The sequence below is a fragment of the Scatophagus argus genome, chromosome 13 (assembly GCF_020382885.2).
Source record: "Scatophagus argus isolate fScaArg1 chromosome 13, fScaArg1.pri, whole genome shotgun sequence".
NCBI lineage: Eukaryota > Metazoa > Chordata > Actinopteri > Scatophagidae > Scatophagus > Scatophagus argus.
In genome coordinates this window covers 16128100-16252346 of record NC_058505.1, presented here as the reverse complement: position 1 = coordinate 16252346, position 124247 = coordinate 16128100, and the positions used below count along the sequence as shown (strand labels likewise).

The 124247-nt window shown below is 39.4% G+C and overlaps 8 protein-coding genes across 12 annotated transcripts; 6 read left to right on the top strand and 2 right to left on the bottom strand.

Annotated features, from left to right (window-relative positions):
* Positions 1 to 4708: 4708 nt before the first annotated feature.
* On the bottom strand, positions 4709 to 21151 carry LOC124069843 (BMP/retinoic acid-inducible neural-specific protein 3-like). Of its 3 annotated transcripts, XM_046409322.1 has the most exons (8): positions 20250 to 21151; positions 19756 to 20056; positions 15844 to 16046; positions 13356 to 13576; positions 10696 to 10801; positions 9448 to 9684; positions 7165 to 7387; positions 4709 to 6038 (listed from the first exon to the last, which is right to left on the bottom strand). In XM_046409322.1, the coding sequence occupies exons 2-8, from the start codon at positions 20022 to 20024 to the stop codon at positions 4907 to 4909; spliced, it is 2391 nt and encodes a 796-aa protein (XP_046265278.1). In that variant the 5' UTR covers positions 20025 to 20056; positions 20250 to 21151; the 3' UTR covers positions 4709 to 4906. The 3 variants fall into 3 exon arrangements, with proteins under 3 accessions (XP_046265278.1, XP_046265279.1, XP_046265280.1); XM_046409323.1 differs by lacking the exons at positions 19756 to 20056; positions 20250 to 21151 and adding an exon at positions 19286 to 19524; XM_046409324.1 differs by lacking the exons at positions 19756 to 20056; positions 20250 to 21151 and adding an exon at positions 19261 to 19523.
* Positions 21152 to 73042: 51891 nt separating this feature from the next.
* On the top strand, positions 73043 to 77642 carry rgs18 (regulator of G protein signaling 18). Its single transcript, XM_046409365.1, has 5 exons — positions 73043 to 73305; positions 73819 to 73923; positions 74139 to 74200; positions 74779 to 74945; positions 76094 to 77642. Exons 1-5 carry the CDS (start codon positions 73184 to 73186, stop codon positions 76331 to 76333), a joined length of 696 nt encoding a protein of 231 aa, XP_046265321.1. The 5' UTR covers positions 73043 to 73183; the 3' UTR covers positions 76334 to 77642.
* A 3891-nt stretch (positions 77643 to 81533) lies between these two features.
* Positions 81534 to 83195, top strand: rgs1 (regulator of G protein signaling 1). 2 transcript variants are annotated; one of them, XM_046409026.1, is made up of 4 exons: positions 81534 to 81690; positions 82009 to 82088; positions 82183 to 82349; positions 82585 to 83195. In XM_046409026.1, exons 1-4 carry the CDS (start codon positions 81680 to 81682, stop codon positions 82759 to 82761), a joined length of 435 nt encoding a protein of 144 aa, XP_046264982.1. In that variant the 5' UTR covers positions 81534 to 81679; the 3' UTR covers positions 82762 to 83195. The 2 variants fall into 2 exon arrangements, with proteins under 2 accessions (XP_046264982.1, XP_046264981.1); XM_046409025.1 differs by having other exon boundaries at positions 81539 to 81789; positions 82004 to 82088.
* A 3914-nt stretch (positions 83196 to 87109) lies between these two features.
* Positions 87110 to 88958, top strand: LOC124069951 (regulator of G-protein signaling 13-like). Its single transcript, XM_046409494.1, has 5 exons — positions 87110 to 87300; positions 87432 to 87485; positions 87580 to 87641; positions 87730 to 87896; positions 88000 to 88958. Exons 1-5 carry the CDS (start codon positions 87218 to 87220, stop codon positions 88183 to 88185), a joined length of 552 nt encoding a protein of 183 aa, XP_046265450.1. The 5' UTR covers positions 87110 to 87217; the 3' UTR covers positions 88186 to 88958.
* A 5028-nt stretch (positions 88959 to 93986) lies between these two features.
* On the top strand, positions 93987 to 95439 carry LOC124069754 (regulator of G-protein signaling 21-like). The gene is made up of 4 exons (XM_046409168.1): positions 93987 to 94463; positions 94570 to 94631; positions 94724 to 94890; positions 95142 to 95439. Exons 1-4 carry the CDS (start codon positions 94240 to 94242, stop codon positions 95370 to 95372), a joined length of 684 nt encoding a protein of 227 aa, XP_046265124.1. The 5' UTR covers positions 93987 to 94239; the 3' UTR covers positions 95373 to 95439.
* A 2502-nt stretch (positions 95440 to 97941) lies between these two features.
* On the top strand, positions 97942 to 104138 carry ro60 (Ro60, Y RNA binding protein). The gene is made up of 9 exons (XM_046408059.1): positions 97942 to 98097; positions 98904 to 99507; positions 99764 to 99984; positions 100124 to 100270; positions 100370 to 100507; positions 100603 to 100719; positions 101091 to 101207; positions 101355 to 101501; positions 102012 to 104138. The coding sequence occupies exons 2-9, from the start codon at positions 98922 to 98924 to the stop codon at positions 102162 to 102164; spliced, it is 1626 nt and encodes a 541-aa protein (XP_046264015.1). The 5' UTR covers positions 97942 to 98097; positions 98904 to 98921; the 3' UTR covers positions 102165 to 104138.
* A 325-nt stretch (positions 104139 to 104463) lies between these two features.
* On the top strand, positions 104464 to 123157 carry cdc73 (cell division cycle 73, Paf1/RNA polymerase II complex component, homolog (S. cerevisiae)). Its single transcript, XM_046408060.1, has 17 exons — positions 104464 to 104640; positions 105423 to 105528; positions 105618 to 105687; positions 105923 to 105985; positions 106212 to 106264; positions 106784 to 106872; positions 107120 to 107333; positions 108891 to 108989; positions 109119 to 109197; positions 109547 to 109611; positions 117236 to 117293; positions 118168 to 118203; positions 118375 to 118462; positions 120460 to 120621; positions 121351 to 121451; positions 122057 to 122198; positions 122323 to 123157. Exons 1-17 carry the CDS (start codon positions 104510 to 104512, stop codon positions 122357 to 122359), a joined length of 1593 nt encoding a protein of 530 aa, XP_046264016.1. The 5' UTR covers positions 104464 to 104509; the 3' UTR covers positions 122360 to 123157.
* Positions 109939 to 114915, bottom strand: LOC124069191 (beta-1,3-galactosyltransferase 2-like). 2 transcript variants are annotated; one of them, XM_046408062.1, is made up of 3 exons: positions 114043 to 114915; positions 113164 to 113207; positions 109939 to 112786 (listed from the first exon to the last, which is right to left on the bottom strand). In XM_046408062.1, exon 3 carries the CDS (start codon positions 112559 to 112561, stop codon positions 111299 to 111301), a length of 1263 nt encoding a protein of 420 aa, XP_046264018.1. In that variant the 5' UTR covers positions 112562 to 112786; positions 113164 to 113207; positions 114043 to 114915; the 3' UTR covers positions 109939 to 111298. The 2 variants fall into 2 exon arrangements, with proteins under 2 accessions (XP_046264018.1, XP_046264017.1); XM_046408061.1 differs by lacking the exon at positions 113164 to 113207.
* Positions 123158 to 124247: the final 1090 nt, after the last annotated feature.

Sequence of the window (124247 nt, the reverse complement as noted above, 5' to 3'; positions counted from 1 at the left end):
TTAGAGTTTCCTTTCTGGCCTCATTCCAAATTCTCTTAAACCTGAAATGGATTTGCAGTTTAGTTTTGATTTTTGTAATTTTTTTCCCTTCTTTCTTTATAATTTAAATATTCATTATAATGTTTCTTCTTACATTATATGCAGGGGTTGATACAATTTCATCATTCTGCTAGTCTTTCAGTTATTTCATGCTATTTTTAGAATCAAAACATGGCCTGTACATCATGCTGATTGAGGGGATTTTCCACACTGTCAAAAATAAAATCCCTGCAAAAATACTTTTGACATGAAAATACCCACATTTTTGGATGCATTACTGCACACGGACTTTGGTCTAAGAATGTCAGAATTGTATTGAACAAACTCAGTCAAACTCTTCACCAAAGCTCATCTTGGGCAATCATAAGGTTCAGTTTGGAGTGGCTGTGTTGAACATCTTCAAAAGCCATGACACCGTATTCAAATAGTGGTGTGTCAGATCGCATTTAATTTGCAAGTGTCGTATTACATTGTTGGATTGGCGTCACATTATTTAATGTCTTATCATTATTCCAATCTACATTAGACCCCTTATTACTGCTGGCAGAACATGGCCTCACTCTTTATTTTCTCAATTAACATTCCCTCATGCTAATTGAATGGGGTTTTAATAGCTCTCAGTAGACAGCATTTAGAGTGAAAGAGAAAAAAAACCTCCATGAATTCCCTCACAGCCCACACACATCTCCTGTAGACAAAAGGTTTCTTATTAAGTACTGATAGCAACTGTGGATGTCCAATAAGGACACAAAGCAAACAGTCACTAAACAGCCAGAATATTTGCAAATGAATGGCAAAAAAGTGATGTTTTAAAGTACAAATGTGAAGATGTGAACATGATCCTAAATTGAAGTACGTCATCAATAAACTTTCTGTTCCTTTGTGTGCTCTGTTTATTATAAAAGAAAAGAAGCAATGCTCCACAGTTAGTTTCCAAGGAATGTCTCCCTCATGGCTGTTAAGGCAAGTTGTCTGGGCGGCTCTGACGTATCGTCAGCTATTATTCCTGATGCTTCCCATGGGGTCGTCCTCTCCATAAACTCTTCCCCTTCACTGAGCCCCTGCCTCCCATCACCAGCATGCTTGTTAAGCGGAAGCACACATTAGTCTAACTCATGTTTCCACCGAGGTCCACAAGCATGCCAACACAAAGCTCCAGCTTATCACTCAGCTTCTGTCCCGTGTGTGTGTATGTATGTGTGCATGTGCATGCAGAGCTGCTTGCACACATTTATACTCCTGCTCTGCCCTAAGATAGGACCTTTTCTTTATCCCTGCAGCCTCTTATTTCTGTAGTGAGTATTTGTTTGGTTTGAGCTGTTGAAGGTTTGACCCAGAATCCATTAGCAGAGGAGCACATATGCAGATTTTCTGCTTGAATAAAAATAGAAGTATCCTGATGAAGAAGCAATCTTATAAAAAATATTGGTATGGGGTTTAAAATATCATCGCAACATTCAGACTTATCAGTGCCGAGAGGAATTCTGTCTTTGATCCTTTAATCTCTGCAGGTCAAGAAGAGTTTGAAGTCAACAGTATCAGTGCCTATCAGCATACATACAAGTTCCTCAAAAGTGTTGAGGTCAAGCACATCAAAACTATTCTAAAGTATCAAATAGAGAAACTTACCCCGTGGCAAGCTCAGCAACTCTAAGCAAAGCCAAATCAGTGTGATGAACTAAATCGGCAGAACTACCAGACAGGATGTGTTAACAGGATCCAGGCCTGTGCTAGTCAGTGCAGCAGAGCTTCCTGTTTCCTAGGACTGTAAAAAACATCAATGAGCACAACGGCATACTCCTGGGTAAAAAGAATAAGGAGGTCATTACACAGCTACGAGTGAGACAAGAAACAGAGCAAACCCCTTATTGTTCCAAACAAATTTTCAATTTTTTCATTTGCTATTTCTTGTGGCTGTTATTTAGAAATCACTTGCAGTTGTTTCTTGGCTGGGCACTGCTCATTTTGGTGAACAGTCCTCTGGGTGTGCTTTCTTATTAATGTTTGGTTTGGTGTTGTTTAACAAAGAGGTTTTTCAAAATTCAGCAGAAAGTACATTTGTCACATACAAAACTATGGAAATGAAACGCAATAGTGTTGTTTATGAATTCATTATTAATATGGGTGGGGGGTTGTTGTAAATTTGGGCCGATTTTAAGCAATCAATCTGGGAACACTAGACCTAGATAAGGGAGGGCTGGCAAGACAAAGACCATAATATAAAAATCATTAAATTGTGCTATTTACATTTTAGTGAAATTATTACATATTAAATGAATCAATTTCACACTAGAAATGTGATTTATGACATAAAAGACCAATCCCAGCTTTAAAAGAATAGCAGAGCATTAGATAAAATGAGTAAAACCATTCAGTATCTGTCTGTTTTATAAAAAGCTACTGTGAACTGGAGGTTAGCTCAGTTTAGCATAAAGTAAGAAATTAGCTGAAGAATAACCTAGCCTGGTTCTGTATAAATTTAACAAAATCTGCCTGTCAATTTCATCCTAAAGCTCACTAATTAACACATTAAATCACAGTAGCTTAATTTCTACAAAAAATAAAAAATAAAATTAATTGACATGTTAGCTTAGTGTTTGTGCTACACAGTAGCCAAAGCTGTAGTTTCACATTTAGCGTACAGACATGAGAGTGGTCGATTGCTAAAAATTCCTTGCAAGAAAGCAAATATTTCCAAAATTCTAGAACTTGAATCTTCGACACTGGTAAAGTTCAGTCTATATCCTGAGTAGTGACTTCCTCTTTAAATAGCAATCCTTGGGGCTTACTGAAGTTCTCAAAAGTTTTACTCAGATGCTTTTGGATTGAGTTTCCATTGAGCATGTGGAGTTGCTGGTTAATGTAACCCCTGTGTGACATTAAAACTTTTGTTTACTTACATATAGCCATTGCTTGCTATTGAGATACACAAATGTGGCATCTGTTGTTATCCAAATCACTCAAAATAAAAACCTCTCTGAAAGAAAAAACAAACTTCTGCGACAAATTCAGTGTGGGATCACGTCTTCTTTATCAATTGAACCAAAAATTTCTAAAATTCATCTTAGGATGTGTGTCCTCACACCAAAACCTGCCTTCGCTGGTAGCACTGCTCTTAACAGACTCTTTCTTTCTGTCTTTTCCCTAAGAGGTACCCTGGACTGCTTCCAATAACACAGCATCACATTTTCACACCCAGATGCAGAATATTTGCTTGTTAAAAAGATTTTTTTTAAAAAAACACACCAGATGCTTGCTCTTTCACCACAGGCATTAACCCTTTACTGGGATGTGGTCCAGATTCAGAATCTTTCTTACACACAACCTTTTGCTGTAGTTAAATTAACACATTGTGCAGGTTGGAAGATTTTTGCAAGCATTTGAAAGTTAAGTATTGTTGCTCCAGGTACTTCCATAGACTTCTAAAAAGGTAATAACTTTTGAAATGAAAGCATAAGTAAAAATGAAATGGCAAGGTTGTATAAAGGTAATTCTAAAGGATGATTTGAACATGACTAAGCAAGCCAATACAGTCCTATGACCTCTTATAGATCAGTGAGACAAAGCAACTGTGTCTTAAAACTGATCAATGACATTGTAAAATCAATATTTAAAGCAAAAGAACCTATGGAAGATGCTAAAACCTGTAATTAAATCACTGCATTCTGCACAATTTTGCCAATTTATTTTGTGCCACATAAACTGATTAAACAGATTTTTACTCTCTTCACATTCATTCTGAACGATAGCATCAGAGCAGATTGTGTCTGGCTTTAATCTCGGGAGAAACGTGTCTGGTGAATCTTGATGAAGCTATGTCTTTGCTACCAGCTTTTCAGATGCTAGTCTAATAAAAGCCGCACCATGCCGCTAGCCCGCGGCTACACTGTTGACCGCCCATGGCGGATTAAAGCTGATTTCCCTTTTGGTCAGAGTCACTCTTGTAAGGGTAAGAGTGCTATCCTTGTCACTGATACCTAGCACACTGTTGTTTGATGCTGGGCATGTCTCTGTGGCACCCTAGCTCATCTATCATAGTAACTGTGAATGGCAGACGGGTACGGTGGAGGGACAGAGGAGGGCTCCGGCCCTCCCTTCTCTCACTATACTTAGTAATCTGTGTCGAGGCCGTTCCCTCAATGGAGAATGGAGACCTTGTGTTCTGAGGCTACAGATGGGCAAAAGAAACACAGCACGCACCACTTCAACTCTCCAGTGAGATAAATAGCAAGGCTATGAGGATATTTGATGCTGGCTAGCATTTTGTGTAAAAATGATTAAAAGGTTATTTACTCAGTCAGCTTGTAATGAGTGATGTGACACGAGCACAATATTTCTGCCGAGTTTGGACCGAGTTTTTGTCTATTTGCATTTTTGTCACTCTTTCTCACTGACTTGACACTGGTGAGGGTGTGAAAAAAAGTGATGTCACATATTTCCATGCACCAAATAGCTGATCAACAATTGAATCAAAACATGACAGTTGTTTGGTTGTTTATCACAAGGCCACACCAAATCTGATCAAACCACACCCGCACAGTCCTGATGAATCTGATCATGGAATGTTGAACTATTAACAAATGATACCTATGGGTGTTTTGTTCCCCAAACTTTGATTATTGCTTATTTAGTCACAAATGTCTCATATTACAGTCAAATACTTCGACTATTGAAAAACAAGTATTTAGAGGCTTTAATCCATAAAACTTCATTGGAATGCTAAAAACATCAAATTTAATTGCACATAGTGTATGTACAACAAAGCCTTGAACAATATACCACACACTTGACACAAATGGATCCAGCTGACAAAGGATACAGGCCTGTCTGAGGCAAGGAAACAGTACAAAACATCACATAGTGGCCATTAACTACATAGTTTATTTGCCTCATACTCCACATAGTTTGGTTGTCTGGCACTGAAAGCTTGCAGGGCAGTGAGTATCCTGGTCACGTCTGCACTGGAGAGTTTGAGTCTGTGGCGGAGCAGACAGGCGAACAGATCCACGTGTGGGGCCCCTGGAGGCGAGAGACGGTTAACCCTGTAGCGCAGCTCCACTAGCTGCAGCAGGGCAGAGTCCTGTGATCCCTGAGTGTACGGGTAGTCTATCTGCAGAATCAGGTCCTGGATCGCCTCGGGGTCGAAGTGCACGCTGTATCCGAAGAGCTGCATGCTGTTCACTTTCATGTAACCAATATTGTTCGACGGCTCTGTTGCCTCTAGAGGTTCATAGTACATCGTCATGTTCTTGCTACCTCCTGTCACTCCAGAGTCCCTGATACGACTCCTCAGGTAGAAATGAACCGTCTCAAAAAAGCTCTTCCATCTGTTTCCCAGAGTCAGCGTCCAGTTATAGCAGTCCAAGGGGATATCCAGCTTGGTCCGCTCCCAATCAGGATATCCATGCTGACCTATAGGCATGGTCCAGCTCTCTGAATGGCTACCCCCGAAAGGGTTCACAAACAGGGACAATGCAGGCTCCAGAGTGCTGTTCCTAGTGAGGCAAAACTGAAGGGCGAGTCCAAGGAGCATATGAACACGGTTGGACTTCACCCGGTTACTCTTGAGAGTGAGCAGCATTCTTTTCCTCCATGATGGGTCAAACCAAGTGTTTACACGCACATCATTGCTCACAAACACAGCATGCAGAGTGATACGTGGGTCACGCCGCTGGAGCAGGTAGCGCAGCTCTAGATCCTGCAGGTCTCGGTCACTCTCCAAGCCCAGGTAAGGGTCTGTAGGGTCGGGCACCGCTGGCCGACAGACTCCCTGGGTCAGGGTGAACCCGGGGTTACAGCTGGAACACCGGGTTCGGTTCTCTGTGGAACAGGACGCACAGCGAGGACCGTCGCCCACGAAGCAGGGAATAAGGCCTTGGCAAGGCGGATGGATGTAGGGGCAGGAGCAGCTGCGGCTCTTGTCAATGTAAACGCCAACCTGACTGTTCTCACTGCAGTATAAAAGGGAGAGGGCGTAGCTCAACCAGAAGCTCAGAGGCCTGAGGAGGAGATGACAGTTCTAATTCAGTATCCAATTCATAGTTGTTGTGATAAGTCGTTTTCATGTATTTGTGATTATGCAATGAAGAATATGTTTTGCCTAAGAAGATTAAATTCACAAAAAATGTGTTGTTCAGCGGAAACAATTTTAGCTAAACTCAGACTCAGCGGCATTTACAGAATCAAAATCAGATAAAAATGAATAATTTAATCTATTGGATACCCGTTCAGTGGTGCAGATGGGTGGCACTGACACACAGAGGCTTACACACATACAAACAGGTGTGCAAACATCTGAATGTCTCATAACTCTATTAAGCTTATACTGCTACAGTGGCACCAGCACAGCAACAGTAACAATGCTGTTAAAATGCAATTACAATGAGAAAAAGCAAATAAAAAACACAAATATTCTGTTTCATTGGGACATGAAAAAACTGACTTTCCCAGTGACCCTAAACCACAACCGAATTCTCTTTTACAAGCAGAAGGATGTGATAAAGAAGCGTAATTGGATTGTGAACTGAGAAGGCAGTGCCTGCATTTGACTACTGAGCTGATTGATTGTGTCATTTAGTTAATTTCCCTGCCAGAAATAGCTATCAACATAGAGTGTTCATGAGAGAGGCATAAATCTGAGTGAAGTTATGGCCACATCTCTGATGGGCTGCTGAAACAGAGTATCCAGGTGGGAGTGCCGCTGTAAAAAATACAGGGATAGATATACGCAAAGTCTTCATATATTACTGGCCATGGCAGCTTATATTCCTGGATGTTGCTGTGTTGCAATAAATGGATTATTATTGAGGAAGTTTTAGATGCTAGATTGATTGTAATGCAGTTTAAACCTGCCAACAATGAAACGTGTCTGTTTGGCCAAACATGATCCAGTTTGTCTTTCCTCCACTTTCACAGAGGAACAGTATCGCTCTTGTCAGCACTTTGCACCTCACTCCACCACTACTTTTCCTCAAGTGCCTTCTAATAAGTACTGTCTCGCTCCGCTGCTTTCCCCCAGCGCCTGGCGCATAAATCATTTTCATAATTATAAGTTTTGGGGAGCACCTTGACTTAACAGGGTGCAGTATAAATATTCCTCCCTCTTATTCCCATCTTGCCTCTTACCTCGGCCTCTGCAAGACTATTTTGGGCTGTTTTCGGCACCTCTTGCTGAGGCTGAAGAGCTTGTTAGTGGTGCGTTGAGCTTTGGTGAAAAGCTGGTTGCTGCTGGTCTCCAGCTGCCTGTAGCGCTGGGGCAGGCTGGCATCGGTCCTCCACAAGTGTTCCACGACAGACGTGTTTACAGCGTAATGGGTTGGCAGTTGCCCAACAAAGCTTTGGAACTCCTCTGGTAGGAAAAAGAACATGAATAAGTAAACTCTGCCTGTGGCTATGAGCTGTGGGGTAACAATATCCAGAAAAACTGCCTACTCCCAATTGTTTGTCCCAGAAAAGCAAACAGCTCAAGAGCAGACATGGTAGCTGCAACATGCCGAGGAAACATGTTTTGTTATTTTGATTTCGTGTACAAGGATGATTCCTGATCTCATGAACATGTCAGTGAAAAATCTTTCATATTTTTTTCTCTGTGAAATGATATGTGTTAATGACCAACTGTTGCCAGTACACAATACTGTACACCTTCAAAGCAACTAGCCTCTAATTAGACATGAGTGGCATTGAAAGCAAAATTGCTGTTCGTGCTTTGAACAATGAAAAAATGTCTGGTTGGCTCGGTAACTGTGATCAGTCGTGTCAAACGTGACAAGAAAGTGACATGTTTCTAAAAAGGTCCTTGACATTTTTTGATGCAGGAGCTGAAAACTTTTAACTCTGACACATTTATATTTCACATCTCAGAAGTACAATACATTCGCACATAGGTGCACACATGGCAGCAGTGCACTCTCTGCCACAAATTCTTTAAACTTTACAAGAAGACTTCATTTAAAATCCAAAAATAGACACAAACCTAAACTACTCATCACGCTCACCACAGGGGTCTGTGTCAAAGGTGCGCCATTGTGTGCTTTTCTTCAGCATCAGTGTATCCTACCATGGCACTATAACAATGTAGTAGTATAACCTTGGATTTGTTTTCCTTTGCAGCAACGTCTTCCTCCTGAGTTGTACCACAAGACAATCTATCGAATTTGCTGCAAATATCTGCGTAGTCTGGGCTGCTAATCTTCTCTTCTGTGGTATGGTGTTTTATGGTAATTATAGCAATGCCTCAAAATTAATGTTATAATACATTATTCGGTACATGGACGTGGGCCAGGCTTTGTGCGATTGCTGGGTAATTTTTTTTTTTGTACAGATGCCTTTTTCAAGTGTATAGAGCTGAGGGAAATTAGTATAGAAGCCTCGAATGAGAAAGTGTGCTCTTATACGCCATCATTCCTGTCAGTCAATGTCACACAAGCAATGAAAGAACTCCGCAACAATGAAGTTACATCGTCCAACCATGTTTATAAGCCTAATGGTGGTGTAACTCCAGTAGTTATAGATCAACATATTACTAAAGCAATAGTCCAGCGGTGTGGCTTTATGATTTCATGTCATGAATTCTTTTCCTTTAATAATCTTTTTTTAATTTTATTGTTGGTTTATCTTTTTGCTCAGTTAATGTGGATGTTGAGATTGCTTTTTCCATTGTGAGAGCTTTAAATTATTGAAATTGCTTAGTAGTTTGACATTTAACTGGCTTTCTTGCTGAGAGAAAGTACTGATAAGATAAGATAAGATAAGATAATCCTTTATTAGTCCCATAACTGGCAAATTAGTGTTACAGCAGCAAACAGGATATAGAGGGTGCAAAGCAATATACCACTCCAGTGTCTGCACAGTAAATATGACACTACATCTAACAGCCGGATAGCCCAGCTTAGCACAAAGACTGACGGACTCTGCCCAAAGGTGACAAAACCCACCTCAAAAGCTCTTTAATTAACATATTATATGTAATTTATTGTGTTAAAAAAAAAAGAAAAACAATATTATGAGTTGAAATGGGGTTAAATGCTTGGAGTTTTATTAGACTTTAGCTTTTATGCAGATTAAACAACATGTCGTGTTTGATATTACAACACAGTATATGAGTGGCATCAGTTCTCTCACGTAACTCTTGGCAAGAAGTTAGATAAGTATATTCCCTAAAATATCGAACAGTGCTTTTAATTTCACATTTGTGGTGTTTGAGGCCCAATAACAAAAACAAGTTGTTTTCATGTTAACTCTGAAATGCAACTTAATTATTTCTTTGAGGTAAAAATAATCTGTTTCCTGAATTCCAGAAAAAGATTTTAAAAGCCTGTGTTCCACCTGTAGGTTTCTGACAGCACCATTCACACTGACATTTTCAAATGCCATTTTGGAGGTCACACTGAATTGAAATGCTTGACTCACCGGATTCCTCAAACTCCTGGTTGGTCAGCCTCCAGGCGTCTCTGATGCGCAGCAGGTTGTTTTCCAGAGTGTGCAGGTCAGAGTGAGGACAGTTACACTGGGGGAAGTCCACAGTGCACTCACACCAGCAGTCACTGTTCTGACACACAAACTGACCTTCGGATTTACAGCCGATGTAGTCGAGAGCTGCTTGAATGAAGCGGCTCTGCAAGTAGCCTGGTAGGATGACTTGCAGCCCTGTGGAGGGTAAAAGATGGGCTGAGGTCACGTGAAAAATATCGGTATGGAGTTATAGTACATCTTCAGAGTATCAAAGAATAAGGTTGGTGACATTCTATCTTGTTCTTATTATCAGCAAAGGCCATGAAAAGAACAAAAAGGAACAATATATTGATCTCACTAAGTCTTGCTAGTGTAGCTGAACCTCTTCCCATTGCCACAGAACTCTGCTGAAGTCTAAAAACTACAGGGGACATGTTCTATCAGCACCACGAACACACACACACTGTAGTTTATTTTGACTCAGTCCCTCACATGCTGTCCTGCTGCTGTACATACTCATGCATACACTAAATGCACATTAATTCACTGCTGAAAACAGGTCCAACAAATACACTATTTGCTCCTGCTTGTTCCTGTTTGTTAAAACCAAACAAACACAGCGTCCAGCTGTTCCAGGAATTAGCTTTTTGTGAAAACGTTTTTAAAGATTTAAGTCTTTGGTAGTGAACAATGGGACTGAGACTGAGTGCATCAGGTTAATGAAGTCAGAGAAAATTAAAAAAGGACCAACACACTGTTGGCTTTTGGGTCTTTTATGGGATTTGTTGACAATAAGAATCCTTAAAACCTTGCTATTTTGGGAAGTGTGCTTATTCACATTGTTACCAAGAGTCAGATGAGAAGATCAACCACTTTCATATTTTAATTTAGCTTATCAAAAAGTCAGCAGACAGGGTTCCCCCGCCTGTCTGGCTCAAAGGTAACAAAATATAATTTTAATTAATGAACACATTATATGTCCTATTATAAGTTGCGGTTTTAGTTCTTTCCTCCTGTTTTCAGTCTTTATGCACATCTGCTGCTGGCTGTAAAATATGCAGTTTTCTTAAATATTAAACCAAGACCAAACTGATGAATCTGTAATTTTCTACAAATCTTTGCCAAAGTTTTTCAGAAGCATTTCGTGTTTATTAATGGGAGGCCACAAAAACATGTCACCATGATGATTTAGGGAGCATATTCTACCTCGTAGTTGGACCTTGTTTTCCGGACTGTGAACCAGTACGGAGCTGACTGTGTCCAGATTGTCATAGTTGCTGCATCCGAGGGGCCCAGTTCGGGTTTCCGTCACCTGTAAGGATGCCAGGAGAATGTGAATCTTTTGTATTGTGATAGAGGCTTTTTTGTTATTTCACTTCATGTTAACTGGAGAGACAGCTCAGTTCCAACCACCCCCTCTTAAACACAGAGAACAAGACAGCAGATAATCTTAGTTTAGTCAGACAGTCATCAGTCATGTCACTTTGACATGACCTGTATGTACCGCCTCATTTTCCTTGTTTATTTTCAAAAAAAGGTCAAGAGAACATAAAAAGCCTCATCAAAAGTATTTTATGCCTCAAATGATTTTTGAATGCAATGACTCATTGTGAGTTCTTCTCTCCTCAGACAGAATAATTTGTTCTGATCTGAAAGAAGAAATCAATTTCACTTTGACTGAAAACTTTAAACCAATTCACTTCTCTGTTGACATGATTTCTAACAGTAATTAATCTCGATGTTTAACGTACAAATTCAGACACGCTGAAACATAAAAACACATAACTTACTACATATTTGCATAAACTGAATGCTTCTTATTTCGCACTGAATCCTCAGCACCGTATGTGTTTTTAATGAATGGCCATGTATTGCAGGTGCTGCTTTACATCCCTCATAAAAATGTAGTATTCATCTCCCTGTCTCGCTCTCTTTCTCTCACTCAGATCTTCAATCTGCCTGAACTCCACACACGCTGCAAAGTGGCAAATGAATGGAAGTCAGCCTGGCTGGAAATTAATGGAATGATATATCTAATCCATCAAACTGATGCATAACCATAGAAACACGTTCTCAGACTGGGGAGGCACTTGTCTTCATCAGTGGCTACTCACTTTAGCATCTACGTTTGCCCCTTGGGCTGATTAATGCATACACTCTAATAGCCACTTCAGATGATAAAATGGATGATTGGTGTTTTATAGTACAGAACGCATGGCTGCTGCTTTGTTCTGCCTCTGTGGGGAGGCAATATCTTAGAAACCTTGTATCATGTGGTATTGTCATCAACTGCTTCAGCAGTCACTCAGTTAGTCTGTAATGGGTGTAAAGACACGCTTGACCATCTTATTATAAAAGTTTAAAAAAAATCAAATCAAATCATCCCACTTCCTCCTGCACGCCTAAGTTTTCTGTGGCAATAAACTTAACGGCGAGGAGAGAAAAACAGGAGAGACAGACCTGGCAGACTTGCTGTTCCCCTGCAGCTACAACAGGTGAACTTGCTCGTGTCAGACCAATTCTGTAAATAAGCATTTGTTCTTAATCCCACCTGATTAAACACATTACGGAAATAAATTCCCTGAGCAGGATTTAAAGGATGTGTTAGTGCATGTTATCTTCAAGTTGAACTACCAAAGTGTGATGAATTTAAACCTGCATGTTGTGACAGAATCTCAGTCAGTGCTGGAAGGAAGTTAAATACACTTACCTCAAGTACTGTACTTAAGTGCAATTTTCATCTACTTGTACTTCACTGGAGCATTTACATTTTATACTACTACTAATATTTTAACTTCCGTCTTCCTGAGAGAAATTGTATTTATTTTTACTTAATTTTAAAGCTACCGTTGCTAGCTACTCTAACTAAATTGAATGCAAAATCATTATTTTTTCATAGTATACACAGTTTAGCTGCTGTCGTAGCACTGAGTTGAATCATCTAAGTTTACTCTGGGCATGTTGCTTGTGGTAGCGATTACATCGGTCAGAGTTGCTGATTGTTTGTCGTCCTATGAGGGCTATGGCAAACTCTCTCCTCTCCAGTGGGTTCCTATTTCCATAGGCGTGATATGTACCAATTTCACCTTTTCAATCAATCAGTCAATCAGTACGAACATTTTACTAGCTAGTGTGTCACAGACATTACTGTTTTCACGCTGAGCAGGGTGCTCTCGATCGATCTAACTTAATGACAAACGTTTTAAAACCAATTCAACACTAGACTGCATTCATTGTTAACCTTCGTTTTACTGCCCACTCAAGCTGCAGTGTGAAGTCTATTGCACCCATAACCACACCTAGCAGTGTCGGCCTACTGACACACCCTGGATTACACTTCTTCAAGTTGAACCACTGAAAGACAGTAAAAAATATTTTAGTTGGTGATATTTTAAAAGTACATGCCATTGTGAAAACTTTTACTTGCAGCTTGTAAGTAAATGATGATACAAATACTTCTTCCTCCAGTGACTAAAAACTGCAGATACATTAATATATAAAAACACTGCATATCTTTGAAGTGCTGGAACACAAACAATGAGTTAAACAACCCATCGGTCCTGGATAAAGTTATTTTGTTGGTGTTATATTGACCCAGACTTGGTCAATTTTGACCTAGTGATGTGTGTATGTATTTACTTACTGAGATCATTTTCCACCACTGGCAGTCACTGAATACCGTAAGTTATTCATCCACAACCAAACCAGTCCATCTCAACGCTTTTTATCTTGCCGTTTCTATGTGCAAAAGCTGGAGGCTACCAACCACCAAGCCAGAGGAAGAACACCTTTAGGCAGTGACCACATGGTGTTTAATCCCCCAACACACTGCTGCAGTATTTACAGCTTTCTTAACTTTCACATACCCGTATGGCAGTGGATGCTATCTGGAGGTGGTGCAGCCTGCGCAGGGTGCTCTCCCTGTCGGTGAAGTAGGAAGCAGCCAGCTGGTGGAGGGTTTCCAGGGTCACTGTTCCCGTAGTGTTTGGGTTCCTGTTGCTGCTATGGCTGCTCTCAGCCCCCGAGGGTGAAGAAGACTCCTGGCTAAATTTCCTCTTATCCACGAAGATCGTCAATGACTCCTCCCCTGGTGACAGTCAGGCAGAGGGAACAAGAGCTTCATTAGCTTTGACAGAGCAGCACTAATCACCTTTCATTAGTATCTTTTCAGATTGGATAGAAAAGTGCAGCAGTGATTAAGTGCTGTGGGGGAACCGATGATTTGGTTGATTGGAGGAAAAGGCAGAGACAAGATCTCTGCATCTATTAAAATCCTTAGAGGCAGAAAGCTTATTCAAGATCATTGATCAAGTTCCCTCAATTATTTTAATTATCTTAATTATCTTTGCCAAAAAATACATTAAAAACAAAACACCTCTCAGATGCTGCTTCTCTTGGAAACATCTTTAACAATTATAATTATTACATGACTAATAAAAATCAAACTACCACAACAGACTTACGAAAGCTTTTTACAAATTTAACATTATGATTGCCGTGTACTGTTGAAGGAGAATCCTAACCTTGATAAAAGTGCTTTATTGTGATAAAGTGAAATAAATAACTAGTAAATAACTAACTAATAAATAGTTGATTTCCCTACATTTCTCATAATAACTTAACATAATTTGTCTGTCCTAAAGAAATTGTCTATATCTATCTATCTATCTATCTATATATACATATGTCTATATATAGATATATAGATATAGATATATATTGGTGGGTGCATCTTAAAGTGCAGAGTGCACGGTGCAAACCGTAACAACATTTAATCCTACTTTAACGTTAACAGCATGTCAAGACCGTTTTGTCAATACACATCTCACTGGCACTTGTCCCAAACTGGTCCTTCGCCACTGCTGGCACATATGGACCGTCACTCCATGTAAGGTGACATTTAGCTGTGACTGAGCCTGTGCTTTACACACTGTACCCAGGTAGACTTCTTGTTTTCCTGAAGATGTGATTTAGTTTAATCAGGAAATCTCAATCTCAATCAATCCAAAACTTCTCAATTTGACCATAAAAACAAATATATAAGGCTTTAAACCATCTTATTTCTATTTGCTAATCAACATTAACCAGATGTTGTGCCATTCTGGATGACACACAATTTCTCCAAATTGCCTTCCAAAATGACACGACTGCTTTCTGATCTATAGTATCTATTGGCAGGACTGTAGCTTTTAAAACCATTAAATGTGACAATTCCAAAAGAGATTCATATGACTATTTTTCTAACCTGCAAATGCTACCACATGACATTTGCTTTGGTTATGATCTAATGACCCTGTCAGTGGGATGAAAATATTTTGCTGTTCCCTCTGAAGCAAACGATGAGGACAAAAATTGATAAATTGATTGATAGATATGACTGTTAAAAGAAAACAACTCTGATTGTCTCCCCTGTCCAAGTTATACACTTTGTTGACAGATAATCCCCCTCAACCTGCATGCTGTGAAGTTTTATGGCTTTTCCCTTGCATGGCTTTTCTCATAGACAGAAGTCATAATTCTCATGGCTGCTCGAGATCCCCTTCAGGTATCGTTAACATGTCATATTAGGCAATTGAATATTTGCTTGAAACAGACATCTACTTCAGCTGGATTAAGTTTTACAACATCAGCAATGTCAAAATCTGAACATTGTGTAACAGATCAAAAGTTGTTCCAGGTGAAACACAGGAGTTTATTAAAAATGTCTGTGTTGCACTGCGTTCTGCTGAGTCCACTGACAGGGTGTGTGATTGTATCTTTGTCTTGATGGATTTCTGCCTGAGAGGTTTTTGAACACTGGTATAAAATGGTAGATCTATAAATGAGGTGCTTAGTCTTCAGTTCTGACATAATTACAGCCAATTCATACGTTCCCTGTCCATTTTTGGCCAGGTGCTGTATTTGTCTGTGTATTTGATACAAGCACACCAAACGTCAGATTAATCCTGGATTGAAAGGCAGGATGCCAAAAGCTGCTATTAACACAATTTGCATTTGGATAGCTCCTTCAAATAGGTGTTTTCAAACCCACGTGTGCATTAATGAAGTATACTTTGCACTAATGATTTATTTGTGATAGAAAACTGCATGCGTACGATAGTGTTAGAGAATTATGACATTCTGACAATGCGACAGAAATGCTATATCTTTCACAGCTTTCTCCCGTTCATTTTGTACACCAAGCCAGAGTGATTTATTTGTGAGCCAAAAAAAAAAGCCTGCTACAGAAAAACTGTTATATGCTTTGTTGTTTAGAAAGCAACAGACGGTAAAATTGGTACTCCATGTGCTGAAAAAAAATATAAAAGCTGTGTGAATCAGGCCTGCTTTGAAGCTTTGGGTACTCTACTGTACCTCCCAGAGTGGCAGAGAGGAGGAGGTGGGTGCCATATTTCTTGATTAGATTCTCTGTAATCGTCTGGAGGGTTGGCCGCCTCCCCAGCTGACGGATCGTGTGCATGAAGTCGGGGTCGAGGGGCAGAGCCAGGCCTCCGCTGCCACCAAGACTGTCCCGTTTCTCCACCGCCAGGCTGTTGACCTTCCATCGTCCAAACTCCCTGGAAACATGACATTGCGCACACGTACACAGAGACATTTGCTCACTTGGTTTGGATGGTGCATAAGGCTCCAGGCCGCTGTTTAACAAGCTGCATTGAAAGCAAAAGATGAGGTGAGTGTGTGCTACATATACTGACGCACGACACACTGCACAGTGCACTGTACTTTGTCAACACAAAATGACGCTGTGTTGTACAGCCAGAAGCGCTCTAACAATATGTCTCTGATGTGTAAGAGAAGCACTTTTAACTACGTGGTTACATTATTTATTAAAAGGAGTACGTGATTAGTGTGAGCTTGAAGTCAGTCAGGTTGTGGTTGGTTATTTATCGGTTCTTAAATTTTTTCTTGCACCTTTACCCTTCACATAGTATTTATTAGGGCAGCAGAGTGCCCATTTGAATTGACTAAAACTAGGCTTTATTAAAGACTATTTGTGATGCAGCATAAAAATAGATTTTGTTAGAATAAACTTTTTGTCCTGCAATAGTCTTGGTTTAGGCTGAATCTCATTTTTTTCAATAGGTTCAATTAACATTGCCTTTGTAATAAAAACCACAACCACCAATGGAAACTGGACATTTTAACCAGGTATTTCATATTTTTCCATTTCGAATCCTCTGCTCATCTACAAACTAGTTATGATGCACTCAGAGCCAGGGCTTTAGCCACTGTTGAGGACGCTGAGATCATGTCTCTGTGATTTTGTTTCTTTACTTTTTTCCCCCAAATACATTTGTTTGTCTGTTTGTTTTTCCCCCTCCTGGCAGTGTAGAGAAGCTTTGAAACTTTTAGACTTTATGTTGACAAATAAAAGTGTAACATTTTTTGCAGGTCTATAATTTCCTTGTAATTTATTGGGAAGTTTCCTGAATAGAAAAGAGGGAATATTTAAGCATTTCAGAAGCTTTTTTTTTTTTTAAAGGTGGGTTTTCCTTAAAAAATTGTTTGGGAAAATACATTTATTTTTTGAGTTTATTCATCTTCACTGACGTTAACCAAAGGTCAACTGCTGTCTGTAGCTTTAGCTTTAATATATGGACATGATCATCTAACTCTTGTAAGAAAGAAATTTATTTCAAATGTATTGTTTTCAATATCAAATATATTTTGTTGCAAATTTCTCCTCTTAAAGATCCAGTGTGAAGGATTTAGTGGCATCTAGCAATAAGGCTGAAGACTGCAACCAGCTCAACACCCCTCATCTCAGCCTGCATTACGGGGGCTGCTAAAACCGTGAAAAAGGCAAAAGGCCCTCTCAAGAGCCAGTGTTTATTCTTGGCTACTGTAGAAACATGGAAGTTCAAGAAAGCATGCAAGAGGTCCAGCTCCCTCTGCAGAAATAAAAGCCCAAAGTTGGTGGTGCGCCACCCGGGTAGTTAGCGTGGAGCTTTAAATTAGACTGGTGGTGTTCAGGTGTTAAAACTTTCCCGGGTTAGTTGGAAGTTTCAGCCAGCTTATTCTGCCCAAGGTTGGTAACTGGTAACTGGGGTATATATTGTAATGATCAGCATCACACCAAGATAATTTTCCTTTTTCAGATTACATATATATATATATCTCTATATATATGCATAACATTTTCATGTAGCCCCTGGTTGGGAATCTGTTCGAGCACTGTTGTGAACAAGCTTGTTGAAGCTTTAAATAACTGCTGCACGGGTAAAACAGAACTTATTGCAATGCAATGATGTAACTCCCACAGCAACAGAAAGACATCAAATCAAAATAAAACCTCACATCATCAGCTGCCATCATTTGTTATCTTGTGCCCCTTGGGTACAAGTCTTGTTGAGCTCTAGCCATTCACAAACCAGCTAGGAGATACCTCTGCTACTGTCTCACTGTTTCTCCCTCACTCCACGCCACCAGATAATGTCTGCCTCTCCCACAGTGCTGCCTGCTGCTGTGTGTACCTCCCTCTATTTCTTGGAGGCAATCAAATCACTGCCATGAGAAAAATGAGCGGCCGTGAAATAATTGGGGAACCGGGACATTGTGGAGTGTGTCATTACAGCCAATCATCATAACGAGGGGACAGGCTGAGTGTCCGTCCCTGGTGGACAGATGGCCGTTGTGGATCCAGCCCAGGGTTTAGCCTACAGCTATACTCCATCAGCATGCACATACTGCAAACAGAGGGCTCGTTGCTGCACCAGTGGGTTTGGATATGTAACATAAAGGCTTGCTGTATGTACTGTAAGCACTCGATAGCGAGGACAACAACTCCTTCGAGGACAGAAAATGTAAAAAAAAAAAAAGATGTGGAGAGCAACTCATCGCATGCTGCTGCATGACTGACAGCCACGTGTGGCTCATGGTGTTTCAGCTATTACAGAGGTCAGAGGAGTAAGTTTAAGCCTCCAGGCTTTTAAAAAGCACGCAGAAAAATACAAAGCATCACTGTGGGGACAGTGGAAAATATTGCTGTGACATATTATGACTAAGAATAAATGCTGTCACTGTCTCCAAAAATCCTTAATCCTTTAAAGCGTCTTTGGGTGAGAAATGCGAGTGGGCATCTTACAGGTTGCTGGACCGACTGCCTCAAGGTAAAAGACCCTCAAGTGGTAAGAGTCTGCCAGTACAGCAAACACATGGTGGCCGCCTCGAACTGTCCACTCCTTTGTCACTGTCAGTGATTTTCACTGATTATGGAGGAGGTTTAGAAAAGAAGAAGCTTTAAGTAAAGGGCTACTGGGACATTTATGCAGCAGGTCTATTGAAAAAAATGCAGGTGTCACTCAGAGATAAACACCAGAGCCTGAAAGATCCCAGAGAGGAGATAATGGACCTATTGATTCATACACCTACAGATGCAGACCATAAAATATCTTTTCACTGCAGTAAACACTTGGCAATGTCCACTGGAGAGAAGAGACCGTCTTGTGCCTGAAGTGTTGATAAGTCACCTACATGCTAACTATAATGAAAATTGATCCAAAGATTTAAAAACCTCAATAAATATACTCTAACTAGTGAAGGATATCAACGGATGCTGACTTCTGACAAAACTATAAACTCAAAAGTATGTAGTATATATAATAAATCTAACTTGTTGGTGACTTAAACACCGAAAGATGTAGCAATGGAATGCGTTGATCGACATAGTGGACACAAAAGAATTACAACAAAGCAGGAACGTAATCAAAGCCTTGAAAATTCTTGTGAGGAATATTTAGGCAAAGGCAAAAGCAAAGTCACAGCACTCACTGAAAGGAAGCAACTGTCCACGCACGCTGTCATGGGATTAACTCCTCTTGCAGGGGTCATTTTGAAACATCAGCAATAACAAAATGACGAAATGTCAGTCTCTGAAAACAAAAATGCTTCATACTATTTCGACGTCTGATGAGTTTTAAGCCAGAATGCTTAAAGAGAAGGAGCAAAGGACACACTTTGCATCACTGCAGCACTTCTGATTTGCTCATCAGCTTGCAACTAATTTGATGCAGGTGTGATACCTGTGAGGGCAATCTTGAGAGTGTGCAGGTTTTCATCCCAAACACTACAGCAGCTGCTTTTGCTGATTATTTCCTCTCTGGCTCAAAGTGCTCATCAGTGAAATTATCCAGAGGGGTTGTTCGGTGAAATGAAAACCTACAAACACTCACAGCTCAACCCTGAAACTCCTGGAGGAAACATAAATACGTGCTTTGAAAACCTGCACATAGTGTAAATACACACAGAGCTCTCCACCTGTCTCACCTGTAGATCTTGTATCTGGTGGTGAAGCCCTGCTGGTACCTCTCCGCAGCCTCCGTGAACTCCAGAGATTGGTGGAAGGGCCCTTTATCCGACAGCAGCCAGCCAAGGGAGCCGGAGGCGCCGTCGCTTTGTCCGGCGGCGGGTGAGGCTCCACCGGCGGCTTCGGCCCTGGAGGTCCAGCAGCAGAACCAGAACCAGAGCCAGAGGCTGAGAGCCGCCCCCTCCCATAGCAGAGACAGCCGCTTATGACTGATCCTCTGAGAGCTCATGCTTCACCCAGCGACACCTCATTCTCTCCGGACTGGGAGGAAGACACACCATGGCAATGTTAGTTTCACACATTTTATGGGTGAAAAAGTAGCTAGTGCGTCGTGCAGATCTGGCGACGCACTAGCTACTTTAGGATGCGTAAATTCGCTCTCAGAGCCAGTATTTGAGAGTTCAGTAGACTAAGTGCATGGTGAGATGTTTTATCAGACTGAAAAGACACTCACCCGATTGTACAGTAGGGACCAAACGATGCGCTCTCAGGAATAAGTCAACTCTTCAGGTCTTGGAGAAGCTGCGAATAAGAGCCTCTTCAGTTCGCTGGTCCAACCAAATGCATCGATGCGCGATGAGTCCTTTGTCTCAACTCCAACTTGACTTGTGCTCTCGCTCAACTTTTATTTCGGTATGCGATCCTACCGCGTCCGCTCGTCCATCCGCTCCTCTGTGCGAAGTTGCAGCAGCGGGGGGACACGAACACAGAGGAGTTCATAGTGAGGACGCGGTCACACGGATATTCCCAGAGGCTGAACGCAAAAGGAAGGCTTCTCCATCCCGAGTGGAATTACACAGCACGATCCTTAAAGTTGCTGCTGTTCACCTATTTCTTCTTCTTCTTCTTCTTCTTTTTTTAAATAAATGTTGCGTGTGAGTGGCTACCTCCCCCCCACCACCACCTCTGCAGTGAGAGCTGCTGGATGAATGAGCGCCCGCTTCAACACAGAGAGCTTTTCTTCCCCCAGTGTTTTTTTTTTCTCTTTTTACGAGTGAGATAGCAAGAGGGCGAGCAAGTGCATCATGATGAGGGCAATACAGTCTGAGCGTATTCAAGTTTTCAGTACATCAGGGTGGTGGTGATGATGATGATGTTCTTGGGGGCTGCTGCAATCATTCACCATTACCTTCACATAATTTTCCCTCATTATTTGCTATCTCAGCATGTTCCTCCCCCTGAAAGTGGCACATTAAGTGTGTTAAAAGAAATTTCATAAGAGACAAATTATTCCACTGTGTTCTTTCTCCTTTTATTGTCCTGAGCTTCAGCCTCAGCCTCGACTAAATGGTCCACATCTGCTCCTGTGATGACACGTTCATTGCTGGATTCACCAGTGAGAGGAATTAAAGGCCATTATCATGAAACATTTTACCTGTGTGATGTTATTCAAGTTCAGGAGTGCACTCTTTTTGTCACCTCTAAGCATAATTTGTACAAAAAACATGTTTCTCTAAGTAAAAAGGATGCTTAAATTCATATGCAAATGAAACGTTTGACCTGCAATTTATAAATGATAAACTTTAAATGCTAAAACATTTTAGTGCAAATTCACATTACTAATGGTATTTCTCAGACAGTGATGGCTGAGGAGACAGGTGCAGGAACAGATGCTGATGTGGACCCACCCCCCCCTCTGCTTTCCTTGCAGCAACATCAGAACTACTTGACACACAGTTGACAAATCTTCCAGACGTGAAAATCTGAATGACGTTACAGGAAAGTTAGCTGCCACAAGCCTTCAAATTATGATGGAGGGGAGCTCTGTGTGTGTGTGTGTGTGTGTGCGAGCGCGCGCGCGTGTGTGTGTGTGTGTGTTTAGGACTCGACAGGTACAGAAGATGAATGTCTAATTAGGCTCTTGTGTCTGCTCTTCGGGGATACAACAATGGAAGAAGCCAAATTCCTGAGCCAAAAGTTATTTGATGTTGGCGCAATTATACTTTATGTTTGCCAGGAGAGTCCTTTGTCTCACCCTTTCAAGTCATCTTGTCATTATGCTTGTCATTCCAGCGGTCATTCACACTGAAAACTTGATTGACAAAGGCCTCTCTGTGTTAAATGGGCTGCGAGAGTGTCTGTTATCCATGATGGGGTTGAATCAATAGCCTGCTTCCATTGATTCCCTTTTGCTATAATGTTATTTGGCTGGCGCCCCTCAGGATGTCAGGGGATTTTTTTTTCAGTTTAGACAGTCAATTCAATAATGAGAGGGGTCACATCTTGAAAGCCTAAATAACTGTAGTCACCATCAGTGCTGCAAACGTCATCTGGTCTGTCTCAATCAGCTGAAACACTTTAAAATTTAGAGCACGGTGGCAGTTTCTCTTGTGATCTTGCAACAGGAGGATTTGCCTCTGCAGGTAGCTGATCTTGGCATTCAGGACATCTGTAATGATAAGGAAGCCCGTGTTTGCCTGTGCAACAAAAGCAGCACATTAAATATTCCAACTTGTAATTTGTGTGGAGAAAGGACAGGAGAATGAAGGAGGCTAAATGAGCTTCTCCCTGCGGGCTGCAGACTGTTATAGTCTCTTGAAATCTGGGTCTTTGTTGTCTGTGTGTGCTGTAATTGAAAAGTTCCAGCCCCCCATTTCTCTCTTCCTTCCAGCCTCTTTTGCTTTCCTCTATCCTAGTTTCCCACTCTGACATCCCTAACTTCCCTTCCACCACCCCAACCAGCAGCATCTCCTTTTCTCTTTCCCTGTCTTTGCGTTTTCTCTCTGTTTGAGTTCTCTGTCATGTCTCGTTTGACTCATTCTCTCCCCCTCCCTCCCCCTCTCCTCAGCCGCCTGCTGAGCTTTAGGACGAATGTAGCCAATTTTGATCACTTGCGCCTAAACCATCCGCTGAATCAACCTCTTCCAGCAGAGGAGAAAAGGGGTGGAGAAACTCAGAATCATCCAGAAAGATGATGTGAAAACACATCACACGGCAGTGGTGTTAATATGCCTGAACACATACAGTATGCCTCTAGCTGGTAACATGCAATGTGCCAAAATAATCACAAGTCAAGAATGACATTGTGATTTCCTGCCACATTAGAAAGAAGGGAGAGAGGTTCAACTGCACCTTACATGACATGCAGGCTCTGGCACGAAGCGAGACTCTGTGTCTCTGATTGTGTACATGAATGTTTGCTCTGTTGAAATGACTCAAAAGCTCAAAAGCTCTTGTATCTCCCAAAGAGTTCTGCACACTTCTTTCTGTTTCAACTGATAACACACTGAAGCGTCCCCCCTGACTGCAAATGTGCTTTACTGAGTAATTACTTTTTCTGCACCTTTTATTGTGAAGGAATAAATCATAGTGAATGAGAACAGTGTAAAACAGATCATGGCCATACTGTGCTGTGTGCCCATTGTTCTTTGAAAGTCTCTCCAAAATGGAAAGGCGATGTAACTTGGCAGGTGGTGAATGTGAAAGTGCGAACAAAATGGAAGAGATGATGATGAGGTCTCGGCTTTGCTAATTCCATTTAACCCTGGAGTGAAGACAGCGATTGGACTGGAACCTCTGTAGTGTGAATAATTGGACAGGCATTGTAGCAAAGATGTTTGGAAACCAAACAGCAAATGCCCCCACACTTTCATGTGAGTGTGAGGAGCTGAGGCGCATTAGTATTCGTTTCAGCACATTAAACATGATCTCACTGCTGAGATTTACTGAAATAACTGGTTTGATTAGCTTTTCTGTTCAAGCCCTTGTGTTTTACTAAATCATTGAGTGAACAAAATAGTGTGTCATCTCTGGTAATGCTCCTACTATAGGTTGGTGGAGTAAATGAAAGGTGCACATGGATGCGAAAGAAAAATAGTGCTATTTTCCAACTGGGGGTCTGGGGTCTACCTGGTCGAGCGCTCAGCAGCTCTCTTGGTTATTCAGGTCAGGGAGCACACATGTCCGAGGCTTTGTCAAAGCTTTGGCTTCTGTGGCCCAGCTGCTATTTTTGCTTCTTCCCTGTACATGCCCTTTCATTCTTGAGTCACACTGGAGCACTGGAAAGCTGACCTAGAATACTGAAAGCCTGTCACACAACAGGACATGAACATCTGTGCATGTGAAAGGTAACTAAACAGTGACCCCACTCAGAAAATTAAATTAACCCATTAAATAGTCTCATGATAGCAGCACTACTTGATGCACTTGAAGGTGACTGGGGCCTTTTCGTTACATTGCATATATGTGCATATATGTGCAATACACTGCATGTCTTTGCTGAATAATTATTGAGGGGGAGTTCAATCTATTGCTTGGGAGGACTCTATTTTGGCATAAACCATTAATCTTATTTTTCATATTATTTTTACATTTCTCCAGTAATTTGGTTAAGAAAGAAACTACTATAAGCAGTGAATCAATTTACCTCACAGGCATTGCTGTTAGTGTTGAATAAATTATGATTTCAAATCCTTATTCTTTGTTTTAAAAGAATTCTTCAACCTTTTGGGAATGTGCCTACTGGCTTTCTTTGTTCAGACTTATATGAGAGCATTAATAATATAATGCTAGATGCAAGCTAGCTTAGCATGAACACTGGAAAGAGGCAGAAACAGGTGACCTGCCTCTGTCCAGATTTAATAAAACCCAACTCTGAAGCTCACTGATGAGCCTGTTATGTTACGCATGTGCCACAACAATAGTCCCGGTAAAGCACCAGCATGTTGTGCTAAGAACAGCAGTGTCAGTCTTCTCATTCAGCTCCCAGCAATAACCTTCCTCAAATGTCTATGATTGGACATCTTTTTAGTGTCTAATATGCTTTTTGTTTGGAGGAATATAAATAATTTATGCAGAGCCAGCCTCTTCTTTTCCTAACCTTTTCCTAACCTTTTCTAATGTCTGATGAAAAAACTTTTAAAATCACTGAAGGACAGATTACACTGAAAAGGAGAATTTAATTTTATAGCTGCATGAGTTTTGGCAGAAAAATAAATAAAAAGAAACTTAACTTTTTCCTTCGGCATCATGCACTTCCTCTTTTAATGTGATCATTATTGAGAAGCTGGTTGATAACTTTATTGTATTCAGAGAATGATGAAATGTTTTCAGAAAGCCTTTTAATTCTTCCTGTCCTCACTAAATAACTGAAATTTAGTTGGACAGAATGAATGCAAAGTAATTTGCAGGTGAGCTAGTTTTTTCTTCTTCCACACTTCCATGTCTGTTTGTTGCTTTGCAGAGGTTAGTAACAGTATATTTGATGCAGCCAGATCCCTGTTTGATGCCTATTGGCATATTTTATTAGACTCCTGTAATGCTATGAAATAGCACCAGATTGAAAGAATAAATTTAAACTTTTTTCCTAATAGAAGTAAACCAATCAACCATGAACTTAAAATCTTAATAAGGTTGATTGTTAAAAGGTTGAAAGAATTTCAGCGCTAGTGAATTTCAGTCTTGAGTTCATTCACCATTCATCTGTTCCTTCACAGGTAGAGGTCATTCCTTTCTGACACTGAGGCACTGAGGAGAAGCAGGAATTGATGATGTTTATCACTTAACACAAATTTTGCTCTTTTCACTCTTAGCTTTGTGGTCTGCTTCAGCTTCAGTCCAGATAAAAGAACAGGAAAACTGTGCATAGTAATAATTGAAAGAATAATAATAATAATAACTGTGCAAATGAAGTCTTTTTTCCCCTCTGTCCTTTGCCATATTTTGGTGCATAAATGTGCATTTTATATTTTTTAATGCCCCCCCCCCCCCCCCCGTGCTCCAGTCATCCATCTGTTGCCACTCATTTCCATAAAGCATGAAAATCAAATCGTACATCATCTTGCACTTCTGTGTGACCCTTCATTTTCACTTCATGAGGATCAGAGGTGGTTTACTTTTTTAATCTAAATATATTCACTTTATCAAGTGTTTGTCAGACTAACTAACTGATTTCTTTCTGTTTTTTAATGTTTTCTAATTGAAAAATGTTTTTGATTTTCCTAATTGTATATGAAAGAGAATATACACTATGTAGACCAAAGTATCAGGATGGTGCTGTTTTTCAGAGGTTGGGCTCAGCCCCTCACATCCAGTGAAGTGAAATCTTAATGTTCCAGCACACCAAGACATTGTGAACAATGCTATGCTTCCAACTTTGTGGCAACAGTTTGGTGAATTTCCTTTTCTATTCCAGCATGACTGTGTCCCAATGCACAAAGCAAAGTCCATAAAGACATGTTGGATGAGTTTGGTTTGGAAAAACTTGACAGTTATGAAGCAACATTAGCATCTATTTGAAAACTTGAGTCCATTATTCACTCTCCTTTTAACTGATATTCTCCGTCAACCCCGAGGGAATTTTTTATCTGCTAAATACTTTTCTATGTACACTAGTTGCTAACTTTGTCTTTCTACCATTTAGCGCTGAGCAGGTAGTGTACAATGCACTTTCAGAGATTTTTCCTGAATACATGCTCACTGCCCAAGCCAAAAACAACTCTTAGGAGAGGGCTGAGATGTAAACCAAAACAATGAGCTGAAAGGCACTATACAGCTCGGTAACAGCAGAGTTGGGTTGCAATTTTCGTTGTCACCACAATCAAAACCTTTTATAAACAAGTAATCATGTTATTCATTATTATTAATAATAAAAAATATAGATGCTTTAAAAAATTCTAATTTACACTGTTTCTCTTGGTTAATGTTTAACTCCTCATACTGAAGTTGAAACTAATCCAACAATATGCCATGTCATTACTATTGTTGTACAGAGTGAGATAATCTAGGAAAAAGGCTTATCAAATATGTTGTATAAATCAGTTTTATTAAACAGATTATCTACTTAACACAGATTATTCATTACAATACATCTGGTGGCCCCAAAACTGTAAATACCAATTTGTAATGCTGTCCAATTTGAGCTATGAAGAAGGTGAAAAATATTAAATTATGGAATAAGTTCCTCCTGTGATTTGAAGCATTCCTGCTTTCTTTTCAATTGAATATATTTGATTTCCTCCTAAATTTCAATGAGTGAACTTGCTTGATACACTTAAGCCATGACCCTGAACATCATGTGTGCTGTTTGTCTTTCGGGCATCTTGCGATAATGCAGCTGAAAGTGTAGCTTCGTTTAAAACCTCTGTGCTGCATTTACAACACCAACTCAACCTTGACATACACAAGAGCACATGCTCTATGATGTTCGCTGCCATGCATTATTGATCTCAAACAAGTTACACGTCTCTTCAAGTTGATTTTTAAACCAAAGGGAAAAAAGAAATCAAACTGCTGACTGGAAGACAGTAAAACAAGCAAACACATCCACTACAACTGTAAAAAATGTTTGCAGTGGTGTTAAGTTAAAAGGTGGAAAAACACTGGCATAGTTCTCCAATATGTTAATTGAGATTCCATCCAGCCGTTTTCTCTGCCACTTTGTTTATACAGGGCCATGGAGGAAGGGGTGGGTTACACCCTGGACTGGTCACCAGTCAATAGCAGGGCCGACACACAAAGACAGACAACCACACACTCACACCAAGGGCCAATGTAGAGTAACCAGTTAACCTAATGTGCATGTTTTTGGAACTGTGGGAGGAGGCCAGAGTACCTGGAGAAAACCCACGCAGGCACAGGGAGAACATGCAACTACTTCACTCATTACTTCATTCACTACTGCATGCGTTTTGACTTTAAATGACATCACCAGCAGCAGATGGCAGCATTCATATCCAGGATATTTTGACGTATTGCCCACATTTATATATGTCTATTATCAAAGTCAGTAAGACTGTGGTGATTACTTTTAGTTTTTTCTCTCTCTCTTTTTTTTTTTTTTTTACTTTGAATCATTTCAAATCATTACTTTTCTCAGCTGAAACTTAGAAACAATAATGAACTTGCACTCTCCATGCTGCGCTGCTCCATCGATCGACTCAGCTGGCCTCAGAATTAGGGTTGCGTTCACTGGGTGTTTCAGTCAGACAGCCGGCTGCTCAGAGACACAAAGAGAGCCACTGAGCATTGTTTGATGGACTATTCGAGTCACCTTGCTCATAACGGAAAATAAAGTCATGATTTGATTATCATATAAGATGAATGTTACAAGTGCTCTATCTGACAGCCTTGTGGTACTCCCAGTGCATAATTGCATATGTTTGTGAGCCTCAGCACAGAGAAAGCTTTGCTGATCTGTTGTGAATATGTAATGATTCCTCAGTCAGTGGTGCATTAACACGTGAAAAGAAAACATCATGAGCATTTTGCCAGGGCTGTGTCATTTAAATACATCACATCACATCTGAACTAAACAGTCGTTATAATGTCCTCACTGTAGGCAAAGCTGTGTTCACACTCTGAAACCTGTTGCACCATTTCCAAATAAGCCCATTTGCAGGCTCTACTGATCAGCTCCAACCTTTTTCAAACTGTACAGGTGGCTGTTTTCTGAAACAAAATGTGACCTTCAGATCTCATTAGATTAGGTTTTGTGGCTAATTTGCTCAAGATAGGAAATTCAGTTGCCAAAACTTCCTCTTCAGGAGAAACCCACGGGCTCATTAGACCAAACAATGTATTCTAGTGGCAAGGTCAGACATATCATATATCGTCTGGTCAGAAGAGACAGATAAACTTATTTTTTTCCTGAGATTGTTTCATAACTTCCTGAGTGTGAATTTAATGATGTGATGATGATGTTATTTGTTGGTCTTGTCAAAGTTACTAAATGTAAGGACTGTTGAATATAGGCCTACTTTCACAAATGATAGGTGGCTCTAGGGCTGGCAGCATTTGTCAGCACATCCCTTTGGTCCAGATTGGTCCAGATCTTAGCAATTAATGGATGGATTTGAATGACATTTTGTGCAGACATTCATGGTTGCCAGAGGATGAAGCCAAATGACTTTGGTGAGCCTGGATCCTTCCACTAAAGCCACCATGGGTTTGACATTTCTGGTTTATCATGAAATGTTTGCAAAACTTTGGCACAGAAAGTCATGATCAAAATAAATTGTAAAAACTAGCAGTTTGCGGATACCCATAAATGCTTTATGACGACCCACAAAACTAATTACTAATTACATCAGTAAAATAATACATCAATAGCTAACTTTAACATGATAACATGCTAATGTAACAGATGAAATAACATGATTTTAAAAGTTACTATTAGCTTTATGTTCACCACCACCGGCATATAGTACTGTGATAAAATGTGATGTTGGAATGCTGTTTTTTTATGCATTTCCATAGTTACACAAAGCAGTGTTTTTGATGTTGATTTACAGTATAGATATTTTTGGTAGAGTACGGTACATAGAGTGAAAGAGCTGTGGACACTGAGATATGTTTGTATTTGTCTTTATGGTTATTGTGATAGCTGATGGAAGTGTGAGTGGTGAATATTTAACTCTAAACTAACTCACTGAACCCTGTAATGCTGCACATCGTGTTAGCATTGTCACTGTGAACATATTAGCATGCATTTAGCTCAGAATACTGCTATTTCAAAGTGGAGCTTCACAGAGCTGCTATTTCATTCCAGTAAAGCACCTGTTATTGTTCCAAAACGTAGAGGAACAAAAATCTAGGGCGCATTTCACTAGGACATCATGTAGCATTTTATATTTGGCAAAGAGTTATGCCACAGTGAACCATGTTATTGTGCTCAAAGACAGATATGACATTCGCTATGACCCGCTTGCTGTCAGGATAATCTGCCCTGTCAGCTTTCAAAGAAGCAAAGGACACTAAAAGAGTCCTTTGACTAAAACTAAGCCTCTTACTTGAATTTTAAGTCTTTGCTCTTTTCATGTGCACTTCCTCTCCCATTTCCTGTCTTTGTGTATTTATATCTGTCTACTTATCTGATAATCTCTACCCCTGCCTTTCACATTCAGACCTGTCCGGAACTTGTTTGAGGAGGAAACATATTTGTTGTAAACACTCCTGCCACACAGGTTATTGAAAAATCTGAAAGCATCTGTGCACAGATGCAATGTTTTCTTCGGCTCAGTGCTCCTTTTGTCTGCAGCACACCACTCATTATATGGAAATCACTTCCTCTCTGTCACCTTTTACCTGTGTAGGAGCTGGTGATTCTCATTAACCTCTTCAGCTGCACTTGTACATTTGTCATGGCAACTCTTGCACCACACATAGCATACATGACAGTGGTGCTTTCATCTGCTGAGTCCTTCGTGTGTTAGAGGCAATGGGTGTAAGATTATGCTGTCCAGTGGATGAAGTGTGTCCAATCCCCTGCCTGGAAAAGAGATCAAGAAAGAGAAAGAGAGCATGTGTGTGTGTCTGTGTACGTGTGTGTGTTTTGTCTGGTTTGTGAGTGTCATTTTCAGCTTTGTACTTTTTTGGGAAGTGAGGTCAATTTGGCCAGTCCTTGCTTCACCCGGTTCAGTTGGTAGTTGAGGATTAGGATTTTGGATTATAGGGATTAATTTTGAAATTAGGTTTTTCTCAGAGTAAGAGTTCAAACTCAGAGAAGTCACCTGCTCACAGAGATAGTTTACATACATCAGTAGATATCACCAACTCCACTTGCTCTGGTTTTGCTTAATCATGCAATTTTGAGAATAAATCTCATATAAAATGGGCTAGTTTTGGAACATGCCTGCATTACTCCATTTTTAATATCTAGTTATACATTAAAGTAAGAAAAAAGTCTGTGTGTTCTGTGTGGTCCCTCAACCAAAATGAATACAATTCCCTTGAGAGGCCGCAAGCTGACAGCATAGTCTATCTTAGCAATTTTTATAATGAGATCATATCGTTCTAGAGTTTAAACTAAATTTGGGGTTCACAAATAGTTTGTCTGTGCAGCGCGAGCCTGTCTCCTGAAAATGATGTGTATGTTTTGTTGGAAATCTTACAGCACTTGGATTAAATGTCTTAATTATATGTTATGTTATACTAAACAACAAAGTGTTCTCAATATCTTTCTTATATTTGCTCCACAATAATCAGTATACAATATCTAGTAAAGCATCATAACCATATTTTCTTTTCATGTTTATTGAATTTAAACCACCAGGGCAACAGCTACTGCTGGGGACACAGAGGTCATGTCCTCAGTAATATTTCATTTATCCAGCAAACTATCTCTAAGCACCAGATTTTATGCAGACATTGATGATTCCCAGAGGAGAAATCCTACTGACTTTGGTGATAGCTGATATTAAATTGTATCTTGACATTCGTTCTCCCAGGATGAAATATAATAACTGATAATAACTAATACCTGCATCTTTAGTCCACCATTTAAATTTGTCCAGTAATTTGGTTTACTTTATACTTTATATTTATAAATACTTTATAATACTTTATAAACTTTTACAAAATTGATATTCATGTCAGCCTCATCTGTATGTTGTCTTCAGGGTTCACTACTTGCTAAAGATGTCAGGAAGGTGAATGTTGCGAACTTAATAGCTGCTTAAAATCATCATGGGGGCAGCCGTGGCCTAGAGGTTGGAGAAGCGGCTTGTGATCGGAGGGTCACTGGTTTGATTCCCCCACTGGACGGGCAGGAAAAATTTGGGTGTGGTGGAGTGATTAATGCAAAGAATGTCCCCCCCCCCAATAGCCGACTGATGTGCCCTTGAGCAAGGCACTTAACCCCCAATATGCTAAAAATAAATATACTGTCAATAAAGCTGATTCTTCTTCTTCTTCTTCTTCTTCTTCTTCTTCTTCTTATCATCATGTTAGCATTGTCACTGTGAGCATTTTAGCATGTTCGGATGCTGCTGTTAGCAATTAGCTCAGAGGGCCATTGTGCCTCAGTACAGGATTCCAAAATGAAAATAACTGAACAGTGAAATAATAAATCAAATGCTGGTTGGTGGCTTTTCAAAACATCTGTGTTGTATTTCTAAATTCAGTGTCAAAGATTTCACGTTGCCCAAATCTAAAAACACGGAATGTCCTGCACATAATCCATTCAGCAATTACATTTGTTCCAAATAAATGTGAGAAATTATCATTAGTGACACAAACATATTTTGTAGGTGACAGAGTTGTTATGTGTGAGAGCCTTATCTGGCCCACAGGCATCTGAGCAGCACACTCTGTTTGGGTTAATGAGTCATGATCTGGATGTGCATCAGCTGGACTGTGTCCGCTCTGCAGCCTCTGCATTTTAATAGAAAGGTTTACCGCAGGACAGCTTTTGGCAAACTTCAGCACACAAAACAAACACTAAAGCCACTCAAGAGCCTACATACCTGCCTGAATTATAATGCCCACTGATGTGTGTGGAGGAGCTGTATGTGAAAACATAAATCTTCCAATTAGTTAATTAAACTTTACGCTGCCAACTCTCTAGCACATAGTGTGCGTAATGTTCGGTTAAGTTCATGTGTGAATAGTGCAGGTCATTGTCTGGTGTGTTGATGATTTGCTGTAAACAGTTTCTGCATTTTTTTCCCTGCCTCCTGCATACTCAAAAGCACATTGGTTGAGGTTAGGAAAATATGTGCTCAGTGAAACAATACCAAAATGTAATTTATGGGATTTATTATTTAATTTTTTAGGTTTTGTGCACATGGACATGAATTTTCCATTTTTAACGCTATCACAAAAATCCTACAGTTAAATTTAGGCTTAATCTCACAAAATGCTGTGATACAGATTTGGTAATTACAGCTTATGTTTAGTAAACAGTGACCAGCATACAGATCAGAGTCCTCGTCTGTGGGCGATGGGCCTGCAGGTGTGAGTCTGCCACTGTAGCACTCGTGGAAATGAAATGGGAAACTATCATCACCTATCGTCAGGGATAAAGAGTCTCATTTGAAAACATGGAATTCTCCTTTTGAGTTCAATACTGGAATCTCAATTGATTTAAGTTGTTGGAGGTTGTTTTTTTTTGAGAGAGAGAGAGAGATTAGGCACAGATTTTTCACATGAAAGAAGACTTTAATCATTACAGGATTCAAATGTTTCTAATAAAGTTAATATCAGTTAACTTCAAATGTATTATTTAAGTGAGGATGTAAACATGATGTAGGGATTCAAGTGTTTTGGTTCTTTGTTATAAGTGTGAATGCTGTCACTATTTCCCTTGTGTGCTTATGTTCTTGCAGCTGTATTTTAATTGTGTTTTTCTAAATTGAACTTAACTTGTTAACCTTGATATAGCACTCTTCAGCAGCACTGATGTGACGGAACATCCCACACAGCAGAATCCTGACAAAGTTCAGCACCACTTTAAGATGAATCTCTACTTCACTTTTAACCTTTTGTTTAAGATGGCTCTTTTATAAGCATTAAGTGCATTTCAAGGAACTTTTGCGGCACTGAGTGCATAAAGGTGCAGACATTTTTCAGAGCAAGTATCTAATTTCACGGTGAGTTTGTGGTGTGTTTTTTGCCCCTTGGCTCTTGGTGTGCTGGAGTAGAGGTGGCAGAGACTCGGAGTGCAGGTCAGGGGATGCAGACCCCATCATCGATCCCTCTCAACAGGATCCCCGGGAGCTCTGGAGAATACATCTGAGAGGAGAATGCATGTGTGTGTGTGTGTGTGATTGTGTGTGTGTGTGTGTGTGCAGCTACAGTACAATATGCATAACTGTCTGTGTTTGAGTATCATGAGGAAGAGGTGGATGCCACCTCACTTGCAGTTCCTCAAAATAGAATGAAATTCCTGCTGGGGTGTTAGAACAAATATTAGTTCAGATGAATGTGACACTCGGTGGCTCAGCACTGATTTGTATGTGTAAGCACTGTGAAGCAGCAGTTAACGTCAGATCAACACTGCCCTGAAGGAAGCATGAGTCCACTTATCACAGGACTTTACAAGTTACCACACCTAATAACAAGATTGTTATCTGTGTATCGTAGCTAAGAAATTTCCAGTCTGGCCTCATTAAGGTCTGTGTCAACATATTTCTGTGACATGCCTCTAAGCACCATATCTGCTATAATAGAAGCCCATTTACTTATACCTCATTAAGACAAAGCCAAACAGCTAGTGCTAAAATACCAACAGTGAAGCTCATCTGCATTCCAAATGCAAAATACAAATGGGAGCATGAAATGAACACTGGTGCAAGACTTAGGTCCCTATGCTTCAGTAAGCCAAATTAAAGAAATGATTTATGTATACACCCGCACACACAGTACCATCCCACAGATACAAATGCATACACATATTTACACACACACAGAAACACACAACTACATTAAAGAAACCCATCAAAATATTCATTACAGATTTAGAAGACTCACAGTCAGTATTGAAAGTGGTAAAGTAGAATGCAACTCTTTAGCAAAAAGGTGTTTTTTTTTTCTTTCACTTTTTTGACAGCTTAAGAAATTGGTCTCTCACATCGCAGCATTGACATCACAGCTATAATCATCTGAGGTTTATATTTTACAAGCTCTAATCTCATTAACTGTTTAGTCCATTGGCCAAAAGATGCCTGGAAGCAACAACTCTAACAGCAGCCACTAGGTCAGGGCTGATGTTACACAAGCTCTCTTAATAAGTTGTGGTGAGGATCTAAGTACAATAAATGTACTACCTAAGTATAGCTTGAGGTAGCTGAATCTGCAAGGTTGTTAATCACAACTTTCACTATCTGAATTATTATTTCACTGTCTATAATTTGATATGATTTTCTGTGAGTAGTAGGATTTGTATGAAGTAGGTTAGCAGTGAGAAAACTCCCGTTTCATCTTAGTAGTTCATCAAAATCTGAATAAATATTAGGCCAGAGGTAGGCAACCGAGCTTCTAAATCTTCATTAGTATTACAACTACAAGGCCTACTTTAAGTTTGTTCTAACTTTTGAAAGGCACGGATACTACTGTACTGCTGGTGCTTTGGTTTAAAGTGTGACCATGTTAACTGGTGATGTTGATGGCATGTTTGTTGTGTACGGAAGACAGCTTGCATAGTGTTGAACTGACGACATAACGAAGCAGCAGGTTGTGATTCACCCTGCTTTTTGTATTAACATTACAATTTAGTTTAGGTAAGTTTAAGAGCTAATAAGCTTACATTTCATTTGTGGTTCAAGCTATGCATGTTCTGCTGTCGCATTAACTAGCGCAGCACTACTTCACAAAATTTGTTGCCCTGATCGGTTGACATTCACTCCAGAGTAGGTACTTACAAACACAGCAATCAGAGGGACCAGTATTCTTACGAGCAGATCATGTAAAGTCCAAGTCAAGTCTCAAGTCTCTTGTGGTAGTAATTAGTGTTTTACAATCTGCTGTATGCCATCTGGTTTGCTGGAAACAGTGCATTACTTTCTCAGGAATTCTGGATCAATACTTTTTCAATACCACATGTATTATACCACATTATACCACAAGCAATGAAACTACCCAAAACAAACCTGTAATCAGATGTTCAGTCCACCCCTGTGTGCAGCTTGTTCATTTAAAAAAAATGGATAAAGATCATAATTTTTTGTGTGCCAGTGACTCTCCTTTCTTTTTGCTGTGGTTTTACAGATATAGAGTATTTTTATAGCCATATTATATCAAAGTTTAAAATTCTGGTATCGTGTCGACCTAAATTGGCATACAGTATGAGCATTGACTAGTTTTTTTTTTTTATCACTTTAAAACAGGCTATGAAATGTAATTTGAAACTATGCCCAGCCCCTGCATCATGTGTAATGCGCCCCAGATGCACCGCAAAGTAGAATATTTAACAGTCTCCATGTAGCTATGAAGGCTGCTGGGAAGCAGGAGCACAGTAACAATTCATTGAGTAGCAGAGTAGAGGAGATGCAGTTCTCCATGTGCTGACAAGAGGAAGGCTGCACATTACCTGATATTAATCACTCTGACAAAACACTCAGTACAGAGTCTGTACGCAGTGAGTCATACAGACAATCAGGAGATAAAAGCAAATGAAAGAGCATGGAGAAGATCAAGGAGCAAACCACAACCAGCACTGTGTATATGTGAACAAGTGTGGCATCTTTTCAAAATATTCAGCAAATGGCTCTCTTATCAAGTTAACATCCTCACCTACAAAGCTAGTAACAAACTAACATTGGGTGCTAAACTACACATATTTGCTAACTATCCATAGACGCTAAGGTTAGCTCTCATATTAAGTGACTCTCCAATCTGACACTGTTTAAGGTGCTACATCCTGTATTTTGACACTACAGATTACATTTAGTGATACTTTTTTGGGGGGCTGAAGTTAATATAGCTGTTACAATAACCATAATATAATGGTTATAATAACTTACAAACCACAGCAAACAAGACAAAAATGCATGACCGAGGGAGGGGGCTTCAGTCAAACTCTAATTCAATTCAGAAGCAGAGGTTTGGTAGGCAGATGGGCCGTCAGCACAGGCAAGCATATCCAAAAGAATAAGCAGGGACAAAGTCCACAAGGCAAGACACAAGAGAGAACACTGGCAATGAATACCATTGAGGAACATAACGAACTGACAAGTAGACAAAAATGCAATCAAAGTTCGAGAGAAACTAACAAAGACAGGAAGTGCAACATTGGAAACAACATAACAGGCAACAAGGACCAAAATAAAACTTGAAGTTCATTTAGAATTTTTCATTTATTTTGTCATAATGCATCACTCTTATACCTGCAGCTCACTATTCAGCCCATAACATTAAACTGAATCTAAGGCACATCTATAATCTCCTCTGTACTGATTTGTGATATTTATAGGTAGCAGTTACATCACTGTGCACAGATCAGAAAATGCAAACTTTAAATATAAAACAGGGTCAAGTTACTGTTATATTTACTGCATAAATAATGAAAAAGTTTCTAACACTCTTTATGTTGGAAGACTGACACCCAAACAGAGCACTCAAATACTTACGCCCCTCACTATTCAATAGTTAATAGTTTGCTGTGTGTCTTTATTTCAGAGGTGCAGTTGTTTCCTAAATCATGGAATGCTATGACACATTTCTGAACTGCTACTGAACCATAAATGTATCACAAATTTCTGCGCACTAGTGCCCCACTGAATGCAGCTGGTGCCTTTTATATTATTTTGTCCCTGCCTCTCAGTCCACTAGTGCTGCTGCAGGTATAACTTCAGATAATCTTCATTCTCAATCCCTGTTAATTCATCTAGGTTCAAATTAGTTTGATGTCTCTTGCATACAAATTGTTAAGTCATGTTAAAAATTGATTTCTAATTGAATGATATATGATTCAGAAAAATAGCCCTCATCTGGGCAAAATAGAAACCTCTTTGTCCCTTTCAAAGAAATATAATTTGGCCTTGTCTACTGGTACTTTAACTAAATGCCAGAGACAAATGCCATTCACAAATTAATTGCAAATTTTGAATGCTGAATACAAAGGCATGCATGATGAAAAGCCATTGTGAAAACCTTGCATAATTTTTTTTCACTGTGAAAAACATCTTGTTTTTTTTCTGTGTCTTTTATGAATGTTTATTTGCGGAGTATATAGAAACCTCGAATGTCCTTTGCAATTCATAATGAAACAGTAGCTGGAGGCCTAAGAAATGAATAAGGACAAGTAATTCATTGAAACCAAAGGTAAATCCCATCTCAGTTCTGGCTCACTGCTAGTAACAACGACGAGATAACAACCTGATGGCAGCGATTATAAACCGTGTGCAGTAAAAGAGACAAAGGGGCACAAAAACCAACAGAGTGATGCAGAATCCTCTCCTCAGATCAATGTCAAACAATAACAACCCTTCATACAGTTTTTTTTTTTTTTTTTTTTTTTTTTCCTTTATTTGGGAGGGGGGATAATGCACTTTGCTGTCTCATTAAGTGTGGAGGTTACAAAGTGCATTATGTCCAGATCTGACCATTAGGATAAAGAATGCTGAGGCATATAATTATTTTTGAGTCTTGCAATTTGCATTTGTTATGTATAAACAGATCATAAATGCACCTACCGTACAATTATAATGACTGCAGGAGTCAGCTCTTCATGTGACTCGTGTTCTGTGGGAGGGAAAAGGCACACTTTTAATGTGACTGATGTCAAAGATTCACTATTAATTAGTGTATTGTCATTTTATGGCTTCAGTGGCTTGGCAACACTATAGTTCAAAGTGCCAAATGTTCAGCACTGAGGTCTAAATGATTATTTTGTACTTCAGAGTGAGCAATAACCTGGACTGATTATTATACAGCAAATAGTTGAAGTGAAATAGGAAATACAGTGAAGTGCATCTGTGTCACCGGTTTGGTCAGTGGGTCTGTCACAGTCAAAGCATCAACAGAAAAGGCATTTTTCTTCTCTGACAGACCGAACGATCCTCTGATCTTGGAATGATTACTTAGAGGTCACAAGGTATTTGACCCAAAGATTGAAAAGTTTGAGTCAACTATTGCTTTGAAGCTGTGAAGATGCAGCGTCACTGTTGGCTGTTAGTGTTTGCGTAGTTCAAAAATGCTGCTGTGAGCTGTACGTAAACTGAATACCACTGATGTTTCTAGAGTTGCTACTGTCTGCTGTGTATTAGCTCAGCAGTGGTGAAAGAAGTACCCAGACCTTGTACTGGAACAAAAGTTTGTCACTTTAATGTTGAAACTAGTAAAGGTGGCTTAATTATAGTTTGTCTTTTTGTGTTTCTTGTGACTTTTCCCTCAGGGTTCAAGTTTTATCTTCAATATTCTATCATGACTTATTTGTCGAGTATATTTTGTATTATTGAACTAAATCTGCAAATTATTACTAACTTTGCGTCAAATAAATGTAGTGGATAGTATGGATTGCGAGCACACATAGTGCAGCATTCTGACAGAGTCTGTGGTTAGACTTGTAAGTTTATAACAAAATCACTTTGGTTAAGGTTAGGCCAAGATCGTGATTTTGCTTGAAATAGATTAGATTAATAATAATTAGAAAATGTTACAAAATACAATAAGAAAATCTAAATTTCAAATCACTGCAGACTTTGCAGACTCTGTATTAGACCAGAGCATGATCTCCCCTTAACCTTTACCCAGTGCTGCTAGGGCCTAAGCATAACCATAGAATATGGCTGCCGTCACTACAAGTGGATAGTGTTAGTTAAGTCCTGAACACTACATTTTGCTGCAACAGCATAAAAACTAATAAAGCAACGAGAAGTCTCCACAGTGGTTATATGGTTAGATAATGCATAAACAGTTGAAATAGTTCACCAACTTATTAAATGAATTGAAAGTAACATTTGAAACAATTAGCTTAAAGTGGATAGTCCCTGTTGGTGTAATGGTCAGGTGTCCCAGTGCTCTTGTCCATATAATGGTCTTTGGTTCTGTCCAAAGAACCACCCACCACAACTAGTTTTAATATTTGCGATTGTAAGAATTAAATGAACAAAGTAATGTGTTACTGCTGGCAGGTGGATTTTGTTAGGAGCAGGTTAAGCTAGCTGTTTAGTCCCCAGACTATAAATAGCTCACAGAAATAAGAGAGCATGGATTTTTTCATTTGAACTCTTGACAAGAGAACGAATAAGCATATTTTTCAAAATGTCAAACTATTTCTTTAAAATTATTCATCTGTTTTTTTCCCTTATGTAGACATCTAACCCAGAAATGTCCCACAAATCTGCTTGTGTGTCATTTCAGTTCAGACAGGGAAAATATTGCTGTGGCAGCAGCGCAGAGAGATGAAAACAAAAGACCGTCACTTACTGGATTCATAACAATACATAATTACATCCAAATGAAATCAACAAAAATAAACAAATCAGTTCCCACACCTCAACAGTCTGCTTTTTGTAACATTCACACACATGGACGCAGTGACTGTGTCTAGCCGCAGAGTCTTCAATTTGCTTGAAGTTTGTTTAAAGTAAATCTCTGTTTGAAAATATGGCAGTGACTTGGGAAGATTTAAGGTAACCAGGTTGTTAAAGTGCACATAAATGCCTTTTTTGATTTCTGGTCTTGATCTGAATTCTCCCAATAACAATTTAAGGTGTGCATGTAAATGTTGCTGGTAACTGAGTTAGTTTACACGTCTTAGATGTCTTCTGATGTTGTGATATTTAAAGCAACTGCGGTATAACTTAAAATTAGCCACAAAAGGATTATTATAAAGTGAAATCATTTTTCAAGTCATATTTTTATTTGAAGATTGTAAGATTTTCTGTTCTTCATAACAATGCTGGATTCTCTCAGGCATGCACAAACACACATATACGCAAGAGAGTGAAACATTAACATGTAGGCGTGTAAATTTTATGACCATCTGCTACACCATTTCACGGGGATATAAAAATTGGTAGCAACCTTCATACATATAAACATGTCCTCATCAGGTATTCCTCCAATGCAGAATTATGTGTTAACTTTCCAGACCCTGAGGTAAATTCCACCTTTGCCGTCTCTGTTAGTGGGTTCACCCATATAATCTTAATTTTAGTTACTGCGCTGACATTAACTCCAGTGCTGCTGTGATTTGTCACAGGGTGGAGAGCCAAAACTAAACTTCTAATACTCTGATGCAACCCTCCCTAATGTCAAATCAGTCCACTCACCAAGTTCTCCTTCTTTTGACCCACTTTTCCCAATAGTTACTTGATGTCTTTTGCATAATGACATTGAAGTGATGGATGCAGCCATCAGTCACACACTAAATTTCAAGTAGGCCACTGCCCACATAAACCCTGCTTTCATCAATTGCCTCGTGTTGCCATTTTATTCCAAAAACAGACTAAAAACCTGAATCCAACTGACATCACAACTTGTGGACAGAGAGGGGAAATACATGTGTATCGAGATCGTAATTGCAACTATTTATCACTTAATGGAGGTTTAAAGCCACTTTGAGCAAGCCGTGAGTCATCTTCAAAGTTGATCAGTGCTGAAGGAGCTGTGATGGATGGGTGTGGACAAAAAAACAAGGTCTCATGCCATGTATTCTCGATGACACTCCGCAGTGTTACAGCATGCGGTCATGTTGACACGGTGGCAGGTAAAGCCACTCACAAATGACAAATGACACCGTGAAGTTGAAGGGCAAAACTGTCATCACTCATAGTGTTATTTGACAGTTTGACAGCGATATCCATCAGCTTCTCATGTAGTGAAATCTGTGACATGGATTTCAATATTACATTTTAATCGGTTTCATTTAGTAAAACAAGGTTAAACAAGGAAAATGTAAGCGTGTCAGGATTGGTAAAACATTCAGTATTTCACGCTGGTGGTGCCTGTAAATGAACAGCTATAATATCTTATGCATAATGAAAAAAGCAGCAAAACATTGTTTTATTTTAAAGGGTACATTTTTTTGGCTATTATTCAGCCTCAGCTGTGACTCTCTCCAAGAGAAGGACATGACACTTGAGCTCTTAAAAGTCTAACTGGCATACATTTCACTACAATTTCCACCAAAACTGTAGCTTTAACTTTAGCCTTGTAGCAACAAGGAGCATGACAGACACACAATTCAAAAACTGGGATAAACCTAAATCTCCACAGATTCAGGAAATATAAAATCTATCCTTAGTGAAATATTGTAGTAATGTGTGGATCTAAATTATTCTTCATTTTCAGCCACAGCGTTGAGATTTGGTTGGGTGATGGTTCTCATATAAATCAAATAAAGGCTAGTCAAAGAGTTTTCATTATCAACTAATTAATCTTTTAAATTACTTGTACAATCTACAAGCTTTCAAGTATAATGACAAATGCCTTTCCGCAGTTCCCAAAATCAAGTGGTACTTTAAAAATGTGCATTTGGTCCAGAACTGCCAAGTATTCAATTCACAAAAATATGAACAGAGACAAGCATCACATTGGAGGGCTGCTACTTGTAATAATGATGTGTTCACACAGCCATAATGAAGTTGTGAGAAGCATCTAACCCCATGTTTGAGAATATTAGACTGGCAGCTTCAGAGATGTCAAATGTGATGGACAGATGGGCAACAGACATTTTGCAGGTGACAGAATTCAGGATTAACAGGCATGTTTGATTTACACCCGCTGAAACAGTAAGTAATTATGCAAACATGGCGTGATGGATTGCAGCAGTAAAAATCTCTTGGTCTCTCTTTCTTTCTTCCTGCCTGAGTCATGTGTGTAAAACAGTTGTGTCACGTCTAATTATCTCTTATATCTATGATTTATACAGTTGTTCTGCCTGTATAGTGCAGACGAGTTGTGGGCTTGTTAAAAGTGTCATCTGTCGAAACAGGAATGTAGGCTGAACCCCGACGCCTTCGCAGGCTGAATCAGTCCTGCTCCCTGCTGCTCACATAATTTGACATAACCACCGTTGGCATCTTAATGTATGATTGGGTCGCATGTCTAAAACAACAAACAGCTGCAGTGTAACTGTGTCCATTCAGGACTGACCGGTCAGCTCCTTTTTATCCATCCATCCATTTTCTATACCGCTTATCCGTCAGGGTCGCGGGGGAGCTGGAGCCTATCCCAGCTGACTACGGGGTACACAAAGGACTGGTCGCCAGTCAATCGCAGGGCCAACACACAAAGACAGACAACCACACACTCTCACACTCACACCTAGGGGCAATTTAGAGTAGCCAATTAACCTAATGTGCGTGTTTTTGGTATTGTGGGAGGAAGCCGGAGTACCCGGAGAAAACCCACGCAGGCACAGGGAGAACATGCAAACTCCACATAGAAGGGCCCAGACCGGGATTCGAACCTGGAACCCTCTTGCTATGAGGCGACAGTGCTAACCACTGCACCACCGTGCCACCCCAGCTCCTTTTTAATTCTGTGTAAATAATGTTACGCTGTTGTTTTAAAATCTCTTATATTCACATATTTTTTACAAACACACCTTAAAAATTAAGTAAATATGCCTCTTTTTTTGCCTGTATAAAAATGCAAAAATATTTTTTCTAAATGTACTTGCACAAAAAATTCAGGGATTACACAGGTGAGATTCCTTTTAAAGGAAAGCTTTGACTTTCTGGGAAATTAATTTATCCACTCTGAACTCTGAACTCTTATTTCTCTCTTATTATGCACCTTTTGTGCATGAATGAAGTGCATAATTGCCCATAAAATAAAGCCTTCCCACTGGAGATTTTAAAGCTCTTCTATCTGATATTTTTCATGATTTTTGTAATTGTGCAGTGTTGTTCCTGCTTGCCAATTGTGTTCTTGTAAATGTTCTTTGTTCTCAGGTGCTAATCTCAATGAGACCGCCTGAAAAAAGTAAAATTAAATAAATCAATGAAAAAATATAACACTGGAGCCAGGAACTGGTTAATTTAGTACTACATAAAGACTGGGGAAAAGGGGGAAACAGACACAAGAGTCGCAGGAATCTTCTTATCTAAATCTCAGAGAGAGTATGGGTATTTCCCAAAATGTCAAACTTAAAACTCTGTGATTCAAAACATATTGTAAGTGTACAGTTGTCTCTAATTTGGTCAATGGAGAAGACCCCTTATTATCGAATATGAAAATCTTTAATCTTTTGATTATCATTTTCTTAAATATTAAGAAAAATACAGAAAAAAAATATTGTTTGTTAAACTTTCCAAATCATAAACTCCATAAAGGAAATGTGTTAGTTTTATGAGAACGTTGTAGTTGTTGTTTTCAGTCAACATGAGTTTGATCAGCTTCACTAAGGGGGCTCAGTTTATTCTCATCGTGTGTCAAGCTTCTGTTTGCCACACTGATGAAAACATGACACCAGGGAACAACTTGGGCAAATTGGAAATCTGATTATTGGAAAATACATTATAAAATACATTCTCTATTGTCGCTAAATTTAATTTTAGCAGATAAAAGATGTAATTTCTTCTGGTGTTCTGGTGGATAATTTGAAAAGATTTATTTTTCAAATGATTTATTTTTCTACTTTCCAGATAAGCCAGGACAAACACTGGAGTGTCACAGATATTTTACAGATTCTTGCGACAGATGACATGGTCACAGTTGGCTAAAGACAGAATGGTGTCATCCAGGCAAATATTTTTAATGAGAGACAAACCAACACATTTTTGAGAGATCACTGAATGTTGTCTGTCTACCGACGTGTAACGTAAAGGTTCTTGTAACATCTGTGTTCATCTGTGCGTCCATGCATGCTCGTGTGGAGGTGACAGTGGGGCCGGAGTCTGAATACACTACATAAAAACTTCCAATTTTAGGTCTCCTTTGCCTGCAGATGACCAAAATATCATCCAAAAACAAAATAAAATAAAATAAATATCAGCAGGTTATTTTGTCATTTGCACCCACTGGTTCTCTCTGTTCTGGGGAAAATGTGGCATCCATGGGCGACGGTTGCTGATGATTTGACAAGTGTGACATTTACAAATAAATCTCTGGGGGCTGTGTGAAAGCACAGACATATTTTCTTTCCTGACAAACTTTGATGAAAGCCAAGAAGACACAACTGATGTTCTCCTGCTGCGTGTCTTGGCGTTTGTGTCGGCATCTGTTTTCTGTGTCAGCTTCTGTCTTGTCACTTTGTATCTTGTGTAATGCTCACCTTCAGGCTGATGGATTGATCTGTGTCCATAAAAACCCTTCATGTCCAGTCTGCCAAAGCAGCTGAGAACAAGGTCTTGATTGTTTGTGCTCTTTCCAGACCATGTTTCACCAGATGGCTCCCACTCCATTATAACAGGAGCTCTCTCATCATTGCTCCATAGCTGCTTCAGTCCATTGTAATTGCATTGATTAGATACGGGACAATTTTTAATATACTCTTTTTTCATGCTGCAACCCTTTTATGTTATTACTATTCTGGTATTCATGTGGTCAAAATCATACCTTTTTGTACTTGTACTCTAATAGAACATATTACAGTGTACTTTTACTACTGACAGCAGTTATTTCCTGCAATAGGAAATTCACAATTTTCTTGCCAAATGAATGTAATAAATCACAGTGGGTTATGGGTAGCCCAGTGGGTTATCAGTAATAGAAAGATCAAGTGACATTCACAATGATGATCATTGAAAAACAAGTCTCATGAAAAAAATGAAAAGCTTTCAATGCCAAAGGAGAGCTGAAGCTCTTCAGGACTTGTTTCCTGAGGTTGTACAGACTCTCCTTTAAACACACTTGCTTGGCAGAGCGGCTGCTGTGCCTTCCAGCATGCTTTTATCCTGTAATTTCTTCAGAAAGCTTTTCTTTTCAGATGTGCAGTCATGTGGCTCCTTGGCTGAGTTCGCGATAGCAGTGGAGAAAGACTTGAAATAGCTGGGAAATTATCAGCACTGCATCAAATTCAACAATTCAAGAGCTAAAAAAAATGTGAAATTACATATCAGGGGATGCAAAGGAGCAATTTCATTCCAGACCCCCTGTAAGCATAATTTGCTCAGAACAGTAGCGGCCTCACTGACCTGCTGTGGTTATGTATCATATACGAAGTGAAAGACCACTGAAGCGTCTGTGTGCAGTCTAATCTGCAGAAGCACTAATGACATTAATCAGGAAACATCAGAACAAAAGCAGAATATTTTATTTATCCCAAAGTTGGCCTCAGATACATTACAGTTCTGTGCTTTATTTAGACAGACTTCCTTTCCAACAATCTGTCACCACAGACAGCAACTGTACTGCCACGTTCCTCGCAGCGGGGACTGCGGAGAAATATGTGGCCATGTGATCACGTCCCCTTGCCTACTGCCATCTGGAGACATTGTCAAATCAAAGACTAACTTCAGTGTTTAGAATTTTAGGATTTGTGACCAAACAGCCATATTCTAATTTTTTATTGTACCACATGGGTTGGCCATGATGTTTGTCCGGATGTTCAGAGTTCATGTAGATTAGCAACCTTGTCCCAATCTGCCAGGTCCACAGTCCCCATGAGCTCAACACTTTCACCTTTTCTGCCATGCTGTGCTTTCAAAGTACACAATAAAGCAGAACAAGATTAGAGCCTGTGAATTATTCCAGGTGACCTTCTGTTTGCTGAAATGTTTTATTTTTGTAGGTGTTCATTTTGTCAACCTTAAATCCAAAGTGCACCAACACGAGGCACAACTATTCATTACTTACTGACTAAAGTCACTAGAGAGTGTTGTAATTATGAAATGTGACTACGTGTTGGATAGTTGTTGGATTTCAAAGAAAAAAGTGAAGTGTAATGCATCCAGGAAGCATTACAGAAGGACTGGAAGGTGGTTTCTGCTTGCTAGCCAAGTTGCATACACAATCATTACATTAACACTACACTACACATTACACTGACATCACTAACAAACGATGTTACACAGAAAGTAATAGACACTATCTGGCCAACAGTGACACATGTGGCTAAGTGCGAACAGAACTACTTGAATTCAAACTGTATAGACATATGAGACATTTGGGTAACACAATACATTACAACCTGCAAATACAGTGTAAATATTTTGTACAGGGCACCAATGACTCATTAACTGGAAACTACCCTGTACAGGATTGTTTTGTCTTGTCACTATCATCATGAATAATATGTGATAATCTTATATTATATATTGTAATATTTATATTACATATAGATATACCTGCTTATACTGTATGTTGTCCAATAAATCCCAATAACGTCTCTGTGTAGGGTAAATGCACATATTTGGATGTACATATTTGGCTCCTTAACTGATTATATGACAAAAAGCCACTTTTGCTTCTGTTTTAGCAGTTTCCCAGATTACTTCTAATTTGGATCTCCAAAATACTTTACTTGTTCCCAAAACGAAGGATTAGCCAGCAACCAGTTACTTTAACTTAATCTTAACAGACTGCCGTCCTGGAAACAAAATCTAGCAACCAGCATCTTGTAGGTTAACCTTTTTTACTTTCTTTTCTGTTTTTTACTTTTGATGACACCAATACTACACCAATAAAGTTAACCAGCTGCTCCCTCCCGCTAAATTTACTGTACAGTGAAGTAGTAAGTGCTGAACAATTGAACTTTAAAACATACATACATTGCGTAGGTTTATTTATACAGTAGATCAAGGTACACCTTTTCTCCTAGGATTATAAGAATGCTTTGTTCTATAGCAGTAATAATGTAGCCAACATTACTCTGATAATAAAGACGTATTAAATTTTATTTAATAAAGACGTATTTCTTTAAATTCTATCAACATTAGTTTCTCAAAAACAATGTTGTGCAAATAACTGATACTACAACAAATGTAATGTGTTTTTTCAAAAGTGTTATTCATCACAATATTACTGTTCCTCTGTAATTATCAAACACAATGTTATCTATTTCCAAATTAACTAAAAGACTAAATTGTCACCCCTAAAAGTCTTGTCTTCTTATTTTGTACTTACATATATAGGAGAGGTACATATATGCTTATTACAATGTACAGTCTAATTAAATGCATTACAGAAAGTCTACTATTGTATTTGATTTACTTTATCTTTCTGTTTATCCCTGGGGATTTGTCACATTTCAAAAATATCTCAAGGCACATAAAGACCTACTCTACCTAACAGTATGCTGGTATGCAACATTTGTTTCGTAACATATTCGACACGTGGTGTGACAATAGCCTTGTTAGCCACTTCTACAGTAGTGAAAGAGGAGAAATGGCTGTTTACAATCACAATGATTTGATACAGAAAGACATAAGTAAAGTCTACAGTAGAATGTGTGTAGAATGCATTACATCATTCCAGCTGTGTTAGTACCATTTACAAAACAGCAAGCCGCTGAAGTAAACATGATCAACGCAGCTTCAGTCTGCAAGAGTTAACAAGGAAATGAATTAGAGCTCAGGTGTTCTGCTCATGACTATGCACAGTTGGAGATAATGAGGATATCTCAAATAGGGGGAGTGCGAATAACAGAGTAGAAAGCAACACATAGTGCAGGTATCATTAGTCTTACCAGAAGCACCACCAGGGAAATGAAAACATATATAACAAAGTATAAAGTGGCATCTACTCATCTGAGCCTCTGCAAACTATTGACAGAACATTAGTCTATAAATAGAGGAAGGTTAAGGTTCAGGTGCACTCAGCTCATTCCTTCTCTATCTCTCTCTGCCTTCAGAACTGCATTCAGCCCTGAGGCTCAGATGTTTGAGTCTGAATCAGGGCAAATTATGATAAGCCTGGGGCTAATTTGGTACATGCAGATTTTTCCTCTTTCACTGTGGTTTTATAGTGTGGATTTTATAGAATGAGAGAAATTGTGTGCTGCAGATAGGAGGATTTGAATTCCTCTCAAAAGTTGTTCATTTTTATTATCAGGGAGGATTTAATTTTAGGTGGCCATCTGCACAGTGCTAATTAGTCCTTACAATTTATCTTGTTGAATGAATGACACCAACTGAGTCATCTTAGGTCAAAATGATATTTTATGCAGTCTTATGCTTGTGAATATGTCTTTCTAGTTTAAAAAGAATAAACAACAGCAAGCTGCTTACTCTGCGGAGGACAAAATTGTTAAGAACAACATCTATCTACAGAAAAACCTTATGTAGCCTACATGATTTCCCAAGGCATGATTTCCTTGTTCTCAAGCTGCGCCATGCCATTTGATTATAGCTTATCTATCCTGCACAACATAGCGAGAATCAAATTGGATTGGTTTGGGTTTTATTGTTTGCACACAGTCCACCTGCTACACAAACAAAAAAAACTACAGTATGATTTGGCACACACATATGATCCCTTTCCCAGTCAACTGAGTGAACATCTGAGTCCATGTATCTGAGCGGCCCCAACTTTAGGAATCTTAACATGATAAGCTGAAGTAGTGCTCTCATCTAAAGTTTTTTTTGTAAAAGAAAAAAGCAAAAACCAATGAATATATTGAGCTTATTTTGCCTCACATAATCACAGTATTTCTTCTTTGTACTGAGATTTTCTTGCTATGACATCATATACAATGGCTGGAAGAGCTCAACACATTGCTGCTTAAGAAAATACTAATAAACAAAACAGCAATAAAGCAAATAAAGGAAGCATCCTCGCCGCTTTGACATCGCATACGCAACATAAACAAGCAAAATGCAACTCATGAAACACACTGGAAATACAGAAACTGCAAATTTGTACACAAAGCAACAAGAATTCAGAGTTCAAACTTTGGAAATTGATCTTGACAAAGCAATCCCAACCCAAGGTCCACTTGCCTGATATTTCCAGAGCTTTTGTGCTTTCATCATGGTCTTCATCAGTGTATGGGCTTCACGATGTTGTACCTGTTGACATACATGCTCAGTGTAGTACTTCCAGATTGGTCCAATTATTTAAAATTCAAACAAACTGATTAAAAAAAATACCAAATCCAAATATTGTTTATAATAAAAAATACAAATAAATTAATAAATAATAGCAACAGTAATGTGATTAATCACAGTTCTTCAATATGGCATAATAATAAAATAACACTGTTCACGAGGGCATTTAGTCACAGGTAGGAGGCTAAATCAAACAGTGCAACTATAAAACTATTTTCCGTTTCTGCCTTAAAAATAAAGAAAAAAAAATATCAATGACAAATACTGTACTATCAAAATAATATTATTATTATTGATTATTATATTAATATTGCAAGCATAGAGGTTTCTGTTAAAATAAAATACACAGCTTTTCAAAAACACTACAGCTCATGTGTGTTAAGAGGAAAAGCCATCAGTGTGTGGCAATGATGGAAACTCACATCTTGTCTCAGCATAGTGAATAAAAGTCATAAAAGCTGTGCTGAGAGACTGGTGTACTAATTAATATAATTAATTAATATGTTTTTCATAAACTGTAATTTTATTACAGTTGTCATAGTCATAGTGTCATAGTAAACCCACCCAAATCCCATCCATTCACCCAAGCAAATTTTACCCAGCACAACACAACCCATAAACCCCCAGTTGGACAGAAAACCACCCAATCTGGCAACACTGGCTAAGTAGCTGTTGTGTTGCTAAGTAGCCTGCATTTCATCCAATACTCCATCTCCATGACAGCGGATCAACCTCCATCCGTTAATGAAAATCATGTGGTTTGGGATAAAGCTGCAGAGAAAAATAGAAAGTTGATCTTCAGTTGTCAAAATACAAAAGACAGGGGACAGTAAAAACTGATGGACAGGTCTTTTCACAGATCTAATCAAGCAGTCTCAACATCTCTATGGCAAGACAGACCTGAGTACAGTAGGAGAAATGACCCAGATATTAGACACCCAAGACAGCCAATCACACGCAAGCAAATACAAACATCCGAAAGGTGGGGTTCACCCTGGACTGGTCACCAATCAATCACAGTACCAACACACAAAGACAGACAACCACACACTCTCACACTCACACCTAGGGGCAATTTAGAGTAGCCAGTTAACCTAATGTGCATGTTTTTGGGATTGTGGGAGGAAGCTGGAGAAAACCCACGCAGGCACAGTTAGAACATGAAAACCCACAGTGCCACCCACAATAAACACATCTTCAAAAGTGTTGGAAAATTGAATTAAAATTAAAAATGTTCATCCAATGGGATTTGACTTTAAGTACCATCGTCTTTTGAAATATGGTGCAAAGTACTGGAAGAAAGTCCTTCTGAGTTCAGTGTTTTCCTCATGGGGTATCAAGAGTTAGCCAGTCCTGTGAGGTACTCTGATAAACAGCAGCTTTAAATTTCAGAGGAGATGTAATATACTGAGACAGTGTGATATTATTTATGATGTCATTGAAGATACTGAATATTCGCCAAGTGTTAGCCTTCAACTAATCACTAATTTTTTCATTAATGCTGAGAAGATGAAGTACATCCTTTCATCAAAATTGTAAACACTGACACCCATAATTTGCAGGGCTCTAAAAAGCTTGTCTGTCTGTGTGTAAGGCCACCTGCCTCTGCTCAAACTGTCATGCACTGAACTTTTGGCTGCTGTACATAATTTTACGGTATGACAAATAAATGTCATCAATATCCCAAACACTGTCATCATACTGTCAGCCTGGACGTCCCATTACCCCCAGAGACCTTCACCCTCTTGCTGCGCATTATATGTTCCCAAACTAGCCCCCTTCAGAGGATGAGATGTTTGTTCCTGTGAACCCACCAGGAGCTGCCACCACTCCCTGCCGCAGTGAGGAGGGAAAATAATGACTTGTCATCTGATAATGGCTGCATTGCGGACGAACTAGCCCTTTTAATGGATTTATAATTAATGCTTGTGTGTTGGCTGATGCCTCTGATGGCTGTGGAGAGGCAGGATAATGTTCTGGAACTACAAAGTCATTTTAGATCAGTGTGGATCAAGCCGAGGCTACAGAATCAGAGATAAGAGGTACATTTTTATTCCATGAGAGGTGCTGGTCTGGCAGCTGAAGCCCAGAGAGCTTTCTGTCCCTCCTCTCTTTTCCCTTCATCTCTTATCCCTCTTGGTCAAGGCATTAAAGGCCAATGACTCTCCAGGCTACTCAATACTCACCACTTTAAGGGCTGACGTCATTATTTCATGTTTTGGGGTCAGTGAATCATACCTGGACAACACAGTCACATAATTGGTCTGCGTGGCTGGCGAAAATTTTCATTCAATAAACTGCTGTATCTGGATTTGTTACAAGCGGAGTAAGATAAGGAAGTCTGTGTATTGAGGTCTGAGGTTGTATTCTGGGCTTTCGCCCCTCAAAAGCGTCTTTTTTAATGAGTGAAGATAAAAGGAGCAGGCAATGAAAGAGAGTTTCTTTTTTATGGCCATCTGCTGTTCTCTGGTACAGTATACCGTACAAAGACAGACTCGAGAGGCCCTCTGATTCTTTGATATTGTTGAAACTGCTGCTGAGAATATTTAAATCAAGGTTAACTAAAGCAGTAGTTCCCAAAGTGGGCGCCACTGCACGCATGAGGTGCCACAAGATTTATCATATCATTGTTCCTTTATTGTGTGTTTCTAATAACATCTCACCACATTACAAAAATGGCAACATTACATTAACTATGTTTTATGTTAAAAACATACTAAAACTGAAGACAAAAGCAATTCCTTTCAAAGTCACCTTATATAAATTCTCTTTCTTACTAAAATGGTTTGGGGACCAGTGAACCAGGGAGTTTGTCCTGCTTAAGCTTAACATTCTAATAAAAGAAAATTTTAAGATGCAAATTTTAATAATTCCAATAGACTTTATAAACTTTAAAGCCTGTACCAGAATGGATTGTCAAAATGTCAAATGAATTAGCTTATTACTGTTGAGTTTTATTCATTAAAATGTTTCATGTTGCTGGGTCATCTAGAGATTAAATGTTTGTGTATTTTTGGACATTTTTGCAGGTCATAGAAGCACAATTGAAGACTTATGAAAAGTAATGTGCAATAGACCATACAGGATATCCCTCCAAAATTAAAATGCTGTGCTTTTTTCATAATTTATATGGATAAAGTTTATATTAAAATATTTGAACCTGCAATAATTGATTGCTTTGCCACATGGGGACAGGGCAAACAAGCTGTGAACATAGTAGTGAAATATTTTAAGATTTTAAGTTGATATAGCTTACTTGTTTGATGTTTTCTTGGATTTTGGAGACTAGACTGATATTTTTCTGAGGCCCTTTAGTAAATATGTCCGAAGTCCATGTTTAGATAGGGGTCCCAAGTTCCAAAGGTATGTCTTTGTGTATTGGAAGGGTCAGTGTCCAGATGAATACTCCCCTTTTCTTGTAAACAACCAACCTATAAAAGTAGAGGGATAGAGATGATTCGCGAGTGTGGTTCTATTGGCCTGAATCCACTCACATGCATGCAAATGATGCTTTGCTGCTTTGTAATAAACCTTTTTATGCAAGCAAGACGGTGTCAGCGGAGATCTCTTTCAACATCTTCACATCATCATTATCAAATATACAACACTTGTTCGCAAACATCTGAATACCTATCCAGCAGCATGTATTAAATAATGTCAGCATTAATCTGTAATCATATATCTGGCCAACTGATGAATCTAAGTCTAATATTTACTCTCCTTTCAGTTCTATTTCTGCTCTCCCGCAATTCTGAGGGAAATTTTTGTTTGTCTTTTTGTCTGCTAAATGTTCCTGTATGTTCCTCAGCTAGTTACTCATGTCTGCTGTCTGCTCTTGAGTGGTGGTCATGTCGTGTACAGCTTGCTGAAAACAACAAGATGAGTATGCTGAGAGTGAACTAAAGCATTACAGGGACAGTTCATGCCAAAATTAAACATACACATTTTTCCTCTTATCTGTAGTGCTGTGTATTCATCCATGTTGTTTTAGTGTAAGCCATCTTCATCTGTCAGTTCATCACTACAAGTGAAACCTTTTTCATTAAACAAAGCCAGTTATTCCATTGTTATTATGAAAATAGAATTATACAGAATTATATTATAGCTTGAAAAATATCATTGACAGAAAGTCTGCGTAGGTTGAATTTGACATGGCTATGCTGGTAAACAGAAAAATATTATGAATGAAAATATAAGATGATTTCATTATAGCCACATGTTGTTGATTTCCGTACAGTAACCTGCTCATAAATGCTTGACTGCATGAACGGGCAAAAAGTTCCCGCCGTTATAGCTGCAAAACCGTCTGTTGGTGTAATGATCAGGTGTCCCAAAACTACTGTCTATATAGTGTAAGTTGAACATAACAGTTGGATGGTTTCCGTTAGGTGCTATGAAAATCATACATAAATTTGTGTGTGTATGTGCATCGTTGTAGACTTCCTACAGCACATGCACACACATTTTGTCTTGGCACACAAGCCCCATCTCTGCCCTGAAATCTCAAATATCTCTCAGTTTTCTATATGAACATATCTTCAGAGCTTTCGGATGCTGTGCCCTCCTTTGATGCACAACTGCAACTTCACTCGTTTTATGACAGATTGGCAGAGTGACAGATGTGCAAATGTTTCCCTCTCTCATCTGTCTAAGGCACACTGAAATGAGGAGCGCCAGTGTCGGTGCTGGTCAGTGAAACTCAGTGAAGACACATTCATGGCCTTTTATCCTGTGTTGTTGAAACAATAATGTCAGCAGAGACCCTCACTCTCCCCCACCCCCACCCCCCCCACCCCTGCCTGAACATCTGAGAGAATATGTGTACTTCATCTACTTGACTTGCCACATTTCAGCATATGAGATAGACGGTTGCATCACTTAACTTCCTCAAAACAGCTCAAAGCCTTCATCACTTGACGGGCAAGAGCACTCTGCCACAGAGTGCAGCAGTGACAAGAGCTTGTAAAATGAAATAGGATTTTTTTTTAGCAGTGATGGATGTGTTCTTGATGATCGGTGCTATGAGTCGGGGGGGTGGTGGTGTAGAGAGCGTAACTCCTTCACTTACTTGACTCGTAATGGTTGGCTGAGTAGCCAGACACATGAAAGGGGAGTTTCAGGCAATCGAGTGAATTTTATTTTATATAAACAAAAATGAAAATGAATGAAAGAAATTGTTGGCCTGAATGAAAATAAAAAAAAAACAATAGCAAAATAATTTATTAATAGGTGCTGATCTGCACACACACTACCAGTCAAAAATTTGGACACACCTTTTCATTTAATGGTTCTTCTTTATTTTCAAGACTATTTACATTGCAGATTCTCACTGAAGGCATCAAAGCTATGAATGAACACATATGGAATTATGTAGTAAACAAAAAAGTGTGAAATTACCCAAAACATGTTTTATATTTTAGATTCTTCAAAATAGCAACCCTTTGCTTTGATTACTGCTTTGCACACTCTTGGCGTTCTCGCGATGAGCTTCATGAGGTACTCATCTGAAATGGTTTTCCAACAGTCTTAAAGGAGTTTCCAGAGATGCTGAGCACTTGTTGGCCCTTTTGCTTTCACTCTGTGGTCCATCTCATCCCAAACCATCTCGATTGGGTTTAGGTCAGGTGACTGTGGAGACCAGGTCACCTGGCGCAGCACTCCATCACTCTCCTTCTTGGTCAAATAGCCCTTGCACAGCGTGGAGGTGTGTTTGGGGTCATTGTCCTGTTGAAAAATAAATGATGGTCCAACTAAACGCAAACTCAATGGGATGGCATGCTGGTTCAGTGTGCCTTCAGTTTTGAATAAATCCCCAACAGTGTCACCAGCAAAGCACCCCCACACCATCACGCCTCCTCCTCCATGCTTCACGATGGGAACCAAGAAACAGAGCTGTTAGCCTGGCTCCAGGCATGTCTTAAGGACGTAAAGGGCTGGATGACCTCCAATTTTTTATTATTAAACTGAGGTCATTGTTTCTGGCCCGAAACATCTCAGAACTAGAAAAGCTGATAATATTCTCTCTCTGGACAGCATTACTTTGGCCCCCAGTACGACTGCGAGGAACCTCAGCGTTATCTTCGATCAGGACGTGTCATTTATTCAATCACATTAAACATAAACATTAAACAGTAATATTGCTAAGGTTAGGAGCGTCCTCTCTCAGAGTGATGCTGAAAAACTTGTCCATGCTTTTGTTACTTCTAGGCTGGACTACTGCAACTCATTATTATCAGGATGTCCAAATTACTCTATTAATAGCCTGCAGCTGATCCAGAATGCAGCAGCTATAGTTTTGACAGGAATCAGCAAAAGGGATCATATCTTAGCTTCTCTTCACTGGCTTCTGGTAAAATTCAGAATAGACTTTAAAATTCTCCTACTGACAATTTTGACTGTATAAGGTGCTATATAAATAAAATTGAAATTGAATTGAAATCAACATAATAGTTGCTAAATGTGGTTGTAAATCTAAGACAATATAAAAGCTATGCTGGGACAGAGAAATCAGAAATCGGGTGAGGGTTTATAGCAAAGAAAAAAAAAATCCAGGTGTTTCTGAGCTGGCCAGAGGAGCAGCGCTGAAGTGATGCAGAGTTTGGAGCAGGGCAGATGGAACTGCAGGGACAGGAGAAACAGGATTAGTCAAGGCTGACAGGCAACAAGCCAATATAAACTTAGTAAGCTGGAAAGGTAGACTGACAGAGCAGTTTCCGGTCTGGCAGGGTGCAAGTGGCAGAGTTGAGTCTTTGCAGGAGTCTTAATTGCTGACGTGCATGCAGCTGGTGCGACTCTGCCCTGGTCCGGCACACTCAGGCAATCACATATAAAGAGACACACACACTCACTGCAGACCAGGCAGAGGTGCAGGGCATGACAATAAATGTTTCTGATCCTTGTTATCACATTACAAAATTGCCTCTGCAATTGATTAATGCTGGTGTTAGTAATAAGTAAATTAATCAATAACTGATTGTGAAAACAGACATCTGGCAAAGACAAACTATTCACATACCTTCAGCATACAAAAACACAGGTTATTTTTAAATTCTTAAACTTCTGTTGATTTTCTTGGTGGCTAAGGTCAGCGCTTGGCTCTATGTTGGTGTCAGAGTGCTGCTATAATTTGTGCTCCTCAGGCACCTCCACTGCCTCATTACAAAAGAGACATACCTGCTTGTCTTCTTCAAGCCCAAACATATTTTTGCTGTCCTGTCTTTAATTAAGTTACCATCCTTTACTTCCTTCTTTCCCTTTCTTTTCATTTCATGGACATTTTTCTCAGCTGCTACCACAACATATTAACATTACCAATTACAACCACTTGGCTGAAGTGCCACTGTTGGAAATTGCGATATTATATTGGGATGCTATCAAGACTCTACTTGGATCTAGCAGATAGATCTCATTGGTGCACAGATAACAAAATTGTGTTGCATTCAGGGAAATGTAGTTTGTACTTCTGTAACACCGAATAGAATTGTAAATGTAACATTGCAGTCTGCCCACGGGCCTTGTGTTTGACACGTGACTTAAAGGCTAATGGAGGCCAACTAATTTTCTGGCAAGCAGACCAGCCAGAACGGCACTGCATCAGGTTTTCTCCACTTCAAGGGCACCCATTAGTGCAGTGCATCACATTTTGTCAACTGTAAGGGCACCCTAGAGGGCACTTTACTGTGTTTTATCTACCATATATACATCCAAACCTCTTCTGCAGCATTTGTCTCAAACATGGGGGCACCACTCTCCCTTGAGTTCATCAGTGCCAAATCAGATAAAATAGCTGGTCAAACAGTGAGATGGAGCGCAGCAGGCTGTTGTGCGTGCCATGGTTGTGCCTTACTTTAGGGCACAAGGTTTCCTCGTGACAGGCCACATTTGCCCATCCAGCCTGAGGATCAGAACAGCCAACCTTCAAGCTTCTTTTACCTTTAGGCAGCCGTCAGTCATCACCAGCATGTTTTCTATTCATGGTATCACATTCCAGCACGCTGTGTTCAAGATGCTCCCAGCAGAGATCCTTTCTAGGACACACACACTCCTTCCTAGATCAAAAAGACTACAGTAACAATTTGGTCCGATAGCAAGCATAGAAATAGCTGTTGTTTCAACTTCTCTCGTATGCTGAACAAAGAACAAATAACAAGCGGGGTTTAATTCTAACTCTAACCCTTTAATTAAGTTAACCCTTTAAACATTTTTCACTCAGTAAGTATGGATCTTATATCTTTTGTTTTTATATTTGTTGTTAATTGAATATCTTTTCTCGAAAGTTACTACAATTCTATGCTTTTTTATGTTTTTTTTTTTTTTTTAGAAGCATGATAATGCACCTCTAATTTTAATGGAAAATGACTTTGAAAAGGTTGACTTTAATAAAAGTTTTTAAAAACTCAACTCAAGAGGTCATTGTAATTCAAAATGCATTTTTTGTCAACTGCAATGATATGTAGTATAATAGTTCCACACTGTAATTAATCAAACTATTTTTAGCTGTTGTATAACACATCATAAATTTTCTCTGTCATATAATGACAGGCCTGGTATTAGAACAGCTCAATTAATAATTTTCTGACTGATGGAAAATATATCAAGTCCAATAAATCTCTTGAAAAAAACTGCAATTACAGATTTGACCTTTAAGAGAAAATAATATTTGATGCCCCAGTTTTACTTAAAAAAAATGACTGAGAATGAGAATAAAGTCACATTTGTTTATGAAACAAGGTTTTATAAGGTAGACTTGCTTGTAATTATTTTTGAATGGGCATCCATGACATTACAGATACTTTATTTGTACAGTGCATAAATTTTGTTTCTATCATTTTCTGTATTAGAGTATTTGCATTTTTTTCTAGTCAAAACAGCACAGTGTTTTCACTTAAACAAAAACACTTTAGAAACATAACCCAGGCATGGGTGTAAGGTTTAATATGGAAGCTTTATATGTGCTGTTGTTTAGACTCAGAGGCTGATTCTCAGCAAGTTAACCTAGAGAGGATCAGTCTCTCCCTGCTGTCTACCTTTGCCTTTCTGTGAGCAGAATCTTAAAGAGCCATGCATGATAGAAGACGAGCAACTCCTGAAAACAGCAGGGGAGATTTACAGTTTGCTGAAAGCTCAGACAGATATCTGGATTGCTTTGATTTGTATTGTATGTGGTCAAAAGCTGACAACCTCTTTGGCCTTCAGTGTGAGTTGAGCAGGTAATTGTTAAATCAGTATGACGGCATCGAACGGCCCAGCAAATGTTATTGACTGCATAACGTGTCTTGTTTATCAGCTGTCAGAAAGTCTTGGGTGTAAAAAACACACTACATTTTGATTTAGGTTTCAAGTTGATCTATCGATTGCGCTTCCTTGTTCCGTCAGTGAGTGCCATGGCTGCATTTTGAAAATCTCTACAATTGATCTATTCCTCCTTTAGATAGCAAACACCTGAATTACTTATTCATTACTCAAGTGCTTGACTGACACACAGTTTGAAGTACTGACTAATTCACTTTGCTGAAAAAAAATCTATTGGGCACAAACTGACATTTTCAGGATGAGTGGTTTCTGAGTCTTTTGAATTGAATAGAATGAATATTTGAGGCTGAATGTTTTCCCTTCCCGTTAATTAGTTCTTATGTGGGAAAGCAAGGGTGTCCTCTATCACACCCAGAGTTAATCCTCCTGAATATTAGGAGGGAGGTATCTGGACAGGTCCCTCATGGACTCACATGAATGCCAAATATGGACGTTTTGAAGAATGCCTCACCTATCTAATTTTCTGTTATTTTGTGATAGCAGTTTCCTCCATTGAAAGTAAATCATGTCAACCACACACGCACATACACACACACACACAGCCACTGAAAGAAAGTGGATGAGTGATTCACAAATCATCAATTCATACGTTTGTTCTGATGTGTTTCCGTCCTGTGTCGGCTCAGCTCGCCAGAGTTATACAATTGATAAACCACCCAAAGTGTTGTTCTTTTACCCTTGACTTAAAACAGAGAAGATTGTGTCCTGAAGACAAATGAGGCTGACTGCTGGCACAGAATGAAAGTTATCGTTTAATCTTGGCTTCGGATTCAATCTAAGTGGGTTAATTAGGGCAAAACACCACTCCTTCCACCAGAGGGAAGATGTTGTGTTGATACATCTCAACAAGGGCATGATCTAAGATGCATGGTTATGGGGTTGATTTGCACATAGGTTTTTCAAGTTTGAAATGTAGTATGAAAAACAGAGAGTTGAAGCATCATTCCCCAACAGTTTTGTGATCCATCAGCTGCAGAAACGTGACCTGTTAAGGTTAATGTCCAGCTGAATCTCAACAAAACTAATCCAATTGCCGGGACAGACTGTCTGAACTGTGAAACAAAACATGGTCACTGATTTGTCTTCTTAAAAAATCCAAAGAATTTCATGACAACATAATATACATATACATATATAACATAATGTACACAACCTCAATTTCCAAAAAGTTGGGATGCTGAGTAAAATGTGAATAAAAATATAATACAACAGTAGTATAAGTAACAGTCATGTATTTCACAAACTAGTGGTAGTTCATCCAATAGTTGCGAGATGTTCATCAGGCATGGAGATGTTGACATATTTTTGAGAAGATGGAAGAGGGAGAAGTCAGGGGATCATTTTTGTCTTTCATCCTTTCCCGGTCTGGGCCCTTCTATGTGGAGTTTGCATGTTGTGAGTGCAAGAGTGTGTGGTTGTTTGTCTTTGTGTGTTGGCCCTGCGATTGACTGGCGACCAGCCCAGGGTGTACCCCGCCTCTCGCCCGTAGTCAGCTGGGATAGGCTCCAGCTCCCCCGCGACCCTGACGGATAAGCGGTATAGAAAATGGATGGATGGATTGATGCCTCTCCCAGCAAGAGCTATACTGAAGCAAATAGGTCCAGAAAGGTCAACAGAAAACAGACACACAAACACATAAATGAGTAAGTCTTCTTTTTACATATCCAGACCTGCATGACGTTAGTGTGTGGGAGACAAATGCAACACCTACACAAGAGAAAATGAAGAACATGCATGTATTTGAGTTTGTAAGTATAGTTTTCATGTTACAATGACCTCTGTCAGTGTCAACACACTGTGCACACGCATTGTGTAAATGTAGCTAGTATTATTTATGAGTGTGTAGGTGTAAATAGTCAAATTTGCCAGATATCCATTGGTCTCTCAAGAATCACCACGCACATTTTGATGAACGTTTTCAATTAAAATTTAAACGATTCCTTGTAAAATGATAAAACTAGAAATGGTAAAACTAGATGCATTATTGGAGACATGTAACAAAATATACTTTTGTAATTAAACATAATAAAAAGTAAAAGCAATTTTTTTTTTTACTTTAATGAAATGCTGTGTAAATTTGACTGAATAGCAGCCACTGTGGCCACCAAATGGCGATTCAGGATGCTAAATGCTAATTTTTACATATTAGCATACATGATACATTATATTATACACGCACGGTTTAACAAAAGCACAAATTGAGAAGAATCAGTGAACTGACTCGCTAATGTTAACTACACAGTTTCTGTCTAACATTGACTAACATCATCTAATGTTAGTCAATGTTAGACTGGCAACAGGCTGCTGGCTATACCAGACCAAGTAAGGCTGAAGCAGAAAAAAAATGGTTTTGTGTTGAAGTGAGCAACGATGCATTTCATGGCCCATGAATTGAACATTTCTTTCATAAGAGGGAGGCTGTTTTATTCATTCGTTCAAAAGTAACATAGTTACATGGTCTTGCTTTGTTGTTGTAACTTATTCGAAAGCTGAGTGTGCTACTTGCTGGGGATTCATATTTGTTCATTTTCTATGCTCTCTAATCCTATGTTACCCTTATCCCTGTCCTTATTCTAAGTTTGCAGGAGGTTATTGGAGCCTGTCACAGCCCACACTGAGCTTCATCCTGACACTCCCCCAACAGGTTGTCAGTCTATCACAAGGATAACACATATATAATAGAGACAGAAACTCACATTCACACCAGCAGGCAATTTAGTCCACCTAACCTGCATGTCTTTGGACTGTGGGAGGAAATGTCTGAGCACCTGTGAAACAGGCACACATGTTAACTTGACACAGGAAGGCTCCACTCAGACGCTGGATTCACGCCCATTTCAAGCTTTTTACTGTGAGATGATGCTGAGCTATCAGGGAAACTAATAGCCCCGTGAAATTATTTTAACCCAATAATCATTAAGCAAATTTCACCCAATTCAGCTAAATTTTGACTCTTTTTGTGTGTATTCTCATATTTTGCATCCTGGTCTTCCAGATTAACAAGACTGCGTGGTCTGTTGCTGAAATCTAACGACTAAACAGATGCAGTAGCTGGATGAAAAAGGTGGCACTTTACTTTCAGTACCAGTTGTCAAGAGACATGTGAGTCTTATTCACTCACTTTCCACACTCTTGCTCTCAGCTGAAAATCACACGTTGGCCCTTTATAAGCCTTATGCTCTAATCTCTAGGCTACTGCAGCAGGGAGCAATCCCTTCACCTTTAAAAGGACAGATTCTTGCCATGCAGCCATGAAAACATTACCAGATTTATTGTATCAGATATGGTACATTATCACAGTGTAAGTTCATGTTACATTATATGAAGCTGTGTGAAATGGTAATTTCTGTGAAAAAGTGCAGATAAAGGAAGTTGCTCTTTCTGGTACAACAAATCAGACACATTATAAACTGCTGAACTTTATTAAACTTACTTTAATTTAGCAGTCAGCACTTATTATTAGAATTATTTTTAGAATTTGTCAGACTGCAACAACATGCAATTTTGGCCATCAAAGCTAAACTGATATTTTCTGTCTCTAACATGACCTACAGTAAATCACAGGGTTGCATATTCTGTCTTTTTATATCGCTAATTTAAATATTTGCTAATTTAAATCATTAGTGTCATGTCCGTGCCGTTTAAAATCCCATAATGCAAATTTGGCATGTAATGTCTGCTGATGTGTGCTCATGGTAACCATGGCAATGCACAGCTTTTTATTGAAATATCACAAGTCATTAAGAGTAATGATGTTTATCAGGTATTTTAAAACTGCTTTGTCCACATTCATGGTAATCAGCCAGGATCAGCCTACTTTGATGACTGGTTCTTAACCATCACAGGTCACTACCTGAGTGCATTAAGTTGTTTCTTTATTCATTAAAAACACTTTAATGAGAACCAAATGAATGTTGTTAACTAGAGCACAAGGTATTCAGAATAACTAATAAGATTTCACACTGTGAGATGGCTGCTGAAAACTGCAGTGTAAACATTATGAGACATATAATTAAGTTAGCTGTTATTAGCTCTTGTAAGAGGAATCTGGTACCATCTATAGTGTTTATACAAGCTGGACACTGAAAGTTCAGTGTGTAGGATGTGTCCAGTGATCTATTGGCAGAGCTGAAATAGTTATAACTCTGTTTATGAGGGCCAATGGGGTAAGTGTTTTTCAGGCCACACAAGAGTGTTTCGCTGCAATACCAAGAGTGGCCACTCAGCAAAATTAGAAAAAAGACTGAGCAGTGCAATCGCATCCAGGCCTACATAATGCATTCATGTGTAGCTACACCTGTACAAATCTATGAAAAGACAGGCAACAGATCAGACAGGTGCAGAGACAGCATTCAGGAAAGGTAGTTTTTAGGAACAAGCTGCGGCAAAAGAGGCATGCTATGTTTTTAAAACAATTATTCTGACCACCTCTACTGGAGTATGTGTAATTGTGAGACAAATTTCTATAATGAAAGTTAAAAATATACAGATTTCAGGAAAGTATGAGTTACAAATATGAAGAAATGGTTAAAATTGTTTGTGTAACATAATCTTGTCATTTTTTCTTAGCTTTGGTGAAGCACTGCCTCCCTGGTCTGCACATCATTGCTACGTAAATTAAATTGTGCTAAAAGAGGTAGAGGTTAAACCTGAATGCCTCAGACAACAGCATAAAAATATTAGAAACAAAACACTGTCTTGTATTGCAGTGTACAGGTAATAAGTTCTACTGTTACGAGAACTAACAGGAATAATGTAACATTTAATATGCACGTTTGGCTGCATTGCACACTTGTTTGTATTTCTACTCAGTTTTCATTTTAACATCACAAGAGAAAAGCTTTTTGGAATGAGGACTAACTGCTGTAATGCAGTTTCAAGTGGAGCATAAATTTCTCTAAATTCAATATAAAGCAGGACAGAGCCGTTAATGTTAGCCTGTGCTCCAATAGCATCCAAGCAGCTTTCACAGACTGGAGAAATTGGACACCACGGATGTGCCGGACTGAGTGGGACTAAAGGCAAAGCTAAAAAATACACCACCCTAAACCCTTTAAATACTGAAAATCATTGTGACTGGAGGCCCATCCATCCAGCCATTTTCTATACTGCTTATAAGTCAGGATTGAGGAGGGTGGAGGCTATCCCAGCTGACTACGGGCAAGAGGTGGGGTACACCCTGAACTGACTGCCAGGCTGACACACAACTAGAGGCAATGTATAGAAGTCAGTTAACCTAACATGCATGTTTCTGGGAGGAAGTGAGAACACCTGGAGAAAGAACATACAAATAGTGCACAGAAGAGCCCAGACCAGGATATGAAACTGGAACCCTCTTGGCATGAGGCGACAGTGTTAACCACTGCACCACCGTGCCAATCTTGACAGACTGTGCCTTCAGGCTGACCAGTATAAAATGTATAAAATGTTTATTCCTTAGTGTATTAATATAATAATACATATATAATATAATGAAGTATTGGAAATCTATTTTTTTAAATTTTCAAAATTCATTGAAAAAAAGATATTTGTAATGTAAGTACAAAACACCCCATACAGAATCAAAAGAAAACCCCACAGTTTTCCCCTGTCGCAGTCTTCAGTTTGACCGATAGATTTTTTTGTAGTTTTATCTGTGACCTGATTTCTTTGCATATTAATCACACTTCCATCCTTGTGCGCTTCGAGGCAGAGGGATTTCACAGATAATAGTCTGTTTATAGTACACTGATAATTGCTGCAATGTGTTTCACAGACCATCAGCCAAATAATTCACTCTAATTAGACTTGCCTCATACAAAGTGAGGGCAAGGGAACTGAACTCTCAGAGATTGTGGGGCTACTGAGAGACAGAGAGGGGAAGGGGGAGGACGGGAGGACGGGAGGGAGAGCAACCTCACTGATGAGTCATGAAACATTCAAACTTTCACAGAAATTCAGAGAGAGGGAGAGGGGAAGGAGAGAAAGCAGGTGGCACTGTGGCAGCATTTCATGATTTTCCGTAAATAGTCTAAATGAATATGAGAATGTACCTTCTGTAATTAGGGTTACAACAGTATGCAGCGGAATAAATGTAATTCGTTTTCTCCTGCATGGAGAAGAAAAGATCAGGAATGACAAGAGAGCTTAGTGCACAGCGATATTGTTCAATTAGGACTTGTATTGATTTACAACAGACACAACACTGCTGTGGGAATATGCCCAACATAATCCTTTTTTGTTCATTTAGCTCGGACCCAGACACTCTGCAGAGCAAGTCTTTTCTGAAATACATGTTTACAAAATACTGTTTGAATCCATGACTGAGCAACAATTAATGCAAAAATATTGTTGTTGTATATTTTGGGCAGCAGGGTGGCACACTGAGCAGGGTTACCGACCTTAATATCGGAAGGAACACTCTCACCAAAATGTCCTTGGGGATGTCACTGAACCCCCACCAGCTTCCGGAGTACTGGCCTGCCGCTGGTGCTAACCTCCAACCTCCCTGCAGAAGCTAGCAAATGAATCTGGAAAAATCTCCCTGCTGTTTTTCTCCTGGCTGCACGGGAGAGATAGCAACAGTCAAACAGATTCAGTGAGAAGCAGGAGCATTCGGAATTAAGAATTTTGAGTATGTGAGGGATTAGTATTCAGAAAAAAAGGCAAAAGTGTTTTCTGTTTGGGGGGGACAAAATTGGCACATACCTAAAATAATAATGAGAGAAAAATACAGAAAAATTATCATGAAGTCCATTTCTGGTTGTCATTCACCTTAGTGATAAAATTGTTATTCTAGGATGTGTGGCAGAGGATGAGTATATTAATTTTACATTTAAAAACAAATATTACACTGATATTAAACTTCTGGTCCTGCCGAAAGGCTTTTCACATTCGAACTCCAATCTGTGTCACAGCATGAGTCTGTTCTCTTACAGTCCGGCACCCAAACGTGTATTACATTTCGAGCGTCTGCAAAGTTTTAGCAGTCCAGCGGCATCCAAGCATTCTCCAACATCTGTCAGGACTAAAATAGGGTGACTTCCTTCTCATCCAACCTGAGGAGCACAGCCATTTGTTGCTTTCCTATCCTTTCTGGCTTAATCAGTGACGCAGATGCTTTCAGCTAATTGATTAAAATGATCTCTGCATTTTACGGCAATGTCATTAGCATCCTTATAAGTTTGGCAGCTGTAGCGGCTCTGTGTCTCTCTACATTTGCTTGGTGTCTGACAGAAATAGTAATCTATTCCTGACTCTGAGCTAAAATTAAAAACAATACATGCTGTTTATGCGCATTGACAGAGAACATCTACTGAGAGAGCAGCCCATTTATGCATTTTCTCATATATCAATAGGAATGTTTGATCTGATTACAAAGACAGGCTTGCAGATGCTGTCTCTCCTCAGGAGTAAATGTTTATTGATCAAGAAAGACTTGGGCATGTAAATTCTGATTTGTATGTGTGTGTTGTCTGGGGCAGAGTAGCTGCAGAGTAGAATCCATCACTATTGGCATGTGGACCTGATTACTGGGGAGACTCTGAAAGTCTCATAGACCTATGATAAAGAACTCTGTCCAGGCCTCTTTACAACCACATCACTCAGGGTGTCTGCACAAAGGAACAGTGCATTGTTAACGAAAAAAAAAGAAAAAAAACAACCTCATATCGTAGCCCTCGTCTTGGCACAATCGCCTTAACTCGGCTCTATCCCAGCAGATAGCCTATTCTTGTGTCTGGACCGCAGGAATTCATTTAAATTCTTCAGAAAGGATTGCGACAGAATATTTTCAGGAAGAAACATAAACTTGAAAAAGATAAGAACCTAAATTTAAAATCACATTAAAACATAAATGCCTTGAAAAATGTGAGACTGTAAGGGAAAACAGATGTAATATTCATGGGGAGGCTGAGTGCTGGAATCTGACTTTCATTCAGAGTCTCATTTGAAATGGAAGTAAGATTCAGTAGCAGATCCAATTTGTTCACGAGAGTAGGCGGGGTGGTCCATTTCGATTTGATACACTATACTGGCAAAAGAAAAAAATAAAATGTGAAAAACGATCTTTCCAGCAGTGGGTATGGTAATCAGGATGGAGTTAGCATTTTGCAACTGTAGGCAGAAAAGCCCAGTCTGCCTAAGCTCCTGGCTCATACAGCAAGTGTAGACAGTGCATCTTGTATGTGTAACTGCTCACAGACAGAGAAATACATCATCCTGTTTCAGAGCCTCCATCCAGTCTTCCAACTAAGGCAAATCTTCATGTTTCACAATGCAATACATAAAAGCTGGATTACTCATAAGAATGTCCAACTTAGTTTGATGTGTTTTGATGATGTTCATCTTTGGGTTGCACTATGATACTTCATGCAGCATGTCATTAGGTGGCAGCATTGAGCCTGTGCAGCCTGTCAAGGCCTTTTATGCAAGTTGCATGTGTAAATAAATATCTGTTGGGCTGTGTTCATTAGTGTTGGTTGGTAGGCATGTTTGTTCATTAGAAATAGATGGCCACTGATGACAGCTCATGTATTGCCTCAAATTAGTCTTCAACTTAGAGCTGCATTTGTTGTAGATTAATCTGATGGTTATTTCCATGGTTAATTAATTAACCGTTTGGCCTACTAAGTGTCAGAAAACAGGTGAAAATATCTGTAAGTATTTGATATGCCATGATTTTTTTTTCTTTGCTTTGTCTGACCACGTAAGACAGTATTGCCCCACTTTTTTTGGTTAGCAACCATAAAATCAAGCAGTTTCTGCTTGTCAACCCTTATGACCTCTAGATCTCTGTAACTGTCTCGCTTTAATACATTTTCAAGAAGAATTCAAACTAGCGAAGAATTTAAAAAAAATTAAAATTTATGAATCTCTATCCTCTATTAAATCTTCTTCTCTGTTGATTAGTCTGTGACTAGCTTATCTGTCTGCCGCAAAATGAGATGATGCTGTACAACCCATCTTGTAAGTTCAGTGGGAATCTTAAAATATTTAAAATAATGTTTGAATGTATTAATGTTTTTGCGTCAATGTAAGAGGGTCAACACATTCTGAGCATGTACTGATGAGTCATTTCCCATATCACAGCCACTTCACATCAAAACAAAGCAAACATTTTTGTACTTTCCAGTACATTCCCCATTCACTTCAAGCTGTGAGCTGACGATTTGCATCGAAATGCAAGCACGCCTTTCATCAGCGGAGGGAGCACCTGTGTGACTCACAGACAGGAAAATGATGTCACCGCTTTGCAGCCATGTTGCTGTGTACAGTCTCTGCTGTCTGCTTCTCAGACACATCAGCTAAAAGCGGAGCTCATTTCCTGTAAGCTCACAACCTTCTTGTAAAGTCTAATGAGGGAGATCCCACGCCTGATCGCAAAGCTGTGAACCAGCCAAAGCTGGGAGAAACGTTTCAAATGTACAGCATACTTGTTCAGATTTGCAGCACGTTGGTTTTTCATTTTAAATTAGAACAAGATAAGACAAGACACCAAATGCTATCACATAACGGGAACACAAAAAGATGTTTTTTCCCCTCTCTTGTCAGGTCTTATTACTCAGGCCTTTTTCTGTGAAAATAAAAGCCTTCATCTGTTTTTGGAGGGATCTATTTGTACACAGCTTTTGTAATAGAACATATACGATGCTGGGCAGAGAGACGAAAAATACTATTATGAAAGATTATATTTATTTTGTTTATATGTGGATCGTATTGTTTGTGTCTCTTAGTTTGATTCTCTTCTCTCTGGAAGTGCTTGCTGCTCTGCATCACCTTCGTTCTCAGCATTTTCCACAGTACAAACACATATTGATCTGAGACATAAGCAGCACTGTGGAGCTGAAGTGTGCCTGATGGAGAATACATTCATCATGCAGCTGGGCCACTCAGCTTGCCACCTTTCAGTACACAAACTAAAACTAACAGTGGACAAGTTTAATTCAATTCAATTCAGTTTATTTATATAGCACTTGTCACTTTCCAATTAGAGCAGGTCTAGACCAAACTCTAATTTAGTTCTTGGTACAGAGAGACCCAACAAAAACCCCAAAACCATCTGTAGCACATAGTTATACAGATGTATGATTGTTCATATTGACATTATTATGATATGATGAAGCAGAAAAATAACATTTACTTGAGGTTTTCAGTAGTTTTCCATTTTTCATCATTTTTTTATAGCTTCATTCATGGGTTTTTTTCTGTAAATATACACACAAACACAGCTTCCAAATCGCTCAAAAGTAAAGAGACGAAAAAGTGAATATTGCATGTGTGGTTGCAAAGCAGCTTGGTTTGTTCACCAGACAATCAGACAACTAGTACCCAAATCTCATTTGCATACTTGTGTGAACCATGTGTCTGCCCTTAGCTTAGGGTGTAGAGATGTCTAGGCCCTCACTGGAGCTCCACATGCAACAGTAATCGGCTTGGGCTTCGTTGTTTTACAACAAATACATGAAAAGGCTTTAAAGATACAACCCCAAAATGTAAAAGTCACCATTCTCTGAGTATAATTTTGATTCAAGTTACAATACTTAGCCAACATGTCTAAGTGATTGTACATTGACTCAAAATACAGCACTTCATAACCTGACTTGCTAATGGAGCCACAGAGCTGGGGCACATGTGAATAAATTTCACACAGACTGCTAAAGTGACTTTGTAACTGAGTTCATGTTTGAGGCAAGATGGACATATACCCAGCAGGTTACATAATAGTTTACATTTGTTTTGCATTTAATGCACAAGCAACTCAATCTACCCAGTAAGAGTAATTAGTGCATTGACACCATTTGCTCCAACCATAAGCTAAATATTGAACTTGGTTTGTTGCAGTGGTGGACTAATGTTGTTCTTCTGCACCTCACATGCAATAACCATGTAACATGTGTAAGCTGGTTTTGCAAGAAAACAATAAATAAAAAATTAAAAAAAACAACAAAAACAGTTCAGTCACTATGGTAGAAACTTTCCACGTGTATTGCCAAACGCAGGTCTATTGTCAACTTGTGTTGTCCACACAGACATGGGTGCTGACATAGAAGCCTCTGACAGGACATCTGTGGTGCAGTGGTTAGCACTGTTGCCTCACAGCAAGAGGGTTCCATGTTCGAACCCTGGTCTGGGTCCTCCTGTGTGGAGTTTGCATGTTCTCCCCGTGGGTTTTCTCCAGGTACTCTGGCTTCCTCCCACAATCCCAAAAACATGCATATTAGGGTAATTGGCTACTCTACATTGCCCCTAGGTGTGTATGTGTGGTTGTGTGTTGGCCTGTGACTGACTGGGGACCAGTCCAGGATGAACCCTGCCTCTTGCCCTTAGTCAGCTGGTATAGGTTCCAGCCCATGTGACCCTGACAGATAAGCAGTACAGAAAATGGAGAGATGGAATATTATGAAAGTAGAGAATTTGTGCAGTGTTTATATTGCTGTTTAGACTCTGGTCTCACCACTCCCCTCAAACAAAGCACCAAGCTCGGCACAGCAGGGAGTGGCGTTATTAACTTTCCTTCTAGGGAAAAGGTAGATTCAGAGGAAGCAGGTGGATGCTGGCAATGAGTCTTGCAGCCATCTGGAGCTGACGGCCCGAACTAGCTCACAGACTTTGATTCATTTATGGACAGGAGTGGAAGTTTGATCATGGCCATGGCAAATAACATATGGTTGGTATGGTTTCACTTGATTTCAGTTCTATGATCGCCATTAACATTAACTAGCTAAATCCACTCAACCTGTTTGGTCCAATCACTGCACTCCAAAAATCACGCATGGGCAAATGGCGAATTTCCAAGCTGACCTACATTTTTTCAGATAAAACTTCTTACTTTCTTATTTTAAAAATTCATTCAATGAATGAATATTTCAATAACACAATTTTGATATGAAAAACACGGGAAAGAGAGAAACAGAAACAATTGTGAGCTCCTGTCATTAAATAGCATATCTAATATGACAGATGATGACATGAAATAGGAGAAGTTCTCCATCCATCCTGGTTTGACTTACTATACCCTCTCGGGAAAGATCAAGGCCTCATCAATGCTTGGCCTCGCCGCTGAGAAATGTCTTTCCCTTCGTCACACTTAAAGTGACCCATATTTAGATTAAAGTAATCCCACTGAGGCATATTCTTCCTGTTGCATAATATTGGAATATTGCAAATTATGTACATTTTCAAGACTTTTCAAACCATAACTTTGTTTCTATGTTTGTTGTAGGTTTCTGTGTGGTTCATTCTCTCTCTTTGTGTGTATGTGTGTGTGCTCTGTGAAGTAAAGAAATTTCTCTACAGTGTTTTCAATAACAAAATGCCCAGACTTCAGGCAGACTAGACACACATGAACAGATGTTTTCAAACAGGAAGTAACAACAGCCCTCCTTCCCCCTGCATCCGCGTCAGCACTTTGCAGTCTCAACTCCTTCACTTCCCCTTTCGCAAAACAACATGCAAAGCACACTCATAAAGTTATATTTGCATATTATCACTATCCACACATGTACAGCTCTGTTTAGTGATGCCATAACACAGAAACAAAATGAGGACTGTCATGCAATACTAGGTACAATTATGATATTAAGAAACGTCGACCATCCGTCGAGATCATGTGATTCATTTTGTACGCACTAAATATTTATGGCTTAGTTCAGTGACAAACTCTTTAACACTGAGCTAAATGTAGACAAACCTTGTCTCTGTCTTTCAGTTTTTGCTAACAATGTACAATCTCATTGCAAGGATAGTCAATCAGAAGACATCGTGCTGGTGAAATAGATGCATGATTAAAACTGTGAATAGGAGTATGACTTCAAGATGATCACATAACAGCATCCTAATCTTTTGTACCCAGCTGGCAGGAGAACTTTCTTGTCTCAGCGTGTGTGTATTGATTTTGTTGGTTCTCTCATCTGGCGTGTTGACAAGAGGCAAATACATACAGTGAAGCTAAATGACTGCTATTTAATTTGGTTTCAGTGATTCAGCAGTTCGCTGTTTACCTGAAGGGAAAAGATACTGCAGCTTCTGTTCATCGGCCCACCGAGCTGTAGCTGCATACATGCATTTGAAGTACAGAACTTCCCTCCTAATCAATGGGTGTTGTTTTTAATTTGAAGATAAAGAAAGGCCTCAACTTAGCCCGAACTTATGCAGTTCCATGACAAGTAAAGAGAATTTTAAGTGTGTTGTAACTTTGAGGCTTTCAGTGTTTCAGTGAAGTGGCTGTTTGTGTGGTCTGTGCTAGAGGTACACCTAGTGACACCTAGGTTGCTATCTACAGCTAGCTGCTTGTAGCAACCTACCGTATGTACTAAGCATGTGTGTGCAGGGTGTGTCTGTACTATGAGTGTGGGACAGCTCAAAATTGAACAGGAATTCAGTTCTTTCCACTGTTCTCTTTAACTAGGTTTATGCATTGGACTCATGAGGTTTGAGATATTCGTGAAGGTTTCACTCACGTTGAAACAGTTTCAGCGTAAATCTTGCAGACATGCCTTCATCTCACTTTGTGTCACTATAGGTGAATTTGGACCTTCTCACATCCACTCATGTCTTCATATTCACTTTTTACCACACTGCGCTGCGTCGAAAATTTCCTTAGCATTTAATCTGAACACTCCAATCACGCGTCACCATCTCTGCCACTTCTCTCAACATCATCAAGAATAATGTACTGAGTAAGGGCTCCTTTACTGACCTTGCATTGTCTCTCAACATTTACTCCCCACTGTGTTTTCTGCAAAGTCAGTTGTTATTGTTGCTAGCATCGGCAAACTCTTTAAGCACTGTGTTGTACTTCGTTTTTTGTCCTTGAAAATTAACAGTTTTTACTGAGAGCATCCTGATACGCATGTATGACATGATTCTAGTATGTAAATGAACATGATCACGTGGACCTTCAATAAGAGTGTTTTTTTTATCTTTTTTTGTAGGTACATACAATACGTGGTGCTCTGCCAAATGTAGGTCAGTGCTTCTGATAGCATTTAGGCCAGCAGAGAAGGCCTTGCTTACCCTGATGGCCTGCCACTGCTTAAACATCTTCAGATGTGGGATAAACACAGAGAAAGCCACCCTGTAGTGTCAAACTCTTGCACGTACATTATTCTGCAAAAGGAAGGTCAAACATCCCATTGACTTAAAATAAACAAAGCACATTCAGTGAAAGGTGTTCCTTAAATTTCTCACTCTGTGACTTATTCGTGGTCATGCCATTCAATGAAATATTGTCAAGGTTCTCTCTCAAACAAAGACACCAAATTTGTACCCAAGAACACACCTATTCCCTGTTGCTTTCCTCTGTGTCCCAGAGAGTTTGTCTTTCTCCATTAGGGCTCTGATGTTGTGAAAAGAGCTAAGCCCAGGCTCTGCACACACATTTTTATTAGTCATTACGTTTCATTCTTTCTATCTCTACAGTGTCTGGCCTTGTTCACTGTGCAAGTGGAATCACAGAAAAAAATATCTCTTGTAATGTCCAGGATCCTACACTTCTTATATCTCATCTCACCAAAGACAGTCTTGACATGATTCGTACTAGGTCAGCCAGATAACCCCATTACAGCAACGACAGTAAAAAAAAACCAAAATTCACCAAAATCTAACAGTCATTCTTTTTGTGTTCCTGGATTATTATAATGTAATTGCTGGTGTATATTGTGTCAGAGCAAGCTATTAATGTCCCTTAGTAATCAAGACAAGATATTGCTTCAAGCAATAAACACAAAAGCAAATCAGTGAATGAACAACTTTCTTTTTCAAATTTCTAAGTAAACAGTTGACAGGATGTTGAGCTCAGGGGGTTTTCTGTATCACTGATGGAGCTGTTAGCAGTAAGTGGCTGCACCATTACAGGAAGTAACAGTGGAGGGAAGGTATGGGAAATGAAATGTGAACAGGATTTATAAAAGATGTGGTGGTTCATCTAGTGACGGGTTAAAAATTTTTCACAGAGCTATTTGTGGCTTGACGCTTTGCACGCCAGATCGTCTAGAACAGCATGGAGACGCTTCTTTTTCTATTTCCTCAATTCAACTACATGGCCCCAAAGGAGGAAGCATATTTCAAAATGCTTGGTCCAGAAGACTTGCAGGCACCAAAGATGAAGGACGACAGCAGCAGGTTGGTGTGTGAACCTGACTTTTTGTCAAACTTTGGGATTTAGGCATGAGTAATTTCATACTGATCTTAAGTAAATGTTGTAGCTAGAGTGAAAAATCTGAATTGTACAACTTTTTTCCGTGAGTAAAGAGATGAAGCAACACTTTCGCTCTGTGTAGAAAAGCTTTATTTTACTCAAGAGCAGCATACCACCATTATCATAGAGGCAAGATCTTTCTGTACAGTAACTTGTATGAGTGAAATTCAAGGCCACTGTAGGTGACATTAAGGTTGTTAGATTATTAAGAGCTGCTGTCACCCGTGAGTCTCTGCTGGCTTTTTGTTAAAATCATGTGTGTATGTCTGACCCGTGGCACAAACATATTGTGTAATTTATAGAATGTCATGTAAGCAACTTAAGAATTGTGTCTGTGAGAAGTGATTCTCTGGTAAGTTGCTGATTTGGTCAACCGTTTCACAGTTGAATGTACAGACTGTGTGTGAGACTTTTTGTATTTTGTCCTCTCTTTGCAGACAGAAAGACAAGGAGAGGAAGAGCCGACTAAGCCTTTTTCTCACCAAGTCAGGCTCTCATGAAAATGTCAGTCCCAATAAAAAGACAAACACGACACCAAGCAAGTGAGGCAAAATCCATTAATTTCATATACAGGCAATGTTGCTTTTGACAAGTATTGTTCATTATTAACCTCATTTTCCAGCACCCTCCATGACTCATTGCACACTTTTACAAACATGGCATCTGATGTCTCATGAGAATCCCGAACATTTTTTGCTGCATCATTAGCGAAGAGCTGACCTCGTCTCTCTCTCTCTCTTTTTTTTTTTTTTTGCAGCATCTCACCAGAGGCAGCTTTGCAATGGAGTGACTCCTTTGAAGAACTGCTGAAGCACTCGGGTCAGTTTAATGGCCCAGACTTATCAAGAGTGTGTCAAATTGCTGTCCAAAACAGTTTCCTCTGCTGTCAAACAGTTTGCCCCATTTGAATTGTAAACTGTTAAAGAGCACTCGGGGCAATAAATAGTTAATGGAGAGAGCAGTGAGAGTTTCACTACATCTTTTAATGTTTGTTAGCACAGATAGTAATACAGAAGCTGTGCAACTTCCTCATAGCCGCAGCGGTTGCACTTTAGTGTCACTGTGAAACAGTGTAAAGCACTGAATGTGCTCACTTTGGAGTGGTTAATAAAGTCAGTGACATATAATGCAGATGATAATAATGTAAGTAAAATAAATAAGTATATTTACACCATGAAAGGTTTGTATATACTTTAATTGTTTGTACAGACACTTTCAGTGAATTTGGAATGAAGAAGTTATGGACAGTCTATATTTCTTCTGAACCCATCTTGCTACAATCAGATGTATGAGCTTCATTTACCCAACCTTCTCAGGAAAATACAGATTTTCACTTGTCTGTCTTTGTATTGTGTCACTCTGGTAACTAACAGTGTCTCTCTATTTTTCTACAACAGAGGGGTTGGAAACCTTCTCTCACTTCCTCAAGACAGAGTTCAGTGAGGAAAACATTGAGTTCTGGTTGGCCTGTGAAGAATACAAGACCATTGACTCGGGGACGAAGCTGCTATCCAAAGCCAAATATATTTATACAGTTTTTATTGAATCAGACGCCCCTAAAGAGGTATGCATGGCATGTTTATTTATCATACACTGCATGGATAAATTGTTGCACATAGGATGAAGGCTCAAACAAGGAGTGCTGGTTTAGCATTTTCTTTGGTTTATTTGTCACTGAAGGCTGTTGGAAGTTTAAAATATTAATGTCACTGTGATAAAAATAACTGTGGGCAAATTCTGAATCACGGCATGGTTGTGAGCCTGTGGCAAGTTAACCTTTGGAACAATGGTTAGGAGAAGCTCGCTGAGGTCATGCATCTAGTGCATGCACCACTGCAAAGCAGGTCAGGTTATTTCTGTGGGAGACATCACTGGTTTCAAAGGTTTCCATTCTCTGCGAGGGTGATGCGACCACCATCAGATATGCTTTCAGGCCCTGCAGCAGACATGACCGTTAAAAAGTTTGGTTACTGGCTTGAGGGTTTTGTATTCCTCTGCAGAACTAGACAGAGCATCTCCCACACACTTTCAGTCAAAGATGAAAGATAATGTAATATGAAAGCATATACCAGTGATACTAGTGATTTGCAAGTAAAGTTCCAAATGTATTTAATATGTCTTTCAAAGAAAAAAAATGGTTTACAGAGAATACACAGCCTCCCATAGCTGCCTTTGTCCAAATCACTATGTTTAAACAAACAAATCAATTATTAAAGTGGGGGTCAGGGAAGTGGGAAAAGTTGCATCTGTGGTGATGTCCAGGGTGCTGATAATGTGGGCCAGTGATTGCTTCTGTGAACTTTAAACTCAACTTAGCTTCAGGTTGCTTGGTACCAATAAAACCACAGATCTCTAAATAAATAAATAAATCATTAAAAAGCATCTTTACAGTCTGAAATGGACTCACCGTTTGAAGTCATGTGTGTAATCAGGCAAATGTTGAGATCCATTGTTTTAAGTGCTTTTATTTTGCACTCTTACTCTGGTTCCATTTTCTTCTAATGACCATCTGCTGGATTCTCAGTTGACCCCTAACCTACTATGTTCAACAGATGTTCTGCTGCTGTGTTCTTCTAAACATTCAGATTGAGACAAAAGTGTGCGTCATAGGGCATTCCTTTGATAAAGATTTATTGTATGTGGTTGATATGCCATGTCAACAACTGTTGTTCTGCATGGTTCCTCATTATGTCCTGATTTTCTCTCATGCAGGTCAACATTGACTATAACACCAAGATGGACATCAAGAAGAACATAGGACAGCCCACAAAAAGCTGCTTTGAAGCAGCCCAGCTGAAAGTCTACAGCCTGATGAAAAAGGACTCGTATCCCAGATTCCTCCAATCTGACATTTATCTGCGTCTCACTAAGAGGAAAGGCCCGGGGGCCACCATGTTTCGTCGAAGGTCACGCTCCTGTGTCTTCAACGAGAGAGGCGAAGCTACATTCTAGCATTGTAGATGTAGCTGTTCACTCTGTGAAAAAGAGATAATCCATGATTTGCAGCACAATTGTTGAAACATAACATGTTGCTGAGGCTTATTATCCACAGGTTTGCTTCTGCAGAGCCAGAGTGCATTATTTCTCACAACCACAAGGGTCACAGTGCATTATCTCACTCATATAGTACCATGGCAATTTGCTGGTTATAAAATTTCAAAGAAATTGTTCGACATTGGGATACTTCTTTGGTTTCTTGCACAAGTTAGATGAGAAGATTGATAATACTCTCTATTCTAGGTATAAAGTCATGACAGCAGCCAGTTAGTTTAGCTTAGCATAAAGAAAGAAAAAACTGAAGAGTAAAAATTACTTGTTGGGGTTATGTGACAGTGATGACAAAGCTCATTGACGTTTAGCTAGCTGTTTCCCCTTGTTAAAGCCTTTATGCTTAGCTAACTGGTAGTAGTTTTCTATTTAACTCTCGACAAAAAGCGAATCAGCACATTTCCCAAGATGCTGAACTATTTCTTTAGTATTTCTTTAGTACTATACTACACAGCTGGATAACTGCTGACACATTAGCCTTCCAGCTATATGAGTAAATTTAAAAAGGTTATGAGGCCACTATGTCAGATCCTCTGTGACCATGTTGTAGAAACAGCTAATTCTGCAGCACCTGTGGAAAAATCTATTCATTCTCTTTTTCAGAGGCACTGGACTGCTTGTGAGTTGAACCTTCATGGATGGTTTTTATATTTTCTCAAATCTTGCAAGACTTGAATGACAATGGGATGGTTTGGGACAGAATCTCAAAGCTACTGACCGTATTCAGCCAGCCATACAGGCAGCCACACTAAGGCCTCTCTCCTGACTTCGGACATGCTTCAATTGCTTTGTCCTCCAATTCAGCAACTGCACCTTATTCAACATTAATACAGTTGATATGGCGCACAAGCTAATTTGAACATATCTCATTAAAATGAATGCATGATTTTATCCCTCCACCCCCTTCAGACTAACATGCAGTGAAAGTATTGCTGTCATCATGACTACAAAGCGAGACTTTTTTTAAATGAGGGATATAGCTCTCATTTCTGGTATTGATTCAAATATATTCCATTTTCACACACAGAAAATGCATATTTCTTATTTGAATACTAATATTATATGTAAAGATTGCTGTTTTCTTCAGTTTGCTACCATCAATAATATAATATAATTTATGTGTTATTATGATCATATCTGTTGCCTTGCTGTTGTAAAATGTATATACTATAGTATGTGGAATAACTCAATAAATACTTTCCTATAAAAGCAATTCTAATGAGGCCTTTTGTGTCATTAATTAGTTTGAATGACTGCATCTAAATGTGACAAATTGAGCCATAATATGTGCATATTACACTAGTGGGGAAAATTGTGATCATGTGTAGCTCCCTATTCCAAATCACTGAAAAATTAATAGACCGTATCAACTCCCACCACTCCTGCACAGAATTATTCATGTTACTGTATATGTATGCACAAGCTATACTTTGTAAAAAGACAAATATATATTAATTTGAAGCTGTCAGTGATCCCACTGAGTTCACTACCAAACTCTTGCATATGTATGCATAAAAAACCTGGTATACAAGTGCATACATGTGCACAGCTTAAAGCTGCCCAGGGTACACAAAAATACACACACAGAGCCAGTTTGCCTCATTAACACAGATGACAGGGTTTCCAGTAGCCTTCAGAGGGATTAAATCCATCTCAGCCCAAGTTACTGCCATTTTGCAAAGAACTTGCGTGGAATATCTCACAATTCACATTAATTATGAATATCCAGACGGCAGCAGCATGCATATGCTGCAGCTACTGTTGTCTTTTCACACAAGTAGCCTGGGAAAGGAAGGAAAATATAATGATGTGTTAACAAAGGTAGGAGCTCAGCTGGCCCGCCAAATTCATCACATCTTAAGATTAGTGGCTCGCTAAGGATTTGCTGGCAGATTTTTTGTTTCTTTCCCACTGGTATTTAAATTTGTGACTCACTCTGCTAAAAGCTTTTGAAATCATCCACAGGTTAAGGATGTATTGTCAAACCTCTGAAGGGGAAACAAAAGAGTAAGAAAGCAGTTTGCCTGGAGATATGAAGCTTGTAAAACAAGATGAATACCAGCCTAAGAAGGGTTTAAAACAAACAGACTTATAGTAAGGTGTCCAATAGAGTTTTACAGAGATTTTAAAACATTTCTCAATCTAAGCCATAGTCTCTCAGTTGTTTTGCACCCTTGGACTCTGTTATCCAAACTTATGTACCACAGCTTTTATCTAATGTTACATGAGCCAAATTTACTAATAGATTCATTGACTCCTAGGCTCGTATTGAGTTGTGAAATTTTTCTCTTACAAATCTGTTTGTTCTTGACCCACAACAGTATTGACAGACCTAAATAAATTTCAGTGCAATTGCAAACAGCAGGTTGCGTTCATTTTGAAACTCTCAAGGTGAGGCTTTGCACTTGGTATTTCAACTGAAGTGAATATTTAGAGGCACCTTTTCATGCGGGGGGAAAAGATACGATTGAATGCCTGATGTTAAACCTCCCCCTATTCATCTGTGAATAGGTGGCAGGCTTCTTGAGGCAGTGCGCAATTTATAAGAACAGCCTGTGCAGGTTGAAGGCTAAGTATCACTGAAACCAATTCTGTGAGAAAGCCTCTACTGTATATCACTTGAATTGGAAGTATCATACTCAACACACTGGGAAGAACGTCTGTTAAAAGAATATAAAAATGCTGCAGTTTTCTGAATCTCAGCTTGATTCTCAATGAACTTTTTTGTTTGCTTGATCATTTTTCAAGGCATTGGATGGACCGGAGAGAAAGGGTGAAAGTAATTTTGATTGTAAAAGGTGCTATATAAATAAAATTGAACTGAATTGAATTGAATTAATTAAAAAAAAAAAAAAAAGACAATCACTTCAGGATTCCGACTGCTCACTGTTGCCATGATAGAGAGAAAAAGAAACAGATTAAACACTCTCTAATTAAATAAAGGCAGGGTTAATGAATCACCTTAAGGGGATTTAAATGTAATTCAAGTAAGTTTTTGGTTTGCATCTGCAACCTACACTAACCCCCCCACCCTACAGTCCAGGTCCTTCAGCAGCTTCAGGGGAAGGGTCAAAACCCCATTCATGTCCCAGTGAATAAAGCAAGCATGACCAACAGTGAAAGAACACACAAGTGCATTGCTGTCAGTTATAGAGAAATGTAGACATGTGTAGTGATATTATTGTAAAATAAAAAATATGGGGGGCCTGGAGAGGACTAGAGTGCCACCTTGTGTATTTTCAAAATAACTGCAACTTGGTATGAAAACACAGTGGAAGTGCATTTGTCTCACCAATGAGACATGGCACCTTTCACTGTAGAAGCAAGAATTAAACAAATCAGTGTTCTTTTATAAAATGAGACTGGTCAGGGAGGAATTTTTCTTTTTTGTCCTTATATGGTAACACTGACTGCTCAGAATAACTTTTAAGAACATGAAAGGCTATATCACAAGACATCAACACCTCTCAATAGTCCTTGTAGTCCCTGCATCTTGGCAGTGCCTTTTTTGAAAAACAAATTCCTTGATCTCGTGTGTCTACACACATGCAAATAGGGGCAGCCTGAGCATTTTCCATCACCTGTTGTGATTTACATTCTTGGTTTGTTTGGGCCTGTCAGGTCAGTGGTCAAGAAGGTCAGGACAGAGTAAAATGCACAGGACATACTTGATGATTATATTTCCTATGATTCACTGTGTGACATAACCTGTACACATTCAACAGACCTAAAAGAGTGGAGGACAATCCTCCACATATAGTTCACAGTTGTGTGGATGAGTAATGCTGGTCTCTGCTGCTGTACAGTGGCAGAAAACCTTTTTCTATCTTTCTACTCTAAATCATAAGAATATGCTATCATAAAGCATGTACCTGCAGAAACATTAACCAATCTCTACTATGAAAAAATAAAATGTGCTGTATATTCTGCTTTATCTCAGTATTTGTAAGAATTAATAATCTAAATCAAATTTCCTTGGATGAAAGTTGAAAAGGAAAACTAGACATATGTGGAACTACTGGATTGATTGCCAGACATTTTGTACAGACATCCACTTTCTCCTGAGGATGAAGCCCAACCACTCTGGTGATCTTTTGACTTTTCTCTAGCAACACCATGGTTCACATTTATCATTGAAGTCTCTTGACAAGTAGATGTTAATGTTCATGTCCTCTCCCTGGAATGAATTGTAATAATGTTGGTGAAACATTTCATTTATCACATCGATATGTCACTTTGTCGAATAGTTACGTTTATGATCAAATACCTGCAAAATTAATAACATTCCCATCGTCTTCTGATATTCTTTGAGCCTATAGCTAATTACCAAAGATTAGCATGCCTTCACAAGAGATAAAAAAGGTAGACATTGTGAGCTGTATAGCTACTAAACATCAGCATGTTGACATTGTCATTGTGAGAATGTAAGTATATCCTATTAGTTTGTTCCAGTCTAAGGTAAACAATTGTCATACTTGTAAATAGCAGTGGACTCTGGTGAAGGTTCAAGGTGTTTACTTTTTTGGATGCCAAAGCCAGTGCAGATATGCACTGCAGTTTGAGTAATTTATGAACATGCAAAACATCCAAATCACAACCTTTCTGTTTCAGGAGTCTCCTACATTGATCTCTTACATCAATAGGTGTTGTATGAGGCATGTTAATAAATCAGTGCTTGTTTATTATTTTGTCACCTTGATGAATAAGGAGCACTGCAGATATGCAAATGAGCTTTTCCTCAATCGTGAATTTGCTTATATCTATTTGTTTACGGTCAAGATCTCTCCCCAAGCTTCCTGACCATTGCTCATTGCTGTAGCTAAATCTTACATTTAAAAAAAAATAGATAATAGTCCTTATGAGTGATGAGTGTTCAATAGTCTAAAATGTACTGGTTTAAATAAAAAATGTATAAATAATAGATTCTTTTGTTTAGTCCTCACTGACCTGTCTAAAAAAACTAGTTGCGTCCTTCATATTGTCACACTCATGTTAATGATGATCAGTGTTTTAGACAGCATTAAATGACTGCCCAGTTCTTTGCTCCTCGAGGTGCCCCAGACATGCAAGAATGCCATGTCTCTCCCAACAACAGCACTTTGCATATAGATTTCCATATATTCCATTCATGTTGGGTGGGGATCATTTAGATTTATTCAGTCACTTGACTCCCTTATTTCCAAACAATCACAACCTCATCTTCAGTCTGGCAGGATCTTATCTCTGTCTCCCTTCATAGAGGACGAGGAGATGGCGATAAAGTGAGTTACTGCATATTTGATTATTAGGCCTTTACCATATTCAACAGGCAACAGGTTACAGCAGCCATGTGGAAAATACCAAGGAGATTTTCACTCACTGTAAGTCGTACCTGCATTGTGCTTTTATTTCCAAAGTGACTTATAGCAACAGCAGGTTACTGTCAGGTGCTCAGTGCATTTAATTGAACGTTTGCAAGTCAGCAACTTATTACATGCTAATGAGTCACAATTTGCCAGCGTGTTTTGCAGGAGGTATATGCTGTGGAGTTCAGAGATAACTGGGCTAGTGATAGATCTTGATGCTCTTTTCAAGGGTAGATTGTGTTGCTTCCCCAAGGACCCACTGGAGGATGTTGAAACTTGGAGTGAGTCTGTGGACAAAGTCCTCAGCTGTAAAGGTGAGAGTCTTTTCTGACTGTGTATACAGATATATATATATAGATAGATATAGATATTGCATATACATTTGCTAAACTGCTTACTGTCGACCAGCCGGACAGATAGCTTTCCGGGAGTTCCTGAAGTCTGAGTACAGTGAGGAGAACATACTGTTTTGGCTTGCCTGTGAGGAGTACAAAAAGATCAAGACAGTGCCAGAGATGATCTCCACTGCCAACAGAATCTACTCAGAGTTTGTCCAAACAGAAGCGCCCAAACAGGTAAAATGAATGTGAGCTAAAAACATGTGCACCAAAGGGGTAACTGATTCTTATCTGAATTTAGTGGGCCTGTAGTGACATAGTGACTGTTACAAAGCTGAGTATTTGGGTGTTTTTTGGTGATAAAATTGCAGAAATTTACTTTAAATTCACCCATTTCCCTCAGAATGTTAAAGTGAATGATGATGGAAAGAGTTGCTGTAACACACCCCTGGGCAACATTGTTTGATTCCAGATCAACATAGATTGCAGTACCAGAGAAAACATAACAAAGAACATCTCCCAGCCGACCCTGGCTTCCTTTGATACAGCACAGAAGCTCATCTACAGTCTGATGGCCAGGGATTGCTACCCGCGGTTCCTAAAATCTGACATCTATCAGGGACTCCTGAGGAGAACCGATTCAAGGTGACTGTTTTAATTCTGACAGCCTCTCAGACGGAAGCTTGTGAAATCTTCCCTCCAACTCTGATCTGCTGTAGCACTCTTTCATTTCAGTGTGGATAACGGGTTCATCCAGTACGGTTGAGATTCTTAAGCATAGCAGAAATAGCCTTTCTCAACTTGTGTGATTCAGTAGACAGTTGCAGCTCAAGAGAATTTGTGGCTTGTATTATACTTCATCTCTTTAATTATGTTAAGAAAAAAAGTCTTTAAAGAGACTGTGCACATAATTCTCCTGTGATTATCTCTTTCTCTCTTCCACTCCCATGAAGTTAATAATAATTAAAAAATTCTTTATTGTAAAGTATTATCAACACTTTATCTAATTGATTATGCAAATATATAGAATAAATCCTAATATGATCTGAGAAGCACAACTTTCACATGCAAATAAAACATGAATGTATTGTTTAATTGTCCGTCTTTTTTGTGAGTGTCCAGTTTACATTGTACTTTTTGAACTATCCTTAAAGAAGAAAAACTAAACACACTCAGTCGAATGACAAATGGGTGTGGTCCTTTTGAATACAATGCAAATCACCTTTGTTGTTATCAGAGAAGACTGTATGTGGCATTGACCTAAAGATACACCAGATGGCAACAGAGTCCTTCATGCAACATCATTCGGTAAGTAAGAAGCCACAACTAACCAAGAAGAAAAAGGAAAAAACAAGTCACACGTCCTCTGACTTTGTGTGGTATATATATATATATATATATATATATATGTATATGTGAAGAGGAACTGAATTAATCAACTTTAGAGTTAGACGCAGGGTGGTGGGCAGCAGTTGTGTTTCATGTTGCCAGGCAAGCTCATTCATCACGAAAAACTATCTGAGACAGTGCAAATCAAAACATTTACTCTGTTGTGATGGGAAAAAAGACATCTCACATGCACTATGTCCTTTTTGTCTTCAAAGACAGACCAGTGTGGGTTTAACACAGTATTAGATAGATGAGACAGCTTGTTTAGTTTGTCATTTCCAGTCAGAACATGATGAATTTTACAAACTTACAATCGTCTATGTAAAAAACAGGCAAATACAAAGGAGCACAATAAAGCAGGGTTCCTATGCTAACTTTTGGACATAATACTCTTGTCCACAAATGAAACTCAGTCTGTAGAATTTAAATTAAACATGCAGCATAAAATGCTACAGCCACATTATTCCCCTTTTGTAACATGTTTATTTTTTGATGTGTTTCTTGCGTTTGGAAAGTGGAAGTAGGCAAAGCGTGGTTTCTCCATGTGACTGCTGGGTGTTAGACTTGCATTTTGTACTGTTTGTGTTGGTGGCATTGAATGCACTGGGTATTTATTTTAAGATGTGCTGTACAGCAGTCGGTGTTGTGCAGACAGCTCACCACGACTTCCTCTTTAGATAGTTATGGTTAGATTAACCTCTTTGTGGGAGAAGGTTTAAGTTCGTTGGGTACAGTTAGAAAAAAAATGTGTTTGACAAACCACCCTCAACCTGGACTTGCGTTTATGACACAGTAACATGTAGCCCAGCAGAGTGACAACAGTTGATGGAGGAAACCCACAGATGGGTGTTGCCACTGAAAAAATGACTGAAAATGTCTGAGAGAACAGTTTCTGTCACCACAGCACACCTTCAACAGCTGCGTTCTAACACAAAACAGTTCCTGTCAAGCAAACAAACATGAACGATAGAAAAAATGATAAGACAGTACATACCTCTGGTTGAAAAGTAACACATTGAGTTTACTTATGTTATATGTGTCACTATATTTATCAGGCATGCAGCTTGTTAACCAAATAATATGCTGTATATACATACTGATTCAGAGGTAGGACTAAAACAAAAGTTTAAGTTTGTTTGGGCCTGTCAGGTCAGTGGTCAAGAAGGTCACAGGACATACTTGATGATGATATTTCCTATGATTCACAATAACACAAGAATTAAAAAATGAAAGCAAAATAGTACAATATATTGGCAGGTAGTTCACATGCATCAGTCAAATAAAGCCAAATGAAATGTTAAAACATCAAAAGTAAAAGAATGGAAATCATATAGAAATAAATTTTCTGAAGATTTCTAGAGGTGGACTCTAGGATTCCAATCAAAAATGTGTTTTTCTTATTGTTACTTCTCTTGGATGTCTGAGCTTCAGTGTGCAAAATGATGTATGTGCATAGTTTGACACTAGAAGGTTTTTTCAAATTAAAATGACCTAAATTAAATTAATTTACAGCCATGTCAGGATTAATCTGCACAGTTTTTTAAAGACCTTGTGAAGAGCGAAGACCAAATCTCTCATCATGTGATGGCAGCTTAAGGCTCCATCACTTTTGCTCCTCGGCATGGCTTTTACACAATAAGAGAAGCAGTGTCTGAGGATTCCACGGTGTAAAGCAACGGTGCTCAGGTGGGAGTGAGACTTATATCTGCTTCAAAATTATTCTGTTAAAGCTTCAAACAGGCAGGCAGCTACTGAAGTTACACAAGGTAAAGCAACCTGGAGTTTAGTGCAACCAAAAAAAATCACACAAAAAATAACGTAAGAGCCGAATTTTCAACCAACTGTCATGGGCATTTGACCATAGTATGATGAGAGAGAATTAAAATATATTAGTCCATACAATAAGGAATGTTGTTGTATGGAAATATCGACATTTTTTCAGGGATAAACGCTCCTTTTTCAATTAAAGAGGTGACAGATGCATTTATCATATCATAAATAAACTGTTATGCACCTTTATAAACCTTAAAAAATGCCAATGTTTTCTTTAAAAAAAAAAAAAATAAGTACAGAGGAATGACCAGATGACAAGTGAAAGCTTTGGTGTTGTGCAACTTCCTATCATCACTGAAGTAGGAAGTGAATAAACCTTATCGCCTCTCTAAGGACACAAGTGGTACACAGCTCACAACACTAAGGACAAGTCGAGCGTGTTAGTGGTTCTACTAAATGATGTCGACAAACTGATTAAATCTTCTATATTTTGCAGAAAAACATTTTTGATCAACGAATATTTCCTGATGTCATGCCAGAGATTGATTCCACACTTTATCCTTATGACAAAGACATGACATTATACTTCCTGTGTCTACAAGCTTCTATCTTGTATAAAATGGAAACAGCGGGGTGGTGCAGTTGTCACATATAGTGTCACCACAGTGGCCCTGGTTTGCTACCAGTGGGTGACTTAAAGTTCAAGTAATCCCCCCCTCTCTTTCCCCCTCTATTTCCTGTGTAACTCCCCCGTCAAGAATCAAAGTCATTAGCAGAAAGAAAGGCTTGCAATACAGGTAATACAAGTACAAACCTCTGTTAGTTAGACGACAACACCGAGTTAAGAATAGAGCAACAAACATGGAGGTTAAAAATACTGAAAATCAACATTTTACATTTCTAGACAGAGACGAGAGGTGAGGGGCTTATAAAACCAGAGAACCACACCAAGTTTAATTTCATTGCACCATAATGCGACGAACATCTTCAAAGTGTTAAAATTGTGTCAAAATTACAAGATCCTAAATCATAACAGAGGAAAGAGTCTTAAAATTGTTTGATATGACAGTCATGAAAATTCCACAAGATTTTAGAGTGTTTCCGTGGGAATTCTTTCCCATGCATGCAGTAGAGCATTTGTGAGGTCAAATACTGATGTTGGACCAAAACACCTGGCTCACAATCTCTGTTCCAGTTCATTCCAAAGGTGTTTGATGAGATTGAGGTCAGGACTCTGTGTGGGCCAGTCAAGTTCTTCCACACCAAACACATCCAACATGTCTTTATGGACTTTGCTTTGTGCACTGGGACACAGTCATGCTGGAATAGTAAAGGACCTTCCCCAAACTGTTGCCACAAAGTTGGAAGCATAGCATTGTTCACAATGTCTTGGTGTGCTGAAGCATTAAGATTTCCTTTCACTGGAAGTGAGGGGCCGAGCCCAACCCCTGAAAAACAGCCTCATGTAGTGTGTCTGGATACTTTTATCCACATAGTATATCTACCTACTGATTGCAGTACACTGTGTAAGTGCTAAGAAAGCCACAACATTTAGTTCACAAATGTTTCCAAAACCTGAAACAGTAGTATTTGTTCTTTAGGCAGACTGGAACAGAGAATAAGGCATTTGCCTATCTGCTGCAGAAATTTCCACTATACCATTTGCATCCCCAGACTTAAAACCAAACAATTAACAATGCACTTACAGTACAGACAGACAACTATATGCAGTGTGTGCAGGTTTGCGTCATTCCCCGCTTCCTCTTTTTCTGCGGTTAGTTCAGTATGATGTTGTGACGCTACTCACCGGCCATATTTCAGACGTCTGTTGTACATATAAAAGCTGACACTAAGTGAGTTCATCAAACAGACACAGTGGCAGCAGCAGATCTCACAATCCAGCAACCCAGTACAAAGTCACATAAGTTTACAACATCAGTGCGATGCCAAGTCTCATCACATCACAACCAAGGGAGCTGCAGCACTTCAACATGGATGCCGACAAGAAGAAGAGCCGAAAGGAAAAGTAAGTATTTTTTCATAATTGTTACACTATATCTGCTTTTGGTGATACTCCTGATCAAGCTAGTTTTTCATATAAGAAAGAACATGTCAGTGAACTAAGCCTTGTTGTTTTGTGTGTCTTTTGCTAACTAGGGGAGAAAACCTGAAATGTCGGCTTAGATTGTCTCAACCGCCTAACACGAAGGGGTAAGTGAAGAAAACCTCTCCGGTGAAAACTGAAAATCTAAACTGTTGACATGCTTGTGACATGTGTGAGTGACACTGCACCCCACTTTTGCAGGCTTTGTTTAGAAGAGATGTCCCAGTGGTCACACTCACTGGAGAGACTTCTGTCGTCCAAATGTAAGTTAAATAGTCCGATGGACAAGTTTCATAGCCGGTGTTCTTCTCAACATTGGCTAACTGCGGCTCATTTTTCATTGCTGTTTAGATGGCATGAAGATATTCCAGGCTTTCTTGAAGTCAGAGTTCAGTGATGAAAACATCGAGTTTTGGCTGGTGTGTGAGGACTATAAGAAGATTAAGTCTTCCTTCAGGATGTCATCAAGGGCCAAAAAGATCTTCAAACGCTACATCCAAGTTGAGGCTGTGAGAGAGGTACGAACAGAGGTTTCTTATAATGCAGATGGATTTATGGTTCTCACAATACGTACCACATTTACTTCTGCTTATAACATTATCATTTTCCCTTTGCTCCCAGATCAACATTGATCACAAGACGAGAGATTCGATTAGGCGGAACATCAAGACGCCGACCACATTGTGCTTTGACGACGCCCAGAGGATCGTCTACAGCCTAATGGAGAAGGACTCTTATCCACGTTTCCTCAGGTCTGACATCTATCGGGCTCTACTGGACTCCATATCAGAATCAGTAAAGATGTAAAGAACACAGATACACGAAAATGTTTGTAGATGTTGGACTGTGAAGCTGAGCCCAGTGTTGGACTACCTGAGAGAAGCTGTGTTGTGTGCCGTCCAGGGACCACTGGTGGGAATTCCTTAACACCAGAGGCACCAGAAACTCATTTCCAGCATAGTCACGCTTTCCTTCTGAGTTGGAGAAGACATGCTTTGGAGTTGGCCATGGCAAAATAGGATCGTGTTATAGAGGAGTAAAGTCATGCAGCTAATTTGTAAAACACCTGAAGAGGGTTTGTTCAAAACCAGCTGGTATAATGGCAAAAGATGGGTCGAAGCGAGGAAATGGCTACAGTTGTACATGAATCAGCAGTAGATACTGTGATAGCCATTGTAAAACTTCCCAGAGATGCTTCAGTTGTGTCATGAAAATGCTGGGGACTTTCTGTGAGAGACGCCAGGAAGTGTATGTGGTGCAAACAACACCTTCCACCGAACATGCAAGTGCTTAAGCTTGTATCTACATTTGCACACCATCTTTGTTGTCTTACTAAACCAACAGAAAAGTAGATGCTTTCCAGATGTGAGGTTTTTGTTTTTTTTTATGTGCAGCGTTATGTATTTAGAAGTTTTACTTTCTGACATCATTGCTGTCACACCGAAATAACAGATATGTCACAACTATAACAATCTGTCATAAGCTATATGTTGAAATGTATTCCACAAATTGTGAAAGCATTATGAACGTGAATGTTAAGATTAATTTGTACATATTTAATAAACAAAATACACAATTTACATTGAGATCTGTATAAAACAAATGATTTTGAATGTACAGTGCAATAATGACCAAAATCTGTTCTTATCATACAAGCAAACAGCTACAAATGTTCCCACCACTTGGTATGTATCACCTTAAGAATCCTGGAAGCAACTTAGTCACCAGTTCATTCATCCATTCATTCTTTCATTCATTTCTTCTACTTTCACTCACTGTTACCATACTGACCATAAAGTGGGCTCTGTGGGTTCAGAAATGCCTCAAGCAGCTCAGCTCCTCCAGTACTGTACAGTGCACAGCGCTTGTTATGTCTATAGATTACTTTACTTAAAGGAACAGTTTTCTCAAATAATTTAGGAAATATGCTTATCTTTTGTTGCTGAGAGTTAGATGACAACCCTACCAGTATCATATTTGTATGGTCAGTATGAAGCTACATCCAGCAGTCAGTTTATATAGCTTAGCACAAAGACTGAAAAGAGTGAACCATGTCCAAAGGAAACAAAATCCACCTACCATAATCTTTAAAGCTCATAGCCTTGCCTACCATAACCTCTAAAGCTCAAAATCCAACTACCATAACCTCTAACCTCTAAAGCGAATATCTCATTTGTTTACAATGCCAAAAAGTCTCATAAAATAAGAAAAAAGTTTTGTGCATTTAAACTGTGTCCAGCTGCACAGAATGAGGTTGTAATGCAGATCAGTGGGATTAAACTGACACCACAGTGAGGGTTATATTAAGACCCATAATGCTCCAACCTACGCAGCATCTGTTCTCACATCAGCCTTCATGTGTCATTGGCCGTTCATTCCTTTGAATATTCTTCAAGCCCTTCCCACCATTTATTCAGCTTTTCTTTTACCATTCAGTCTTTCCATTTATTATTACGACAATAAGACGTGACCCTCATAAAGTGTTTCAGTTTAAAACTGAAACTACATTTACAACGAGATCGCAAAAAAAAGACCAGAAGGGAAGTGTATCTGTGGGAATTCATCAAGTATCACTCTGCTAAAGGTTACAATAATTGGGGAGAAGTGTTAAGACCCAATTTCTCAACCACATCCTCTTTAATCTCACTTGTGCATAACTGTGTTTGCGTGAGCATACATACACACAAAGACAGATGTACATACACAGGCAATAATGCCTCCTGAGACTCTTTCTTGCATTTAGAGAGTGCTAAAAAAGAGAGTCAGTAAAAAGTCAACAAAGTAATTTTGCATTTTTGCCAAAAGAGCTTTCACCATGATGTGAACATCCTGTTAATTTTTCATTCAGGTCATGCTTGTCTGGTCATCATTTCCTTTTTTGCCCTGCTCTGTTTATTAGTAACATGGTGATCCTGCAATAGATTAGTCATATGAGTGCGCAAAGCTTTAAAAAACAACAAAAATTAAGATCGCATCTACGACACAGGATGTCTGAACTGTCACGCAATGCATGAGACATATCTATAAATCACTCATGCAAAAGACTAGCATCTATGCCATATACCCCTCAGTCATTGAGAACGAAAGTCATAGGTTTAGTTTCAGTGATATGTGTCATGAGACAGAAGTCATCCTTTTGTAACCACATGGTCTGTATATAGGAAGTCATTGGATTGCCGTGTGATGCTGCTTGACCAGTTCAACAAAGCAGGCTTTGTTTCAGGTTCATTTCAGAGACAGGTGAGAAATGTTCCAATGTGGAAATATTTTCTCCTGATAAAAATCTCTTTCAGTCAAACGTGAGATGAAAAATAATCCATCACTATAGATCCCAAGAAGATCAAAACAGACTGATTCTTACCATTTGAACACATCAGTATATACAGTACTCTAATACAAAAAACTGAAAGAAAGTACCTGAAAGAACAAACAAAAAGATGACTGGACTCACAAAGGGTTCATTATAGCAAAGCAGCACATACTGGAAGAGTTTATAGCCATGCTAGTGGCTCTGTGAGGTTGCACTGGCATGACTTGTACTTCAGGGCTGCAATGCTTTGAGCTAAATGCTAACATCAGTATTCCAACACACTCACAGTTACAGTGCTAAATGATGGTCACTGATTTTACAGTGTTCACCATCTTAGTCTAGCATGTAAACATGTTAATATTTGCCAATTAACACAAAACACAAACTGCCACACAAAAACCAATGGTTTATAGTCTCATAAACCAAGATGTTTCACTAAAACCCCAAAATGTCAACCTGCTGGCAGTACTGAGCAAAAGGGGTCAGCAAAGTAAGGTGGATTCATCCTCTGGAGACCATAAATGTCCAGTAAATTTCACGGCAGTCGATCCAGCTGAGATATTTCAGTCGGGGCCAAAAAGCCAAATAATGCCAAAACATTACCAGGCCTAGAGTCAGTGCTAAAAAGCAAGAGAGGACTTTCCATATTATCATTTTCTGTTTAAAATGAAAATAGGGCAAACAACAAAATATTAGTGTGTGATGTGTTTAAATCTATCCCAGCATGCATCAGTTAGAGGAGAGGGAAACAACCTGAAAATACAGAGTCTCCACTCCATGCAACTTGCAGGTCCTAAGAAGAAGCCAAAGCATAAAGGGGAAAATCCACTTGACCGTACATGTTAACAGTCATTTCAAGAACCCAGTAGTACAGCTTCCTGTTAACCACTGAGCTCCCACACTGTCCTGATGTGAACTGCCAAATGGAAAGTTGTAAAACTTTTTTCAACCTTGATTCTGGCTGCCAGAGCTGTATTATGTAAAAACTCATATGTGATCAAAAATATACCACAGTGACAACAACTCTCAAAGCCTATCATGCAAATCTAGGCTCTATATTTGGATTCACAGTATAATAAGGGTTATATAACCTCTTAATTCATAACAACACAGTTTTATATGCTGTAAAATTTTGCTGAATTATGTGTGTCACAAAGTCTACAAAAGCTTAAAATGATGATGGCAGTGGTTAAAGATGATGCTGACCTACTCTAAGTTTTATTCATACATCAAAAACAGGTTTGTTGCATATTCTGGTCCCTTGTGGCCTAAATAAAACTGATTACTCTGGTTTTATGTAGGTTATGGTGTAACACTCATACAAAAGAAGACCTAGATATTCTGTTTTGGTCTTCTGCTCTGTCTGTCTTTACAGTATTTCCTCACCACCAACCATAATGAATTGTGTGCCCTACAAAACTTTACCAATAACTCATACGTTTTTCATTTTTGCAACCCCATATTTTCTCCCATACTTTCACTTGCTTTAGGAAAAAAGGTTTTGAGATTTAATACTTGAATCAATTATTAAGATGTATATTTTTATACACATATAAGAGCAAAAGAGAGACATTTTAAAATGTGACAAATCTTTGGTCTCATTCACTTTCAGCTCACTTTTGGATGAATATGAAGGTGCTTCTCAAAACGAAGTCCTGGTTAACACAGCCCAGTCTGCTCCCGCAAGCCACACACTGATTCATGTGCATCAAGTCTTAGTTTCAGAAGTTTAAGTTCAATAATCCAGGCCAGTTTTTCTTTGGTTTGTGTGGTACTAGCTCACTCACTGACGTGCCATTCACTGTGAAGCCCACATTCAAAGCCTATTAATAGAACAGTCTTTCCACGCCTGCATTATGATCATACTAAACACAAGCTTGGAAGTAAAAGGAAGTTACTGTCACTTTCAGATTTCTAGAGTTCTATAATCATCATTAGCCAAAATTAAGGTTGTAGTTTTTCAGTTTGCTGCTTCAGTTGCTTCAGTTTGCTGAAAAACTGTGACCAAAACACTGTCAGCTTTATGAGTCAGGCTGTAGGAAAGAAAATCTCATCTTTTGGACTGTTGGTTGCTACTATGACTTGTTTGCCATTAGGTTTTGTCCAGACATTCATTGTTCCAGACGATGTATGCTAAAGACTTTGTTGTTGACTTTCATCACGAGACACCACCAGACTGACATCATAAAACATGTTTTTGATGGATTGCTATGAAATTTGGCACAAACATTCATTATCTCTAGCAAGTCAGAATTATTAAATAAACTCAAAACTAATGACAATCCCATCAGCCTCAGTTGTACTTTGTATGAGGTAATAATTTTAAAATGTGTTCAAATAAAATGGCAAACGTCCATCCATTTTCTATACTGCATATCTGTCAGCGTCGAAGGAGACTGGTCGCCAGTCAATAGCAGGCCGACAGACACACATGTTCACATGCTCACACCAAGGGGCAATGTAAAGTAGCCAGTTAACCTAATGTGCATGTTTTTGGTACTGTGGGAGGAAGCCGGAGTACCCGGAGAAAACCCACGCAGGCACAGGGAGAACATGCAAATTCTGCACAGAAGGGCTCAGACTGGGACTCGTACCCAGAACCCTCTTGTTGTGAGGCGACAGTGCTAACCACTGCTCCACTGTGCTTCCCGAGGTGGCAAACACGGTATCATCAATTGCTTGGCATCCACATGATATTACTGTCGTTGTGGGATGAAAATTACAAACTAGGTCTTTAAACCACCGACTGAGTGCTGAGTTTGGGGGAAGTGGATCAAATCATTGTGAAGCAAGGGGTAGGGGGTCTCAGCCTTTTGACACTTTAAAAAATGTTATTGAATAAAATTTTGGAGGGTGGCAAATCATATTTTGTCAGGATGGAAGTGTTGCGTCCCCCTGTGCCCCCTGGGTTTTATGCAGATTGTAACAAATGTCAGTTTGAATTAGAAGTAGAAATATCATAAAATTAACATAATTTTAAAGAAGGTAAAATTAAAAACATACCAAAAAATTAAGAGCTAACAGAGAAAGTGGGGTGGAGAGCAATCCAGAAACTAGGAAACACAGACATAGGGAAGAAAAGGAAAAAGAAAGAAACTCATGACTTATTGACCTGTGACTAAGAATAGCACAGACTTGCATGGTGAGTTAAACAGCCTATGCAATGCTTGTAACTGCAGTGGGGGTTGCGATACGTTAAGGAACAGCAAACGTTTTGACGCACTTTGAGTATTCATGTGCCTCATTCTAATTACGTAACAATCAGCCTGCGTGTCCATAGAGGTTAAAGATAGAAAGATACAGAGGAGAAATACAGTGCTGAGATCCAGTGATCTCAGGGAGTAACAGCATGCCTTAACATCACAGTCAGATTCCAGACTGGCTTTGACCCTCATCAGTAAGAGGAGGCAGTCTGGATCAAGTGATACACTATGAGGTTGGAAATCTGACTGAAACCTCTAAAAAATTCTTCTGAGGATCCAGAGCAACAACAGAGATGCTGTTAAATTATAGTTTGGAAAGGAGGCAGAGTTATTTGAATTCAACAATGAATGGGCTTTCTAGGACATCTCTGGACCTCAGGGATACAAAAAGAATGTGAGTATAGTATGTTTCTTTTGCAGTGCAGTGAGGTTTATTTTGAAGGTTGTTTGTTTTATGTACTTGGGACTTTCTTAATATTTCTACTGTTATCCTCTCTTCATAGACATAATGCATGGAAGTCCAGAATACATAACTTCATCCAGAGTCCATTATCATGGAGTAAAACCAGCAGGTATTTTATTTTCAATTTAATCATACTTCATGTTAATGTTGTGGTGTATAATGTTTTCTTCAGAATGTTAACAAATCCAAATATCTCCTCTTTCCTCCATCTACAGACAGGAAACAAATGAAATAGGCTTACAGGCAAAATCTCTTGAGACATTCCTTTCCCAGAAATGTAATTTTCATCCTCTTTCAAACCTTACAAAACTAATATCATGGTTGGTTACTGTTTTCTTAAAAACGAAGTTATGTTTCTTTGTGTAAAAGGTGAACAAGCATTCTTTCGGGACTTTCTGAAATCAGAGTTCAGTGAGGAGAATATGGACTTCTGGCTTGCTTGTCAAGAGTTCAAAACTTTTGACAGTCCAGAGGAGTTAAGAAGGAGAGCAGCAAGTATTTATGAGGAGTTCATCAGGCCTGACTCACCCAAACAGGTAAAACAATCTCCACTAGCCTTTTGTTTTGGTGGTTTTCAAGAAAAAGGGTTCAAGGAGATAGATTCCAAAAATAAGCAAAAAACACTTACCTGTATCATGTACTACAGACAAACCACAACCACCAGTGTTTTAAATATTTACTTTCAGACTGCGGTAAGGATGCAGGTGGCTGCACATACCGTGTATGCCTAGTCTGAAACAGCATGTTCAGTTATCTTTGCTGTGTATTGTTTAACATGTCTTTGCAGGTAAATCTAGATTTCCACACAAGAGAGAGCATCAGGCTGAGCCTCCAGCAAGCAAGTCCATCATGTTTTGTTGTGGCACAGAGAAAAATCTACAGCCTGATGGAGAATGGCGCCTTCCCACGTTTTATTCAATCTGAGCAATACAAAGCCCTATTTAGTGCCACTTCTCAACCAAGAGGCCTTGGGAAGCATAGCAAGGCCTTGAAGGTGAAAAGGGGGAGCAGTGGTTAGCACTGTCACCTCACAGCAAGAATGTTCCAGGTTTGAGTCCAGGTCTGGCCCCTTCTGTGCAGAGTCTGCATGTTCTCCCTGTGCCTGCCTGGGTTTTCTCTGGGTACTCCGGCTTCCTCCCACAATCCCAAAAACATGCACATTAGGTTAATTAGCTATTCTACATTGCCCCTAAATGTGAGTGTGTGAGTGAGTGGTTGCCTGTCTTTGTGTGTCAGCCCTGTGACTGTCAGTCCAGGGTGAACCCTGGCTTGCTGGGATAGGTTTTAGCTTCAACCTCATGCATGTCGATGGCGTAATGTGCTGCAGCAACACAGGCTCAGGAAATGCTTTTGACCAACACTGTGAAGGCACTTCCCCTTCCCTCAAAATGTCACCTCAACAACATAACTGACAAAACACAATGGACATAACATACTGCAGGCAGATGTTAACATATTGCCATCTGGTGCACAGTGAACACTGGACATCACCAAACCTAACTGTGTTGTTTTTTGGGGTTTTTTTTTTTTTTCAATCCTGTGGTGCTTCTGGCTGAGACATCCAATGTCTCGAATGTAAACCTTATATTGTCCCCGATATTCATGGTTCTATACAAGTGCAAGTGTGTAGGACTCCAGGTCTGCTGTGTATTTGGTGAGTCACAATATTTATAAAAATGTAAATGGTTTTGGTATATATGCATTATTAGGGATTGGAATATTAGGCCCTTTATTCTGTGGCAAATTCTTGCAAATTTTCAAGTTCAAGAACTCAACTTAACTCAAGAACAGAACTTAATAACAGCAGTATCTGGGCTGTCATGGGTGTCATGGAAATGCATCTCTGCACAGCTGATGTGCTTCTGCCACCCAGTGGTGACTGAAAAAACTTATGATCAAAGATGAGATACTGGTATATTTGCAGAAAAATAGGTTATGAAGGTGAAGGTGAAAATGATAATGATACCTATTACTATTATTTGTGTAGGCTAGGTGATTATTTATGAACTCCTTTACTGCTCTTCACTTGCTATCAGACGCTAATGCTGACCAGAAAACCACTAACAGGATGTAAGGCTTCATCTGAGCTGGTCCTCACCAGTTCTCACAAATAAGCAACTTAGGTCATTATTTGGCAGAGGGGTTTAATATGGCTGAAATAAGCTTCAGTAAATGTATTATTATTATTATTGTCAGATTATTAATGAAAAAGAATTTCACTTTCATGCAATGCCCTGTGGTGAATAGTGTAATGAAACCAGTCAAATTGGTGATTCTGTTTGCCTTTCTCTTGTCATTTCAAGTTATCCTGATATTTCAATTAAAAATGTTCTTTGACTTAGTAACACAAAACTCTCATTTGTAGAAATCTAAAATTGCGAAACAAACTGTTTCCGCTCATGCTTAAACTATTAGGCATAGCAAGAAAATCACAGGTGTTACCAATAACATTAATGCTGTTTCTGTTCTACTTAACTGTCCTTGTAAGTGCAGTGCAACAGTCTGCCAGCATGCATAATACCAGGACCCTGAAACTGAAGCAGCTAAATCGAAATCAGCCATCATTCATTTTATAATTTACACCCTCTGTGACACATATAAAATATCAATATTCAAAAAGACCTACTGGTAGTCACAGCCAGGCCTCGTCCTTGAAAATGGAAATTACATTTACAGGATGGATGCCAAAGTCACAAGTTTCATGGTGTCAAAGGCCAGACAGTCCTCATGAAGAGCACTGCGTCAGCACTCAGTATCAGCCGTGTTACTGCATGTTCTGTCCCACTGGTGTTTCAATTTTGACTATGGAAGAAACAATGAAATGAGAGATTCAGGAGTGCAAGTAAACATTGGGGTAGAAGGACGTAAGAGAACAGCGGCTGTATTTGGGCCAAATGAATAACTACACTACATTTCAGAGGTAAATAGTGTATTTTTTACTTCACTACATCAATGTAACTGCTGACTTTATATACAAAACATATGATGAGCAATACAATGAATTGCTATAGATTCATCAGTTATGTTGCAGATTAGACCTTTTCAGGTTGAAGCTGTGTGCAGCTATGTTAGGATTTTTGTGAGGATCATCATATACTCATAATTAAATATCGAGTCATAAGTCGTAAAGTCATAAATGGGAGAACTCCTGAAATCCGCCCAAAATGATCTTTTATCTTGTTGCACACGATAATAAATGTAACAATAAATGGAAAATCCTATCTCATAAGGTTAAAAAATATATGATCTTCTAGGAACTTGAAGACCCCCTTAATTCAGTATTATGGAAGGGGGGCATTTTGCACAAGTGTTACTTTCATTTGATATTCTACATACATTTTGCTCGTAATACTTATGTACTTTAGAAGTATAAGTTTGAATGCAGGACTTCTTTTATTTTGAGTATTTTCATTCTCTGGTATTGATACTTTTAATTGCAAATGCATACTTATTGCTACTCTGGATGGGGGCTTGTAAGCAAAAGTAAAATCAATATTATACGAGCTACTGCTGTAAGCCAAACGTAAAGAGAACTCCAGATAGCTTATATGCTACAACTAGTAAAATCAGGCCGTACAGTGTGGGAGGGAGGAGTAGCCTGCCTGTCTGAGCAGTGTGTGATGGGACTCTGTATCCCAACATCCATTGCAGCCCCGCCCCGAGTTATCTCACTGACGGTCAGTGGGGAGGCCTCTGTCCATCTAGCTACATCAAAAACTTGAGCACTGTGCGAATATATTGTGGTAAGTTCATGTATCGTTATATGCCATGTAATTTTTGACCGAAATGTCTTGATTGTCAAACCTCATATGTCTGCATTTATAAGCCACCTCAGTGCAGTTAACATTAACGTCGCTAGGTAGTCAGCTGTCCATCCGAGGCGAGCTTCATCAAGCCGCCTAGCCTAGCTTTCCGGTGCCCGACGGGGAGAAAGCTCAGATGTAAAGCTCAAACTTTGTGTGGTTAGACGAGACCGGGTGGCGAACACTCCCATAGAGCTGCAGCTGATAAACAACAGGAGTGGGTTGGGTGTTTTTGTATTACATGACTAGCTGGGTACCTGTTTACCACGAATATAACATTATTTAAATAGGCTGACGTTAACTAACTTCGCATCGCACAGACTGCCCTTCTTAAATAGCTTAACTAAGTTAGCAGACCTGAACTGGTAACGTTAGCTTACTTAGTTAATGTTGACTAGCTAGTTAGCAGTTCGGGTTTTTGCCATCCCCTCAGCGTATCTGTCTCATGTGTATCATCATGTCCTGTAATCGGCTTTGAGTTATTTCTGTCGGTGCACTGAGGTAATAAGTAATGTTGCTCGTCAAGTTAGCGTTATGCTGTGTTAATGAGGGCTGTCAGTCTGGCCATTAATCACGGAGAATCCATTAAGTCTGAACTATGATTGATACGTGTATCCCCTGACTATTTTGATCAGGATCACTTTGATCTGATATGCCGCCAAGTTTAAAGGGTTCCTTAAGTATCAACCAGTGATTGTTGCCGGTGAATATAAAAATTGAAATCCCTTCTCATCACTTTGTTTCAGGCCCTCTTGGGTGTTACAATGGAGCCATCAGTAAGTGCTACGATATTTTTGTCGAGCAACCACACCCAGAATTCAACAGGAGGTGGTTGTCCATGGGAGGTCAGCGACAAGGCCAGACTGTGCCGCTTCCTGTGCTATGGCTCAGAGGGAGATGTATACACTGCCAGAGAAGAGGGTCATGTCAGCATGGAAAGTGCTGGAGCTCTGCTCTCCCTGCTGCAGGAGGGTCGAGGTGCTGAGGTGGTGGAGGAGATAAAAAGGTTTGCTCAGGATGGGCGAGCTGTCAGACTCGGCCCCTCCTTTTTTGCCTTAGCTTTGTGCTCCCAGCACTCAGAGCTGAAGACGAGACAGGCAGCGTTTAAAGCCGTGAAGGAAGTTTGTCGGGACCCTGCCCACCTGTTTTCTTTCATTCAGAACAAGAAGGAACTGAAAGAGGGGATGAAGTGTGGGATTTGGGGACGTGCCCTGAGGAAAACAGTGTCTGACTGGTACAATGAGCAAGATGCTATGAGTCTGGCTGCGGGTGTGACCAAATGTAAACAGAGAGAAGGATGGTCACACCAGGATTTGCTCAGACTCTCTCACACCAAACCAGCTAATGAAGGTGAGTTTAAACAAACCCACATTATATGTTTAGATGGGATGGACAAAATATCGTCCATCTTGCATAATGATATCCCTGCCTTGCAGTAAATCATTTGTTGAGTTCATAGGACATTTTTTTTTTCCTTTTGTTGTTTTTCTTTTTTTTGAAGGGGGTAGAGTTACTTCAGCAGTAAACTTGTCCTGACTATGAGTCTGTAAAATGTGCTTTTAAGGCCTGAGACATGACTTTTCTTTTTTGGGGGGGGGGGTTTCAGCAATTGCCTTGATCTGCAAATATGTAACAAAAGGATGGAAAGAAGTTCAGGTTGCTTACTCGGACAAAGAGAACTCTGAAGAGGTTGCCAAAGTGCTTTCGTATCTTGAAGTAGTGGAGAAGGTCAAGCACAGTTGTGATGAAACGGAGGTCATCAATTTAATTGAGGAACACAAACTGGAGAGGGAACAAATGCTGACAGACCACCTGAAGTCCAAACAGGTTAGCGTTAGTGTTAGTGTATGTGCTTTTAAATCGTCTTTGTTGTCATGAGATTTAAACTTGGTTTAAATGTGTGACTGTAGTACTGCTCCATTTGGCCTGAATCTGATAAAGTTGTGTATGTTTTGTTTTTCTGGAGGTATGGAGAGCTTTGTTGAAGGAAATGCCTCTCCAGTCATTGTTAAGGTTCTTGGGTAAGATGACGTCTGACAAAATTATTGAACCTGGAAGTTCAGAAACACAAGCTGTGTGTGACAGAATCCAGTGTGACACGACACTAAAGAAGGTAAGAGCAATAGATTTGGCTAATTGATTTACAATTTTGTGTCTAATTAAACCTGAGACAGTGTCTTAAAGTATTTGATGTTTGTCTTGAAACCACCAGGCAAAAATCCACCCTTTCAGCCTACTATTGTCTTCTGAAAACTACAAAAGAGGCCAAGGCTATCAGGGTAAAAGAAAATGGGAACCAGACAACAGCATCCTCAAAGCAATAGACTCTGCCTTTTACAAGAGTTTTATGGTAGGTTCTTTTTATTTTCAAAACTTCTAGGAAGACAACAACCAGTAGCATTAGCAAACACTTAATCTGACATACTGTTGCAATACTCTCCTCAGAATGTGGAGCCAGTGGGGAAACGCTTTGTAGTGGCAGTAGACGTGAGCACATCACTGAGTAGCATTGTCCCAGGGACGTCCATCAGCACTGCTGTTGCTGCTGCAACTATTACCATGGTAAGATTATGCTAAAGATGAATAGCTACACAGCGTGTGGGTAAGTTTTGCTCCAGTTGGAACAGCTGCATTTGTAAGCAGGGCTCGGGCCATCTCATCTTTAGAGAAAGCCTGGGTCAAGGAATTGGTCTGTTTATACATACTGAGAATTCCTGTGAAATCCCTTCTGCATAGTGATTATCATAGTCAGCAGGCGCTCCAGTACTTATTAGCCGAGACACATGCCATCACGATGATGATTTGTCGAGAGAACTGTGAATCTTGTAGCATGTGTAGTTGTTTTGTTTGGCTGCATTGTGTGGCAAATGTAGGAAGAGCAGTGCAGTTTTGTAATAGTGATGTCTTTCTTTTGACCTCTGTGTCCTGCACAGATTTTTACAAGAGCTGAGTCAGACACGCATGTGCTGGCCTACTCTGAAGGGGCTTTGGTTCCATGCACTGTCTCTGCTGACATGACTCTGGCACAAACAACAGCTGAACTGGTTAAGGTAAGGCATGTCACAGCATAAAGAATAAGAAATTAATCACAGCTACTGATCAGTATACAGTATGAATAGTAAGAATTTTACAACCTTCTGAACAGGCCTTGCTCTTGAGCTATCGTTCTGATCTTTCAACCACACTGTGTGTTCCAGATCCCAGGTGGGAGCACAGACTGCACCCTTCCCATCACCTGGGCCACAGAGAATGGGAAAGCAGTGGACTTGTTCATCATTCTGACCAATAGTCCGTTGTGGACATTTTCTGCCAGCCCAGTGGAGTCTCTAAAGAACCATAGACAAGTATGATCATTCATTCATGTCTGCTTGGGGATAGGGTTTAAACAAATAATGCCCTTCTTTAGAGAATAGGCTCACACAAACACCAGGTTGGTTCTTTTTCACATTTATGTTCAAGCTGATCTCTGCCATCACAATTTCCAGAATGACATTGCATTTGACTAATACACAGTTGATTCTAGTATACAGTCATAAATCATGTTATTCGTACTGTTTTGTTACAGCTGAGAGATAACTTTCTGTAATAACATGGCAGTTGCTAAAAACAAGTGCACATCTATCTATCAGGTGCTGAGTCCTACAATTTGGAACCCGGGATTTCCATCTACCAAAAGAGTCACAACACTGTCGCCAGAACCTCTTAAAATCTTGTCTTTATTACATTGACCCAAATTGGATTTTCATCAAGGGCAGATGAATTATTGGCCAATTTTGGGCAAATATGCACATTCATTGTTTTTGCAAAAACAATCGAAAATATACATATATATTTAAAGTTTATTTTCTCAACAGAAAACAGGAGCTAATTCCAAGATGGTGATGTGTGGGCTGACTTCCATTGGACACACCATCGCTGACACAGAAGACAGAGGTCTGCTGAGCATCTGTGGATTTGACCTTGGGGCTCTGAGCGTCATTCGTAACTTTGCCCAGGATCTGATCTGATAAAGTATTGGGACTGTTTCTGAGTCATTGGGTCAATTATAGGATAAAAGAAGGCACAAAGTGGGCCAGCGTGTCTCACTTAGCATTTAGTGTGCCCTAAAACAGCACTAATCCAAAAGATGCTGACATTTACAATTCCGATTTCTCTTTTTGTATTATGTCACATGTCAATTGACAAAGTGTCCAGCGGGCTGGACCACGCTCTGGAACTGTTATGTTGGGGTTTTTTTTGTGTGTGTGATAGTAAAACATGATATTACGGCATATTAGTGCTTAGATGGTTCTGGGTTAGACACTAATCCATTCTCCAATAAATTCCACTAATTTATAGTAAGATGTTGGCAGATTTATGGAACATTTTGCTCAAAAATGAAAATTCGGCATTCTCCTGTACAACTGAAGCAACTGCGGACTTGTTAAAAAAAATAAGAAAAACAACCAAAAAGATGAGATCAACTTCAGCAGAGCTCTTTCTGTTGTGTGGAACTATTTTATTATTACTGTTATCATTACTATGATTATTATTATTTTAAACAAGTCTCCAGCTTATTTAGTTGTTGGGGAGTGCCACAATACTGTTTAGTTGTGAAGCTCCAGAAATGTTTTATGGACTAAGAAACTTCACCTCACTTTTCATCTGCATGAAGAGTGAGTAGATAATGACTGAATTTTCATTTTTTTAATAAAATGCTCCTTGAAATAAGAAGAACAGTGTAAAAGTTGAAATGTTAGCAGCTTAGTACAGCTTATTTTATGGGGATTTATGATAGTTTCTAGTATGTATCTATGCTATGATTTCAGAAGGTTTGATGTGATGGTAGATGCATCTTAAATTTGAAAGCCTGTCCCTCTGTTTATGTAGCATTATTATAAATTATAAACAGATACAATGTACGAGAGAGGAACTGAAACAAAACGGCAACAGTTGAAAAACTGCAGTGTGTTCTGTTTGACCATTAAAATTCTTTAATTTTATTTGGTCAGAAAATATTTTTTAATAGTAATGTTTAATGTTTTAATGTCCTCGCCAACTCTTGCCTTTAGCCTAACTACATGTTTTAGTTGTATTAACATTTGTTTTCCCCTAGGCCAATTTTATTTTAAAAACAAGTTATCTGTCCTGCTTTTGTTGAATTTATTCTGTACACAAATACAACTCTTGGTGCTCTTATATGTGATGATTTGATGATTATGTGTACATTTTTGGGGGAATATTTGGGATTTTTCTTTGTGAACAGTAATGCCAATGTTTGGGACTGAAAGTCAGTTAACTGTAAGTTGGAGAAATGAACTGGTTCTCATATTCTAGTCTGAATTCTATGCATTACGATTTGGATGTTGCTGTATTATTATGTCCAAGAAGGACAAATCATAGCTATTTAACAACTGTTTACCAGGACTGAATCTGCTAGCACATTTTTCTGTATTTTTGATGTAAGAATGTTTGTTAAGCAAAAACTAACACAGAATTGCTACCTACCCACAATAAATTGAATTGAATGTACTTTTGTAAGAAAAAAAAATAACTGTAGACAAGTACACTGCTTTATATTTGTTAAAACAAAGAATCAGTTCAAACTACTCAGTAGTAGGGACCAATTCATTTTGCGAAATTGAAATGTTTTAGGCAACAGCAAATGCTGTAATTACTGGCAGTAATTACACTGACAGTCACTAAACTGGTTACTTATCATTCTAATGTATGTGGAGGATTTTTGTCCACACATGCCGATACTGTCCTTTTCAATCTTACGACAATGTTGAAATGCCATAAGCTAAAATATTTGTATATGACTGTTGATACAGTTTTTGTAGCTGAAAGTGAAAAGAGATAGTTGTGAGGTATGGTTACAGATGTTTCACCACCATGATAAACTTGTTTTCCAACATATTGTCTGTTGTATTTTGCTTAACATGAAAGTACTTGACTGTAGAGGCAATGAAAACCCCTAATAAACACTTTGCTGCTCCTGATTTATTCATTTGATTTGGGCTTTTTTGTGTTAAAAATAACGGACTTCTGGAAGTTAGCGTTACGTTGAGGCTATATTATTGACTGTGACTTCAGCCTCAGTCGTGTCTAAGTGTCAGTGAGCAAGGCGATGGGACCATACAATTACTGGATCCGTAAGTGGACAGTCAAAATTTAGAATTACGTTTAACGACGGTAAATATTTAATTCGACCTGGCAAACATGGTTAAATGTATCTGCTGCCAACTCTGGCAATCCGGCAGCCAAAGAGAAGATGGTCTAAAAAAGTTTCATTCAGATCAGGCATCCTGCGAGGCCACATCATGTTGATAACTTGGGGCCTCGCAAATGCACTACATCAAGAGAAGTGAAGATGGCGGATGTGTTGAGTGTTCTCCGTCAGTATAACATCCAGAAAAAAGAAATCGTTGCTAAAGGAGATGAGGTTATATTTGGGGAGTTCTCGTGGCCGAAAAATGTCAAGACCAACTACATAATCTGGGGGTATGTCAGTGCTAAAATATACATAAATCGCTTCTGTTGTAGGCCCGCAGCTGGAACGCAACGGTGCCGTGTGGTGCTGGTAACGACCGAAGGCTCGCTAGCTACTACATGCTAAGATGCTAACTTAACTCTTCTCTCTGTTGTTGTGCTTAAAACTTTAAATACTCACACACACTTGGTTATTTTGACGTGATAGTTAAATCTTGTTCACTGGAGTACAGATACCTTTTGCTAGCCTTTTATTTTGTAAACTTGAAATGTATACATGAGAGATACAGCTGCAGCTAAACTTCCAGTTGTACTGTGATGCTAATTAATTAGCGACGTTAGCTTGCGTTAAGTTGTGTTCCCATGGAATCCAGCCTCTATCTATAGGTGCAGTGGCCCGAGGGGCAACACTTGCGTGTTAAGTTTATTTTGTCATGACTAATAGCATTTTTAGTTATTGTGCAAAAAGCAAACTTTGTTCATGTAACGCCGATCATGAAGATGCTCAAAGAGTAATAGATAACTTGATAGATCCATGTTTGTCATTTCATAGCACCCATTTCGTAAGGTTAATGAAGTAACTATATATGTACTGCATAATATAGGTTTGTGCGATTTAGATAGATTTAGGACAAATCGAAGTTATTTGATTGTACGTGTGACACCTACAGTAGTCTGTGTTCATCGTGAATTTCTCTAATTGTGGGATTTAGCAAGGTTTATTTTTTTGGAGTCATTTGCCATGAAGGTTTACATGATGTTTATGTTTCTCTTTGTTTGTGTTTCATTTTCAGTACTGGCAGGGAGGGCCAACCCAAAGAGTACTATACTTTGGACTCTATCTTGTTCTTGCTTAACAATGTGCATCTCCCGCATCCTTCCTATGTGCGACGAGCTGCAGTGAGTGCTCCGGAATAACTATTAATCTGCCTATATCTTCCCTATACCTTTACATGTTTGTTGTTGACATGATTGTTTTCTTTTTATAGACAGAGAACGTCCCTGTTGTCAGACGACCTGATCGAAAAGGCTTACTGTCATATCTCAATGGCGATAGTTGTAAGTAGCACATGGGAGATTTGAGTTGATTGTATATTATGTTGTTATTGTATATAGCATGTTCAGAGTTTCTTTTTGTGTCATTGTCCCATGTATTTAAACTATGTCCTGGTTTTTGCACAGATTTTGATTGACTAAAAACCATTGACAAGTTTCATTTGTCACATAAGGAGGAGAATAGTTCTAGTCTAAATGAAAACTTATTAATGCAGTTCATCATGTTGTCTTTTCTCAGCCACATCAACAAGTATTGACAGAAGTGCACCTATAGAAATAGGTTTGCAAAGACCAACACAAGGTAAGGTTTCAACATATTTGTTACATGAAGTTTGAATAACAGCTTCCTTCTGTAGTAGTAATAAATTATTGTTTTGGGGTATAGATTAACTGTTAAATAGAACATATTGTAAATTGATTGTTGACAGAAATGTCCTATTAAAGGGATGGTATTGCAGTCAAGAAAGTTGGTATAAACCAAATGGGCTTTGTGCAGTGAAACAATGCCCCTGTTCTGCTTTCTTTAGTCAAACGTGCAGCTGATGAGGTATCATCTGAAGCCAAAAAACCAAGGATTGAGGTAAACTGCTAAGTATAAACGCTGTACTGTTGGTTAGTGCGGCTATAGACCATTTACTCCCCTTATCTGTGATCTATGAACAACAACAGTTACACTATATTGAACCAATGGATTCATGAGCAGGAAGCTCTTGTAAAACAACAGAACAATTGTATTTAAGATGGCTATTTTAATTTTAATTAACTGCAGTCTAATAAACTCAACTTGAAGAATCCAAATGATGAAAACTCTGTTTTCATCTAAAAAAAAATCATAAGTCCTTATATGGTTTTAACTAAAGAAATATTTAATGTCCTTTTTGGTTAATATATATTTAGCCAAAATAAAACTCATCATGTAACAGCCCAGGATCAAGCCACAGAAGTCCAAATGATCATACAATACCACTAACTAATTTACAGTGAGTGCAGGTGACAAAATACTGATATAAATGCACTGACCTGGTAAATCATAGGTATTATGTAGATCTTGTTTTGTTCTGTAGTTAAGAGTCTGTACACTGCCGTCATTTTTTTTAAGGATGAAGAGCGAGTGCGTCTGGATAAGGAACGTCTGGCTGCCCGTCTGGAGGGTCACAAAGAGGGTATCGTGCAGACTGACCAGATCAGGTATAATGGACTTGCCTTAGCTGCAGTTAAATATGTTGTACAGTGTGCTACACAATAACCTCTCCAGTGTAAATTAGTTCACCATAGAGATTATTTGTGATTTTTATTCAGCATACTGTAGTGTCATTATTAACTGATGGTTGCTCTAAATGTCATGTTTTACGACACACTGACACCCACAGACCAGTTCCCTGAAGCAGTGAGCTTTTCAGATGACCAAAATTTTCTCCTCCTCCTCCTCCTCCAGATCGCTGTCTGAAGCAATGTCAGTGGAGAAAATCGCAGCCATCAAAGCCAAGATTATGGCCAAGAAGCGTTCCACCATCAAAACAGATCTGGATGATGATATAACCCTGAAGCAGAGAAGCTTTGTGGATGCTGAGGTGGATGTCACAAGAGATATTGTCAGCAGAGAGAGGGTCTGGAGGACCAGGACAACCATTCTTCAGAGCACTGGAAAAGTCAGTTAATTCTTCTGCAAAAAATATTCTTTCTCTCTTGATAGCACTCAGCTGTGTTTCCCAAAATGTCTGGCTCTTTCTTCTTTGGGTGTAATGGTACACAGAGAACACAGTTCATATCCTGGTTTAGGAGTCGCAGTTCAGAGTGAGTTCAGTACAGCGTGAGTTTAGATGCTGGGGGGTTATACTGGTGGAGCAAAGCCGACACTCTGGCCTATGACCCTCATACTGAAAGCGTTTATCTTATTTTAACAAAAATGTTCAAAACTCTCAGGGGCCGTGGCCTTAGGTGTGGGAAAAACTTGGCCCAACTGTGAAAATATACAGAGTAAAGGTGAAATTGCCACCACTAGATGGCAGTAGTAGCATTATTGTCATACATTGTGGATCAATTCTCAAAATAAGAGCTCGTACTAGGCCACCAAAGGACATGCACGTCTCATCTTTGCTCTGAGTAATTATTCTGTCAGAACATAATGCCACTTTCCAAATTTAATTTCATACCACTGTGGCAAACTTTGAAATTTCCTCTGTGTTTTGGCATTTTAAGTTGGGTATTTCAGGTGTGATTTTTTTTAAACCTATTGTTCAAGTGACAACTTTAATATTTATTCTTGCAACTTTTCTGCTTTGCTGTGGTACATGGAATGTGTGATGTTTTGGTTTGGTTTGAGACATTGTGTCTTGTTTCACTTGGTACATTGAAGACTTTGGATGATGTTTTTGTGCATGGTTTTGATTTTCTGTCACACTGGTGGTACCGCAGCAAAGACATCACTTATTAGAAATTTGATTATTTCCTTTGTCACATATAATAGGTTATTCATTTAGTAACATTAAAAGTAGTTCCACCCTTATACGGCCAAAAACTAAAGTGATTCCACTATGGGAGCGTTTTATTAAATATGCCCTATCAAGTTTAAAGATAATAGCTCTACAGTGTGCTGCTGTCATGTTAGAAATGAACAGGGCATTAAGAGAGCATTTAGCAGTTAACTAATTACACAAGATCAGCAGCTTTCTCTCTCTTCTTTCCTTGTTTGTAGCAACACAGTTGCCTGTTTCTCTTGAATTATCAGTCCATTTTGTGCTGAAGAATAGTCAAATGCACCAAACGCCCCATTTTCCATCCATCCATCCATTTTCTATACCGCTTATCTGTCAGGGTCATGGGGTGGCTGGAGCCTATCCCAGCTGACTACGGGTGAGAGGCGGGGTACACCCTGGACAGGTCATCAGTCAATTTTAGTGCCGACACACAATCACACATGCACTCACACCTAGGGGCAATGTAGAGTAGCCAGTTAACCTAATGTGCATGTTTTTGGGACTGTGGACCTGGAGAAAACCCACAGGGAGAATGTGCAAATTCCTCACAGAAAGGCCCAGACCCAGACTCAAACCTGGAACCCTCTTGCTGTGAGGCGACACTGCTAACCACTGTGCTATCTCTGTCCCTGAAACTTGTTGTACTGAACTTGCCAAACAATGGAAAAATCAGTAATTCTTTTGGTGCATGAACTCATCATATCCCATATTTATGTTGTTCCACTGCAGAACTTCTCCAAGAACATTTTTGCCATCCTTCAGTCAGTGAAAGCCAGAGAAGAAGGCCGAGCACCAGAGCAGAGACCAGCACAAAACACTACTCAAGCAGTAAGAACACATTTTCTTATGCATATACCTGTGTACTAATAGGGCATGACTTGGATAAACCCATTCTATAAATGACTTTTAGGCATTAGGTTCTTGGTGTGCTGACAGGTGTTTTCATGTTGTTTCCAGGACCCGTCCCTAAGGAACAAGCAGCCTGTCCCTGCTGCCTACAACAGATATGATCAGGAGCGATTCAAAGGAAAAGAGGGTCAGTTTTACTTGTGTTTCTGTTGCTAATTTTAATCTTTAACACTGACAAAGGAGAGTGTATGTGTTTGACAATTAAGACCAAAATCAGGTGTAAAGAACAGGGTGCTTGTGGGGCTTTTAAAATTGTTTAAGTCTGATAAATGAATTTAGCAACAAGTAAGAGAGATTGACCAGTATGTCCTTTTCAGGGTCAATGTTGATGACGGATATTTTACTTGTATACATTTATATACACTTGTCACATAATATTATAATATTTGGTCATTATGTAGGATTACACTTATGGATTACACAAACTCGACAGTTTTGGCCAGTAATATGCAAGTTATTCTGTGCTGTTTTCTTAGAAACTGAGGGTTTCAAGATCGATACCATGGGCACCTACCACGGCATGACCCTGAAGTCAGTGACGGTAAGATCGGAGATGTACTGTTACCCAGTACCAAACAGTATAAAAACTTCTCCAGTCAAACTATAGCTTCATTCAGTCCTTTTTGTACTCACATCTAGACAACACACACAGCCATTCCCCACAAGCTTGCTTCAGTTTAATGTGATACACGATTGGCTCACTTCCACAGCAGCTGCATTCCATACTATCTGTGGGGAGGTGAACTCAATTGTGGTGTATTTGACAAAGCTGATTACTTTGAACTTTAAAAATGCATTTGTGTAAAAATCATTTGGATGGGGAGTAGTGGTGGTAATGTGTTACACAGCTGAATGCTTTCATTCACTAACTGGATATTGAATGAAGTACTTTATTGGGATCAGTTCCACTTTAAGGGTTTTGGTGGTGGTACTGGTTAGGGATCAGGTTTTTTCTGGGCTGATGCCAATTATCAATATTTAAGGAGACTGATAAGTGATATTTAGAACTGACAATCAGTCTATCCCTTGTAGTGGTATCATAATTTTTTTAAAACAATTCCCAGCCCCTAACTGCAGTAAGCAATAAAACTAAAATTATGTAACCTGATGCTTGTGAGTATCACCATGTAATGAGTCAGAACCACCATCATCATTCACTTAGTCTTTGTTTTTCAAGTAGTTGAATTAAGTCAATTAATATAATCACAATATTGAGTATACAATATCCAGTGCCTTGCAGATCTCAGCAGCCAAGCAGTGGCTCTGTCCCTCCACACCACTCGTTTGCTTTCACACAACATCCTCCAAAGCCCCTCAACGCGCGCAACTGTTTTTTGCTAAAGTTGAATAAAATTGTATGATTATGCTTTGCATTGATATAATCAGTTCACACAAATAGTTGGCTCTGTGTTTGGTGTGAACACAAGGGAATTATGTTCACATTATGGCTGGAGAGATTTAAATTTGTCGGCCTTGAACAGTTTATTCTGTTTTGTTTTTTCAAAAAGTAATTATCAGATAACAGAAACTCCCGCTGGTCTTTGTAATCCCGTTTTATGACCTCGTAGACAATCAGCATAAAACACAGAAAGGAAAGGGTTGTCTTTTATCGTTTTTAAGGCCGTAATTAGTGGTGCATCATCTAAAATAATGTTACATTATGTTACTTAGCTGTTTGCTAGCTGGTCTCTCTAACTCTTTGAAATGGAATTTTTTATGAGACAGTACCTCACTAATGGAAGAAGAGGAACATTTGTGCCACAACAGTGTCAGACTCTAGTAGCTGATATCATGTGTGAACTTGTCTTTTTTGAAGTGACTTCGCTGACTATTTGTTAGACATTGAAATGTTTTATTGGCACTATATACTGTCCACTCAGCATATACAGTATTAAACACATGAAGTAGATCTTACATTATTCCAAAAAAGTAGCTTTTGCCCCACAGTAAACACAAGTTAAACTTTTGTAAATATAACTGTATACTTAAGGTCTCCAGGGGCTTCGCGCAGATATATATGTTTCTCTTCCCTTTTGTACAAAATTGACAACCTTTTCAGAGAACTTCCATCATTTTTTGCACAATATTTATTCAGAATTTCTGTTGAGTTCTCGTATGGGTAAGGTGTGGATTAATCCCTTGATGTCAGGCTAAGAAGAGAATGTGCTGTGTTTAAAAAAAAAACATTATTTGTACTTAACAAGGTGAGTTAACAGTTACTTTTTCAGTTATTGAGCTGGTTTTTCTCTGTTTATTCTGTTTGAGTGTGTCCTGCCTGCTCTCGCCTTCAGTGTGTTGATGCAGGCATTGTGTTTGTTGCTTTGCAAGTGATGCCAGTATTTAAGTAGTTCATTGGGATGAAATCCATGTGATGTTATCAGATGGCTGTACTTGCAACTGGAATAAGACACCCGCCAGTGGTTGAACAGGAATGCATTAGATGGAGGAGTGGGCTCGATCTGGAGCTTGGCCAGGCATATCCCCACATACACATCCTCCAGGTGTAGGTGTCGGATACTTAGGGATGCTCGATAGATTTTTGTTGCCAAGTCGCCAGAGAAGACATAGCCAGTCCCTGAGCAGAAGGTGGGATACTTCTCGCTTGGGTACAGCTCAGGGGGCATGTACCACTTGCTGTTTTTATTTCGGTTGGGTGCAAAGCCTCTCATGTTATTGCCTGTGAAGTAGTTCTTCTTAGGCGTAATTTCTGGCCTGAGTAGTTTGTAAATGAGATATTCTGTGTTGACAAACATGTCGCTGTCCGTCTTCATGACATAGCTTGCTTGTGGGCAATGAATTGCCACCCAGTTCATTCCCATTAATGTCTTAATGGTCAGATTTTTATAGGAATCTTTAAAGTCTTGCTGAATGATATCGTGATATCTCCGGCTCTCTGCTTCTAGCATCCTCTGCTGTAAAATTCCAAGCTCTCCGTCATTTTTCCCCAACAGAAACAGACGAATGAATCCCAAAGCAGGAGCCACACTCTCGTTCCCCCATGTCTGCCTTATGGCATTTCTTGCCTCGACCTGCCGAGCCTCGGTGGCTATCAGTAACACCAGAAATGGGGCAGGTTTGCTCTCTGCACATTTGTCTGGCTCGTTGATGATGTAAGTGAAAGGCCCCTGGCTTGCTTTGCCACTAAGTTCTCCCTCTACCCTGGCTGCTAAAGTGTCTACAAAATTTGGGTCTCCTGGAGGAGAGGAGACACCTTCCTTCTCGTGTGAGCTGATGTTGGCAATCGCCTTGAAGGTCGGCTGAGGAACAATAACAAACCTCCATGCTGAATATTGGGCGCTTGTGTTCCACTTGGTTTTGGCGGTATGAAGTTCACCGCCTCCGTACACCACAGGATTGCCTCTCCACCATGGCATTCCTGTGAACCTAGGCAGCCACACCTGGTGGACCAGAAAGACCAGTACACCCAGCAGTGAGAGGAGATACAAAGTTTTAGCTGCATGCGTACAGCAGTGGCGTCGTCTCCACTGCATGATTACCGCAGGACTAATTCATCCAGACAGTTGCCACCGTTTGAAGATCAGTCGTCAGAAGCTTCTGACAGGGCCTTGATCCCTGGAAGCAAAGTGAAGTATATGATGGGTTGCCTAAGGGACCCAGTGGTGTGGACTCATTTCCCTATATGAAAATCCTTTGGTTGTGGTCTGCCAAACCAGCTGTAAGTTGTGAGTCCACTCTAACGTTTTTCTAGTGATTTCCTGTCAAAGAGAGAAGAGAATGTATTTAACCATCAGGATATATATACAGCATGTGATGTTGAAGTTACAGTGATTAGTATTTTCATATTGATGACGAAATATACAATGAAAACGATGAAATAACTATATGCATATGAAAGGTGTCGCTCTTTATGGAGAAATATCACACAACTATGCTGTTCTCTCAACCCTGTGAGTGTTTTGTCATCTTTCAGCTCATTGCTTTGGTTTTACAAACAGCATCTTTACTGTTTTGGGTCATTGTTCTCATCATGCAGCTGATTTCAGTGAAAAGGCCACCACTGCATGCGAGCTACCCTCCACCAAACTTCATACAAAGTTAACGACCAGCTAGTGGGCATTTGTGGAGAATTTACCTGCCAGTTATTTTCCTCAGGAGTTGGTGGAGACCTAAACAGAGCTAAAAAGAGAGTGAATATTGAGTTCATATCTGTCAGTTGGCAGGACTTAAAATGAAAAGTAATGTTGCGCCATAAGTATTGGATGTGTACATTGTTGGCTGTTTGCTAACAAGATTGACATATAAACTCCCAAGGTAAAATGTTACAAGTGTTCCACTGCCTCTAGGTGATATACACACCTGCTATTGCTGGTGTAAGGTTAAAGTACAAGTTTTATGATGCTGGTCTTTATTTTAAGTGTCTCCCCTCCTTCTTGTTCATATAATATAAATTTTTATTTCGCTAATTTAACACCGTGAATTAACTAATTGCTGACATGAATCTATTTAGTCTGCTGCTTTGATTCACTAGCAGTGTTTGCAAAACAGGCTAATGTAGAATAAAATAACCTCTGCTCACTGGTGGTGTCATTTTCAGTTATTGGGTTAAAAGAAGATCTTCGGTTGCTTTCAGCACAAGAACTCTGTAGTCTTTTGCTCTTGAACAGTATCTCGTGAGGAGTGGTTAATGAAAGGATAACCTATGTTTGAGGGCTGCTAGCACCCCTGAAGTGGAGTGTGTTTCTGTTTCTCCGTTTTTGCTAAATGACACACTACCCTCTTTAAGGACCCCAGCAAGACAAAGACTGGATTGTGAGAGCTCACAGAAGGACTGAAAAGACTTCTGTTGGCTCTCTTGCATACATCAACAGAAATAGAAACTAGTGTTTTCTACACCCTTCACATCCTGTAGGGCATGTAAAAACGGATGACTGTGATGCACAAAAGATTTCACCAGCATAGTGTTGTCTTGATGTGTACGTTTGCACTTTGAGGTTTCACAGCAAAAACTCACCCGTTTCGATGTAGGTACGCCTCTGGCATCCATCTTTCCTGAATGTGCTGAATTGCAATCCTCACACAGTGATCGCCCTTTTGGTCACTGCTTCTACTGTGCTCTTAGCCAAATTGCAATTTAACTTCAGATTTACAACCCAGTTTCTCCTTTATTTCCACAATATATGAGAAATCATCATCATCTTCTCTTAACTCAAATTAGAAGGGGAAATTTAGTCTTTTCTGGGTACTGATAGCTCTCTACCACACACATTTACAGTTGCGTCTGTGAGTGCATGGGGAGAACATGTGTCAGAACTCTAGTGTTGCAGTCTCTCTATCTGCCTTGGCGCATTGTCCCCAGAGGCTTGATGCTAACGGTGCTGCACTACTGCTGCTGCTGCTTTTTGGTCAAAGGCAGTAGAGAGTCGGTAGTTGGCAGTTAGCTGCAGCCCTGGGTCCTTTCAGCTGTCCTCGCTTGTCGTCTTATATATATCAGCGCAGCAGTGTATAGATTGGAATCCTCTCTGGGTGATGTCCAAGTCTTGCGTTTTTCTGTTCAGCTTTTCTGTGCTAATTCTCCTTTCTTCTTCCGGTCCCTTTTCGTCGTTAAAGCACATGCTCTTATTTTAACTTCCCTGCCCCCTCTACATCTGCTGTCTTTTCTTTTGTTTATCGCTTTCCTCTCCTCACCTTGTACGTTCGGCAGCCTCTTGCAGTCCACCGTCGTGTTGTCTATGAGAGGACTAGAGGGCTAAAATCAGCGGGGGAGGAGGAAGATGAGCAGGAGGTAGCTCTGTGAGTTGTGTGGCAGCTTCAGGCTTGGTGGCAGCACACGCTCTCACCACGTCATGCTGTCTCTGCTGCTGTTGCTGCCTGCTCTGTTCAAGGGGAGGGGGTTGGGCTGCTGACCTATTTGTATTCACGCCCACTCTCCAGAAACAGGAATAAAGCTTTATCTCAGTTTGGCATGCTGTGAGGTAAGAGGAAATGGAAGAGAAACCGTAATTTTCATGCTTCTACAGATCTTCAAGTTTTGTAGATGGCCTCATTGAACGGTTTCTGTGATGGTGAACAGTGGAACTCAAGACCCTGTTTAGCCTTTAAAGTGTCCCCCGCCTCCTCTCTTCTACTGGACGATGATCAGTATTCAGATAATTACAATTATTCCACTGCCCTCATTCAGCTGTGATGGTCTGCAGTGCCAAAATTTTCATATTCAGGCACTGTCATTTTAATTCTGCCATAGTACTACTGGGAGCTACATTTTTTTTTCCCAGAGGAGGGAAAGGGGAATAGCACAGTGTTTTATTTTGTATATGTACTTATGGGCCTTCGTGATCCCTTCAGGTGCACAATGCCCACCTTTAGTTATTAGTGTTTGTGTCCTATTAATTCACGGTGCAGGGAAAACAAGAACACATAATGATAATAAAAAACACTGAGGAAGGAAGTTGAGTCTCACATTCACATGGAAATTAAAAGGCTCTGCAAACATACTGGTATTGGATGTTATCTGTTATTGTTGTAGGCTGTGTTACAGTTCAGTGAGCTGTATCAAAATAACTGGGTTTTTGTATTGATGTAATGACTACCAGCCACCTGAAAAGTCACTGGAGGGTGGTTCTTTACATCTTTACATCTTGCAGTCTCTTAAATACTGTATCGTCAAGCTGCAATGCAAAGCAGAGCTTCCCTCAATGCAAAGTGTATTGCTACTGGAGAGGTAGTACAAGCACCCAAGCTATGGCTGAGCTGCAGACAAGCAGTTCATCTGTAATTGACAGTGATCCCGCAGTGCTGCTGATAGATCCTGCCCTGCAGCTAGTCGGATTGGGAAAGGGAATGAATTTGGTACTTATCAAAAGACCTTGGGACCCACTAACAGTTAAGACTGGCTGTTTTCTTATACATCAGTATTATTTTAAAAGTCCTGACAATGTGCAGATGGTATCCTCAGCTTTGGCACATAGCTTTTGTTTACTTGGTCCTTGGTGGTTTTGACATCAGATTTGCTTAAATTGGCAGTGATGAGCTGTTCTGGCATCCATGGACAGCATGGGGATGAGGCCTGCTGTAGGTCTGTCTGCAGTATTTCTAATTATTGATGCTGGACGACAGTCTAAATTAATCTTATAAAATATTTAATGCTCATTATTTTTACTGAGGCTACATGGCTTGAATAATGTATTTTGAAGGACCTCCTCTGCATGATAACATGAGCTACACTAAGGTCTCTTACATGTGTAACATACTTTCAGCTTGAAGCTATGTTTTGTAGATTTCTAGCAATGTTAGAGCCCAAATGCTGCATGTTCCACACTTAAGGAGAACTTCAAAAATGTTTCTGAACAGTTTGGATTTCTTAATCATATGAAATATAAATCATTTTCCTGTTGACTTTATAAAATAGTTCCAAATAGTTAATATATAGTAGTTTAATTATATAAATTAGAACATGAACATAATCTTGTCCTTTTCCACTGTGTAAAATAATTTATCAGTTAATAAATGATATAATAATATTTTACCAGCCATGTCAATTGTTGAAAATTGACTCACTGAATTTTGCATAATTACAAAAAAAAATAAAATAAGCACCTTAAACTACAATATCATGAGTTTTGATTTCATAAGAACAATCTGACAGGATAAGAGCTATACTATACTAAGCAGTAAATTTAATCGACACGATATATGATTTGAAAGTGACAACTGGCTCTGTAAAAATATTTAGGTAATTTAAGTAAAAGTACCAATGCCAAGTACAAGTACCTTGCATCTGAACATACAGACAATGGATGATGGATAATGGCAGAGTCATCGGAGAACTTCTGCAGGTTACAATGACCGTATTTGCAGTGAACAAGCCTCAGCCGTAACAGACAGACTCACACACACATTTGCATTGCAGATCATCAGTAATGTGGAAGGAGTGGAGGATGAGCCGCTATCAACAAAGAACCACGTTGGCCAAGGAGAATTTTGTTAACATGAGAGACGGTCACCATTTGTTAATTAAACCTATTTTTCCATTACTCAGATTTTTTTTTTGCCTGAAATGAATTTTTCTTCTCGGATGTTTAATAACTTGTGTTGTTAAGTCTTTGGCTTCACATGCATGGCAACACAAATAGCAACTTTACTTTAAAATGAATTACTTTGAAGAATGGTCAATGAATATGACCCTCTTGTTTTATTTTGTTCTCCAGGAAGGAGCATCTGCTCGGAAGGCCCAGACCCCAGCACTGCAGCCTGTCCCACGTCCAGGTTAGTGACCACATAGCTTCTTGCATATATGCCCTTCTTGTTCTGAACTGGAGGAATTCCCTCAAGAAACAACAAGAAAACTGCGCTTTGAATGTTGAATGAGAAATAAAGCGCTGTTATGGCAGGTGGGACAGGCTGGACAAAATAAAATCACATACTATGCATACTGTTGAGTCGACCCTGGTGGCTTTATCTCTCGCCAGCAGAGATGAGCACAGATCAGAGTGTAGAGTCTTTATTCAGTCTCTTGGATTCCACAGTCAACAGAGAGCACTTACAATAAACTTCACATGGCCTTGAGCCTAAAAACTGTACGGTTGTTATTTCTTAATATGGACTTTTGCCACACATGGAAATCCCATAAAAAAATATGCACATGATTTCTGGGTGAAACTTCCTCTGTGAAAGATGTGTTTGTCTAGTGAGAAGAATCACATGTCTGTTTAACTCCTCAGCAAATACTGACCCAAGATGATCCTCTGCAGCTCTGTCTGCCACTGTGTTGTGAATGGTGACCCCAGTGGCTGACATATTTCCTCAGAGGAGTGATGTGGATTAGATCAGAGGAGCTCAACTGGATAGATGAAGAATGTCTGAAGAAATGAATGCAGCTGTTCAGTCCTTGCAGCCTAGAGCTCTTTTATGTATTTGATTTTGTTTTAGCTTTGTGAGCCATCCGAAGTAAACTGTTTCTGAGGAATCGTTCAGTTGTTAGTCAAGCTAAAAGAAGATATTTATTGGTGGAAAATGACTTGTAAAAGGAGCAACCTCGGGCAGCAAAGCAGTTTCCTTGAGGATCGTTGTAATACTATATCTATACACAGTGTGTATGTATACATACATTTTTCACATTTTTCTTGTCTTTCTCCTCTAGTTTCACAAGCCAGACCTCCACCCAATCAGAAGAAAGGTACATTACTTTCACTCAGTTGGATACTATGTTTTTGGCATTCATGTATAATACAATGTCCTGTGCATAAACATCTTTTCTGCTTATCATTCTGTCATGTAAATTACTTTATATAACTCCTTCTCTGACACTACCTGTAGTAAAGAGTTTTTCTCATGACTTTCATGGCAGGCTCCCGGACACCTATCATCATCATCCCCGCTGCCACCACCTCACTCATCACGATGCTCAATGCTAAGGATCTCCTGCAGGATCTAAAGTAAGTTTCTCTTTTTCTTCCTTTCTTCTTTTCTTTCTTTTGGACCAATTGTGACAAATAAGATCATTATTTCTGCATGTCTTATTTGATAAGATTTAAGATTTATTTATATTATTATTATTTTTAGTGTGTCATCATTAAAACTGCAATTAGTGAAGTTGCAGAAAGCAGTCATGCTAATGAGACTGAGACAAGATCTTTAGAATCTTGCCCAGAAAAGGGAAACTCGCTCACCAGCGAGTGTCTTATGACATTTATCTACAGGGCTCGACCATGCACAGCCAAATAAATCAACATGGACCAAACAACATCACTCCCAGGGAGAGATGTTGCAGTTGGGTGCATTGTATGCTTTACAATTTATTCCTAAAATTGGTGCAGCTATCATGGTATGCAAGCTGAATTCAGTATTCCTTCCCTATTAATTGAATTACACATGAGCACATTATGTACTCAGAGCACACCGAAGCACCCAGTGACACCGTTCCCCTTTTTTCTATAATTGCAGCAATTATGTAATACACTAACAGGATGGTGACAGCTGGGCAGTTCTTGATTGTGTACCAACAGCAGGAGAAGTTGCTGGTTTGACACAGCAGTCCAGATTCAAAATCCAGATTTACTTTAAACACTGGTCATTGTAAACTGTGTAAACTGTGATGAAACAGAGTTTGGCAAATTGGAAACACCCAGGCAGTTGACAGTGACAGTGATAAAATCAGGGCTGGAAACATTATCTACGCTTGAAGTGAACTGTAACTGCTAAATACATGTGCTATGATGAGGCTCAAGCCCAGAGAAGAAATATTCTGTCACAAATTCATTTTCTGTGAATGTGGTGATATTTCATAGTGTCAGCTCAAGGTAACTTTGTATTTTCATATAATACACTTGACCCGTTTCCAAATATGACCTGCATGTGTAGAAATTGTCTTTGATTAACCATCACAGTGCAACAGCCACGTCTGTCTGTTTAGTTCATATCTGTCTCTGACTCAGAACAGGTCACATTATTATGAAGCCAGTGCTGGAAAACATGCAATAACAATCCAAAAAAACACTCAGACAGAACATATACTGTGACTGTGAAATTCTTAAAACAAATTTTAAAACAATGGGAGCTTGCTTTCAGATACAGGCAGTCAAAAGCAGCATCTCATTTTTTGTTTGATTTTTTTGAAATGACAGCTGTCGCCTGCAGAGTTGCTCTGCTGTGACCAGCTAACAAGCTCGTGGTAGCTTTGCAATATGGCTGAGATGCTGTCTGTTGCTTATTTTTAATGTCATCAGCTGACATGTTTTATCAAAATAACCCTTACGTAGGCCAGTTAGCCTCCTCAGTAGTAGATGATGCATGTAGTAAGAGATTAAAATGTACTGCAGTTGACTTAGTCATGTACGTATAGAAAGTAAACATGTAACATTGTTTTTTCTAACCCTATTTGGCTGCTTAGGTCAGATATTTGTTTTGATTTTTTAACCACATATTTTCACTTTCACCTTTCCAATGAAAAGGCATTTAGCGTCTGTTTCAGGTAACATTGCAGGAATATAAACTTAGCTAAAACATGTTACCTCTTGGCTGGAAGTAATGCTTGGCTCCTACTTTAGGTAGCAAGCTAACGTTTACAGATTACGTTAGGGGAAAATCCACTTTTTAATCTGTTACTCACAATTTTAATCTTGTATTTTTAGAGAGCATAAAAAAGCATTCCCAGATCACAATAAGAGGATCACTTTTCTTACGGCCTCATCTACACTTAACATTGAAAAAGCAAAATACTGACAGAGCTGCTGTGACTACCTGTGGTTACTGAGCTCAGATAGGTCAGTTGCTGTTCAGGTGAAGGGTTTAGTGATCTGTTCATTGAATGTTAAATGTGAACTCGAGTAAAAACATGTAACAGTGACATAATGAAATGACGTAAGCTGGGAACTCAAAAAAAAACAGAAAAAATAGAAATGAGTAAGTCTAAACTTTGTCTGAACCACACCAGGTTTGTCACGTCAGAAGAGAAGAAGAAGCAGGGCATCCAGCGTGACAATGAAGTTCTGCTTCAGAGGCGCAAAGATCAGATCCAGCCTGGTGGCACAACGCTGAGTGTCACTGTGCCGTACCGTATTATTGATCAGCCACTCAAACTGGCCCCACAGGACTGGTGAGCATTTATTTAATGTTTGATTAATGTTTTGTTGTTGTTTTTTTTAACCATTTTCCACCAAACAGAGGTCTCAAGGGTTTGCACAATACATGAACATTTTTAACTTCCTGGCTTATTTTACTATGAGTTGGTTAGATGAAATGCTCATTTTTTTTTGTATAACATAATCACAACTGTGCCTGCAATGTCTTAAGTATGCAAAGGATTTGAGTCTTTTTTTTTCTGTCCATCTTGGGATTTTCATATGGCTCAGCTGTGGACAACAGTGTTTGTGAGACTGACTCATCAGTGTTTGACTAATATGACTCAGGATTACACATGCAGTCTGTGTTACAATCACAGTTTTTCTTTTTGATTTTTCCAAATTTGTGTTACAATCTAATTTGGCCCACAATCCAGGCCTCTTTGTAGTCCCGCTTATTGGTTTGTATGTGGTTAAGGTTAGTGGTTTCTTCTCGGTTTCTTGTTTCATTTCCTTTGAGCTGTACTTCCATTGTGTTCATATGGTTATAGTGGGTTGTTTCTCTTTTCACACCTCGTTGTTGCCTCACAATTTTAGAACAGAGGATTATTCGAGTGTCAACCCTCAACACACACACACACACACCTTACATTGTAACGTACGTCAAATCTACAAGCTAACAACGAAACGGTTTATAGACAAACACATTATGTCCCTTCACAACAACAACAACAACAACAACCTGTGAATGTGTTGTCCTGCAGGGATCGAGTGGTGGCCGTGTTTGTGCAGGGTCCTGCCTGGCAGTTCAAAGGCTGGCCGTGGCTGCTGCCTGATGGATCTCCTGTTGACATTTTCGCCAAAAGTGAGCAATACACACTGCAAAGTTCTTTAATTGTTACCGTGCTTTGAACATGACCTCAGCTAGTGGTTGCTGGCGTTGTCAGGCTGCAATATGTAAACAGGTAGTAATTCTGAGGGATTATGTGTCCAGTGTATTAATGTCCTGTTTCCCACTCATCTCACACTTTAGAAGAAGAGCATGTACAGTATATATTTGGGTAGCTTCAGTCTATGCACCCAAAGTAAATATTTATACTGCTCGACGTGGATGAGAATCTTTATAGATGAAATTAATGATAACGACTGTTTTTATATTTCAGTGTTTTCATTGCTTGTTATTATTATAAGTCATTGAAACATGCCTGATCAGAGCTTCAATCAGAAAGATTTCAGAGGCACCACTGGGAACTTCAGTTTAAAGCCCATCAAACAGATTATCTCAAAACAAGCATATTTTCTACATTCAACAGCCTCGTCATTGGGTGTCAAAAGTCCTTTCACACATCAGTGTTGTGTGGATTTAAAAGCGAGTTGCCAGCACAGTGATGGTGGCTGCCCTCAACCCAGGTTAATCTGTATGATGTATATTTATATATATATGTCTATGCATGTATGTCTCTCCTCCAGTTCGAGCCTTTCATCTGAAGTATGATGAGGCAAAGACAGACCCCAACGTGCAGAAGTGGGATGTGACCGTCCTGGAGCTGAGTCGCCACAGACGCCACCTGGACCGACCTGTCTTCCTGCGCTTTTGGGAAACCCTCGACAGGTCAGCCTTTATTCTGGTGCATGTTTGTGTATACACATCTGTTTGTTTGTCGACTATGCTACTTATTCTACAGTTATGCAGAATTACGTTTGAGCCTCTTCCTCCCTTCTCTCTCGTTTTTCAGATACATGGTGAAACACAAATCTCACCTCAGGTTCTGAGCCCAGATCACATCATCCATCTCCGACCTTCCAGCTCTCCTCAGTCCACCTCTTACAGAGGTAACCCCTCTCAACCAAGCTGCCATCCCATCTTCCAACATGATCCACCATTTTAACAGGTGAAGGAGAAGGAGGATGCACTATCCAATGGGCTTCCTCCAACTCATTCCCGAGGGCTTCTAATGCAATGCATATGTTGTTCTGGACACTGGAGAGGAGAATTAGGATTTTTGTGTTTTTGTTGTAATTGTTTTCTAATGTTTTCATGTAGTTAAAAAAAAAATCAAAATGTGTTTTATATATAAAGACAACATACTGTGGAAATGATTTAAATGAGATATTAAGCCACATAATGGGTTCAGAGGGAGAAGAGGTTTGTATTTTTGTTCATCAATTGTCAGTGAATTGAGAGAAACATGAAAATGACTCTCGGTACAAACAACGAAGCCACATAGTTTGACGAAAGAGATTTCTTTTACACTTCTTTTTTTTGGGTGTTTGTGGTCTGAATGTACATATATGATAACACCTGTCAGAGCCAAAGCTCTTGGGGCAGACAGGAGGATAGGCAGGTAAGTGATTTGGTAATACTTCAGAAAACTGCTCTGCTTTGCCTCAGTAAAATGACTTCAGTCAGTTCCTAGCTCAGCTTTTGACAGCACATTTTTTGGTCTTGCAATGACCCTGCTAAGTCTTTTTCTTATTCTTTGTTAGTGTTGTGCTAAAGGAGAGAAGTGATGGAAAGTATTGCTCTGTGTCATCTCATGAAAATAGACAATAAAGCCTCAGAGAAACAAATACTTGTGCTGCCTGTTGTATGTGGCTAGTGTTCATTTTATCTGTTATCTCATTCTCAGTTTCTTGTAGGTTTTATTTGATCTTAAAAGAATAAATACACAAAAGGGCAACCTGACAGAGAGAAGAAACCGGGCTGTATTGCCAACCCCAGACCTCCGGTTTATTACCTGTACATTTTTAAATAGGCAACCATTTGCTAACAAGTTCACAATGTCAACTTCATAAGGTGAGTGTTGTGTTTACAGCCAGTCCCAGATGGCCAGAAAATCAGTTAATGCGGGTTTAATTACAATTTTTCATTGATCGTTTTGACCTTTTATAGTGATTTGACAACTTTTGCTGTCATCCCTCGATCTGGAACAAATGACAAATTAAAAAAAATTCTTATTAAACAGCTGATTAATACTAATTGCTATTAATAAGGAAGTGAGACCCTTAAGTCATTTTACAGCTGACCGTCATCTACAGTTAAGAGGGAACTTAAATAATTTTGACCTCACAGTTTTCTGGCAGTGAAATACAAGCCAGTACGCTGAGGAAAAACAGGCTCGATATCAATCTGACAGGCAACACACTTCGTATTTAGAGGTGTTTACAATTTATGGACAAAAGTATTGAGATATGACCATTGCACCAACAGGGACTTCAGTGACATCACACTCTAAACACAACGACAGCTTTGCAGGTCCACTCTTCTGGGAAGGTTTGCCACAAGATTTTGGAGTGTTTTTGTGGGACTTTTTGACCATAGCATTGTCCAAAAAGTCTTGGTATGCTGAAGCATTAAGATTTTCCTCCACTGGATGTAAGGGGCTTATCCTATCCCCTTAAAAACTCTCCTGACTGAGATTCCCTGGCGGTACTTGGGCTTAAATTCCGCTCATGAGATGAAGGTTATAGTTAAGAAAAACAAAACACAAAATAATGCTGGTCAGCTTAATTCTCTGCCTATGGAAAGAGACATTTTAAGATGTGCATCAGTCAGTGCAGATCACATATCATTCGCCTGGCCCTCTGCTTCTCAGGCTCCACGCTGAGGCGAGAGGATTCACAGTTCCTGGCCCAGAGGGAGTTTGCTGCTGCTTCATGC

Coding starts and splice junctions, on each gene's coding strand:
- LOC124069754 (XM_046409168.1), top strand. CDS start 94,240: ATGGGCTTTCTAGGACATCTCTGGACCTCAGGGATACAAAAAGAATGT. Junction 94,464..94,569: donor TCATGGAGTAAAACCAGCAG/GTATTTTATTTT, acceptor CTCCATCTACAG/ACAGGAAACAAATGAAATAG. Junction 94,891..95,141: donor GGCCTGACTCACCCAAACAG/GTAAAACAATCT, acceptor ATGTCTTTGCAG/GTAAATCTAGATTTCCACAC.
- ro60 (XM_046408059.1), top strand. CDS start 98,922: ATGGAGCCATCAGTAAGTGCTACGATATTTTTGTCGAGCAACCACACC. Junction 99,985..100,123: donor ACCACCTGAAGTCCAAACAG/GTTAGCGTTAGT, acceptor GTTTTTCTGGAG/GTATGGAGAGCTTTGTTGAA. Junction 100,508..100,602: donor CCTTTTACAAGAGTTTTATG/GTAGGTTCTTTT, acceptor TACTCTCCTCAG/AATGTGGAGCCAGTGGGGAA.
- rgs1 (XM_046409025.1), top strand. CDS start 81,757: ATGTGGAAAATACCAAGGAGATTTTCACTCACT. Junction 82,089..82,182: donor CAAAGTCCTCAGCTGTAAAG/GTGAGAGTCTTT, acceptor ACTGTCGACCAG/CCGGACAGATAGCTTTCCGG. Junction 82,350..82,584: donor AAACAGAAGCGCCCAAACAG/GTAAAATGAATG, acceptor GTTTGATTCCAG/ATCAACATAGATTGCAGTAC.
- LOC124069843 (XM_046409322.1), bottom strand. CDS start 20,024: ATGAGCTCTCAGAGGATCAGTCATAAGCGGCTGTCTCTGCTATGGGAG. Junction 13,577..15,843: donor CCTCTCTGCCACTCTGGGAG/GTACAGTAGAGT, acceptor GACTGTCACCAG/GGGAGGAGTCATTGACGATC. Junction 7,388..9,447: donor CCAGGAGTTTGAGGAATCCG/GTGAGTCAAGCA, acceptor TTTTCCTACCAG/AGGAGTTCCAAAGCTTTGTT.
- rgs18 (XM_046409365.1), top strand. CDS start 73,184: ATGGAGACGCTTCTTTTTCTATTTCCTCAATTCAACTACATGGCCCCA. Junction 74,201..74,778: donor AGAACTGCTGAAGCACTCGG/GTCAGTTTAATG, acceptor TTTCTACAACAG/AGGGGTTGGAAACCTTCTCT. Junction 74,946..76,093: donor AATCAGACGCCCCTAAAGAG/GTATGCATGGCA, acceptor TCTCTCATGCAG/GTCAACATTGACTATAACAC.
- cdc73 (XM_046408060.1), top strand. CDS start 104,510: ATGGCGGATGTGTTGAGTGTTCTCCGTCAGTATAACATCCAGAAAAAA. Junction 105,688..105,922: donor ATATCTCAATGGCGATAGTT/GTAAGTAGCACA, acceptor GTCTTTTCTCAG/CCACATCAACAAGTATTGAC. Junction 118,463..120,459: donor GATCTCCTGCAGGATCTAAA/GTAAGTTTCTCT, acceptor GAACCACACCAG/GTTTGTCACGTCAGAAGAGA.
- LOC124069191 (XM_046408062.1), bottom strand. CDS start 112,561: ATGCAGTGGAGACGACGCCACTGCTGTACGCATGCAGCTAAAACTTTG.
- LOC124069951 (XM_046409494.1), top strand. CDS start 87,218: ATGCCAAGTCTCATCACATCACAACCAAGGGAGCTGCAGCACTTCAAC. Junction 87,301..87,431: donor AAGAAGAGCCGAAAGGAAAA/GTAAGTATTTTT, acceptor TTTGCTAACTAG/GGGAGAAAACCTGAAATGTC. Junction 87,486..87,579: donor CAACCGCCTAACACGAAGGG/GTAAGTGAAGAA, acceptor CCACTTTTGCAG/GCTTTGTTTAGAAGAGATGT.